The sequence below is a fragment of the Meriones unguiculatus genome, chromosome 9 (genome assembly GCF_030254825.1).
Source record: "Meriones unguiculatus strain TT.TT164.6M chromosome 9, Bangor_MerUng_6.1, whole genome shotgun sequence".
In the NCBI taxonomy this organism is placed as follows: domain Eukaryota; kingdom Metazoa; phylum Chordata; class Mammalia; order Rodentia; family Muridae; genus Meriones; species Meriones unguiculatus.
Genome location: NC_083357.1, coordinates 524943 through 669121, shown reverse-complemented (window position 1 = coordinate 669121; position 144179 = coordinate 524943). Strand labels below are relative to the sequence as shown.

Sequence of the window (144179 nt, the reverse complement as noted above, 5' to 3'; positions counted from 1 at the left end):
GGAAGAGAAAACAACACAACTACAAAACTAACGAAAAAATGGAAAGCAGGAGGGGTCAGAGTAGAAATGCTGAAAACTTTAATTACTAACAGTGAAATCGTAACCCCAGTAAATGCGGATTTAAATATATATATATATATATATAGCTGAGAGATTAATGTAGGAGAGGAAGCCAAAGTATAACATCCCAAAATATCAAAATATACCTTTTTAGGGTCAGAGTGTTTTCAGGTGATGATTTTTGAGTAAGAGCAAATACAGCAGTAAATTCACAAACAGCAGAACTTACCTATTCACAGGACTTTCTATCTGTGTCTAGAGGACATCTCCATTTGTGGGGAGTCTCCTCTTCTTGGCAGAAAAATAAGAGTGGATCTAAATCTCCGGAAATCTGATGTCTAGAAAAGTCACCACTGAGGCTGGAGAGAGCTCGGCGCGTGGTCTGCTCTTGCCATGAACTTGCGGAGTTCCATTCTCAGCACTCACGTCAGGAGGCTCTCAAACACCTGCCCCTCGAGCTGCAGTGGAGCTCAGGCTTCCGAGACACCTGCAGCCACTTACAAACACACACTTATAATACATATACAAACAAAACAAAAAATATAAACAAACACAAATAAATCTAAAAAGAAAATTCAGCTGATTGGGTGGTGGTGCACGCCTTTAATCCCAGCACTGGGGAGGCAGAGGCAGGCTGATTTCTAAGTTCCAGGCCAGCCTGCTCTACAAAGTGAGTTCCACATGAAGAAACGCTGTCTTGAAAAAACAAAAGGAGAAAAAAGAAAATTAGAAAATTGACCTACTAAAATTTAGGAGACAAACCTCAGCCTTGGTTACTGTGTTGGCCCGTCCATGGCTGGCTTTCTCCAAAACTGAACTCAGCTAAAGTAGGTGGTTTTATTTAAGCCTGAAATCCCAGCCTGGTTTCCAGAGTTCCTCATATTCTTCTGAGTCTGGCTCATCCATAAGGCACATAGGTTTCGAATCTGGGACGGCTTACCCTCATTCATCTGTCTTCTGTTCAAGTATCTGCACCAACCAAGACCCATGAAGGGCTGAAAAAGCAGTTTCCTCCCAAACATTCAGGAAAATATCCGACTATGGGTTTGTCCCCCAGCAGTTCATGTGAGCAGCACCCTTGAGAAGTGCTCGTGGAGAGGTCATCCATGAAGCAGCAATTAAGGTAGTTCTTGTGGGACCGCTAAGTTTGTTCTAAGGAATAAAGTGGTCTATTAGTCAGGCCAGGGTTCTCTAAAGAAACGAAACTGATTGTGTGTGTGTTTGTGAGGTCTGGGTGGTCCAGCAATGGCTGTCTCCTGACAGAACAGCCAAGAGTCCTGTAGCTGTTCAGTCCGCATCACCGGATACCCCAGCAGTGCCAGTTCGGTGCTGCAGTCCAGAGGATCCCTGCCTTGTTCCCAGCACCGTAACGTGTCTGCCCTGAGTCAGTGCCGCCATAGCACCCTTGAACTTCCAGAACCCGAGCTGAAATAAACTTTTTCCTTATTATGTTACTCACCCTTAGGTTTTTTTGGTTTTGATTTTGATTTTTGTTTGTTTGTTTTGCAGCAATGGAAATTGACCAGTCTAATCCCTGAAACAGAGGCAGGAGACTGCAGAAATAGAGAACACTTGCTGGTCAGGAGTGGTGTTCCACATTCATAGACCCAGTGCCCAGTGGGGCTGAGGCAAGGGTGTCCTGAAGCCAGGCCAGCCCAAGCCACATAGCAAGACTATATCTGAAAAGAAACCCAAAAGTAGGGTATTTACTCTGAGTTAGAAGCAGGGAGATTATGAATTCAAGGCCAACCTAGGCTACACAGTGTCTCAAAAAAATTTTTTAAGGGCAGGCAAAATAATTCAGTGGGTAAAGGAGCTGACCATGACAGCCTGGTATCGTGAGTTCAAATTCTGGAACTTATGTTAAGGTGGGAAGGAACTGACAAACAAACATTGTCCTGACCCTCTCATGGGTACCCTGGCGTGGATGTTCACACGTGTGCACATGCCCACACACACAAGTAAATGACGTCAGGTCACCATGGTGTGCTCAGTTTTGAGGCGTATCTTGGTAGAGCTACTGGAATGCAAAGGTAGGAAAGAACACCTTCAGACACTCAGGCAGGTCAAGTTGTTAGTTCAATAGGAAAAGACAGTGAGGTGATGCTTATGGTGCGCCCTTGGGGCAGTTTACAAAGTGCTGAGGGCTGGCAAAACAGACCTCATCTGTTAACTTGACACAGGTGGAGACGGGAACCACAACTGAGAAAACTCCTCCACTGATTAGCCTCTAGGCAGGTTTCTGGGCATTTTGTTGATTAATGACTGATATAGGAAGACCATCCCTGGTGCCATCCCTGGGTAGGTGGTCCGAGCAATATAAGAAAGGTGGATGACAGACGTTAGCAGCACTGCCTGCTCTTCCCTCTCCAGCAGCCACATGGCAATCCACAGCCTTCTGTAACTCCAGGCTCAGAGAGACTTAATATGCTCTCCTGGTCCTGCATTTATGTGCTGTCAAGGAATTTTAATTCAGAACATGGCTGCTCTAGCAAGAGATCACATCCAAAGACCTTCTAGGTCTGTGTGATCCAACTGGAATACAAACACGCCTTTAATCCAGGAAAGAGAGGCAAGCAGATCTGAGTTGAAGGCCAACCTGGTATAGAGCAAGTTTCAGGTAAAGAAAACCTTAGATCCAAGTATGGTGGCACAAACAATGAAGGTAAAGTTAATTTGTAGAAGGAAGCACCCATCTGAAAGTGATGTCTAATTGAGTGGCAGAGAAGGTGAGGAATCAGAGAAAGATTTAATAGAATAGGATATGCCCAACTATCACAAGAAGAGAGAGGAAAGGGAAATGACCTAAGGGCCAATACAGAAAGAGAGGAGGCAGTTTTACACGGATAGTAAAAGAGAAGTAGGTTGCAGAGAGAGAACTCAGGTGAAGACCAAATGAGCCAGAGAACAAGAAGCCAGAAGATTAGAAAAGATTGCTGGAGTCGCTTTGGGGCCAAGCAGAGCAATTCATGGGCCAACAGAGAAGCCAGATCGAATAAGACAGCTGGCAGAGGAGTTTGAGCCAGAACAGCTGAGTCAAACCAGCCAGCCCAGAGCTCAGTTAGAACAGAAAGGATGAGCTTATTCAGTAGTAAGCCTCAGAGGCTGAAAATATTTCAGGCCTAGGTTAGATTGTAAGGGGGCTAGAAATTTCCAGGGCTAGGCTAGGTTAGCAGAGAAAGGCAATAAGCATCCAAGACAACAATTGATACAGGAGAATAAAAGTTACTTTTAGAATGTGGTACCTGGTACCAAAAAAAAAAAAACCGCAGGCAAAACATGGTACACACACAAAATCAAAACTGAGAAAGAGAGGTAGCTGAGAGTGATCCCAGAGAACATGCTGTTGGCACCGCTCCTCCACAGTTCTGTTGAGTTCCTGCCCAGACTGCCCTCAGTAATCAACTGTAGGACGAACAAAGCCTTCCCTCCATTGTGTTTGGTCGTTGTTTTATTCACAGTAATAGAAACCCCAAACACCAGACATGAAAAGAGTCAGGGCACAAATAGCATCTATGACATCCATTATTTATTTGTTTGTTTGTTTGTTTGTTTGTTTGTTTTTTAGAAAGCTCCTTAATGACACTCGACAGTCATTTAAGGTGACAGAGAGTTAAGGTGAAGGGAAGGTATGTGAGAGACTTGGACCAGGGCTCCGAGCAAGCTCAGCAACACAGCACGCGCTTAGTCACTCCAGGGCCTGTCTTTCCTCCCCAGCACCAAAGCAGTGGAGAATGAAAACACCACATCTATCAAGTATAAAGGAAGTCCACACTTCCGTCTCCCAGACTAGCTTCCAGGAGGGGATGGTCTCTAGAAGAGGGCGGAGCTCTAGGTGTGTAAACGGGCTTCACCGGACAGGGACAACCTCCCCGGCTCAGCTCCAGGCTCCAGTTACCAGCTGACCATTTGGGGGAGGGGAAAGGCCAGACCAGCTGCGGCTGAGGTTCTTCCCACACAGACTCTTTACAGCTTTCCTAACAGCTTCCCCCTCATCCCTGATGTTTTGGCAGCTTTAGGGCCTCTGTTTCTCCTCCCTTTCAATTTGTTTAGTGCTTCCAGCCACAGGGGAGACCCAAAACCCAGCCGAACATCCCGGAATGTAGACCATTGGCAATGAGTCACAGCACAGAGGTGCCAGCCGGGGCTGTTCTAGGCTTACAGAGAAGGAGCGGGCTTGTCAGTACACACAGCTGCAGAGCCCTCCCTGGCTGGACCCAGACAGAGGGGGCGGCAATGGGGACCAACGGAGGACAATGAGGAAGCTACGTGCAGGTCACTGCTCTGAACGCCCCACCAGCTCTCTGTGGGGCTGTCAGCCCACTAGCCTGCCATTCTCTGACTCTTAAGTGTCTGCAAAGGAAACACAAACTTCTGGATTTATAAGAAAGTTGCAAATTGGCATTTGGAAAATGACTCCTGACAGTATTCTAAGCAGTGGTTGCCAGGGCCGTGACCGGAGCTCTACAATCCGCTATTTTAAGCTGTATTTTAAAAATGCAGTGGGCAGTTCTCTGCTCTCTCACAACAGAGGGTCATTCACTGGCTGTGTCTGCCTACAAGTGCACTCCTCTTCCGAAGATCTAGAGAGAGAGTTTGGGTGGCAAAACGTTACCCATTTTTATTAACAACGTGGACAGAGGACTCATTTATAACATTCACCCAAAAGAGTCAAAGCACCATAAAATAATAATAAGTACCCACCCGAGTCTACCCACTCCGGGGATCTGGTCCCCTGTCCCAGTTCCATCTGTTTTTACAGAAATATTATCTGAGCACACAAACATGCCTATGCTGTGTAAGGTTTTTGTGCAGATACCAAAACTATTACACGTGATGCCTTCTGAAACACACACACACGCACACAAGCTTTGAAAATACTGCTGTCGGTACAAATAGAATTGCCTTGTTTGTTCATTTTACCCAGAGAATTAAACAAGACCTTGTTTCCACGTGTTGGTTACTTTCAGTCCTTCCTGTTATAAACTGTGCTTCAGCATGTAGCGTTGGGGAGGAGGTCCTGCCTTTACACTGTGGGCACAGGGGCTAGAACTCAGGTCGTCAGGTTTGACAGTGTGTGCCTTCCCCGGCGAAGCCACCTGGCCGGACCTCTGCAACTGTCTTTGAACATACAGGCATGGTCATACAGGTACAATCTTGGGGGAAGGTCGTATGCAAATGTTAACTACTGTACTTTTGTTGTTTTTTGTGACAAGAACTTGTAATACATCCCAGCTGGCCTTGTGTTTGCTGTCTAGTACTGGCTGGTTTCAAAAGCATGATAACCAGGCCTGCAGGGCATGGCCCATGCCTTTTTTTTTTTTTTAACTTTTTTTGGTTGTGAATTCACATCATGCACCCCTATCCCACTCATCTCTCTTCATCCCTCCATATTCGAAAAAGAAATCTCCCCAACAGAGAAAACAAAACAAACAAAATGCCAAACAACCCATCTCACTGTGGAAGCTGAGCTTTCCTTGCAAACGTTCATTGCAATGAGTCACGGGTCTGGTTGAGGCCTCCGGCTTTTGCCACACTTCAGTACTGGATCCTCACTGGGACTCCTCGCCGACATCCTGTCATTGCTGTGTGTCACGGAGATCCTGCAGCTTTGGATCTGCAGCACTGGCCCCTTCACAGGCTCCAGCAGCTCACAGATGAGGTAGATGTTGGGGTGGGCCAACTCAAAGCCCTGGCTCTGGCCCGGGTGGCAGCTGAATTCGTCACCTGCCAGCGCTCCTGCACCCACCCCACCAGGGCCAGCTCTCCCGCACTTCCTCTGTAAAGGGTGGGGCCTCCCATACCCTCTGAGCCAGCTCACTATAGCCCCCTCCACCAGGGTCAGCTCCACCGAGCTGCTCAGGAGAGGTGCCAGGCCAGCTCTGCTGCAGGCAATGAAGGGTGATGAAGGGCAGGGCTGGCTTTGCTCAGCCCTCAAACATACACGTAGTCCCAGGCAGCAGCCCAGACCCAGGGTGTCCACATGGCCTTTGATGGCAATATGGGCCCATGGACTGTGTACCCACATGTGACCCTTAGTGGCAGCGTAGACCGGGACATCACTATGGCCTCAGGTGGCTGCACAGGCTACTCACATCAGGCTGTTCCTTACTCTCCTTGAATCTCCAGTCCTGCCTCTCTTCTTTTCCTCTCCCATCTCTCCATTGCAGACTTGCTCATTAGACCGGCGCCCGCACATTCTGTGTCAGCAACGACATCTTCTGAAAGGGTGTTTCGTTAACTGTTTGTCAAACCCAAAGATTTGAAAGGAAATAAGCCTCTGGCCAAAGCTAAACACCACAGTGAAACTGTAATTCAACATAGTTGTTCATGGTTGACCCCACCACAGCCGACTAGTGAGGTTAGGAGGCCAGCGATGAGAAGAAGAGAACACAGTGGGGCATGTCCAGCCAGTTGTGGGTCTCCACTCCACGGCTGCTCTTCCTCCTGGGCTAGGAAGCAGCTCTGGGCATCACAGCGACTCACATGGTGGTCGGTTTTCTCGAAGGAAGAAGGCAGAGGCCCACGGGCACTTGCATTTACTGGTGGACAGAGTAATTCCAGAGTACTTCACCATTTCCCCAGAAGCAGGAATGCAACTGCCTTCACATCTCCATTTCCGCCTCTCCTTTTAGCACACGACCTCTTGGCTTATCTTCCTCTCCCATCTCACCACCACCTATCTGCTTGCTTCTTTCTTTCACGTCACTCCACCGTGGACTTGCACCCTTCCCGAAGGCCCTGGCCAGAACCATACCTTTAATCACAGCACTTGGAAGGTATGGGCCAGCAGGTCTCTGTGAATTTGCCAGCCTGCTCTACTGAGTGAGTTCCAGGACAGCTAAAGCTACACAGAGAAATTCTGTCTTAAAAAAAAAAAAAAAAAATGTGTGACAACCTTTCTTCCTCTTCTTCCCTAGGCATAGGATTGCATGCGCCGTGCCACACATGACTCTCAGTTCTGGTGTTTTCGAAGCTCTGCAATCATATTGCCCTACACTGAGTCTATGCCAAATTTTAAAGACATGCATGAGAGCATCTTTCTCTCCCGTTCCCTAGCACAGGACAGAATGCTCTCTTGTTTGCCAGCTGAGAAATTTAAAATGGTATTTAAGAGACCTAGAGTCGGCTCAGTACATACAGAAAGAAGACACTTGCTGCTAAGCTTCAGTTTGAGATCTGAGTTCCAGCCATTGAGCTCCACGTGGGGGAAGGACTGGACCTCATCCTGCAAGCTATCCTTTGCCCTCCACAAGAGGATACACACACACACACACACACACACACACACACACACACACACACGGCAAAGAGACCACCAAATGAATAAAGAAATTGATTTATTGATGTCAAGGCATATTTTATTGCAGTTTTAAGCAGGCTTCTTATGAGGCTGCTAAACTGTATCTGACGGTTATTCCTGTCTTCTATACTATGAGACACAGGTTTTGCCTAGTTATTTTGCTGTTTCTATATATTAAGTAAATGGCCCTGACTTGTCAATGGTTATATTGGATTTTTTCCTGTTTTTTTTTTCTTTACATCCTACTTTTTGCATTCAGTTTGCCCAGAAGTCTTTTTTGTTTTATGCTGTTGAGTTTGCCTTTTCATTGTCATGGATCAAGAGAAACTGTCTTTTCACTCTCTAGAGCTACATTGGCTAAACTGACTCTAAGAAGTGAACTAACAACAGACAGCAGGAGAAAAGCCTTCCACGCTTCCATGCATGGGAGCCCAGGAAAGACAAATAGTGTCGATAACCTCAGAGTGACAAGCTGGCCTTCTCTGATGATTTTGGAGAGAATGGGTTCTAGTCACAATGACAGATGTAGCTGCTGTCTACTGGTCTTCTTCCATGGGAAATGAGGCCGTCTTCCCAGATGGCGAGATTCCTGGGAAGGACATGTAGAGCAGTGGATCCATCACCACAGAGGATCCCACCCAAAGGCAGACAGGGAAACATACAGAGAGAACCTTTGTTCTCCACACTGCAAAGGAGAAAGGAAAACAAGGTCCCACATGGCCTGAAGACAGCAGGGCCTTGCCTGTACTTTAGTTAAACCTGATGGCACCATACTTTGGGGTACCAATCTTTGGCATTGGCATTCAGCATTTAGGATAACATTTTTCTTAAAAATTATGAAAATATCCCATAACATTTTCTGCTCAGAGATGATGGTATGTCCAGCACATAAATCCAGCTTTTCGCTAGCTGGTGGTCTGTAGTTCTGACCCCATGGCTGGGTTGGAAATCCGAGAATTATACACCTTCATGGTCTTTCATGGAAGCTGCGGGGAGGGGTGCAGCTGAGGCTCCGCAGGAGAAGGACTTGTTCCCAGCTCACATGGCTGTTCGCAGGATTCAGGATGTCATTGTAGACTGTTGGATCCAGGGCCCTGGCTCCTCCATGGCTGTCTCCCTGGGCCACTCTGAGGTCCTAACCACAGTGTTTCCTGTTTGGGCTTGTGGGCAGTGGGAAGAGATCCTCAGAGCAAATGAGCATCAGGCCAACACACTTGAAGCTCATTTCCAAATCCTGTTGTAATTTCTAAAGCCTTTAAGATGTTTTCGATACAGCTGAAATCAAAGTGGTATTCTGGGTAAAGAGATGACAGGCCAGGTGGAGGAAAGACTCTAAAGTTTTTAGACCCATTGCTAGAATAAAGGGTAAGAGAAAACACCTCATCGGGAGAGTTTTGCCTCAGTTACTGGTTAATTTAACTTAGCAACTAAGTTACGCTAGTTGTTCCTAAGAGTCTCAAGTGCTCCTTACTATATTCTGCTTCTGCTGGTGAGAAGTAAAGGGACGCGTGCCAAGAGTGCCAAGCGGGCAACGTTGATTTAAAGTGGCACAGGAGCACGGGAGAGTCGCTGGGTGCCGGGTGGAGCAGCCTTTCCTGTTTTCCCAGCACTGAGATGAGACAAGCGTGCACTAGATCCAGTGACCGGTGTCCTGTCAGAACTGAGAGCTCTGAAACGGGGTCACACAGAGAGAAGCCCGGGAAGCCGGGGCAGACGTGATAGGTCTGTACTGCTGGCAGGAAGGCTGGAGCCACCAGAAGCTGCAGGAGGCAAGGCTCAGAGAATGTGTCCCTGTACCAACCCTGTGACTTCGTCCTCCTGGCCTCCGGAAACAGGACAGACAGACTGGCTCAGGCTATTGTAGCTGTGGGCTCACACTGGCTCAGGGGTGGGCCCGGTGCCAATGCTGCATCCTCATTTCCTAGTTTAAGAGATTCAGTACTCATGCTCTCCCATGGCAGAGAAATCCCCTGAAGGTCATATCGCAGACTATGTAGACAGATTTTTGTTTGTTTCTTTGTTTTGCTTTTCAAGACAGGGTTTCCCTGGGTAGCCCTGGCTGTCCTGGAACTTGCTGCTCTCACTCAAAGATCCGCCTGCCTCTGCCTCCCCAGTATTGGGATTAACTGTATGCACCACTATGCCCAGCAATGGGTAGATAATTTTCTTTAAAAAAAAAAAAAAACAAACAAACTATTTCTATGTGCTTCGAGGTCTAAGTTCAAAATATCCAAGAAAATATCGTTTGTTGGCTCTGGGGAGAGGGAAAAGAGTAAAGGAAAAAGGTAGGAAAAAAAATTCTGAAATGTGTCTTTTTTGTGTTCTGCAGGGTTTTTATTTTGTTTGGCTTGGTAAACGAAGTTTTATTGACATATAGGAGGGAGGGGTCTCTTGTGTGGGACTTTTTAAAATCATGTTGTTTACATTGTGTGGAGGGATGTGTGTCACAGTGCGCGCTAGAGGTCAGAGGAAGACTTAGCGACCGGGTCTCTCCTTCCACGATGCCAGTCCTGAGGCTTCAGCTCGAGTCGCCAGCGGAGGTGGCCCGCGCCTTCTTCCACCAGCCCTCTCGCCGGCCCGTGTGTGAGCTTCCGCCTGTGCCGCTCCTTTCTAAAGCACAGTTGTGAATGGACGGCATTGCTAGTGCTCTGGCAGCAACACTGTGGCCTCCACACTGCTGGACAGTTCGCCTCACCGACTGTCACATGATGAAAATGAAACGTTGATAAGTCTGATAAACACTTGTGAGATTTGGAGGTTCTGTTATGTTACTACTACTGGAAATGTGGGTACAAATTCAATTCTTTCTCCACACACTTAATTTTTGTTAAATAACTTTGAACTGTAGGGCTGGTTTTTTTTTCTCTCTCTCTCTTTAATATGAGTGAATGAAAAAAATGAAGACAGGTTTTGGACATGGTGATGTAGACCCTTAATCCCAGCACTCAGGAGGCAGAAACTGGCAGGTCTCTGTGAGTTCAAGGCCAGTATGGTACAAAGTGAGTTCTAGGACAGCCAGGTCATAGTGAGAGGCTCTATCATTTAAAAGAAGGTTAAAAAAAAAAAATGTCCCTCAGTGACGGGTCTCAATATCCAGGAGGCATAAGACCCTTGGTGTGATTCCCAGCACTGAAAAGAAGGCCCACTGTTACAATTAATGGTACAGATAAGATTCTTTCACAAAGGAAGAGGGGTGGACAGTGGGCGCAGGAGCTGGGGGTCACTCAGAATGTAAATGTGAAATCCCTCACAGACACTGTGTTTAAACGGTTGGCCCCAGTTGTGACACCATGTTTGGAGGTTACAAAATCTTAGACACAGGCTAGCTGACCGAGAAAGGGCCAGCAGGGACGGAGCATCTGGGCCCCAGCTCCAGCCAGGTCCCCCAACTGTCTCTGCAGGCCACCAGCTGCCTCCCCCTCCCCCTGTCCCCGAACCCTACTTGTTGGGTCACCTTCCTTCCCCACTCTAATCCAAACAAGCCCTTCTTCTCTGAGCTTTGTCTTCATGCATATTGCCCCAGCAACTGCAAAAGTGTCTAACAAAGGGTTTGTTTGGGTTTTTCCCCCTAGACACAATACCTGAAGCAGGCTTCTGTCTGAATGCCAGTTTAAAGAAAATGAGTATTATACCTGCCAGGAAATAATTTGGGAGACCCAGGCTAAAGCTGCATACATAATTTTCCATTCTTTCTTTCATTCAGATTCTTGCCTGCATGTGCTAAAGGCTATGGAAAAAGTCCATAAGGCAGGGACACTGCTGTCATGGTGGGGTCAGAACTGTATGGGCGTGTGCTTGTGTGAGTCACTCTGCCGGGCACAAGAACAGCCCACAGGGCCCACAGGAAGGGACTGTGGTGCATCTGGAGCTGACGAGGAGAAAGCAGAGATGCAAATGGATGAAATACGATAGTGATGGTTGGTTCTGACAATGATAGCCTCATTTCAGGTCTCTCGCTGGGCTCCAGGCCATCTAGGCATCCTAGGGTTTCCTCCTGCCTTGTCTCTTTCTTCTGACTGCTATTCCAGTAGGGCTTTTAGCTGCTTTCACAGACCTGACAGCCTCGTCTCACATCTTAAGATGTCAGCCATCCAAAGAGCGGGAGCAACTGGAATCAGAGTTTTCACTGTAAGGAAGAAGAAAGACAGGCACTATAAAAATTTGAAAATAGAATTGTATACTTGTCAGCCAGCCAGTAAAAGCTAAGCTTCCATTACTGAAGAATATGCTAAACATCTGCACGGGGTCCCAGGGGTCTTCAGGCAGTTGAGCTCAAGCAAAGTTACTTCTCTTTTTTATTAGTAAAGCAAGCAAAAGATGAGGTGACGTTTACAAACGCAAGTACAGCGAGGAGACACACCTGGGGTTGTGTCTTACCATCTTTGGTCACGTGAGAAGAGCCAAGAATATCCCACCCAGGCCTTTGCCTTCCCCTCAGAGATAGCATGGACAGGCTACAACCTCACGTCATTGCTTTCAAGTGCCTTTACTCATCATAGTGTCTGCAGTTCTTTCTGAAAGACCACCTTGTGGGAAGAACATTCCGACTCTGCCCCAACCAGAGTCCACGGTGAGTTCCCAGCTTTCTTACGCAGGCTCCACTCACAGCGAGCGTATACCTTCAGTAACATGCTCCAGGCATTTCATTATTACACACAGAGTTCACAAGACTGCTCGGAGTCATTCAGTCCCGTCAGGATCTTGGTTGGGGACTGAAGGGATAACTCAGCTGAGCTCGTTCATACAGTCTTGCAGAAGACGCCTGTGTGAGGTGACTCACGACTGCCTATAACTTCTGTTCCAGGGGATCCAGTGCCCTCTTCGCCCCCCCAACACATGAATACGCACAAACTCACATACATAAAATTGTAAACTACAATAAATAAATGAAAAATTTAAAGCATTATGTTCCTTAGCAAAACCCATTGAGCTAAAAGAGGAAGAGTGCTAGCTGCATCCAGGCTTCAGCTCCCCTGCACGCTCAGCCCCTCTGCAGAAAGGTAGGTAACCATATCCACCATAGAGTGAGCTCAGCTGACAGGGCATCCTCAAGCCTGGCCCCCTGACACCTCTCGCAGTTCATCTTTTCCTTGTTGGTCGCTTTTTGCAGTTATGTGGACTAGAGATGACGCACAAGGCCACCAAAACAGTGCCTACCGGCCCAGATGCCCAAGTGATTACACCAAGGTGGCACCCCTGCCCATCCCGGCTGATCTGAGGGCTTCCCTAGGACTGCTGTGTGAACAAGAAATAAAGTGTACTGTGTTTGAGCCATTATACATTGTGAGGTTGGTTGGTTATGGTGGTTAAGTTTCTGACACATTGTCTCCTAGTAAACTCTCTCTTGAGCATCTTCGGGAAGGATACACAAGAAAGGATCAAGGAAGTGTAACTGTGATATTTGTGCAGGTACCCTTCATTCGCCATTCCAAGCTCACCCTCTAGCCTCTGCTCTCTGCAGACTGGCATACTTCACGAACCTCTCAGCTCTGTAGCATTTGGAGGGACAGAGTGAGGGGCAGTCTTTGGTTGGTTGGTTGACACAGGCCTTGTTATGGAGCTCAGGCTGGTCTCACACTCATGAGCCTCCTGCCTCAGCCCCCTGGATGCTGGACTCACAGCCACCACACTGTCTGGGGGTCTTCTGCCCTGTTTTGCTCACACTCTTTTCCTCTGGACTTGATCTCCACCCCCCCGCCATTGTCTGAGGCGGCACCTGGAGTGTGGCACCTGTTACCAGGCCCAGGCTACTCCAGCATTGCTGGCAAGGACGCTAGACCCGCAGCTTTGTGCTGCCTTCCTCAGGTGAATCGTCGTCCTTTGAGAGCGCCATCTGCTTCCCGATAGCAATCTGGAGACCTCAGTATTGCTTTATCTTCATTTTCACAAGCAACAGCAAGTGCTGTCATTTCCACACCCCGGTGAGTCATTGTACTTTTGCACAATCAATGGCCTTCACAAGGCATACATCGAGGCCAATTAACGCATCTCCCTCTGATGGTCCCTGGGACTTCTTAACAGCTCCACCTTCACCTTTCTCCACCACCCAAACCTAGCACTAGATCCCCTTAACCTTTTGTCAGGCTCAGCTCCGCATCCCCGAGTTCAAAGCCCTTCGCCTGCTCTCCTACACCATCACTGCCAAGCCATAGCTCACTGCTCTCTCTCATTAACATCACACGCCAGAGGGACTCTGTGCTTCTCTCTCTGCAGTCTCCTTCTTTGTTCTTTTCACCTAACCTTTGGTAGCCTTTCAAAACTTGGCTCGTTCTTTGACATCTGCACTCAACTAAGAGCCCTCACTACCCACAGGCTACCGCCTCCCGAGGCGGGCGTCAGTCTCCGTACCCACATGGTGTTGTGACTGCTCTGCTAGCGCACTGTTCTCCTGCACTTGACTTCTGAGCTGTTGTTTTCTGGATGTCTGAGGTTGCCTTTTACTTCCTTATGTAGAGACAGAGTCTCTCAGTGCAGCCCATGCTGATCTGTGGGACCCTTCTGCCTGCAGGTTGTAGGACACACTCTTCCGGGTATGACATGGCTGTCGGTGTCTTGAAAACAAGCAACTATGGTTAGTCACACAAGGGCTCCATGAAAGTGGACCCAAACTATTCCTCTCCCCGGAGCTGGGGGGAGGGGCAGGGGTGCTGGCAAGCAACCGCTCACATGGCACATGAGAGGCTCGAGCATGGGTCACCCCAGCTCTCCCCTCCCTGAGGACATGTAAGCGGTTGACGAACGCTGGGAGGGAGTCTTCTCTTCGGTGGTATAGCCATCTCTAAATTGCTCATGCTTCTGTAGGCCTTTCGTTGATGCTCCTGTAAGTAGCTCCAGTTGAACAGACACGCACCCCAGGGCTGGGACTGCAGGCACCACCCATAGTTTAGACTGATGATTCTCAGTGTCCACAGTTTCAGTCTCCACACTTGGTAAATGTTTGTTGAATGTAGTCTCTACTCACTAGAGTCTAGTGGGTTCAGGCTTTTATTAAAATCTCACAAGCGCCCTGCAATCTCCACAGGAATGAAGATAAAGATGAGACAAGCGGAGAACAGATATCAACACACTTCTCATTCTCTTCCCAAAAGAGCCATGCATATGGGATAAGAGGGCTGTTGCTTCTCTTCCAGAATCCCCTAATTCCTTCTTCCCACAGAATGAATGACACTGCCTTAATGTGCACAACCCACCACAAACTCCCCATCAGTAGGTCCTGGGTATTTTATGTAATATCACATAAAAATCTGTTTTAAATTAGTATGTTGTAGGCATGTTATTGTATAATTCAAACGCTGATATCTATACCCCCATATCTGTTTGCAAACCTTGTTTTGAGACTCTCCTGTCTTCATGTTGTATAAACTCTCCTCCCCAACGTCCCCTAATATGGTAATAAAGCAGCTGACAGCCAATCAATGAGCAGGGGAGAAAATAGGGCTGGACTTCCTGCCAGCCAGGGGGGGAGGAGTTCAAGGAGAGGAAGCAGGGGATTGAGCCATGGGCAGAGGTCTAAGAAACCTCAGGAGGAAGGAGCTGGAGGAAAGCTACAAAGTACAAGTATCACTGGGATATTCGCTGGGAGGAAACCAAATTAGCTTAAAGGGTTAAGAATACAGAAATACTCAGTTATTGTGCTGTGAAGCTTGTTATTAAACACATATAAAAGAGTCTTGATATGATAGCTGGGTTAAGAGAGAAACAGAGAAAAAGAACACAGTTATATAAAAGTGACTGAACAGTTTGCCTTGCTTTTACTGATAATAACGTTTTCATAAGTACATTTCTATACTAATAGATAGTATTTCACAAAAAGCTCAATTATTCCTTAGAATTTTAATACAAAATTTAAAACACTGAATAAATGGGTCCAAATACAATCTGCTTTAAAAAACTATGGATTCCATGTCTCCTTAGCATAGCGTTCAGTGTTAACTGAAAATATGGGTCCATGCAGCTCCACGTCTTAGTTGCAGCAGGACCTGGATGAGCCTCTCATCTCTCGGTGCCTCAGTCACCATCCACAAAAGGGAGCCGCACTACACACCTCACAGGATTGTCTGAGGGTCACCTCAGCACGTAGAAAGTGTTTAGAGTTGTGTCTGACCCGTCATGGCCGGCATTCGGATGGAATCTTGTCTGTTAGTGTACTTCTGACAATATTTGTTTGCTACACAGGTGCTGGTGCGCGTCACTGAAGATCAGAATTGTCAGTTCAGCGTGTCAGCTAGCCGCACCTTCCAGGTTAGGCACCGCCTCAGTGGCTGCTCGGCTGCTGAGGCACACCACGACCAAGGCCGATCCTGTCAAAGGAAGCAGCCAACCACGGGCTTGCTTACAGCTTCAGAGATTTAGTTTGTCATCATTACGGCAGGCTGAGCCACACCACAACCAAGGCCGATCCTGTCAAAGGAAGCAGCCAACCACGGGCTTGCTTACAGCTTCAGAGATTTAGTCTGTCGTCGTTACGGCTGGGAGTGTGGCAGCAGGGAGCGTGCTCACAGACACGCCTCCAGTCATGGTGCTGGAGAACTAGCTGAGAGTTCTACATCCTGATCCGCAGGCACAGACAGGGAAGCTGGGCCTGGCTTGGGCCCTTGAAACCGTAGGGCCTACCCCCAGTGACACACTTCCTCTCTGGAGGCCACACCTACTCCAACAGGCTATAATTCTTAATCTTTCTCATCTGCTCAAAGAGAGCCATGCTTTGACTAAGCATTTAACTATATGAGCCTATGGATGGCATTCTTATTCAAACCAGCATTTGAAATATTTTATAATTTTATCAAATGTTCAAGAGCTTAGAATTGTTCTCTGACGTCCAGGCCATCAGAAGTGAGTTGTGTTTGGGCTCACTAAGTTCCTGTCCTATTTTCCCAAGCTTGTGTACCACAGGCTTCTGCTGTGATTGCCCATCTTTGCTACACATGCTCTTCATCTGTGTGTATGTTACCTGGCTGAAGAAAACTTTACCTTACCCAGAACTTCAGCGCCTGCACCCATGGCTCAGGGAACATAGAGGAAGAGGAGGCAGAAAGACTGGAAGAGCCAGAGTTCCAAGAATTCTGCTGTGAGACCACCTCTCTTAGAAGGAGCTGCATAAACAAGACAGGAAACAATGACACTATCCAAAAACGATAAGAGGGAAGGAGGAAATCTCACAGGACCTCACTCCTAGACAGAACTACAGCCAACTAATGACTGCTGAGAGGGAGAACTAGCCTCTCCCAAGGAAGCTCCCTGATTGGTTATCCAGGTAGTTAGCCCTGAAATCATATATGTATATAATGGATTTCTTAGGTTGTATTATATTTGTGTGTGTGTGTGTGTGTGACAACAATAATCAAAGAAAAGAAGCCATCTCCTTGAGAGTAGGTGGGGACATGGTAGAAGTGGAGGGAAGGGCATCAAAGGGGCTGGAGGGAGGAAAGAAAAGAGAAGGGATATGAAGTAATTATGTTTTATTTTGAAATATTAACTAATAATTAAAATTTTAACGAAAAAACTAAAGATATTCTCAAACAGCAGTGCATACAATAAATAATAGTTAATGAGAAACATAACTGCTGATGGTATATGTGACTTTTACATAAAGCAGTCAAAAACAGTGTATACAGAAGGCGATACCGGCCTGAGGTGAGAATAAGATGGAGCTGCTCATCGGAAGAGCTCAGAGGAAGAACCTTCCGGGCAGACTGACCGTGGGCTGTTTGCTTCACTCTCTGTAATTCTTCCACGTAAAGGCAACAAGAACCGTGCCTATGACTGCTGTACCCAGTGAGGCCTTGGAATAAGTATTTCCAGTTGAAGAAGGGTGAGGAAGGGAATTCTGAGAGCCAAGGGGTCTTGGAGGCCTGATTTGGACCTGCCTCAGAGATACAGGTAACCTTTTTTAATACAGCTTCTTAAATAGGTAGTGAATTCTCTTGGGTTAAAATGAACATGTTTTAAAATGTATATAACAACTCCTGCACCGAATTTGTCTCCAGCTTTCCCAGTTCCTACACTCCATAGGAAACTGCTGCTTTCTGGTTTTTAAATATAATTATTTTCAGAATTAGTTAATGGATGTGCAAACAAATTGCAAATATGCACCCTCTCATTTATTCCTTCTTTACCAAAGAATGGAATATTTTTCTGGATTTTGCTTTTCTTATTAAAATGTTTTAGACATCTTTCCTTAGCTGTTCACTTTCTTTTCTGATGTTCTCTCATCCTTTTGTTCAGCTATATAGTATTCCAGCATGTGGATATAACATAATTTATTCAATCAAATTTTTTGAAAGACACCTGAGATCTTTTCAACGTTTTAAAAATAAGACATTGTTGCCCACTTAGCTTCATATAGTGTTATATGATTGGACATATAATTCCGTTAACTTCTAGATTTCATATTTCATTTCAAAAAAGTTTTAATCTCTAAGCCAACCAATAAGTGATATTTACAAAAGGATAAATTAATGTTAGACCATAGATCAACAGCCTAAAAAATTATTCAACTTTATGAGTTCATTTCTGGGCACAGATCCATAAGAATATTAGCTGATATAGCAAACTATGAGTTCACTTCAGCAGAACAGACAGCATAAACACAAATGCTGCAGGGTCCACCAAGGTCGTATGAGCAAGGCATCGTGGGAGGTACCCCCAGGGAAGAAGCACAATCATTCTGGTCTTTCTGAGCAGCAAGAATAATTTTAAGTTCACCTATATGCTGACACAGCATAACTTGCAAAAGGCACAAAGGCTCAGCAGGCCTCCCTGCCACCCTGGTACCAACGGTATTCCAAGACCAGGGTACCGACGGTGTTCCGAGAAGGGCACAACTAAGCCGGGACTGAATAGACATCAGCAATAATCTCAGTACTTGGGAGGTGGAGACAACAGGGTCCAGAGTTCAAGGTCACTTCGAGCTAAACAGTAATTTCAAGGCCAGCCTGGCCTTCGTGAGCCCCTGTCTCAAAACACCCCCTCCCCAAAACAAAACAAAAGCCCTCCTAGCCAAGAAGAAAATGCATGGGGCCCTTTGAGTTAACCCTGCACAGATCTGCTGCTGGGGTGAGTGGTGCTCCTGGCCCAAGGGGACATTCCACCCAGCTGTCCCCTCCCAGGAAGCTTGATTGGCAGCGTGCCCAGTGAGGAGACCTCTTAGGCATGTGCGGCCTTTGCCAAAGGACAGGCTGGGAGGGGCCAGCTTAACACGCTAACCGTGCTAAAGGCTTTGTGAGCACACACAAAATGGAGAGTTCCTCCGGAAGATTCGCAGCCTGGACAGGGCCGAGGCTCAACACAGAACCTCTAAGAGAGGATCTGCAATCAGAAAAGCTAGACCCCATCCTCTCAGAAGTGGGCCTCACCAAGCATGCTCGGTGAGGAGGGAAAGAGGGAAGAAACAAGAGGAAAGAGGGAAGGGGGGAAGAGGGGGGAAAAAGAAATGGAGAAGGAAGAAGGCAAAGGGAAGAGCTGTTTTGAGCGGCAGCCTTTCTAACCTTCTCTGAGTTTCTGGTGATGGTATTGTCTGTTTTGTGGGCTTCCAGAAGGCTCTCCAATCCACTCATGTGGCTTCTTCGCTCTGTATCAGCCACTAGTTTGGAAACTCCAAAGTGGATAAACATTTCCGATGGTTATTTGGTAGAATTTTTGAATGGCATTGACATTCTCCTTATGCGCTCCTTCCTGTCCCAAGTGACCCTGAGCCTCTTGTAAGAGCACCCCAGTACCACTTACATGGGGGCAGAGCCAGGAGTCCAAAAACAAAACAACAACAAAAAATGTATGGTTCTGCCAATTTCCATGCGGAAGGATGGAGTACGGGCAAGTAACTTCCAGTGTTACTTGCCATAGTTGAGCAAGGGTTAGTTTAATGAGCCATTGCTGGTGGCTGTCTGGCCGCCAGCCCTAGTGAATGCCTGTTCTGGAGAAGGGTGTATGTGACATAGCTCATACACATTAAGACCTCAGCAGGTTGATCCCTCTCCCTACCCACACCCCCCACACGCTTTCTTTGTGCAGTCAGTCTCCCATCCAGAAAATTGTCACCATCAGGCCCTTACGACATCTCTGCCTCAGCTCCTGTCTGTGCAGCTTCAGCCTTCGCATAAAACACCAAAAGTGTCTGTCCCTCAGGACATTTGCAGGTACTTTACTGTCTGACATGCTCTTCCCCAAATGTATGCCTACATCTCTCTTACCCTATTCAGGTCTCTATGCCTTTTTATAAAGCTTTCTTAGCGCCATCCTGTCTGAACCCTAACCCTCACCCCATGTTGCCGAGTCGCCCTCCCACCCTGCCTCCTTCCCGCTCCGTTCTTAGCCTTACCTCCCGTTTCTTCCTAGTGTTCTCTCTCCTCCGTGGGAATACTTAGTCTACACGGTTGTCTACCTGAGTCATGTGCTCAGGGTTTTATGTGTTAGGGTCCAGAAGACGCTGAGAGAACAATCCCAGACCTGAGCAGCACGTAAGCAACAAAGGGCACTTATTCTGCACAGGTCCAGCGTGCTGGGCTACCACCTAGACAACATGGCGGCGACCCCGAGGGAAGCTCAGAGGACCCTTTAAAGCAAAAGGGGACTTCTCACTGTGGCTACTTAACCTCGATTGGGATGGCTGGTGCGCGTGGAGGTGCGGGACTCTGAGCAGGACTTACTTCCAAACATGTAGTTAAGTGACCTTGTCTTCCCTAGGCCAGATTCTGATTGGTTGCCCTTTTTCTGTGGGTTTGTTTGTTTAGTCTTAGGCCTGTTCTGTCTAGCAAGAAAATGAAGTCTGTCACAGGATTTGTCAGGCTTATTTAGGCAGGCTCGCTCACCGTGAGTACCTAGAACCAGCCCCACAAAGGTGCACCTCCCCCCCCCCCCCCGTAAGGATGCTCTGGAGTAAAGGTGCTCCCAATAGAGGGCGCTGTGCTTGAACCCTCGAAGTGCCTATCATGTGGCTAGCAATGATTTCCCTCAGGATTTAACCCTGCAATATGTTCCTCTTGTTTAAAATTGTAGTATAGCCAGGCATGGTGGCTCACGCCTGTAACCGCACTTGGGGAGGCAGAGGCAGGCAGATCTCTGTTAGTTCAAGGCCAGCCTGGTCTACAAAGTGAGTCCAAGACAGCCAAGGCTACACAGAGAAACCCTGTCCCAAGATAATGATAAACACAACAATAATAAAAATAAAGTTGTAATACAAGACAAAATGGAAATTTGGGGTAGGATTTTTAGGAAATGTTTTATTTATTGTTCCCTTTCCTTTGTGGCGGCTCTGCATCTGCTTAGAGACTAGAAAAGCCCGACACAGAGGGTTAAATCTGAAGCCTTGTGCCCTGTGTGCTCGATGAATCACTGCACATTCTTCAGGGTAGTTCTGCAGGCCTAAGAATGCGAAAGGTCACCCCTCTCATTCTTCACTCAGGCACATGTGAAGTGGCCTTTATCCAGGTCCGCCTCCTCAGAGGCAGCCTGGGAACAGACAGCAGACGGCAGAGCAGCTTCCTCACCTTGTGTCTTGAAGCGAATCGGGCATCGGGTGCTTCAGTGGTTCTTGGATCTGTGAGGAGAAAGCACTTCCTGTGAACGGGTTGACCACAGAGCCAGCTGGTACAGCAGGGCCTCTCTGCCGTGAGCCTGGCCTTCTCTTTGTTAAGGGTCTGGCAAACAGGAGGAGAGGGAGGAGCCAGCATGCATCTGCAAGGCTCTTTGTTTGCTTGCACTTTTGTGTCCTGATTGGAAGGGCAACTTCAGTGGTGCTTTTCGGTGCACAGCATCTCCCCCTGGTTATAAAATGCCGATTGTCTCCACTGCCCCTGAGCACTGGCCTGCCCCGGCCCCGTGAACAAAACTAAGCAACAGCTTGCAGGCCCTGCACATGACAACACATCTTGTTTTTATAATCCCCCTTTTAATGGCTGAGAGTCAATACAATGAGAGCGGAGCATCGGTGGCTGACACTTTCAATCCCTCCAGCACTCAGGAGGTAGAGGATCTCAAATCCTACACCAGCCTGGGCTACATACCAGGACCCTATCCCAGATAAACAGATGACTTGAGGCCAAAAAGTAGCGAAAACAGAGGCAGATGTTGCTCAGGTAGTTGAGTTGGGTGCCTGGCACACACAGACCCTCAGATCTATCCCCGGCACTTACCCATCAGGTGGTGCACACCGGTAATCCCGGCACTTAGGAGGTGGAGGCGGGAGGAGCAGAAGCTCAAGGCCATCCTCAACCGCACAGCAAATCTGAGGCCAGCCTGGCTACATGAGACCTTTCCTGGTCAACAAAGGAAGTAGCTAAAGAGCCAGATCAGAGCTGGACCAATTCTTACTCCTATTCCTCACACATGTCACCCAGACACACCAAGAAAGGGCTGCTGTGCTTTCCACTGCCTTCTCTACAAGCTTCTGTCACACCTCAGTGGCTCAGGACCCAGGCCTACCCACCCCAGACAGCACCCCCTGCTGGTCAAGTCATGGACTATTGGTGCCAATAAGGGCTGTAGTTTCAGCGTAACATGCTGAACCATCGCACATAACGTAAACTTCTAAATGCAAAATTGAAAAGCCATTTACCTGGGGGATACAAAGTGAATAAAGTGTAATTAATAAAAAAATAAAATTATACATCAAATAATAATAAAAAGAAAAGCCCTTTGCCTTCACCACTAACATTCGTTAGGGAGGTGCGGCTCACTGTGCGTGTTGCCTGTTACTGATGAGGAGACGCTGCACCTCAGCCCACTCTCCCTGCTGCTCAGGAGTCAGCGTGACACAAACAAGAGTTAGCTGTGAAGTAGGAACCTCAAATGAGAAAATGCATCCATCAGATTTGCCTTGGAGCACATCTGTGGGGCATTATTTTGTTTGTTTGTTTGGGTGGGTGGGTGGGTGGGTGTTTTGTTTTCTTTCTTTCTTTTGTTTTTCAAACAGGGTTTCTCTTTGTAACTGGCTGTCCTGGACTTGCTTTGTAGACCTGGCTGGCCTTGAACTCACAGAGATCCTCCTGCCTCTGACTCTGAGTGCTGGGATTAAAGGTGTGCCCCACCACACCCAGCCTTATTTTTTTTATTAATGATCTTAGTGAGAAAGCCCAGCCCTCTTTGGGCAGTGCCACACTGGTCCTGGACTGTGGAACAGAGCAAGCTGAGCAAGCCATGGAGAGCAATTCCTCGGTGTTCCTGTCAGCAGCGCTCCTCAGTGGTCTCTGCTTCAGCCTCTGCCTCCAGGTTCCTGCTGCGTTCCTCCCCTGGCTGCTCTCAATGAGGAGCTAACCTGTTAACTAAAATAACCCTTCCTCCTCAAGTTGGTTTTGGCCAGTGTTTTATCACAGCGCCAGAAAAGCTCACTGGGACACTTTCCAACAGTGTGGGAGTTTGAGCTAAATAAACACCAGGACCTTTACCTAAATTTGGCATTGGTGAGTGCTGAGTGCACGCAGTGTGAAGCAAAATATTTTCCAGCACAGGTAATCTGTGGCCTGAATGTCTGTAAGGCCCCCATTCATATGGGTTTAACACCCCAGTCTAAGAACATAAAACATGCTTTGGCCAGCTGCTGTCCCATCTGTGAAGAATGGGACCTGACCAGATGCCAGTTCTGCTGGCACACTGATCTTGGATGCCCGGCTTCCCAAACCACGGACGGTAACCTGCATGTGATAAACCACTCAGTATAAGGAGCTTTGGCAGCGAGCTCGGGAGGTGCTATCACGGAGAGTGCACAGGACCCAGAGAACTGGGTATTTAAAAGGGCAGAGAGCCAGGGGGTGGCGCCCAGTGGTCCTGGCCCTCTGGAAACCTCGTTCCTTGGGCTGCGTGTGTCCCTGTTCCCTCCACACCTCCCCGTTCCTCTTTCTGTTTCATGGGTGGATCCTCTAACCTGACCTTCACATGGCGGTGCTTTTCCACGTAGCTATTCTTTCTGCCTGGGTGAAAGACCATCGGTGCCTTTCACTTATATACAGGATATTAATATTTGCAAACTACTACGTCTGTATCATATAGTTGTATGTATGTCTAACTTAAAAGTGTGGAGTTGCAGGCCTACTGTGTTCGCAAACTGTGCCTCTCCAAGGACAATGACTCCTTTAGTTCTGAAACTTAAGGGTCATTTATGGTGATCTGAGAGAAAACAACAGGGCAGGCAAGCTGATGAGAGGACGGAAGTGGCTACAAAGAAGGAGCTGAGGCCCGTGCCTATCAGTTAGGGGTCCGAGAGAGGCTGGCTGCTTGGCAACGAAGGCCTTCGAGCAGTTGTTGGGGCAGGAGGGAGAGCGAGAATGCCTCAGCCTTAAACATCAGAGCAATACCTAAAGAAGGGATAGAAAGGCAGGAAAGAAAATGTTTCAGCTTTCAAGTTAGAGCTAAGAAAAGCAGGTGGCTTAGCCTTTCGGCTGAGTGAGCCTTTGTCTCAAAGCTGTCATAACCCAGAGGGACCTGGGTGTTTCAAAGTCACCAACCCAAATTCAGTATATCAAAACTGAATCCAAGTCATTTCTTTCTCAAAACCTAGTATAAGTCCTGTTATCACTAACAGGTCTTCCCACCTATCCACTGAAAGCTGCAGTGATTTTGTGCTATTTCCACATTTTAAAAGATTTGTTTGATTTATTTATAATCTGTGAGAGTTTGCCACATGTGTGCCCTTGCCCTTGGAGGCCAGAGGAGGGTGTCAGAGCTCCTGGAGTTGGAACTACCGGCAGTTGTCGCCACCTGAGGACACATTTGTCCTGTACGGGTCCTCCAGTCTGCTCTTGATTGCTGTCACTCCCCTTGACACACACGCATCCATCTGGGTTTCTGTTGCCACAGGTCGGCTGTGGACGCCAGCAAGGCCCCATTCCTCAGCAGCCTTACGGGACTCTTGAACAAGCATGGCCACCATGCACCCCGCTCCTTGAACTTTCCATCCAGCCTTTCAACCTTCTTTGGTGCTTTCTCATTTGCATATCCCAATCCACAATTAAAAATCATAGCCAACTTTTTTGTGTAACTTTCCCTTTTTCTTCTGTTATTATTATTGTTGTTGTTGTTGTTGTTTGTTGTTACTATTCTGATAAACCATCTTTCTGGTTCATAGTCTTTTTTTTTTTAATGTTTTTTGAGACAGGGTTTCTCTGCATTGCCTTGGCTGTCCTGGACTCACTTTGTAGACCAGGCTGGCCTCGAACTCACAGAGATCTGCCTGCCTCTGCTTCTCCAAATGCTGGGGTTACAGGCATACACCACTGCTCCTTGCTCATAGTCATTTTGTTAAGTAAGAAATAAGTTTATGAAGATAATAAGAGACTAGTAGAAAATTACGGTTTGCAGAAAAGCAATGAAAACCATTGGCTGGGAATATTAATCTCTGTTCAGAGACTAAGCCCTTTGGGAAGCTGTTGTGTGCTAACACCATATTTGGAAATTTTCACCTTTTGCAGAGAGGAAATGCTTCAACTCCAAGAGAGCAAAATAAATTTAAACATTTGGATTGATTACTGGAAACACTGCCTATCTGGGGGAGAAATATTGAATTATGAAATGGCCTCCTCGGGAAAATTGTGAGAGTCACCATCCAAAATATTAAAAATTAAATCAGATAAAACATTAGCCAGGCCTAATGTAGGAAATGATCCTGTTCTGGTTTGGGGGAGACAGACTGGAAGACCAGTGGGGCTTTTCTATTATTCATTTTAAAGAGTTTTGCCAAGAAGCAAAACCCATATGGCAGAAGCTACAAAGCTGCCTTTCAGAGCTCCTGAAAAGCCAAGTTCTGAGAGGCTGCAAGTGTGCTCTGGCCTGCATTCTTGGAGTATTAAACGAGGGCCCCAGGATAGCTCAGCGGGCTGCGGCTAAGCATCCTACCGGTCCCTCTCAGACATGCCATGCCACTTGTTATTCCTCACCGTCACCTCCTTAGCAGTCCGCTTTGAAGATGGATGTTGAGGGATATTGGGGTTTTAAAATAAAAATGTCTTTTCCAAAAAGGAGACATTTAAAATATTATCTTGAAAAGAACGAATACATCATTAGGCCCTCGAGGATCAGGTGTGTACAAAAGTGCTGCTGGGTGCTTGTCACGGCTCAGCACCTTCACCAAAGGCAAGCGCTTTATGTACTTGAGTACATTTCTGAGTGCATTGTCTCTGTTTTTCCTGCTGTTCTAAAATGGTTTTCCTCCATTCCTGGGCGTGGTGGTGCACGCCTGAAATTCCAGCACTCAAGGAGGCAGAGGCAGGAGATCTCTGAGTTCGAGGCCAGCCTGGTCTACAGCCAAGGCTACACAGAGAAAGCCTGTCTCAACAAACAAACAAACCAAAACTGAGATATATTTTGAGGATTAAAAAAGGAATAAGGGGCTGGCAAGATGGCTCAGAGATTAAGAACACTCAATCAGTGCACTTGCCTGACTCGGGCCTTAGCTTAGGCTATTTCCCAACTAGCTCCAATAACTTCATTAACCCATTTATACTAGCCACAGTTGTCACGTGACCTGCCACCTCTTCTCAGTCTTTGCACATCTGACTTCCTCTGGCTGGCAAACCTCTCGCGCCTCTCAACTCTCCACAATTCCTATCTCTGCCCAGAAGTCCCAGTTTTCCTCTTCCACCTAGCTATAGGACACCAGCTCTTTTCTAAACCAATCAGAAGAGTGTTTTCAAAACACTGAGACAGGTGATGCTTCATCAAAAACAACAATACCGAAGTCCAGAACAATACTCAGCTCTGCTGGTACAGAGATCCAACGATACCAAAGTCCAGGATAGTACTCAGCTCTCTGCTGTACAGAGATCAGTATTTGAATAGTACAACAACAACCTTTACACAACGCACAAAAAGATCATTCCAGCACACCTGTTCCAGGAGATCAACTCCCTTTTCTGGCTCCTGCATTCTTGTGATGCGCATAAATTCATGCAAGCACACACACACACATACACACACAGAAATATATATGGCCTGGAAATCACTATGTAGACAGTCTGGTCTTCAACTTACAGCAATCCTCCTGCCTCTGCACCCTGAGTCCTGATTTGAAACTTCCCTTTAGTTAAATTTAAAAGACAAATACTTGGGTTGCAGAGATGTTTTAAAAGAATCTTCCACAGGGATAGAGATAGAGCTCAGAGGTTAGAGCACTTGTTGCTCTTCCAGGGGACCTGGGTTTGGTAGCCAGAACCCAGGTGGCAGCTCACAACCATCTGTAACTCCAGTCCCAGGACATACGAGACATCCTCTGACTTCAGTAGACACCAGGAACATACATGGTGCACATACATACACAAAGGCAGAACATACAGAGACAGAAAATAAAATAAATAAACCTAAAGAAGAAGGATGATGGTGAAATAGAGAAAGGATCGGAAGAAAGAGTGCTGCCAGCGAAAATCTCAGGAGAAAGTGTGATTGGAGGAGCTTAGGGATGTTTGAAGGAGGGAAGGACCCGAGAACAAGATGTAATGTGTGGATTTAAGTTACTCAGAGCCCAGGGGACATACTAAAATCCTGATCTTAGTCCTGATCAACTTTAAATTTGTGTTGAGAGCATTAGAAAGCACAAGAGCAAGTGTGGGGACTCCATCAGGCTTCCCTGGCAAATGCCCCGGGCGGTAGAGAGGAAGAGGAGGGGATGGATTGGGTAAAAGTGTAGGAGGGAAAAAAAAGACATGAACAGGCTTTATTAGTGAAGAGGAGGAAGGAGGTGCAGTCTGTATCAGGAACAACCACTAAGCGTATGACCTGCCTCTGCCCCTCGGCTGAGTGGCGTGTGTGCTGTGTCTGAAACTCTCATAGGACGCAAGGCGCAGACTTTGGGAAAGAGCTGAGTATGTGAGCTGGTTACTATCACCTGGTGGTTTACTTTGGGGGCTGGTTGGCATGGAACTGGTGTCTGGCACCTGAGATGACACCCCAGAACGAGGCCTTTGAGTGATGAGAGAAGGGGTATTTAGACAATGACTCAAGGACTCCAGCAAATTTGTCCCAATGAGAAAAGGTCCAAGAAGAATGGAGGGAGGGGTGGGGGAACACAGCGGTGCTGGAGCCGACAGGGCGGCTGTGAGGGGAAAATGGTGCTCAGCCCCCAAAGCTGACGTCCTCTGAGAAAGCCACCATGAGGTTGGTGCTGACACTGGCAACGTAGTTCCACTGAGCATGTGCGGGTGTAGTGCAAGAACAGTGACCCTGGGTCAGCAGGGACAAGACTGCAGGACAGTGGTCAGCAAGCTTCTATTATTTAAATTGTTGGCTATTTACTTGGGTTCACTCCTACCGTGGTATGTCTGAACCCTGAGGGATCAGAATATGCCATCCCAAAACGTGCTGTGCCGGCATGAGGACTGTGTGAAATAATGGGAACTCAGTCTCAACAGCTGCAGCAAGAATGGTCTAAGTTTTCATTACCTGCCTGAAAGTTGGGCATCTTTACCAGGGAGACAAGCCCACCCCAAAATAGACATTGTAACACAGTGCTCACCTGCTTTTATCCAATTATTTCCAGAACGCATTTGAAGCCTGTTAAAGAAATACAACAACATTAGAAGGTATTAAAAACTGGTTAAAGAGGGCTGGAGAGATGGCTCAGAGGTTAAGAGACTGACTGCTCTTCCTAAAGGTTCTGAGTTCAATTCCCAGCAACCACAAGGTGGCTCCCACCATCTGTAATAAGATCTGGTGCCCTCTTCCGGTGTGCAGGTGTACATGCAGGCAGAATATGTATACATAATTCATAAATAAATCTTTAAAAAAACTGGTTAAAGATTGTTTTAGTCAGAATTCCCTTGAGTAGCTGAACTTATAGAATAAATCTCCATATACATGTAGTATGTATATATGTAATATTAGAATTAGAATATATAATTATTAGAATCACTTATAGGCAATGGTCCAATTCATCCAACAATGGTGGGCTATGAACAGAAAGTCCACCAAATCCAGAAGTTGCTCAGTCCATGAGACTGGAGATTTCAGCTGGTCTTCACAATAGGCTAGAATCCTAAAGAAGTAGGCTATAATGCCAGTGAAGGGGTTAGAATTAAATGCTAGTATGGTGAGAGCATCAGTCAAAGAGCAAAAGCCTCCTTCGTCCATGTCAATATAGACTTCTAGCAAAAGGTGTGGCCCAGGTTAAAAGTGTGTCTTTCTGCCTTAAAACTCGAATGAAAGACATTTGTCTTTACAGAGAGAATCCTGGAATTTTGGTTTCTTGAAACACACACACGCCACGCACAGAAGTGTTATAAAAATGTGCTTCCGTTTTGCCCCCAGGTGTGGGAAGGTGGGGGCTGCTTCGGCCTCTCTGCAGCAGCTGTGATTTGCCTCGTGCTCCAGTAGAGGCATGAGTTTGCCAGCTGCAGAGTTTCTGTAATTGGGCGATATTTGGAATTCTGGGAACAGAATAGGTGGGGTGGTCATTTAGGGGAGTTGTTTGTGGTTTATTGGTAGTCATACTCAAAGAAGAAACAAAAGAAGAAAGAGATTAGATGTAAGGGTCTCTATTTCTCTCCTCTTTATTCTTCTTTCTCTATCTAGTGATGGGGGGGATAAAGGGTGGGGAAAAAAGAAGAACCCACAGAGTAGCAAAGACCAGCTACAAGTCTTCCTACCTCAAAGGTCTGAACGAGAAGTGGATTCGCCCACTTCAAACCAAGCAAAAAAAAAAAAAAAATCTCTGATAGGTGTGCCCTCCATTTCTGGATTGTAGTTCATTCCAGCTGTAGTCAGGTTGACAACCAAGAACAGCCCTCACAAAAATAAAAAATCTAATCTTTTTTTCTAGAATCATTTCAAAAAAGTTTAATTTCATACTTCAGTAACCATCATAATCATAATCACCACCATTATTATTACTAGTGCGGAGGACTGAACCAAGGCTGTTCTCTTAGTGGGAAATGCCCCAGCCCCACAGTTAACTCACAGAGAATGTCCATGCCAGCTTATATCATGGGTGATTATTGCTGTGGTGTCCTTTTCTCAAGAGCCGGGTCCATGTCAAGTTGACTGCATAGAGCCAGTTCCAGCAACTCCACTCCGGTTTGGTCAGTGCAAACCATGGCTTGCTTCACAAGCTCAAACCTGTTTTAGTATTTCCTCATATGGAAAAAAAGTCCCAGACTCTAGCCTCTGTAGCACTAACTAACTTACCATTTTGCTTTACTGATACTTTCTGTGCTACCCTCCATGCTTGTGATAAAAGTTGTCCTTTCTTCCTTTGTTTTTCTTCTTCTTTAAAATACCAATTATAGTGGCTTTTAGGCAATCATGATCCCCATGTGAGCTATGTCTGTGGAGTAAGGAACAAACTGATCTAACAGCATTGCAACAGGGGTAAGAAAACAGAGATGTGGGTACATAAACAGCGCCATGTCGTTAGAAATTTGACTCTGAAGGGAAGGACAGCTGCAAGCAAAATGGGAAGGGGCACTCTGACCGGTCCTCCACCCAGCATAATGAAAGAGAATAAGTAAATGTGCATGTGTGCGTGTGTGCGTGTGTGCATGCATGTGTGTGTGTGTGCGTGTGTGTGTGCGTGTGTGTGTGTGCTTTGAGGAATCTCTAAGTGGAGAATCTGAAGTCCCTGAAGAACATGCCAGAGTTCATGAATGGGATACAGTTGCAGATGTGTTAACCTTTGATAAAGATATGGATGCCCCCAATGGAGCAAGAGAAGACAGGGAACAGGACGGGAGCCTACTACAGAGGGCCTCTGAAAGATTCTACCCAGCATGGTATCAAAGCAGATACTGAGACTCATAAACAAACCTTGGGCAGAATGCAGGGAATCTTAGGAAAGAAGGGGAAAATAGAAAGACCTGGAGGGGACTGGAGCTCCACAAGGAGAATAACAGAACCAAAAAATCTGGGCACAGGGGTCTTTTCTGAGACTAATACTCCAACCAAGGACCATTCATGGAGATAACCTAGAACCCCTGCTCATATGTAGCCCATGGCAGTTCAGTGTCCAAGTGGGTACCCTAGTAAGGGGAACAGGGACTGTCTCTGTCAGTGGCTAGCTCTTTGACCGCCTCCCCCTGATGGGGGAACAGCCTTACCAGGCCACAGAGGAGGACGATGCAACCAGTTCTGATGAGACCAGACAAGCTAGAGTCAGATGGAAGGGGAGGAGGACCTCCCCTATCCATGAACTTAGGAGAAGATGAGGGAGGGAGGGTGGGATTGGGAGAGGATGGAGAGGGAGGGTGGGGTTGGGAGGGGATGAGGGAGGGGGTTACAGCTGGTGAATAAACTGTAATTAATATAAAAATAAAAATTTAATTAAAAAAGACATTGATGCCTCTTTCTTGTGATTCCCAACAAGGGCTTGAAAGAGAGTTGGTAGAGTAAGGCAAGGGAGCTCCTCCCTGAAGGCCTGTTTCAGTGAGGCACCGAAGTCATGCAACGAGGAGGAATAGTCCTGGGCTGGCAGGGGACAAAGGCTGCCTATAGGACAGTACCTCTGAGGAGATGAGAGCAGAATCTGTGTACACAGCTTGTTGGCAGCACAGCCATCAGAAGCACCAACTACTGAATATTCACGTGGCTAGAGAAACGCATCAGTGTTTATTTGTGATGTGTGCGTTCTGGGTTCTAATGGCCTAAGAGAGTTTAGAGTTTCTTGAAAGCACAGAACCAAGGCAAGGCATACAGCTGAATTCCCCCATGCACTCTCTTTCCATCTTTTATTCTTGCAGTAAATATTTATTGAGCACTAGCCGCACACCAGGCCCGTACTCAGGTGGGGTGTGGCTACGAACAAGAGAAGAATGGTGCCTGTGTGATGGAGCCAGCAGCTGCCTCCTTTTAAGGAGTTCACATCAGGGGTTCAGAGGTGCCCTGAGTGGCATGGAGATGAGCGGGCAAACGAGCAAATGTATGATAATTTCATTTTCTGCTACGTGTGTCTTCTAGGACAACAGAAGCAGACGGAGATAAAAGGTGAGCGGAAAGCACACGAGGCCCTGTGGAGTGTGCTGTCAGGAGAGCCTTTCAGAGCGGGTACACAATGAGGATCCAGAGAAACCTGCCTGCAAGGGGACGGTCAAGACAGAAAGGCAAGGAAGCTTGCGTGATGTGACACAGAGAACAGGAGGTCATGAGATCAGTTCAGACTAGAGCATGTGAGCCCCTCAACTATGGCTCTCATTTGAAGCCTGGTGGAAGGCAGGTTACTGTGCGAGTTACAGGGTGGGAGGCTTGTTCTGGACACCGGGTAGAGAGTAAACTAGAGAGACAGTGGAGCGAGCACAGAGGAGGCTACCGAAGACCTCATCGCAATGGGATGACCATAGTTTAGACTACAGACAGATGGTGGGGATGGAAAAAAGAGGCTCAATCTGGAATCTCTTCTGGACACAGACTAGCAGAACTCACTGTTAAATTAGGCACTGGAGGAAAGGAGAAAATGAAAAAAAAAAAAAGACTCATTTTTAAGTCACACAAGTGAGTATATAGTGCCATTTGATGTAGACATTGGAGAAAAAGTCCAGAGTCTCACACTGAATGCAGTTCTTTGGAGTGTTTCACATGGGTCCATGATCCTGGAGCACCAAAACCAGCTCTAGACAAGAAACGTGGGCCTCATCAGCATGGTTTTCTAAGCCTCAAAGCAAGAAAAGTCATCTAGAAAGAGGGTTTTTTTGAAGAAAAAAAAAAGACAAAAAAAATATTCTGTAGGCAGATGTGGTGGTGCATGCCTTTTATCCTAGCACTGCAGATTGGGAGGCAGACGCAGGCAGATCTCTGTGAGTTCAAGGCCAGCCTGGTCTATAAAGTGAGTTCCAAGATAGCCAGAGCTACATAGTGAGAACCTGTCTTAAAAAAACAAAACAAACAAGCCAGGCACGGTGCCACACACCTGTATCCCAGCACTCAAGGAGGCAGGGGCAGGTGATCTCTGAGAGTCTGAGGCCAGCTGGTCTACAAAGCAGGTGTAGGACATCCAAGGCTACACAGGGAAACCCTGTCTCGAGGGGGAAAATCCTGGGTGCTGCATAGCATCGAACTTACAGTGAGCTAAAGAAGGAGCCAGTGAGGAAGGCTGCAAAATGAGAACACGACAACATCTCGGTCCAGGAGGAATGCGAGTTGCAGAAGGAGGAAAGACAAATGTCACAGAACAGCTGAGAAGGGTAAAGAAGCCATTTGCCCACCAACATGAAGGTAACTGCGGATATAAAAACGGTTGTGAGAGGTGAAAGAATTTTTTTTGTAACCCCTTATAGTTCTTAGCTGAGACAATAAAGATGATCAGGAATCAGAAAACAAGGTTATCAACACACTTAATGAGCATCACATAGAAGCCTAAACAGGATCTCCGAGCAAGAACAAGAAAGTGGACAGAGTTGTGGCATGTACTTGTAATCCCAGCCTGCAGTCATGGAGGAATGGTGTGTACCATTCAAGGGACAAGGGCAAGAGGACTGTGAACAGCCTGGCTACATAGGGGCAACAACAATAGGGGCTGGAGCTACGGTTTAGGGGTTTCAAGAACTGGCTGCTCTTCCGGAAGATCCATGTTTGAATTCCAGTACCCACAAAGTGGCCCATAGCTGTCTATAACTCTAGTCTTAGGGAAGCTGACACCCTCTTCTAGCTTTTATGGGCCAGCTACACACACTGTGCACAGACTTACATGTAGTCCAAACGCTCACACACATAAAATAAACAATAAATTACAGGGCTGGGAGTTCAGCTCAGTGGTAGAACACTTGCTACCACTCAGCACTGCCAAATGGAAAAAGAAATAGTAGAAAAATGGAATGACAAGAAGAATTTTAGGCCTCCAAGGGTCAGAAATGGTGGGAAGAAAACTAATAAATAAAATGTGTTTGCACATTCTTCTGTTTCCAACGTAAAGTTGTCACCTGGGAAGACTTTGTACCATTTATATCCTGTCTCAGGAGAAAAGAGAACAGACTGAGGCTGTCTTCTGCCTGCTGCTCCTCCATTACCTTCAGCTCAAAAGCAAACTTTAAATCAAAGATGATAGGCTTCGGTCTCTTCAGAGCTGATTTGGAGCTGAAATGTAAAAAGTAAGAGAACAGAAGTAGAGGGCCCTTGAGGTGGTTGAGCAGGTAAAGGCACTTGTTGCCAAGCCTGACAAGGTGAGTTCAGTCCCTGGGAATCACATAGCAGAAGAGAGAGCCAACTTCCACCAGCTTTCCTCTGATGGAAGTACAGAGGATTCGTGCACACACACGCTGAGGTGGGAGGGGAATAAGTAAGTTTTAAAGAATTGAGAAGGGAGAGACATTGCATTCAGGCATGTTATTCAAATGGTTTCATGCTAAAGGGACCATTATCTACGAATGAGCACTGGAAACACATGTGATCAAGACACACTTTTCTGCTCTGCTTTTTGGGTCCAGATAATAGAATCAGCACACAGAACAATGGGGATGATCTGAACCAATCATGTGGGGGCCAGTCATCCTAAAGAGGATGACAGAGACTCATCTTTTCCAGTCTTTATTATCGTGAAATAGCATATATACCAAATATAATATGAACACATCCCTCTTATCTGATTTTGTATTACATTTATTTGTGTGTGTGTGTGTGTGTGTGTGTGTGTCGGTGTGTGTGTCGGTGAGGAGGTTGCACAGGCCATGGCAGCATACAGAGGCCAGAGAACAATCTGTGGCAGTCCTCCATCACGTGCTCCTGTGGCTGGAACTCAGGTCATCAGACTTGATGGCAAGGGTCTTTACCTGTTGAGCTAGCTTACCAGGCCCAGAGAAAAATTTTCTTGAGGAATATTCTCACTGTGTAAGCCAGGCTGGCCTCAAACTCACAGAGATCTGCCTTTCTTTGCCTCCCAAGAGCTGGGGTTAAAAGCCGTGCCACTGCGTCCTGGCTCTGGCTAAATTCATCGTTTGTTTTTAATTTTATGTGTATGAGTGGTTTCTTTCTGCAAGTATGTCTGTGCGCCACATACATGCCTGATGCCCACAGAGGCCAGAAGAGGGCATCGGATCCTCTAGAACTGGCGTTACAATTGGTAGTGAGCCTTAACGGTTTGTTGAGATTAGTTCAAAGGAGAGAAAAGCTTCCAAGTGACACCTCCCAGACACCAGATGGCGCTGCTCAGCTGCTGGGATGTCCTCTGTCACCTGAGGGCCTCCTCTTAACCTAGCAGATTGAAAAACAAAACACTTTTGTCCTTGTAAATAGGCCTCAGGGCAATTGAAATTGGAGGTGACGCTTTGGCTTGGCTTTCAGTGGCCCTGCAAATCCTGCCTTGGGACAACAAAGGGAGTATGTGTTTGCAGAGGACATGGTAATACAAAGGACAAAGCCAGAGACCATTTTCTCAGAATGGAGGCTTGGGCATGCCATCCAAACTAGGAGAAACCGACTAGAAGTGAAAAACACTGGGAATCAGGGCAGAGCCTGGCACATTTGTTAACAAGCGCCTTGCTGACTTAGGTGGAGTTCCTGTTGTAATGTGAAGGCAGGTCCCTAAGCTCCTGACCATTCACTGTCCCCAGGCCAGCTTCCGGAGGCCAGGCACATTTGCATGTGTGATGTCACTGGTGGCTTTCCTTTACGGGCCTCTGTCCTAGTTGTACTGAAATAATCTTTCAATCACATCCTTCCTTCCCTTCTTACAGCCCGGCCCCAGCTCTGACCTCCTGGAGGAAGGCCATGCGAGCCGCACAATGGCGCAGGCAGCCCCACCCTCCCATTGGCTCATAGCCACAGTATCTGCTTAAATGTGTTTGTACTCTGGTTTGCTCAGTCCAGCCCAGCACCTCTCCACTCGCAGAGCCCTTCAGCCACCCAGTCTTACTGTTGACCTTCCGTCTATTACCTCTGGCTTGCCAGGACCTCCCCTAGACTTCCTGAAGCCTTGACTTAGACACAGGCTTCCCTTGTTCTGAAACAGCATCTTCACTCCAAATCCCCTAAATCCGCATCTTATTTCTCACTCACCTTTCCCAAACAAATCTCCCTTTAACATCTTCATTTTCGTCAGCCAGTCCAGAGTCGGCCTGGGCAGGGTACCACTCTCTCTTGGGCCTTGCACCTCATTTGATACTGCTGATGGCCTTTCCTGTCTTGAGATGGATGCTTGCTTTCTGCTTTCTTCTCCCGACCCCTATGCCTGGCATTAGATTGACCTCATTTCCCCCACCTCTTTGGTCCTTTCTTCTCTGTCCTCAGTCACCTTGGGTGACCCTTCTGTCCTTGCTTCTGCCTTTGGGAGATGGTTATTCAAGAGCAGCGTCATTTAGGAAGGTTGAAGCATCATTACAGTTCACCTCTACCTTAATGAGTTCTTGTGTGGACTGATCCTCTCTCAAGATTACCCAGCTTACTTATCCAATTGCCCTGCAGAATTTCCCTGGGGCCACAATGCTTTGACCCCAATTCCAACATTTCATATTACTTTCTGTGTATATGTTGCCTGTATGTATGAATGCGCATCAGATATGTACCTGATGCCTGCAGAGGGTTGGGAATCAAACCCAAGTCCTCTGCAAGAACAGCTTTTACCCACTGAACCATTGCTTGAGGCCCCAAGCTTAACATTTTTTTCTTTCTTTTCTTTTCTTTTCTCTTTCTTTCTCTCTCTTTCTCTCTCTCTTTCTTTCTTTCTTTCTTTCTTTCTTTCTTTCTTTCTTTCTTTCGCAAAATCTCTTCAGCTTTCCTCAGCACCCTAAAGTCTCTGCCAGCGTCTCTTTCCCTATCCAGTCATTCCATTGCTCTTATTATCCACATGTGAACACTCTGAAGCATTCCAATCTTTCTTTCTTTCCTTTGGTTTTTCAAGACAAGTTTTCTCTGTGTAGCCCTGGCTGTCCTGGACTCACTCTGTAGACCAGGCTGTCCTGGAACTCACAGAGATCCACCTGCTTCTGCCTCCCAAGCACAACGACCAAAGGCGTGCGCCACCACGCCCATCTCATTCCTATCTTTTTCAAACCTAAATTCTACTCTCAGTTCTTCCACTTGCTAGCTATGTGTGGCTCAAGATGAGTTGTGCAAACAGGGAACCTAACAGCTTATCAGCTTATAACCATTAAGAATAGATGTATGTGGGTTTGTGTGAGTGTGCGTGCTCACGTATGCAGGTGTGTGCATGAGAGAGAGAGGCTCGCATACTCACACTGATATGGGCTGTCTTTTTATCCTACTTACTAGAAAGATCTTGAGCTCAAGTCCTACATACAGAACAAGTTCAAGGCCAGCCTGGGCAACTTAGTGAGATTCTAACTCTCACTATAGAAATGACAGCAATGGCAAAAAGAAGGCAGGGATGTGGTTCAGCAGTAAAGTGCTTGTATAGAATCTGAAAACCTGAGCTCAAGCTTCAGTACAGGCAGGCAGGGCAGAGTCTGGAAATCAGGTCATGTGGAGGGATGTTTTGAGTGGCCTACACAGCACATAGGACATCAGAAACGCTTAGAACATTTGGGGGAGAGGGTTGACAAGTCTGTTTAAACTCTTTACATACATTCCCCATTACCTGGTACTCAACCCGGCAGCCAAAGATGCTCTTTCAGTTTTATTTAATTAGCCAGCTCTGGGTTCTAGTACCTACTTCTTTCAATTTCTCATGCGTGTTCTTACCAGGTCGATTTTATTTCAGCGCTGCTTTCATGACACCAGGACCTGCACTGACTTCAAATAGCTCTGGCTTCTACCTCGGAGTCATAGTTTTCCATCCTCCCCGGTCTAATGACCTCATTCTGCTGCCCCCACCCCAGCATTTCCCAGGATTTTCTTGCTGTCCCTTCCCGATAGGGCCATGTCAACTCCCTCCTCCCTCTCCTAGAGCAGTCCACTCCTTTCCAGGTCAGGCCTAGATCCGTAGGTGTCCGTATAATGACATGTAGCAACCGCCCTTTATTCTGGGTCTTCATCGTCAACTTCCCTCAAAATGTCTTTGCCTCACAATTTAGCCTTTCGGGTTTTTGTGGTTTTGTTCCGTTTTTCTCCTTTCTCCCTTTTTTTTTAAGATTTATTTATTTTATTATGTTATTATTAGATTTATTTATTTTATTATGTTCTACCTGCATGAAACATCTACACAATGAAATATTACTCAGCAATAAAAAAAAAAAAACAACAAAATCATGAAATTTGCAGGCAAATGGTAGGAACTGGAAAAGATCATCCTGCATGAGGTATCCCAGAAGCAGAAAGACACACATGGTATATCCTCACTTATGAGTGGATATTAGACATATAATATAGGATAAACCTACTAAAATCTGTACACCTAAGGAAGCTAATCAAGAAGGAGGACACTAGCTAAGATGCTCAATCCCCATTCAGAAAGGCAAAGAGGATGGACATCAGAGGAGGAAGAAAACAGGGAACAGGACAGGAGCCTACCACAGAGGGTCTCTGAAAGGCTCTACCCTGCAGGTAGATGCTGAGACTCATAGGCAAACTTTGGGCAGAGTGCAGGTAATCTTAGGAAAGAAGGGGGAGATAGTATGACCTGGAGAGGACAGGAGCTCCATAAGGAGAGCAACAAAACCAAAAAAAATCTAGGCCCAGGGTTCTTTTCTGAGATTGATACTCCAACCAAGGACCATTCATGGAGATAACCTAGAACCCCTGCACAGATGTGGCCCATGGCAGTTCAGTGTCCAAGTGGGTTCCATAGTAATGGGGACAGGGACTGTCTCTGACATGAACTGATTGGTCTGCTCTTTAATCACCTCCCCCTGAGGGCGGAGCAGCCTTACCAGGCCACAGAAGACAATGCAGCCAGTCCTGATCAGACCTGATAGACTAGGATCAGAAGGAAGGAGAGGAGTATCTCCCATATCAGTGGACTTGGGGAGAGGCATGGGTGGAGAAGGGGGAGGGAGAGTGGGATTGAGAGGGGAGAGGGAGGGAGCTACAGGGGGCATACAAAGTGAATAAACTGTAATTAGTAAAAATAAAAAATGAAAATATTTATTTATTTTATTATGTTCTACCTGCATGTACACCTGAACGCCAAAAGAGAGCACCAGATTTCATTGTAGATGGTTGTGAGCCACTATGTGGTTGCTGGGAATTGAACTCAGGACCTCTGGAAAAGCAAGCAGTGCTCTTAACCTCTGAGCCATCTCTCCAGCCCCTTCCTTTCTCCTTTTGAAAAACAACAGTTTTAATAAGATATAACTAACATTTAAAATGCTTCTCTTTTGAAGAGTACAGTTCAGTAGGAAATAGCACTGGCACAAAGGTGTCCAGACATCACAATTAACTTCTAGTCATTAAATATGAACTGCAGCCCAGGCACGGTGGTACATGGCTTTGATCCCAGCACTGGGCACAGGATAACTGTGAGTTCAAGTCCAGCCTGGTTTAGATAGTGAGTTCTGGGACAGCCAGGGCTATATAGAGAGACTCACAAACAAACAAACAGCAAGAATTGTGCCCACCAGTGTACACCACTGTCTGTACACCTCACTCTCATCCTGATATCCACTGAGGTTTTGTCTCTGTGGTTTGTCCCATTCTGATTATTTCATGTAAATGGGACCATATGATAGTCTGTTGTGTATATCTGGCTTCATTCACTTGGCAGGATTTCAAAGTAGCATCAGTGTTCTGACCAGAACTGTTAGTTACTTTTATGTCAATGTGACCAAAGTACACAACAGAAATCACTTAGAGGAAGGACTGATTCTTTTTAAGCTTTTGCTTTTGTTTTAAATTGTGTGTGTGGGTGTGGGGTGTTTTGCCTGAGTGTGTCTGTGCACCACAAGCATGCCTGGTGCCAGGAGTCCAGAAGAGAGCAGCAGATCCTCTGGACCTGCAGTTACAAATCACTGTGGAGCCTCAATATGGATGCTGGGAATTGAACCTTGGTCCTCTAGAAGGCCAGCCCATGTTGGGCAATCTCTCTAGCCCCAGGAAGGATTAATTGTGGTCAGAGGCTGTGGAGTGGGGAGCGAGCACTGCTTGGTGCAGGGGAGGCCCCTCACATGTGTGGATGAGAACGCAGAGGGCAGGGTGAAATCAGGCTGGGGCTGTGTTTAGAGGTCCACCCTGAGTGGCTTACATTGACCAGGCAGCCACTGTATCCCCAAAGTTCCACAATCTGCCAAAACAATGGCACCAGCAGGGAATCAAATATTCAAACACATGAGCTGACAGGGGACATTTCATATTTAAATCATAATAGAGACCAGTCCCAGGGCTTCAAACGTGTTAGAGGAAGTGTTTATTTGTTTGTTGTGTTTTTTTTTTCTTTTTTTTCCCCTAGGTTGAACCATATTCCTTTGCATTGGCCAGGTGGCAACATCCTGTCGTGGATGAGAGAGATGCTCATAAGGTCCCACCCATCCCTGAAGCTGTACAACAAAAGTTAATGGGTAGATGGCAGAGAGAAAGAGGAGGGGGCATTTTCTTCTGAGGAGTCGCCATTGGTGAATTGCCCATTGTCCCACAAACAACCCCTCACCCAAGCTCCTGTAAATGACCTGGAACTCAGGGTCACACAGACATGGAAGTAGAGAGGGTGTGTGTTGGGAAGAGGAAGGAGTGTTTGCAGTAGAAGGGACCAGAGGGAGTAACCTGTGTATATGAAAACAACCAAAATATATCGTGTACATGCATGAAAATGTCAACCCATTATCATCTATAACTAGTGTTTGCTAATAAAAATGTTAAAAATAGGAGATTGCCTGGATATACCATATTAATGGATACATTCCTTACTTGTAAGATGTTGTTTTCATCTTTTAGACATTATGTGTATTCACATACAAGGTTTTTAGGGTTTTCAAGATCCCCCTCCCCCATTGTGTTTTGTTTTACGGTGCTGGGAATTGAATCCAGAGTCCAGAAAATGCAAAGGCAAGCACTCTGGTACTGAGCTATGCACCCCAGCTATGGCATACGTTTTTTATGTATTAAATATTTTGTTATATATCCAGGAGTAGACTTTCTGGCATATATTGTGTCTTATCCTATATGGACTACAAAGTACCATAAATGAGGCAACTTATAAGTAACAGACTTTATTTTTCAGTTTCTGGATGCTGGGAAGTCTGTCTGTGCCTGGTGAGAACCCCTTTGTTTCACAGATGGTGTATTCTAACTATGTCCATGTATAAGAGCCATTGTTCTAATCAAAGGGAGCCCTATGGTCTAATCAGAGGCCCCACATTTTAGCACAACTTCTTCAGAGATTGGGGTTTCAATTAGGAATTTGGTGGATAGCTTCCAGTAAACCCATATTTAACTTTCTGAGGAATTGCCAAGTTGTTTTGAAGTGACTGGCCACTTTGCGTTCTTCTTAGCAGTATTGAATGAGCTGCAGTTTCTACAGAAATCGAGGGTGGGTGGAGTGCTGAGAAACACTGGACTGGACAGGACATGCCTGTTGCTTTCACGATCACAGTGGTTGTGGTTATCTGCAAAGGCTCACTTAAGATTGAGCCGTCAATACCCCACCAGGGACTGAGGTGTGGAACATTAGGCTCTACCCCAGCTGATGAACTATTGGCAGGTAAATCCTGCTAGGGAGGGAGACTAATTTTCCTTCAGGGTAGAGCTACTGATAAATGTCCATGATCCAATAACTAATCCCACACTCATACGCATGGCAAGCAATCCTCCTTACACCCATGAAGAGAATAAAAGAGGGCTGTGTTAAAAAGGAGGGATTTCAGAGGGAGTTGAGAGAGCGAAGAGAAGAAATGGGGCGAATATGATCAAAGAATGTTATATACACATTGTCAAACGTTATACGCACAAATAAAGGCAGGTGATCCCCAGAGCCGAGCCAGCACTGCCTTCTGCCCCCTTTTTAAATGGTGACTACTGTAATAGGCATGAAGTATTGCCTCCTTGTAGCTTTGCTTTGCATTTCCCTGATGACACTAAACATTTTCTTACATACTGATGGCCATTTGAATCTCTCCTGTTTATTAGTATCCCTTGTCCATTTAAAAACCGTTTCTACCCTGCCAGGGGTAGTGGTGCATGCCTTTAATCTCAGCACTGGGGTGGGAGGAGGCAGAGGCTGGTGGGTCTCTGTGAGTTCAAGGCCAACCTGATCTACTGAGAGAGCTCCAGGCCAGCCAAGGCTACACAGTGAGACTTTGTCTAAATAACAAAATTAATAATAATAATATAAATACTTATATTATTGTAACAGGTTTTCGTATATTCTACATACAAATTCCTTAACAGAAATCATTTGCAAATATTTTTCTTATTCTATAGTTTGTCTCCTACAATTAAAAAAGTATTTTATGTGTGTGCATATATGTGTGTTCACTATGTGTGTACCTGGTGCCACCGAGGCCAGAGGAGGACGTTAGATTCCCTGGGCCCGGACTGCAGATGGTTGTGCACCACCATGCAGGTGCTGGTACGTGAACCAGTGTTGGAGCATACGCTAAGCAAATGTCCTTTCATTGACATACTTTAACCTGTAACCTGTACATTAACCAGTTCACCTACTTTCTTCTGAGACTTACGCTTTTGTCTTCCCCAACAAGCTGCTGCCTTATCCAGCGTTTTTGAAGGGCTAGTGTTGGGTTTCCTCGAAGAATGTTAGTGTCAGAACTTAAACTTTGAGTCTACAATCCATTTCAGTTCACTTTCTGTGTATAGTATGAGGCCTGACTTCATTCTTGGGTACATGTAGAAAGATCAACTATTCTTTCTATTTTAATTAATACAGGAAATTATTACAACGGCATGTTTTCTTAACCAGCTAGTTCCGAATGACTGACACAGGGAGACTATGGTTTATATTAAGCTGTAAGCATGCGTTGGGCAGACTCTGAGCTATCCAACCCTAGTACCTTTAAAACCCACATAAAAGCCAATCTGATGACTCTTGGGCGGCGTCAGCTGCACCAGTCTGTCCTTACAGGCACCTGTTCAGAGCCATTTTGCCTTATGGTAAGTCCTTTTCCCAGATTCCTCTCCCCTCTACCTCTTCTGCTTTCTCCCTTCTCCTCTCCTCTCTTGAAGCCAAGTTCGGGAACCTAAAACTCTGCCTACCTCCCAGTCATAGGCCTCAGCATCTTTATCTAACCAATCAGGGATAATTGGGGAACATTCCTTATCATCACCCAGTTCCAGAGGATAAGTCAACGTTCATAACAATGCCTGTGGCCGGGCAGTAACCAGATCTCAAGGTTCTGAAATCAGCTTTCGAAAACACAGCTGAACCTTCCTCCCACAGGCCACCATCTTAAGGCCTGCTGCCTTAAGAGACTGTGCTGTGCCCCACATCTGCCTGTTTACTGCAGGGCCCAATCCTGCTAACCACACAACTACCCTGTGCTGCTATGAATGCATGTGAACCTTGGCTATTTTAGTCAAAGTTCATGACCTATCCTGCTGCTCAAACACTCAAACATTTTCATTTCTTTTTCTTTTTTCATATATATATGGAATTAAAAACAGTAAATGCAAGGAATGCATATTTTTTGGAGCAGTTACCTCAGAATCCGTCATTTGGTGCTTTGTGAAAACAGACCTATGCTTTTGTTTATTCATTTTCCTTTGCTTCATAGCTTACCAGTTAACGTGTTCCATCTCCTCACCTCCTCTCCCCCCAACAGGGCTTAATGGAAACAGTGGCTATGTAGCCTTCCTTCCCACCTACTTTCCCTGATTTCTGTCTCCTTGGTAGCTCTTCATCCCTGGCAATCTGCTTTACCTGGTAATTCAATAAGAATAACTCATTATATTTCATCTTGCTGACTTCATTTAAATTCCAAGCCCCATCCGTATTCATGCTTGAAACCTCTCTCCTTCCAACCCCATGGTTACGTTTTGTACTAATCTTTTAGAATAACTTTCAAAGGACACCATAAGTAGGTCCAGAGAAAGTGCTGAAGTCAACCTGAGGATTACCAAGCCCAGGGCTGCATCTGGTGGCAGATCTGTGAGGCATCGTTTGGTCTAAATCGAAGCCCCGTGCTTGGTGCCTTATTTGGGTACTGCTTTCAAAGCCTGCGCTGCTCTTCCAAACACTGGAGATCTCGGCTACTTTTCAGCATGATGTAAGCGCCACAGTACTGCGTTGTCTTAGATGTTCTAGTGGGGGTTTCAGATAAGAGTCTACATTTAAATACATCAGAAAACATCAGGTGGAAGTAAATATTTAAGAAATGCTCTTGAGGACCTTACTTCATGAACTAGAAAGGGAAAAAAATGTCCTAGTTTCAAAGCTTTGAGTTTTGGCTCCTCTTTAATTCAAAGCAGCAACAGCTTGAAATACTCAAAGCAAAGGCCTGAACGAACCAGCTGCACCCACTCTAATTATTCTTCCAAAGGTATTTAACCAAGGGTCTCTGCCTCCCGGTGCTTTCCACCATTCAAGCATCCTGCTGGCTTTTTAAGGTAGCATAAAGTCTCTTGCAAACTATAATTTAAATGGGGCAGTTATTTATGATATTAAAAAAAACACATAGATAATTGTAGGGAACATTTACTGAAGTAGATTAAAGAAACATGGTCGTCCGAGTGGCAGACACCGTAGTGGAAGGTTCAGAAAGTAGCTCACTGGGAAATAGCTAGAATGTGAAAGCTGAGGCTTAAGACAGCTATGAACCAAGCTTGGCTGCAACAAGTGGCTTTGTCTAAGGAAAAGGAATACGGACATGGATATTTTTGGTGCTAAAGGCATGTTAGAGAAACTAGTAACTCTGGGCTTACTGGAACACAAGAACAGGTCATGAATAATTCCAGGCCTCATTCCTATTTCATTTCATTCTCTACCCCGCCCTCCTAACCTCAAACACATAAACATCTTTTTGTTTTGCACCAATTCTGCTACCTCCTAGCTTATGCACCCTTTCACACTGTCACCAATATTCTGGAGATAAGGTGAGGAAACAAACAGGCGTAAAATTTTCACGCAGGGATTTCCTTAATAATGAGATTTCTCTGTGGGAGAGATCACTGATTCTTTGATATCTGTTTAAAATTGGTACCTGTATGTTTTCTGTATCTTTTGCACAAACCTATTTGTAAATGTATAGACAACATAAATGTATAGGCAACATTGGAGATGCTAAAACCCACACACACAGAAAAAAAAATACCTGAAAACCCTGCCCAAGAATATGGTACTTGCTCTAGCCAGTCTGTCCACCTCACAGAGAATTGTGACACAGTTCTTATTGGTGACAAAGAAGTTCTCGATGTGGCAGAAAGATTAAAAACAACCAACCAAAACAAAACCCCTCATGATCACTGCACTAGATAATTAACATTTGGGGAATTTCCTTCTAGTCTTTTTTTTTTTTCAATCTGGATATTTTAAAATGTGTAGGTTCTTAATTTTACAGCTGTCCGTACAGTTTTCTGCAGATTTTTTTGTTTGCCTGCTTTTTTTTAGTCTTCCTAATAACTCAGGCTGTCCTGAAACTCACTCTGCAGACCAGGCTGGCCTCAAACTCAAAAAGATCTGCCTGCCTCAGCCTCCCGACTGCTGGGACGAAAGGTGTCAGCCACTACGCCTGGCTTGTACAGATTGATTTTTTTTTAACCCATGCAACTAGTTCTCTACATTATTAAAAATACTATCCCATATTTTTTCCAGCACCATAATTTCACCAACACTGTTTCCACCCTGAAGAACACTGCTTCTCAGTGAACCGCTTGCAACGTCTAAGAGCAGAAATAACTTGAGAGTGGCGAGCCCAAGAGGCATCAGTTTCTCCATGATGACTAGCTACTGTCAGGAGAGTGGTTTCCCTTTTTAGTTTCCACTCCCAAACCTCTGGCATTTGACTAAATTTTCCTGCTTTCTCTCCTATAAGGGTGTCCACCCCCTTCTGGAGGCTGAGCCCTTTCTTTTGTGGTTGAGTTGATGAACAAAGGTTGTCTGCCCCGTAGATTCCCTGAGGCAGTTCAAGAAGTCCAGCAAACTTAAACCCAGGATCTTTTAGTGTCTTGTCTCAGTCTTCCTGACCTAAGTAGTTTTGAGCCATGGACTGCTAGAAGAGGCAATTTCCCTGGCTTGCTGATTCTGAACAGTTCCCTTCAGTGGGGAACGTGGAAGTGGGCCTTCGGAGGCCGTTCTCCATCCCTAGTCTTCAACAGGTAAAGCTCCTCTCTTTCTGAGCACCGGTTTAAAGCTACTTAAGTCTCTTCGGAGTGTGTCGGAGGGTAAGGAAGAGAATGTGCGTGCATCCAAACCACTGAGTCCTCGGAGCTGCGGATGAAAAGTCGGAGAAGCGGTCTCCGGTACAGCTCTGCCCCGAGGGGACCCTTTCCGGCAGGAGTGGAGGGGCCGCGCTCCCGTATCTGGGCGGCTCGGGGGTCCGGCAGGAGCGGCGGGTCGGTGCGTGCCTGCTGGGCAGCTTTGGCGGCTCCTCGCCTCTGGCCTCTCCCATGCTTTTGTGGGATGTTCAAGGCAGACGTCCTAGAGTTTCTACGTCCCAATCCCAACTCCTCTCCCAGCTGTGGGCGCGGGGCCTCCGCGGCCGAGCCCCGGCTTCCCCGCACTCGCCCGGACCCCGCGGCAGGCGCCGCCTCGGCCCCGGCCCCCGCCCCCCGCCCCCTCCCCAGCTCCGCAGCCGAGAGCCCGGATGTTGGATTCCATCCCTGCGCCTGGTCCTCCATGTCCATAAAAGGACTGCGCTCCGCAGGGCCGAGATTGCGGCCGCCGCCTCCCCCCGCGGCGCTCCCCCGAGGCGCGCGCCGCCCCGGCCCCCGCCAGAGCGCGCGCCGTCCCCGCGGGAGCGCGGCCCGGGCAGCGCGGAGGGGAGGGGGCGGAGGCCGCTTCGGGCGGTGCTGCGGGCGGGGGCCGGGGCGGGGAAGGGGGTGGGCGGGGGCGGCGGCGGGACTCCATTAGCGGCGGCGCGAGCCTCCGCGGCCCTCAGAGCAGCGACGCAGGCGCCGGGCGGGAGGCGCACGGTGAGGAGCGCAGGGTGGGAGGCGCAGGGCGGGGGGCGCGCGGCGAGGGGCGCACGGTGGAACGCGCGGGGAGGCGAGGGGCGCGCGGCGGGGGGCGCACGGTGGAACGCGCGGCGAGGGGCGCACGGCGAGGGGCGCAGGGCGGGAGGCGCCGGGACGCGCGGGCGGGCCGCGCTCCGCGGCGGCAGGTGAAGACGGCGCCGGGTCCGCTAGGCGGGCGCGGCAGGCAGGCGGGCGGGCGGAGGCCGCGGTCGCGCCCCCGGGGGTGCGCGCACAGCCGCGGCCGGCGCGGCGGAGTCGGTGGGGTTTGTCTTCCTTTGGGGGAGTGACGCTGACGGAGAGCCATTTCCTCCGCTCTCGCAGGAAGGAGCCATGGCCCTGGACGGGATAAGGATGCCAGATGGCTGCTACGCGGACGGGACGTGGGAGCTGAGCGTCCATGTCACCGACCTGAACCGCGACGTCACCCTGAGAGTGACCGGGGAGGTGCACATCGGAGGGGTGATGCTCAAGTTGGTGGAAAAACTCGGTGAGTGGCACCCCTGCTGCCTCCAGAGAAGACTTCCCAGAACTGGGGGGAGGCGGCGGGGGAGGGGTGGGAGCGGGAGAGCCTAGGACCGGCGTGTGCTGCGCGTAAATGCGAATTTGTTAGTGTTAGGGCCCAGGGACGAGCTCCCCTCTGCGTTCTGGTTCGTTATTTTGATTTTGCATACTAGCCCACCACAGGCCTGGCCGCGGATTCCCGGGACTACTTGTTGAAAGTTGCGAACGTGATTTTACAGATCTTACCCTCACCGAACCTGGTGTCGATGGCGGTGTTTATTGGGAGAGTGTGCAGCTGGCGTCAGTCGGTCTGAAGTTCCTGTAGCTGTTCTACGTGAGGGAGTGCAGTGAAATGTTCCACCCGTCCGCTCTTGCGAGGGGTGGGGCCGCTTGACAAACTTGCTATCCCTATTCTGAGTTGGAAGTTAGCTATTTCAAGCATTGAGAAGAACTTAGTTGTTTGGTATTTTTCAAAGCAGGCATTAAATCGATTTGAGGTTGACGGTGTTTGCGTACACGTAGACACTGGGTTGAGTCTGACCCGATTGTAAGTAAGGGCCGTCCTTCGGGAGTCGAGAAGACCTCACTGCGCATTGTGATAAGTCAAACCATTTCTCCTGGCAGGACGGACTGGCTAGATAAGATGGGTGATGTTGTCGGGAGAGCCTTTTTCGGAGGAGTGGTGTTCTGGCCAGTAAAGTCCTCGCTGCTGCAGCAGCAGCATAAGGTGTTTTGTGTGGGGCTGTCTTTTTTGACAGGATTATTTGGTTTTAATCAGCATTCATGCGTCAGGCCATCCTGGGAGAGAAAGGAATATTCCTTTCCCAAGAAATGTATTTCTTATGAAGTGGGCAGGGGGACTGTATGTTTACTATATAAACCTAAGTGAAATAGCAGTTCTGATACAAATTGGGAGTTAGACTGAATTCATCTAAGTGAACCTGTGTTATGCCCCTGTAGGGGATTTAATTATTAAAGGACCAGAGAGAAGCTCATTGCAGGGGTCCCTTCTCAGCACTGTCCATTGTTTGACTCCAAGGACAGCCCAAAAAAGAGCCCCCTTTGAGAATTCAATTTTGCTGGTTTAACCAAGTAACTGTCAGTTACAATTTATATTTGCTTCAAGTAAATCAATCACTTTTGGCAAAATATTTACTAACCTTTTGTGCCCAGCTCCACTGGGGGATGAAAACTATCCAGTATGGTTCCTATTTGACAAGGAAAACCGTCAGCTGTATCAGATTGCCTTATGTGTGATAAGTGGACCTCACTAATACACTGTAGTTTTTAATTTATTTGGTTAATTTTTGTTTTTGGTGTTTGAGATGGAGTCTCATTGTGTAGCACTGGCTAGCCTGGAACTCAGAGATCTGCCTGCCCTGCCTCTGAATGCTGGGGTAAAGGGGTGCTTTTCCCATGCCCAGCTCTACATCGTGATAAAAAAAAAATGCAATAAAGGATGTCAAAAGTGACTTGGACAAGTTGGGATTCTTAAAAAACAGGCCTTAATGAATAAATAATGATTTCTACTATATTTACATCACGTTGATTGACTGTGTTATGAAATCACAATTATAAATAGAATTGTAGGAGATGAGCTGTTTGTATACAGGATTGAGGTTATTTTTGAGTAACTAATCTTGATAATGCTGATGCAGTTTAATTACAGGAAAAAAGCGTCAAGAGGCAGGAATGGCTTGGTATCTGGGAATTTTGCATTTTTCATCAGTTGAACCAATACTCTTGTGTTTAAAGTTCAAATAGGCATTTTCTAGCAAACCTTTGACAAGTACGTAGAGTAGCGTGCCATTTTAAATGTCCACCAGTCAGGCCAGCCAAATTAGAAAAGAATTTTGTAGTTTTTCCGGTTTATCTTAACGTTGGAGTGGGCAGCCTTCAGAAGCCCTACATGTCATCACCAAAGTGCTAAAGGGTCTACTTGATGCCTACCTGTCAGCAGTGGCTAACCACATCAAAGCAGCCTACAGAGCCGAGATGAGGGCCGAGATGGTGCAGTGGCTGTTGTCTTCAGATTGTACAGTGGTGCTGGGAGTATAGCAGAGGCAGGCTGTGGATGTGGCCTGCAGCAGTTCATGACACTATGCCGGCAGCCGTAACCTGTATCTTCAGGCTCCCACTGCCTACACGATACCCTTTTCAGCCTCATGGTTGCCAAAGGCTTTATGATTGAGTCAAAGCTATCCTTCCTTACAGCATTCACGGTACCCCAGGATTCCCTGGAGTTCAGAGATCCCAGATTGACTCTCCCTTTCATGCATTAAGGGCAAGCTCTGGGAAGAGGGTGCTTTAGCAGCATTAGGTCCTCAAAAATGTGTGTGAGCGGGAAAGGGAACAACTGAACTGTAGGTTTTATTGTACAGCTACAGTGTTCCTCCTAGAACAGACCAAGACAAAAGTATGAATGATGCTTTCTTAGTATGTGCAGCTGTATCGCTGCATTTGGTTTCAGTCTTTTTATAAGAACATGTGCATTTCAGGGAATGTTATTAAAACCTGATAATTTTTAGATTTAGTACTTTAATTCAAACATCTAAAAAGTCTCTTACATCTTAGTATAGAATACATTTGTCATTCTGCGTTAGATGTTTAAAAGAAAACAAGGAATATGTGCTGTGAATGTGATGTGGGTTTTAGGGACTTAGAGCTTGATGAGAAACTTTATTATGACCCTGCATAGGGTGATCCTAGACAGTCTCTTTTCATTATTGTATACCTCATTGTATGTGAAAACTGGTTGTTTTTCATCTATCTTTAAAAGCCACATGGATTGCTTTAAATAGAGACTTTAAATATCACTACAATATTTTTTATTAAAAGTAAAATTTAAGGGCCAGTTGTGATGGTGCATGCCTTTAATCCCAGTACTCAGGAGGCAGAGGCAGACGGATCTCTGAGTTTGAGGCCAGCCTGGTCTACAGAGGGAGTTCTAGGATAGCTAAGGCTACACAGAGAGACCCTGTCTCAAAACAAAACAATAAATAAGTAAATAAGTTAAAAACTAAAATTTTAATATGCACGGTTTTACATCTTGTCATTTTTTATGTTGTAAATGGTACTATGTTATGTAAGGACAATTTCATATGAGGATATGCCCTGTGTTGCACATATGTTGGATTGTTTTGAAGCCGGCATCTTCTTCTGTACCCCTGGCTGGCCCTCCCTACATAGCCTAGGCTGACCTTGAAAGTGCTGGGATCCATGTAGATGCCATGTCTGGCATAGATAGTTGTTTGATTTTTTTTTTTTTTTTTTGAGGTTTGTTTGTTTTAAAGAAAAAATTATATCAAGGACAAGAATTATAAAAATAAGGTAAAAGAGGATGCCATCTGAAATAGTTATATCTAGCTGGGAGTGTAGTTGCACACCTTTAATCCCAGCCCTCAAGGAGGCAAGCAGGTGGATCGCTGTGAGTCCGATACCAACCTAGTCCACCTTGAGTCCAGGACAGACAAGGCTACAGAGAGCACTGTCTGGAAAAACCAAATTAATTAAAAATTTTAAAGGAGGCTTGATTGGATGGGTAGTCCTCTGGAGATCACTGGGAAGCAATTATAGAGTATAAGACCTGCGAGACTCAGTACTCCATCAACACTGAGGATTCTGGGGACTAAATTGATGTTATGTTTGTTTTTTCCTTTTTTCTTTCTTTTCTTTTTTTTAAGGTACTCTTAAGTTAATCCTTGCCTGAGTTTTGTTCACTAAGTTTTGGAGTCACTTTACAAAAGTCTATTATAGATTGTTTTTTACAATTCAGTTTGTGTCTCTCTAAAAATACTCATTTTCAGTGGTAAGTTTTTAATATTGTGGAGCTTGGTGAGTAGAAGTCTCAGCAGCCAGCGCTGTAAACTGGGATGGAGGAATCCACTCACAGGACTGATTCTTCTAGCTCCAGTCTGAAGTGAAATGACACCAGGTAATACAGATCCAAAATGAAAGTTGTTACGTCTTTGTGAATGGGGTGGACTTAAAAAAAATCTGAAAATTACTGGCCTGCTAGTGCATGCCCTTAATCCCAGCCCGTTGGAGGCAAAGGCAAGTGGGTCTGTGAGTTTGAAGCCAGCCTGGTCTATAGAATGAGTTCCAGGCCAGCCAAATGTACATAGTAAGACCTGATCTCAAAAAGGGAGGTGAGGCTGGGGATCCAGTTAAGTTGTGAAATTAGCATGTATGATCTAAACTACTGGAAAAGTTACTTACAAATTACTCAAAGGGGTTTTTAAGTGTACATTTATTGCACCTCCCAGAAGTACAAATAGCTAGTTTTAACTCTAGGAACTCTGAAAATAACTTTTAGTTGAGTAGCAGGTGAAGGAGTTGGTGCACATTTGGGGCCTTATTATGCAAAGTATCTAAACACTAAGATCAGAGGTTGACAGATGTACGCAGAGAGAGAGGCCGCTCCTTCCATCCTCCTGCATATGGCTCCCTGGGGAAGGAAGACTTGTTTTGTAGAATGGTGTCCATGCTGGGAGAATCCTATTCCCCCATTGAAGGCTTACAAGTGAATTTGTGGAAATTAAATGTCTGCATGATGCCTCATCACTGACTCCAGCTGAAGTGTGTTAGGGTTGTAAGGCATGTTTTTAAGTCTTTGGGTTGGTAGAGGAACAGCTGGGCAGCTCCTAAAGTGAATTGAATCCTAGCAATCTGATAGCAAGTTTCCTCAGTGTTTCTGCACTGTGACTGATCTGTAGGAATTCAGTATTGAATTTTATGTTTCTTAAAAACTTACACATTCTTTGGGCAAGAGAGAAGGCTCATGGTAGGGAAAGGCACCTGCTACAAAGCCTGACAGCCACAACCAGAGTTCAGTTCTGGGACTCAGTTGGTACAAGGAGAGAGCACCTACAAGTTGTTCTTTGATCTTCACACATGTAATGTGGTATGCACACACCCCAACCAGACATTTAAAAATACATATATGCACACACACATACATATATATGCACATACGCATATATATTATTTATATAATATGTATATTTATATATTTTTAAAGTTTCTTAAGACTAAAGGACAATATAAATTTTCTATACTTTTTATAAATCCCAGTAAGCATGAGCTATTGTTTGGGTGTACGGGTGTATTATGTGGTATTTGTTCTCTTAAAAAAAAAAAAAAAAAGGCTTTCTCTAGATAGACCAGCCTGGTCTGCTTAGGAATTCCTCTTGCCTTTGCCTTCCAGAGTGCTGCTGCTTTTTCCCTCTGCCTTGTTTTATGTCCCAATTTTCTACAAAACAAAAGTCTGTTAGATTCTAGCAAGAGTTAACATTTATAGGGGCACAGGCTACAATTTGTTTTTATTATTCAGTTATTTACAAAACACCTTGTTATAAATGTCTTTTTGTCATTTGAAACAAAATACTTTTAAGTTTCAACTTGAATCTTCAACTCATCTTTAAAATTTCAAACTAAGTTGAGTGGTCCAGTGAGAACTGTTTAATCTTCAGCTGGGTCACGTTGTCATTTGATTTCATTGCTGGAAAACACTCAGCTTTTAGGGCTGGTTGAGCGAGTTGTTGCCATCATAACCTTTTTCACTTAAATACTCAAACACAGACGAGGCCTAAAAATGAAGACATTTCTCTTTAACAATTGGAATACATTTTTATCAAATCCAGGAACTTTAATACTGATTTAACACTGTCATCTGCTATAAATACATATTCAAATATGTTCACATTTTACAGTTGTCCCAGTATTGTTGGCTATAGCCACACTGGCCTCTTTCCTTCAGTCGACAAGGTAGCTAAGTGTAGAGTTGAAAGAGTATGTAATTAAGATACATGTAAAATAGCAGTGTGTTTCCAGACTTCTAAAGCAGAGTTACCAGTGTGATACTTAATGTTTTTGTAAGTTGTCCTTCACAGACTATATCTTTAAGTTCATCTTAACTCTTAGATTCCTTAGACAGTTGGGAATGTTTTTATTTTAATACTCTTTTTGTGATGGGTTCTCTTTATTTTGCTCAAGGTGGCCTGGAATTGCTGGGCTGAAATGACCTTCTTGCCTTGCCTTCCCAGGTGTAGTGACTGAGGCTGTGCACAGCACACCCAGCTGTATTAGTAATGTTCTTAGACATTGTTGGCTGTAGGTTGCCCCAATGTCAGCTGTCCTCAGATTGCTGTAGGCGCTAATGGATACACAGATCAGTAAAAAAAGAATGTGCTGTTTGCCAGCAGATCTGATTTCAGCTTCTGATCCTGCCACTTCCTGATTTGTGTGGTCCTTGAACAACCAACGCAACCTTCTGAGTGTGCCTTGATTTAAACAAAAGTTCTTAAGCCAGGCATTGTGGTGCATGCCTGTATCCAAGACCAGAGTTGTTTACGCTGTGAGTTTGAGCCAGTGACTCACCTCAGGACGTATAGACCTGTTGCCAAGCCTGAGGATTTGAGTTCTGTCCTGGAACTCACACGGTAGAAGGAGAGAAATGACTCTTGCAAGCCGTCCTCTGACCCCCACACGCAAGCATACAACACACACATACTAAGCACACACAGGTGCCCATGCTCAAGAATAGGCGCAATAAAGAATTGAAAAGACAAATATCATGGGTTTTGTTGAGACTTAATTGAGCTGTCTACACATTGTGGTGCTTCATGTCAACTATTAGCACTCTACAGGGACAGTCCACACTGTCAGCATTAAAAGTCTCTGGATATACACGGGTGGTGAGGAAGGGTATCTACAGTACAGTGTAGAGCTCTGTTTCATGTTTGTGAGGGGAGAATTGTACACCTCAAAAGGAGTTCAGTTTGGGCTCACCGGGTGATCCCACCCCCAAGACAACAAGAAAAATAGCTAGCATTCCACTTTTCCCTCACTTCGAAACACACACCTGCCTCTGTAATGTAACAAAGAGCTGTTTAACCACTGTTTTCCTGAGATTTCAGAAATGCAGTTGACAGTAAGTGGATGCTGGCATTTCAGAGATTTGAAAAATTTATAGCCAGGGGTAAATTAATTCCCTGCTTAATCTGTTTTATGAGAGCAGTGCTTTATATTCATTTATAATAAAGGAGTGAAGTAAGGTTATTTCTTGGCACATGAAAACATGAGTCTATTTAGAAACTTAAGAAAGTACTTTGAGAAAAGCGCTAATGTGCTCAGATTTCTTGTTTGTTTTTGATGCTGAGCCTCAAAGCCTGGCCTCACAGATGCAGTTACTGGAGATAGATAGATAGATAGATGGATGGATGGATGGATGGATAGATGGATAGATGGATAGATATGGTGTGGGTCTAATAACATTTATAGCCCTGTGATTATCAGCAGTATTGTTTAACCCACTGTCATAATCAAATAAAGACACAGACACCTGTTAGATTTTGTAATTGCCTTATATCGCCTTGGGCTGGGTTGGTAATCCCATTCACACTATCCCATATCTCCCAGCCCCCATTCCATTCCATTCCATCTGCTTTAATTATTTAATCATCATTCCTAATTGGACTATCTCCCATCCATAATCTTAGAAATTGCTTATTCTTTATCTTGATCACTCCTTTCCATGCCATTCTTGGAGTCCTTTCTCTTCGCCCACATGGTTGCTTTTCTACGCTAACCTATCATAGCTTCCTTCTTTCTCCTCTTCCTCTGTCACTTCTTCCCAAGATCCTTTCTGTCCCCAAAAGCCCTCGAAGCATGGCCACACCTCCCCATCCACCTTGCCCAGGTGGATTTTATTGGTTAAACAGACAGGCAAATTTTTATTGGTTAAACAGATGCAAACTTCACAACTTCATTTGGGGTACTGAGTGTCTGCTTGGAGCAAGGAGGCCTCGGGGGGGGGGGGGGGAGTGATTAACATTAGAATAGATAGCACAAGAACAAACCCCTAACTATATATATATAATATATATATTATATATATTTTATGTGCATTGCTGTTTTGCCTTCATTTGTGTTTATGAGAGGGAGTCAGATTCGCTGGAACTGGAGTTACAGACAGTTGTGAGCTGACTGTGGTCAATAGGATTTGAACCCAGGTCCTATGGAAGAGCAGATAGTGCTCTTAAGCACTGAGCCATCTCTAACCCCTCCCCCATGTTGCAGGCTTTTTATTTATTGTTATCCAAATAAGAGTGTTAATGCCTGGTGTGAAGGAAATATTCTGCAACATATTTTTAAATAAACCTTTTATAATATTTTTAAAAGATTTGTTATTATGTTATGCATGTGAGTGCTTTGGCTTTATGTACGTATGTGCACTGTGTCTGTACCTTAAATCTCCTAGAACCAAAGTTAGGGACAGTTGTGAGCCACCATGTGGGGGCTGGTAATTAAATCCTGGTCTGCTGGAAGAGGAAGCACTGCTCTTACCTGCATCATCCTTTTATTCTAAAATATGACATTTTGCACTTGGATTTGTCAGTAAATTCCTATATATTGTAATTCATTCTGAAACACTGAAGTTTGTTATCAAAATTACTGTACTAGATGGGTGTGATGGCCCACACCTTTAATCTCAGCAGTCAGGAGACTGAGGCGGGGGGATCTCTGAGTTATTGGCCAGCCTGGTCTACAAAGCAAGTTCTGGACGACCCGAGCTCTACAGAGAACCTTAACCCCTGCCACACACACACACACACACACACACACACGGTACCATGTTAGTCTGTAGTCACTGCATCTACAGCAGCACTTGTTCATACTACTTCTGCTTTTGTTTGTATGGATGGTGTCCCGTGAGGATGACCTTGGACATTCAATCCTCCATCCTATCTTCCAGATGTGGGACTACAGGTGTGCATTGCTATGCCCAGTTTAGGCAGTCATGCTATCAAATAAGTTGTATTTCCAGCCCTACTATTTTTATTAACACATGCAAGCTTTTTCAGGTACGATTTACATAAAGCAAAAATAGTGCTGTTTGTTTTTAGATTTACAGCCACGTTACCATCATTTAGAAATAGGCTCCAGGTTTCTTTGTATTCCTCCATAGTCAGCCTAGTTTCTCAGCCTGGGTCTTTAAACCATTGCTGGTTTGCCTTTCCTCGGGAGCCTTTGTAAGGGATGAATCTCTCTGAATTTGGTTTCTTGATACAGTTTGGCTCTTTGGTCAGTTTGAACATGTTGCTAGTTCTGTTGTGGAGTGATAGTCTGTGGAATGGATGTGTGTTATAGTGGGTTTTGTGTGTGTGTGTGTCTCGGCGGGAGGGGCTGCATGTGTCTTGTCAAGACAGGCTTTCTTGAGTGGGCCTGGCTGTCCTGGAGCTTTGTAGACATGCTGGCCTCAAACTCCGAGAGCAGCTGCAGAGTGCTGAGATTAAAGGTGTGTGCTACCACCCAGTTTGGATGTGTGCTCTAGTTTTGTCAGGAATTGAAGATATTTGAGTTGTTTTTTATTTTTGGAGATTGTGAATAATGTTGCCATAAACGTGCGTGCACATAGTTTTCCATTTCTGTCTGATAACTACTGAAAAGTAGGTTGCTGGGCCTAAAACACTAGCCTAAAGTTATGACCAAGCTTGTCCAGTCATTTTGCATTGTATGAGAGTTCTGATTGGTCCCAATATGCCGCAGCACTCAGTAGTGTCAGGGTTTGTTTTTATATCTGTTTTCACGTTCTCTGTTCTGATAACTAAGTGACTTCGCTTTGGGTAATGTGTCTGGAAGGAGTAGTAGCATTAGTGTGCTTTTCAAGTGCTTATTTGTTGTTGTGCATATCTGTGAATGACGCTGACTACTTTCCTGGCCCAGAGATCCTCCTGACCCACCTCCCTGGTGCCAGGATGACAAGCACACACCACCACACTAGATTTTTAAGTGAGTGCTCTCCTTGAGAGCATTTTACTGATGGAGCTGTCTCCTCAGCCCATTCTATTTTCTTTCTTTCTCTCTCTCTCTTTCTTCCTTCCTTCCTTCCTTTCTCTCCTTCCTTCCTTCCTTCTTTCCTTCCTTCCTTCCTTCCTTCCTTCCTTCTTTCTTTCTTTCCCTCTCTCTTTCTTTCCCTTTCTCTCTCGTTTTTTTTTTTTCGAGGCAGGGTTTCTCTGTGTAACCTCAGCCTCAAACTCACAGCAATCTAGTGCCTCTGCCTCCCTGAGCTCTGGGAGTAAAGGCATGCCCTCACCATGCCCAGCTTTTACTTATTTTTTAAAGCTTTCCTTTTTAAAAAAAATTAAATATAGCTATACATATCTGTGTGAGTATGTGCATGTATAAATACAGAGGTCTGAAGAGGATATCTGGTCCTCTGGCTTGGATTTACAGGTCACTGTGAGCACCTGGGATGGGTGCTGGGAACAGCACTTGGGTCCTCTGTAAGAGCTACCATGTGGGTACTGAGATCAAACCCTGGTCCTCTGGAAGAGTAGCCATTGCTCTTAAACCCTGAGCCATCTCTCCAACCTCCTTGACCGAGAATATTTTACATCAGTATTTCACTCTAATGCAGATTGATCTGATACTCAACTCAGCTACATAGATCAGGTTGGCTTTGAATGCATGGAAACCCTTCTGCCTTAGCTCTTTGAGTATTGGGTTTACAGATGTGAGAGCCATACCCTGCTCAGGATTCAGGATTGAGATTGGTTCCCCGTTTGGGTACAAGAGATCAGCCCTGGATGACTTAAGTTTCTAGATTACCCATGCAAAACACCAGCGAGGACATCTGCTCTAAAGGTATGATTCCTCCCTAGCTCTGTGTCTTATATTATGTTGGAGTAAAAAAATATATCTGGTATTTTAAATTATCAGTATAATGATGTTTCTGTTACCTTGCTCATACCCAGAGTAAGGAGTAAAACACCAGCAAAGTGCTGGATGATTGATGGTAGTTTTCTTTTGGACAACTGCCTTTGGTGTAATGTTCCTTAATGTAATTTTTGGATTCTGACTTAAAAATTTTATAAGGCTTAAAATTAAAAATAACTTGAAAAAGGCAAGTGATTGGCTGTATCAGTTTCAAAACAGTGTGTTTTTAGACACTGTGGTGAGTGTGGTGATAAATTCTGTTGCTCCGGAAGCCGCCTGTGCCAGGATCCTGACTGACATTGGGCTGTATCCCTCATCTGTAGGAAGGGGGTAATCTATATAGCCTTATGCTAGACTAGAAGGACTACGTCAGCAAACACAGGCAGAGTTAGAACTTCCCTGATGACAATAGCATTATTACATCAGGCTGTCAGTGGTTCATACAAGCTTTCTCAAGCTGAACCAGAGAAATAGTGTTTTGTAACAGATTAAAAATGCCTTTTGTGAGGTTAAACCAACTAGTCGCATTTATTTTCTACCATATTAGAAATACAGTGAACCTTTTTGGACTACCTTGTATTATTAATACTAATGATGTTACGAAGTTAAGTATAAAGATGTTTTACAAGCAGTAAATTTTATGCTTCAGAATGTACTCTACTGCCATAGAGAGTACTCATAAATTTAGCATTCTGGTTAGAAAAATGCTTGCTTTTTTATTTTTATTTTGCAGCACTTAAGAACTTGCCAGAGTTGTATATTTTGTAGACTACCCTTATTTATTCTCACTTAACTTAGATTCTTCACCTTTTTTTCTTTGTTTTTTTTTTTTTTTTTTTTTTTTTTTTTTTTTCAAGACACGTTTCTCTGTAGCCCTGGCTGTCCTGGAACTCACTCTAGACCAGGCTGAACTCAGACTTAAGAGATCTGACTGCCTCTGCCTCCTGAGTGCTGGGATTAAAGGCATGTACCACCCATACACGGTAATATTGCTTTTCTTGTTTTTATAATTTGTTTATTTTTATTTTATGTGCATTGATGTTTTGCCTGCATATATGCATGTTGAGGGAATCAGATCCCCTGGAACTGGAATTACAATTAGTTGTAGACTGCCATGTGGGTGCTGGGAATTGAACCCAGATCCTCTGAAAGAGCAGTCAGTGTTCTTAACTGCTGAGCCGTCTCTCCAGCCCAACTGTTTCTTAGAGTATTTTGACTAAATATCTCAGGCAGTTAGTAGAAGGTCAGTAAAAACATCCTTCAGCCAGATGTGTCGGCATACACCTATTCCTGCATTTGGGAGGCAGAGGCCTGCATATACCTGAGCTTTTGGTCAGCCTGCTCTACATAGCAAGCTCAAAGCCAGGGCTACATAGTAAGTAATTGAAAAAAAATAAATAAAAAGAAAAGGAAAGGAATATAACTGATCCCCTGTTTTGGCACCAGATGAATGAAAAAAAAAAAAGTAAAAAGGAAACCAAAGGCCGTGCCTGCTCCTAGGTGTGGTGGAGGAGAAAGCTTACTGTGGATACATGGGGGAGCATAGCCAGAGGCAGGGATGTCAAGGAGAGTCCAGAGTGGACATGACCCTGAGGTAGGCCATGTGGGGAGAGGGGAACTAAGTGGAGTTGCCAGGAGCCCCAAAGGCACCAAAAAATACCAGTAACCAAAATGGTTGGATTATATGGGGGAAACAGCCCAGCCCCTGGGCTGGAGAAGTTTAGGGTTGGGGCAGGGCTATGCCAGTCATAGCCTAAAACAGTTAGGGACTGAGGGAGAACCTAGAGGCCAGGTCCACTTTAGTATGTTAAATAGCCATTTGTCCTCAGCCATTTGTCCCAGGCTTAAAACCTAACAGTGAGACTTAAAAAAAGAAAAAGTTATCCTTTAAATACTCTGCAAACTCAAAGGATGAATGTGAGAATTCCCCCCCCTCCCCAAGACAGGGTTTTTCTGTGTAGCCTTGGCTATCCTGGACTTGCTTTGTAGTCCAGGCTGGCCTGGAACTCACAGCAATCTGCCTGCCTCTGCCTCCCTGAGTACTGGGATTAAAAGCACGCACCACCATGCCTAGCTAATTTAAAATATTCTAATTGTAGTGTTTAGTCAGAGATCTTTGATTAAGTTGTTTGTCAGAATCACTTTGGGAGATTTTTTTTTTTACCAAGTCTGTTTAATAGTGTGACATCCTGCTACCTTCCCTAAAGTAAGAGCACGTATGTTTGAATAATAGCTTGGCAACACGAATGTTTTCTCGTCTTGTGCTAAGTTTCTTAGTGTCCTTGTGCCTTAGTCATCATATAAGTGAAGTGGGGATAGTCGTGCACTTTACCTCCTTAGGAGTAGAACAGTTTTGGCATGCAATAAAGTAATAGCTATCAGTGATGGTTATTATTTCTTGAGGCTTTTCTTAAAATCCATCATTGTTTGCTTGGGGAATAAATGTCTTAAATGGTGATGATTGCAAAACAGGGGTGTTAAGGTGAGATGGGCAGTGTGTATAAATTCTGTATGTAAATTCTGTATGCCCATGCAACATGTAGGTTATAGGGGGATGTAGTAGGAACTTGTGTGGGATGGAGAAGGTACGTGAATTCATCTTTTCCAGGAACAGTAGCCAATGTGGAAGGGTAAGGGTTATTTTAATGTGCCCAGCCTGTTGTCACTGAGAGGTGCTTTCTAATAACAAAATGAAACAGATCCTCTTTGAATTGGTAGACTTGCAAAGGAATAAATGCCAGATAACTTACACCATGGCGCAGGAAGATGACGGAGAATTAGAAGCATAGCTAATGGCTGGCCTTGGGTGAGGAGGATCCAGTGAAAAGTTAGTCATTCGGAGTGAGGATTGCAGCATCCTGGTGGACTATAGCCTGTCCTAGAGGAGTAGGCCTTATCAGAAAAGCAAACAACAACAAACACGATTGAACACAAAGTGCTATTCTACACTCCATTCTTCACCCACCCACTACCATTTTAAGTAAGAACTGTTGGGGTGAGTAAAATTAACTCACATTTTACTGTCATACACTTCAGTCTTGGGGAAAGATGGTCTTCACATAGTAATCACTAAAATGTAGCAAAAGTCAATGTAAGTAGAGATGGAGGAATGTGCACTAGAGAGCCTGACCCAGAACACAGGACAGAATTTGTGGTGGGAAATGGTTTGGAGGCTCCCACATGAATGTATCAGAATTCGTTAGTGTTTTCTTCTGAGAGAAACTTAAAATGTTGAAGCCAAGCAGTCTTAATAAGTCACCTTTTGACACCTTTGACCACTTTAAAAAGGACAAATGCAGTTATTTCTTGTGTGAGTTGAAGATTTAGTGTCTATACTCTGGCGATACTTTTTGAGAAAGTGTAGGGCTTTCGCCTTTCACGTAGTCTGAGCCCTGGCTTCTAGGAACTAAGCTAGGTTGAGCAGATTAGCAGTGAGCCTTCCGCGAAATGATGACCATATAGTTTGTGTACTTTCTACTGTTTACACTCTGATTGCGTGGTCCATTTGGTCCGAGAAACTGCGCAACCACTTTGAGCTAGTATAACAGTAATGACTAGAATTAGAGAAATCAGGTAAAGAGGAATCAGTGGGAATAATTTTGTGTTTGTACATCAAAAGGTTGTTTGTACCTTGGTTTTTGTTCGTTAGCGTTGGTTTTTTTTTTGTTTGTTTGTTTTTTTCAGACAGGGTCTTGCCATATGCAAGGCAAGCCTAGAACTCACTATGTAGTCCAGGCTAGTGTTTTAGTTAGGTTTGTGTTGCATGATGGAACACCATGACCAAAACCAGCCTGAGCAGAAAAGGGTGCGTGACTGACAGAAGTCGAGGCAGGAGCTCAGGGCAGGCACCTGAAGTCAGGAACTGAAGTGTAGCCCTAGCTTGCTCTCCATGGCTGACTCAGCCTCCTTTTTTTTTTTTTTAACATTCGTTGATGTTTTGCCTGCATGTATGTCTGTATGAGGGAAGGTGTTGGGTCTCCTAGAACTGGAGTTACAGACAGTTGTAAGCTGCTGTGTGGGTGCTGATAATTGAACTCCGGTCCTCCAGAACAGTAGCCAGTGTTCTTGACTGCTGTTAAGTCCCGTAGAACACTCTTTGCTTTTTTTGTTTTTTTCTTCGTTAACTAATATATTTGTTCCTTTTACATTCCAATTGCAACTCCACTCTCTCCTCTCTTTCTAGTCCCACCCTCCCATATCTACTTCTCCCACACCCCCTCCAATCCATCCTTACCCACATACCAACCCACCCTGGCACATCAAGTGGCATCCGGACTAAGTGCCTCCTCTTTCCCTGAGGCAAGACGGGGAACTCTGCTCTGGAAACAGAATCAAGAGAGAGGCAGCAGTCCAAGACAGAGACAGCCCCCATTCTAATTGTTAGGGGGCCACTTTTCTTTTGATATTTTGAGACAGGGTCTCACTGTGTAGCTCTGGCTATCCTGGAACTAACAGAGATCTACCTGCCTCTGCCTTCTGAGTGCCGGGATTTCAGCCTACTTTCTTACAGCGCTGAGGACCACCAGCCAGGGTGGCCCCACCCACCATGGACTAGGCCCTCCCACATTAATAACTAAGAAAATGTTCCACAGACCTGCCCATAGGCCAATCTTATGGAGATGATTTTTCAATTATGGTTCCCTCTTAAATAACTCCAGTTTGTGTTAAGTTTTGGCGGGTTGGGGAATGACGTGACAACCAGGACAGCTGGCCTCCAACTTTTAATTTCAAGTGGTGGGATTATAATTTTACCGCCATTCCTAACTTTTATTTTGGTTTGAAGAGTGAATTCCAAATTTTTGTTAGTTATGCAGAAGAAATAATAGTCAGTTTTTATTAGAAGTTTATTTTTCTGTTAGTTTGTCATAACAGATATCCTAAATTGTGTGTCTTTAACAAGATTTAGTCCTCACAGCTCTGGTGAGTGAGAAGTCCGAGCCAGCCTGGTCTCTTTCCTCTGGTGGAAGGGTCCTCCTGGGGCCACTGATCCCACTAGCAGAGCTGTGCCTTCTGCCCTGATTTCTTTCCTGAAACCTCATCACACTGGGGAGTAGGGTTTCCACATGTTAGCGCGAAGGATCCAAATTCTCATTCTGTAGCAGTTTCTGAATAATTCCCATCATTAGACACAGAGCCCACCAGTTAACCCCAGAAGCCTTAATGTAAACTAACAAAGACCTTAACTGTAATTGAACACCATGCTTTAATTGAAACGTGTTAACAGTTTGAGACAGTCCATGTTTCTGGCAGTAAGCTAACATTTTGAAAGTATGACATAGGCTTTTCAAAGCAATGCTTTACCAGGCTTCTCGTTGGTTACTGTAACTCAAATTGCACCAGTTGCCCACAACACAGCCCGCATTTTACTTCTCCTGTGTCTGATTGTGTGAAGTGCAGTTTGTGCCACTAGCTCTTAGTTGTGGTGACTGAGTGTGACTGGCTACTGCACCTCTGTTCACATGGAGTTAACAAAGTGTATACTTGTGTTGCCTCCTGTCTCCAAGTGATAAACTTCTATGATGTAAGAGTGGATAAAAGTCTGACCAGTAGTGACAGAGATGTGCTGGTATACAGAAGTAGCTCAGCCTGGTAGCCTGGGTCCCGCAGCCATTCTGGAGACTCAGATGCAGCCATTGGAACTTGTTTGGTAAAGTCAGACATACGACATAAAGAGAAGACAGTGTGACAGGGTGACGATGTCACTGTGGAAGTGACACCCAAGCAAAACCTGTAAAATCTATAAAAGATGATCCCAGAAACAGTTCATGGTACTGATCCCACTGCCCTAGGGAGCGAACCCAGCACCTCTACACTGCTAAGCAAGCACGCCTCCACTGCGCCACAGCTCTTTAAAAATGCTTTAAAAATTGACAGGATTTCAATAAGTTGTGCGGGCAGGCCTTGAAGTCGTGACTCTTCTGCCTCAGCCTTCAAATAGCCGTGAGCGCAGATCTGTGCCACCAGGCTCAGAGCGACATTGAAAGTACAATGAAAGTAGCGCTTAGGAGGTAGAGGCAGGCAGACCTCTGTGTTCGGGGACAGCCTGGTCTACATAGATCCAGTCTAGCCAGGGCTGTCTCAAGGAAACACACATACACACGAACAGTTATTGAACTCTGACTTCACAAACATGTGAATCCATGCAGACGTATCCACACACTCGTGTACTTAAAGTGTTCAGGACCCTAAGCTGAACTTGGCTGAACTGACAAGAGTCGTGGGAAAACTGGTTTGCTAAGGTGTGAACTGGTTGGGGATAGAGGCGAAGGGAAAGGTATCAAGTCAAGGAGACCAAAACCACCTTGTTCCATCAACTGGGCCAGAGGACTGAGATGGAAGAGTCCTCACGCTGGCTGAGATTGGTGTAACGCATAGAGGAGGCTAGGTTTTGCCAGCCAAGACTTCAGAGTTTTTCATTAGAAGTAAAATGATGAAATTTTCATTGTAAAAATTAACTAAGGGAGACTGTAAAAATAGGTTTCTACACTGGGCCGTGGTGTGCTGCAAACCTGTAATCCCTGGTTACTGCAAAGTTATTCAAATATTTAAAGTTGAAGGACCTCCAGGGCTGTGGGGTGAGTTCAAGGCCAACTGAGTAACTAAAAAGATCCTTCTGGAGCAATGAAAGGGGCTGTGTTGTAGCTCAAAGTGTGCTGTCTACCTGTCCCGGGAGGCCATCCCTCCAGAGGGTCAGTCCCCAGTTTGGGGTAGAGCTGTTGAGACATGAAGAAGGAAGTGTCAGAAGGGGAGGAAGGGACAGGTCACAGCTGCTGAAGCACCCTCTGTCATACTAGGACAGGAAGAAACTGAGGGACATTGAAAGCGTTGTCAGGTTTCAAACAAGATTAAGTTAGGCGTATCACACAGTGCATGCAGATAACTGTACTTTTTGCTATATGAGGTAGATATAGATTGGGTCTGTGCTGTCTAGTATTTGCACACTTCAGTGGTAATTCTTTTCATTTTTTTGCTAAGTGTGCTCAATTAAGTTTCAGCACAGTCCATGAATTAAAGTTTTTGCATATTTTTTAAAGCCTCCTTTCCCCCTACTGTGTTCGGTACATTCATAGAATTATGTTGTAACAACTTAAGTTCTAGAGATACACTGTTGAATTCTGTTCCTTTAAGGAGCAGTCTTCTAGAACAAGAGTAATTTTGGAATTTATTTTGAGTCATTCTTTCTAGAATAATGTGGTTACCGATGAGCAGGGAGAGGAGTGACTTGGAAGATATCTTATTTTTAGTAATATACATATGTGTACTATATAAATAGTAAATATTACTAAATAAGCATATGTGCATGTATATACACACACGCGCACACACGAAACCCAGTTTCTACTATTAAAGACAGAAATGGCTGTACCCAGCCAGGTGTGAGAGTATTTGCCAGTCCCTAGTCACAGCTACTGGAGGGTGAAGATGGGAGGATTGATTGTCCACCTGTCAGTGCTGAGACCCCATCCGGCTCCAACCTCTACGAGTTTTGTGCATGCTGCCCAGTGCCTGGGGTTCATGCGTACAGCAGTTCTGTTGTGTCGTGAAGACGCTGTTTCCTTGGGGTCCTCCACCACCTCTGGCTCTTAGAGGTCTTTGTGCCTCCTCCTCTGGCTCTTGATTCCTGAGAGGAGGCTGTGATGCAGACGCTCCATTTAGGACTGAGTGCTCCAAAGTCTCTTGCCCTCTGCATAGTGGCCGATTGTGGATCTCTGTTAGTTCCTGTCTCCAGTCAGAGAGGCTTCTCGGAGGAGGGCTGACCTACGAGTAGAACAGTATGCCATTGGGTATCATTTTTTTGCTGGGTTCCTTTAGCAGAAGAATAGTGGTAGATTTTTCCCTGGGCTCATGACCTCTCTATCCTCAGGCTTATGGCCACTTGAGGTGTTGTGTGTTCCATCTCATGGTGTAGGCCTTAGATCCAACTAAGAAGTAGGTGGTTATTCCCATAGCATTTGTGCTAGTATTGCACCCGTATGTCTTTTTGTTTGTGTTTAGTTTTGGTGGTGGTTGTTTGGAGACGAGATCTGACTAGAGCTCACTATGTGGACCGGGCTGCCCCTGTCCACTGCCTCCCAGGTGCCAGGAGTAACGGTATGTGCCATCATGCTGGCTAGCCACGGCATTCCTTGCATGCAGGTTGCTGTTCTTAGTTGCAGACTTTATTTAGCAGCCTCACTTTCTCTGAAGAAGTCCAGCCTATGTTCTTTCTCGTTCCTGCTGGCTCCTGTTTTCTGTTGGAAATACTCAAGTGCATCAGTCAGTCTGGGAGATTTGTGGTTCTCCTTCACTCCTAGCTGTCTGTCCTCTTTAATCAACAGCAGATATGAAGGAGACTGGTTGTCAGGCCCAAAAGAAACTCCATTCCCCACACTGCAAAGGGCAATGCATATGTCCAGAAATGGCAGTTTTGGCCCAATTCCAACTATACTAAAGAAGGATTTCTGGTGGATAAAAGCTAGCATTCGTCAGGAACTTGTGAAGCAGACTTCTGCCACTCAAGAGGAGTCATTTCCCTTATCTTTGGCAGAAGGGACATACATAACTCTTCATTGACATATGCTTATGATTCCTGTCAAAATACTGAAGTCAACAGTAACCTGCAGGCTCCAGCCTCCCCTCGGTGTTCACAAGTACTGGGATTTTGTACTTCCTTTGTACCTGACATTCCAGCCGTTTGCTGACAGTAAAGGGTAATCTCTGACTGCTTCACAGCTGGGGAGGACTCAGAGGCTGGGATGCTGGTCAAAGGTGTGAAGGGTGAGGGGAGTGTGGAAATTCCATCAGAAGCATCTGGTTTGCTGAGCAAGCCGGAAGAATGGTGCAGTCACATTGACCAGACTGATTCACTTTGGCTTTTAGTGTGATTCGACTGAATGGTGGCCTCTGCAGTTGATTCTGGGATGTTGTCTGTCAACTAAGTGGGAATCTCCTGAGACTGTGTGTGTATAAAGTTATTAGCACGATCACTGATGGTAATCTGCACTGAGATCCTCATTGTAGAATAAGCAGTTAACAGCTAGAGTAGACTCCAGCCCTTGAGCCATAGCAAACCAAAGCCTGAAAAGTTGTCAACATAAGAAATTCGTATCGGGGAAGAGCCTGAGGACCCAAAAGATGGTTTTGGGATAAAGTGTGCCCTCTCTCTGAGGCTGGATATATATAGATCAGACAGAGGCATTTTTTGGCACAGTGGGAAACATTTTAAATCTATATTTAGAAAACAACTAAGGAGACTTTAAAATTTCAAGCCTGTGACCTGTGATAGTAGACAGTGCTTTTGTTACCAAGACAGAGTAACAGTCAGTCACAACTTGCTTCTTGTTCAACTTTGAATGTTGAAATCCTAACGCCATATGTATAATTTTTGTCTCATTTTCTTTACAGTTGAAATCACTTCCTTAGACCTTTACATAAACCTTCAACTTTTTCTTTCATCTGGAAATAGCCAACTGTTTACTGCAAGGCATAAATGCTTGATTACCGAGAATCATTGAACACCACGTTCTTTTAAATAAAGCAAAGGTGAAAAGTAAAATTTTAGTAACAACAGCATGGTAGCTTGAAATTTGTCTTTCACTGGAACCTGTTTGGTGAGTCTCCCTTTCTCAGATGAAGCCTGTCAGCAGGGTAGAGCTCCCCCTCCCTTGGCTGTGCTTTTGATGTGCTTTGGCTCCTGGGCTTGTCTGTAAGGGCGCTTTTCAGTTAGGTAGCCATTCGCAGGCGCTTCCCCGCTGTGAAATGTTTTGCCTTTATGATTAGCACGGGTGTGTTTGGCTGCTGCCATAAGGCACTCATGAAGATGCGCCACAGTCATTCCAGCCATTGTTACAATAGTGCTGTGATGTCTTTCCCTTCTGAAAACTCACCTGAAAGACTGTCACCTGTGGTTCTTCCCCTCCCCGTAGCAAAGTATCAAAGCCACCGTGTCTTCCTCATTGCTGTGCCTTCACCCAGCACAGGCATTGAGGTTGGTCTGGGTTCTTAATCACTTTGCACTCTCCTGGTGCACACTGTGAGAGACTACTATGAAGCACAAATCACCCTGCTTAAAACCGCCAGTTCCAGACCTGTTCTGACCTAGCTGATCTCAGGTGGTGGTAGGGTAGACTCACCTTTATCTCCCCACTCCCAAACAAAACCTCAACCAAACACAGATGCCTGTCCACAAACAAAGTAGCTCTGGTTTGCAGATGGGTCCAGGCATCAGAATTTTTAAAATATCGCTTAGAATTTAAATGAATGAATGAATGAATGCATGCATGCTCCTCAGGCAATTACAATGCTGATCAGATTGAAAGTCACTGATCAAGTGGCTTATCTCGTACTCAATAAAATCTGGACAACTTTCTACAGCAAACAAGGCTCCTGCTGTCCTGGAGTCTTCACCTACTGACAACAGCCCTCTAGGCACAGCCTCCACCAGGAGCACAGCGTTGCTCATCCAGCGCCATCTCCAGCACTGGGCCAGTGCCTCTGACACACAGTTTAACGATATTTGTGATATTCTGTAACAATGGCGATAGATACTGTGAACTAGGATGGTAGCCTGTTGTCTTTGAGCGTACTGCTGAGGGGCTGGGAAGATGGCTCCATGGTAAAAAATGTTATGCAAGCCTGGAAACATGAGTTGGATCCTGGGAACCCAAGAAGGATCTCTGATTCCATAAAGTTGTCTCCTGAGTTCCACACTGATGCCGTAGTGCATGCTCCTGTAAGACCAGACTGTCCGCTGTGTTTGCTTGTTCTTAAGTTATTATCTATGCAGTGCTCTGTCTGCATGCACACCTGCACACCAGCAGAGGGCGCCAGATCTCACTGTAGATGGTTGTGAGCCACCACGTGGTTGCTGGGAATTGAACTCAGGACCTTTGGAAGAGCAGCCACTGTTCCTATCTCCAGCCCCCTGCCTGCTGTTTTTAACATTTACTGCAGGCTCCGTAATTCCTCTTCTATCTACCTTCTGACATCTTTCTTCTTGTAGTGTGTGTGTGTGTGTGTGTGTGTGTGTGTGTGTGTGTGTGTGTGTCAGGGTGTTTGTGCTGTTTGTCTAGTGTTGTGTCACCTTCTGATACAAGCTAAAATCATCAGAGAGGAGGGAGCCTCAAATGAGAAAATGCCTCCGGAAGTTCAGGCTGCAGACAATCCTGTAGAGCTTTTCCTTAATTAGTGCCTGATGGGAGAGGGCCCAGCCCACAGTGGGTGGTGCAGTCCCTGGGCTGGTGGTGCTGGATTCTGTGAGAAAGCAGGCTGAGCCAGGCAGTAAGCTGCAGCCCTCTGTGGCCTCTGCACCAGCTCCTGCCTCCAGGTTCCCGGCCTTTTTTTTAGTTCCTGTCCCGACTTCCTTTGGTGATGGGCTGTGGATGTAAGTAAGATGAGCCCTTTCCTTCCCCCCTTGCTTTTGGTCCTGGTGTTTCATCAGAACAATAGTAACCCTAACTGAGGCAAGCTCTGTGTGGCTCGAGCTAGTCTAGAATGCAACTCCCATGCAGACTGTTTTCCCCTGGTCTCCCAAGTCCCAGATTAAAGGCATGCGCACCACTCTTGATCTCTGTCACTCTTCATCTTGGTTTTTTTTTGACAGCCTGTCACTGCCCGGAAATTCACTTAATCTAAGCAAGACTTGCTAGCCAGGGAGCTCCAGAGATCTGTTTCTGCCGCCCACAGTGCTGAGATTAGGTTTGCTACATTTGACCTTCCCTCCCCCATGGGGACTAGGGATGTGTGCTCGGGTTCTTTCCTTGTGGATGAAGCACATTGGTCACACTAGCATTGCCATTGATAATGGTGGGTGAACAGAGCTCTCTCAGGATTTTCAGCCCTTGTATGTTGCCTTCTGTTCCTGCCCGTTGTTTACCCTTGCAAGGTGGCTGCTGTTTTGTGGAAGAGCTGCGTAGAACTGGCCTTGGCTGGAAATCAGGCTTTAAGAGAAAGAACAGCAGTCCACTTGTGGTTTATAAACACGCCGTTTGTCGAGGTTTTGTGCTACTGTGTGAGCTGTGCTTTGAAACCTTGTCAAGATGTGCTGTGTGTCTGGTGGGAACCGGGAAACAAGGAAAATGGGCATCAGGGAATGTTCATGAACTGGGGTCAGTTGAATTCTGGTTGATGGAAAGTTGAGGGTTTTGTGGTGAAGGGTTTTTCTTTTTGACTCTAGTTTCAGGGTACAGTGTATCATAGGGAGGAGACGGAGTCACGGTGGCAGAAACATGGAAAGATGAGATTTCATTTTAAGTTAGCTGGTGAAGTCTTACAGAGAATGCGTACAGAAGTCCAGATGGTGCTGTATTTCCGACATGGAGGGCCACAGCGTGTCTGCCAGGACGATGCTGTTGTTGAAGGCAGATGCAGTCACAGCATCTCACAGACCAGTGTGGCCATGTGCCACACAGCTCCTTATGGACACGGGAACCTACAAGTCCTGCAGAAAGTGCATTATTAGGTCCTTCAGCCACATGTAGTTTGCCACCCCTAGTTTTACATCTTATTTGGGGAGCTGGAGAGATGGCTCAGTGGTTAAGAGCACTGGGTACTCTTCCAGAGGTCCTGAGTTCAATTCCCAGCAACCACATATATCTATAATGTGATCTGATGCTGCCTTCTGGCATGCAGGTGTATATGTAGATAGGGGACCCATCCACATGAAATAGATAAAATCTTAAAAAAACAAACAAAACATCTTATTTGGGCTGTTTTTTGTTTTGTTTTGTTTTCCTTTTGGGCTGTTTTTTTTTTCCTTCAAAAATGCAAATTTTTGGCCACTTGTAACTTTGCTGACTGGGACAAGTTGCTTCTGTCCAAATCTATGTGCAGTTCAGGTTGCCCCTTCTCAGGCCTCTGGACCACAATTCGTGTCCAGTCTGTCCTTTGTTGGACTAAAGCACTGTTTCTGCGCTGCTGCCCCGTCCAGCAGCTGCTTCCCACATCAATAGGCATTTATTTCAGGCTGGAGGCAGGTGCTGGGGAACCGCCCCACTCCCAGTCTACCTTCAGCTGTGTGGGCAGATTCCTAGCGTGCCTCCGGCGGCTTCTCCCGCTAAAGCACAGGGATTGCTGGACTCACCAAGTGCCTGCTGGACTCATGGAGTACATGGCCCTAGGCCACTGGAGAGCGAGCCTGGAAGTGCTAGGCATTTAATGACCCCGCAACAGTGCTTAACCTAGGAAGTGGAGAAATGCGGGGCTCCGGCCTGTTCTTCTTTCTTGTTGCATCAGGAGGAATGGACGGCAGTTGTCCACATCTGTTAGTGAACTCAGGGGCCTTTCCTCCCTTCGTAACTGCTTCACTTTCCCTCTCCAGTGTTCATCCTGACATCCCACTCCCCACCCCTAAGTAAGTCACTCAGAGTTTATCTCAAATCTTCTGGCTTTTTTTGTTTTGTTTTGTTTGTTTATGTTTTTAAGACTGGGTCTCTCTGTGTAGCCCTGAGTAGGTGGTCTTGGAACTCGCTGTAGACCAGGCTGTCCTTTAACTCACAAAAGATGCACCTGCTTCTGCCTCCCAAGTGCTAGGATTAAAGGCTTGCATCACCACTGCCCGCCTCAGAGTGACTTTAAAAAAAATAAAAGATGTTTCTGTTTATTTTTTGTGTATGGTTGTTTTGCCTGTGTGTGTGTGTGTGTGTGTGTGTGTGTGTGTGTGCACCACAGACACTCCTGGTACACATGGAGCCGGAAGACCGCACTAGATCCCAGGAACTGTTATTACAAATAACAGTAAGCTGCCATGTGGGTGCTGGAGATCAAACTCGTGTCCTCTGTAAAAAGAAACAAGTGCTTTTAACAGTTGAGCCAGAGTGGCTTATTACAAGCCTTTCACTCTTTCTTTTGCTCACTGAAAAAACATGACTTCATTTCCTTAATGGTGATGTTGTCACAGGAGTCATAATAGAAATGGCCTAGGTAGAGTTGTGGGGAGGAAGGATTGTATATCTGTCTACAGGTAAAGCAGTTCAGTTCAGCCTCTGTCTGAATATCTTAGTCTCTAGTCTGAAGAGGAAAGTAACAGGTGTGCCCACTTACTCTCTCTATAAAAAGCCCCAGCTGCAGCTGTCTGCAGTAAGCTAATCCAGAACTCAGTACTTCCAAAAAATTGTCAGAATCTGTGCTGGAAAATAAGACGTGAAAGCTACGTGTATAAAAGCAGCAGCAAAATATTGGCTCCAGGTGTGTCTGCAGCTGCACGCCCAGCACCATGATTTATCCAGTTTGGCGAGAAAACAACTTGGAGAATCATCTCTGCTTCACATAAGATAATACCATTTATCAACTCATAAACAGCGACTGTGTCTCTACTGCTAAAAAGCCCCTTCTCAGGAAGGGGCTAGGAGCTGGGCCAGGCAGCTATGTCCTTCCTCTTGCGCCAGTTCTGCCGGTTGCCAGCAAGAGCTGCTCCCAGTGTCTCAGCCGCTTTTGTTCTCAAGGATGTTGTTCATAACAGTTGGTGGCAGTGAGTTCTCCTTGGTTTGGCCTTTTCTTACTTTGGAGTATCTGTTTGGTTGTTTTTTTTTTGCTTTTAAGAAATGTCTCCCCTTTTGGCACTCAGTAAGCTTAATATACAGTTGATCCAAGAAGCTTTTTTCATTTAATACTACTGTAAATATTAGCTGAAGGTGGTTATGTAACTTTGTTACAAGTTTATTCCCCTATGCCTTATCTGAATGTAGCTAAATCTCACATGTCTGGTTTCTAAAGCTGCTACAACATTTTCTGTGTACTTGTACCAAAATACAGTCAAAGAAAAAACTTGGTCTCTATGATTCTTGTCCAGGTTGGTTTTTGTCAATTTGATACAAACCTAGACATACCTGGGAATATGAAATCTTAATTGAGAAAATGTCTTCATCAGATTGGCCTGTAGGGCATTTTCTTGATTGATGCTTGATGTAGGAGGGACCAACTCATTGTGGGCAATACCAGCCCTGGGCAGGTGGTCCTGGCTTGTACCAGAAAGCAGCATGAGCAAGCCGTGGGGAGCAAGCTAGTAAGCAGCCTTCTTCCGTGCCCTCTATAGTTCTCAGTGATGGAGTGTGACCTGAGAGTTATGAGCTCGTATAAACCCGTTCTTTTTTTTTTTTTTTTTGGTCATAATGTTTATCTTATCACAGCAATGGAAATGCTAATTAGGACAGTTCTCTGAATCAGTTTTCTCAGTATGTTTTCGAGAGACATGTTTGGGCTGCAGTCTGTTCACGTTTGTTTTGTGGTTCTTGCCACACTTTCTTCACCTAGAACGTCACTCTCTTTGATTCTCAGTCTATGTTCATGCCCTTGCTACGGTAACACGTTATTTTTATATGGAAGGGCACACACTTGAGTGCTGGTGACCACAGAAGCCAGAGGCATTAGATTCCTCCGGGCTGGGGTTAAGGGTGGTCATGAGCCGCCTGATGCAAGAGCAGCAAGTGTGGTTAACCAGCGGCCTCTTCAGCCCCACCTGTACAGGTGTGTATAGCGTCACAAATGAGCCTTTTTATGTATTTTATGGGAATGCTGTTGTCTATTCTTTAAAGTGGAATTCAAAACCCACTACTCTGTTGATTAATCCTTCCTACTCCAAGCCTAGGGTTCTGTTTGTCTGTCGGCCCTGCGTATTTTTTCTGGGCTCTGTGTGCACTGAGTTTTGAGGGCATAAAAAGCATTTTCTTTCTCCACTGCCATTTGTAGTCTACACTTTTGTACCTACCACTGTAACAGTCTCTTGTTTCTCTTAAGTACTGGTTTTGTTTTCTAATAGCTATTGTTTTTCTTAAGTACCCAGTTTTTGTTTTCTGTATTTAATTTCTCACCAGGTGTTCCTGGATGATTTTTAAGCATTTTTCTTGTTTGCTGTTTGTTGTCTGTAGATGTAAAAAAAGATTGGTCTGACCATGCTCTCTGGTGGGAAAAGAAGAGAACCTGGCTGCTTAAGACACATTGGACCTTGGATAAGTATGGTATCCAGGCAGACGCCAAGCTCCAGTTTACTCCTCAGCACAAACTGCTTCGGCTGCAGCTTCCCAACATGAAGTATGTGAAGGTGAAAGTGAATTTCTCTGACCGAGTCTTCAAAGCTGTGTCTGACATCTGCAAGACCTTCAGTAAGTTCGACCCTTTAGTAAAGTGTGATGCAGCTATGACTGGCACATTGACCTTATCCTAGGGGTGTGGGTTGGGATGAACTCTGTATGCATCTGTACTTGAAATTTTTTATAGTTTTTAACGTTACTTTAAGATAAAGAAGTATTGGGTTAAGATGGAACAGGAAAAGAAATAGGTTTGTGTCCCTGATTAGAATCGTATATTATATAAAACTTTTTTCTGATGACTTAATTATTTGGCAGTAGTGGGGATGGAACCTTGGGCCCCAGTATACGCAAGGCAAATGCTTTTCCGCTGAGCTACACCCTCAGCCCCAACAACATGGCTTGTCAGAGGGATGGGAAGGGAACAGGCATTGTTTTCAGGGGGCTGTGGCTCTTCAGTATTTCCTTCACATAAGTCACTTTGCTTTTAGTAATTCTGAGAGATGCTGTCACTTCCTTTGAAGGCCTGCCCACTCCTAAGGAAACTTCTGTAAGGACTCCTACTGACCCAGGGTAAATGCCCTGTGCCTTCAGAAAAAAGATGTGGATTGCTTTTTACTTTGGCTGACCAGCTTATGATGTATGACAGGAAGCATTCAGCAATCAGCGAAAATGTGATTTTTGTACCACTAATGCATGCCTCTTAGACATATTTAAAGATTTTCTCAATCTTAATTCCAACTAGAACTAGAACTCTTTCGTACAGAGGATAGTAGTAACTCATGAATATGTTGGCCCCACAGTACTTTTGCTCTACAGTTTGATTTGCTGCACACTGGCTTGTTGAGACCATTTTCGGTGTCGTGTGCTTATATGTGGGTGTACAGATGTTTATGCGGGGGTGTGAGTCTTTGCAGGTGTAATGACGATAGGAGGCTGCTGTTGTCTGTCCCTCGCTCTTTCTGCACTGATTCCTTTAAATGGTATTTCTGGAGCTGGGCTGGCAGCCAGCCAGCTTCAGCAGTTCTCCACTGCATGGAGATTACAGTTGTGTGTTAGCTCTTTAGGTAGATGCTGGGGATTCAAACTCATGTCCTCATGCTTGCACGGCGAGTGCTCTTACCCACAGAGCTGTCTCCCTGGCCCCAAGTACATGGTTTGTTTGTGCACAATTACTGTTTTATGCTGTCTTACAGTAATTGTGTATAGCTGCGCTAGTATTAATTCTCTTTCCCAGAGTTCCCTGTTAGTGGACATTTAGGTTGTCTCACTCTTAAGAGCAAATGTGCAGTGAGGTTTTGGTTCTGGTCTGCATACTGTTGACAGGTTCTCAGTTGGGATAGCTTCAGGACACCCTCACCTAATTCCTCAGCAGCTACATACGCTGCCAGAGCCAGATGCCCCTCCAGTGCTGCCGTGGGTACCTGGCAGGAAGGCTGGGCTGGGAATGTCGCGCCTTAGCACAGGCTCTAGGTTTGTCCTGAGGAGGCTCCATTTCTTGTCCGTGGTTCTGATAGGGCCTCTTTTGATCAAGTCAGTATCTAGTTTAGGCCTTTTAAGGTTCTTTCATTTTTTTAAAGATTTATTTATTTGTTGTATACGAGTGTTCTGTTTTCATGCACACCAGAAGAGGGAATCAGATCTCATTATAGATGGTTGTGAGCCACCATGTGGTTGCTGGGAATTAAACTCAGGTGGTCTGGAAGAGCAGTCCATGTTCTTAACCGCTGAACCATCTCTCCAGCCCCAAGAATCAATTTTTTTTTTAACCCTCTGAAATGTGTATGTGTGTGTTTTATTTTAAAGCAGTCTTAAAAATGCTCATCTTTTCTCCCCAGTTTTAGGCATCTTTTGCTTTCATTCTAAGGAACTTGGGGTACCAGAGGAGAGATACAAGCACATTAATAATCACTATTTTTATCTTATGCTGGGATCACTCATTCATGTTTAACCAGATAATGCAAGTTAAAACACTTAGAAGTACAAAGAATGACATACAGCTATCTGCCCTTTATCATTTTTAAGCCACGGTAGTATAGGTAAAATTCTTGACTATTATTCTCCTAACTCTCTTCACAAAGCACGCATGTGGCCTAGTTTCCTTTTTTGTTACTGTGATTTAAGGTGTGTGCCACCACACATACCTCAGAATTTTTATTTTATTTTTTTGTTTTAGTAAAACAGACATTTTTTATTTATTTATTGCTTGTGTGTGGCAGTGGAGCAACTGTCGTGATGATGTGCTTGTGGAGGTCAAAGGACAACTTCTGGAAACTGGTTGTGTTCCCGTCCTGAGTGGGTTCTGGGATTGAACCAAGGTCCTCAGCCTCTGCTCTGAGCCGTTTTCTAGCCCATAGCTTTCATCGTATGCTTAGTGTTTTCTGTCTTATCTTTTCTAAATGGTCTTTGCTGGTGCAAGCTCCAAAAACTGTCAGTGTTTTTAGGAGCTCTGCAGTTCAGTGTAGGGCTGGTGTTTTGATTCTTTCTTTGGGACGTAGTCCGGTGCCAAGACTATGAGCATGTGCCTGGCTGAGGGTTGAGGTTAGCAACTGCTCCGTGCTCTGCCCACTGGGCCATATCCCAGACCTGTGTTCTTTTTCCCTTTGTTGGTTACTGTTGTTAGAACTGCTGTTGATTTTTTTGTAGTCTATCTAATAACTCTGTTGAGCTCTGTTCTAAGTCTTAATAATTTATAGTCTTTCCCTCTCTATATGAATAATCACACCTTTTATAAATAATTGACCTTGTCATTTGTGCATCTTTCCCCTAACCTTGTCTACTGTAATGGATTAGACTTTTAGTCCTGTTGTCTAAGAACAGTAACAGTATTGTTGGATTGTTGGATTGATTTAGTCATGTTGTCTAAGAACAGTAATGATATTGTTGGATTGTTTCTGATACTTTACATTGAGTGTACATTTTGTTATGTTTAGGAACTTTTTGTCTATATTTTATTCCTAATACCGTAACTCATAAAAAAAAACACGTGAAATGTACTTACGTGGAGATCAGAGAGCTAGTCTCCTATATGGAGCAAAGGGGAGGACCAGTGTACCTCAGTTAACTTTAGAACTCTTCATAATGTGGCCCAGTCCATATTCCCCTCTTTTGTCATCTGTGTGCTGGCACTAAATCCTGCAGACTTTTCCCCACTGTGAGATGTCTTTCCTGCCACATTCTTTGTGAGTTTGGTAAATGCAGGGGCTGTTGGAGGCTCTGTACTTACATTTCTTCACCTTCCTAAATACAGCCAAGTGCATGTGTGTTTTGTTGTGTGTGTTTGGCTTTGTTTTGTTGTTAGAACTACTGCTACTACAATGCTTTTTCAGCCACCTGTATGTCTCACTTGCTGGCCCTGTGTTTTAGAATTTCAACTCTTTAGAGTTCTGGGCTGAGACAAGGCCTGGCAGCTTGGCCTAGCCCCCAAAGGCTTCCAAAACCTGAGTTTTCTCATATTCAAGCCATAGCACCCGCAGGGTTGGGGGAGCCCTGAAGAAGCTAGGATTTAGAGATATATAATTAAGTAGTTCTGAAGTTGAAGTGGAGGATTGGGTATAGAAATAACTAAGGCAAATAGTTGGTTTTAAGTAATTCAATAACTACATGTTTAACTTTTTTTAACTTTGGATTCTTTATGAATTTCACTGATGTACTCCAATTCTACTCATCTCCCTGTCTTTTCATATCTGCCCTCCGCCCTTGCAACCATCCCCCCAAATAAAATAAAAAAAAACACACACACACAAAAACATCTCACTGTGGAAGCTGTGTGTCATAGTTTTGTCCACACATCTTCATCTGCAAATGCTCATTGCAGTGAGTCATGGGTCTGGTTGAGGCCTCCGGCTTCTGTTACACTATCAATACTGGATCCTCACTGGCACTCTTTTTGGATATCCTGTTGCTCTGTGTCATGGAGATCCTGCAGCTTTGGATCTGGAGGACCGGCCTCTTCACGTGCTCTAGCAGTTCACAGATGGGGTAGATGTTGGGGTGAGCTAAGTCAGAGCCCTGGATCTGGCCTGGTAGGAGCTGAGATGGTCAGTGCACCAGCTCTCCCATACCCATACCACCAGGTTGGCAAGTTCTCTAGCACTGTCCCTGCTAGCTCAGCCAATGCCACAGACGGCAAGGGTAGGGCCAGCTCTCCTGCTGTCATGCCCGTGTTGGCTCAACCCGATGGGTGCTCACACCCCTCCCCCCAGCTCTATTTGCTGTTCAGGTGCAGGGCCCACTCTCCAGAGAGCTGCAGCTGGAAGGGGACCAGGGTCAGCTCTTCTGCTCTCATGACCTCAGGGCCACCTCCCCCTGCTGCAGGTAAACAAGGGGCAGGGGGGAGGCATGTTTTTTATGCCCATGCCACCTTATGGCAGAGGAGTGGAGCAGCCAGCTCATTCCTGTCCTTGCCACCAAGGCCAGCTCTGCTGTGCTGCCTGGGCAGCGTGCAGGGCCCTCTCTCCAGAGTGCTGCAGCCAGAGAGAGGCAGAGCCAGCTCTATACAGCTTGGATAGCAACATGGTCCCAGCCAGCAGTTCATACCAGGGTTGTCTTATGGCCTGTGGTGGCAACATGGGTCATGGACGGCGACAAAGACCCGTGCGTGACCACGTGGCCCTCAGAGGCAGCCGTCTGGGGCTTCACTGCGGATGGCCTCAGGTGGCAGAGCAAGAGCATCAGGCTGTTCTCTCCACCCTTCCACCTCCACATTCACCTCTGTCACAGTGCTCAAACCTTGTAGCTTTTCATTCATTCTCATCTCTCCATCACATACTTGCACATTGTACTGGCTCTGCTTCAGTGCTGGCCATGCGGCAATCAGGGCCTCTTTAAGTGTCTTCAAATGTTTGTCCAATCCAAAGATTCCAAAGGAAATAAACCCCTGGCCAAAGCTAAACACCACAGTGAAACTGTAATTCAACATAGTCGTTCATGGTTGAACCCACCACAGCCGACTAGTGAGGTTAGGAGGCCAGCGATGAGAAGAAGAGAACACAGTGGGGCATGTCCAGCCAGTTGTGGGTCTCCACTCCACGGCTGCTCTTCCTCCTGGGCTAGGATGCAGCTCTGGGCATCACAGCGCCTCACATGGTGGTCGGTTTTCTCGAAGGAAGAAGGCAGAGGCCCACGGGCACTTGCATTTGTTACTGGTTCTGTTGGGGGACAGAGTAATTCACCATTTCCCCAGGAGTAGGAATGCAACTGCCTTCACATCTCCATTTCCACCTCTCTTTATAGCGTACAAACCCACCTGGCTTCTCTGCCTTCCATTTCTGCACTAGCTGTTTGCTCACTTCCTTCTCCCCCATCACTCTACTACCTACCTACTGCTCCCTGCCCTGTTGTCCCAGCTCCCAGCCGTGTTTAACTTATTTAATTGAGAGTAATTGAACGTTGTTCTCGCTGAAAAATACTCCTTGTAAGTGCCATAAAACGTTAGTATGTGTATTGGGAAGGAAAGCGTGCATATTTGATGGATTATTAAATCAGTCGGCAGTGTCCCTGCCTGTGTTGGACTCATTGATGAGTGAGTTTTAATGGTTTTTGAAAACTAAAGAATATTTGAGATTCGTGAAAATGACAGGAATCTAAATTGCTCTGTCCATAAGTAGGCTGAAAGTAAGCTTGTATTGGAGCCCTGCCACGATGCCCTGGTTGTCCGGTTGCTTTCACATTACCGGGAGAGCCGGGGAGATCTGCACAGGGTGACGTGTTTTCTGTCTGCCCCTTGTGGGGGAACCCTGCCAGTCCTGAACTTACTTGGAGACACACTGTTCATCTTTCCACCACTGAACACCAAACACTGGCGTGGCTTTGTAACTACTCCTGGGAATCTTTTTCTCCTCTTAAGTCACTTAATACTCAAGCCAAGTAATTTTCCTCAAATTAAATGAATCCACTTAAGTGCTGGTCACTGTGGTTTCATTAGTTGAACTCTTCTGGGTTCATTCTTGTGGCTCTTGATTACCGTAAGAGAAGTAGAATCAAAAGGAAGAAAAACGACATAGCCAGCATTATGAAAAGGTAATTAACATCAGAGCCAAGAGGCAAGTAAAGGATGCCAGAAAGGTCAGCAGCGCACACTGATGGACAGCTGGATGGAAGATTGTCTAATTTTGCTGGACCCTGACAACCTTTCCAAGGTTTTTTCTTTGTTTTTAAAATTGGTTAAAAAAATGTTTTGTAATCTAACTCTTACAAAAATGCCATGTTATGATTGAATGATTGGCTTGCTGCCTCTCCTTTTTTAAACAGATGTTTCTGTGAGAGAATGCTGAGCCCTTGTCTAACCTGTACTCTCTGGTGTGCAGGCTTCACAACGTGTGCATGCCAACACTGACGTGGACAGTCCTCGCAGAGCTTCCCCGTGTTCTGTGCTTACAGTGTGTTAGGTGACTGTTCACAGAGCAGGACTCGGGTCTGCCCACAGTGAGATTAGTGAAGCCATCGCCAATCATTCCATTTCCCCCTCTGTGCTGCCGCGGGAAGGCAGGCACACGTATGATGACTGGAGCAGATTGGAGGGTCTCCTGCAGAGATGCAGGGAAGTTGTTGTTGTTCTGCACGTTCTGCTTATTTGTACCCTCGGAGTTTGAGTCTAAAACTTGTTTAGTGCTTCTTGTTACTTTACTTTAAATTATTTTTCTCTTATATTTTGTTTTTCTGGCTGTAAGCTGAAATCCTAACTCAGCTGTGCTCTAGATAAGGGTTTACACGTTGACATCATAAGAAATTACACGAGAAAACTGGAGTGATTAGTTACATGTCTCCAAGGACAAGGCCTGCATTAGTTAAGGTTTCTGCTGCTGTGATGACCAGCATGACCAAAAGCAGCTTGTGAGAAAAGGGTTATTTCAGCGCCCAGGTCACACTCCATCACAAAGGGAAGTGCGTTTATCAAATTGATTTAAAAACCCATCAGGGCAGGCTCCTTTGGGAGAGGGTATGCTGAGCTCTCTTCCAAACTTGACTAAGTGAAGCAGAAATTTTCCAGAATCTTCCCTCAAATCTTGTTGCCCACCCGGATCTCGTGGCTAGTCTTAGCTACAAGAGGCTAGTGAAACATAGGAAGATATTAATGTTTGCAGTTTCCATATGTTAGAGACAAGCAGAGAAAAGGGTTTAGATGTGGTCAGTGGATTTGTCCTTCCCTTAAGCAGGTCTGCTACATGCTTCTTTCTTAAGCCTATGAAGAGCCAAACTAAGCAAAACATAAAGACTAAATCATGTTTGTTTAGAGTGACAAAGGGCTTATGAAAACTATTGATTTCATTTAATTTTTAAAATACATTTTTGTGTGGGTGTTTTGTCTGCATGTATGTAGGTGTACCATGTGTGTACCTGGTGCCCGTTGAGGCCAGAAGAGGGTGTCAGAACCCCAGGAACTGGAACTATAGATGATTTGAACACGGGGTGGGTGCTAGGCAGTCCAGCTTCAGGCCTGGCAAAGCAGCCGTACGTGTAACAGCTGAGCCATGTCTCCAGCCTCTCACCTAACTGTCCAGTCAATTTGAGGCATATAACCTTACAGGTAATATTGAGTGCATTTTGACAAATCTAGGGCAGCTTCCATAACTTTATAGTTTAGTTTCCTCAGTCCCCTTTGCTCTTCTGACCCCAGCAACCACTGATCTGTGTCTGATCACTATAAGGCTTGTCTTTTCTCAAATGTCATTTAAGCATAACCATAAGATATATATATATAGCCTCTTCTATATAGCTTTTCCCAATTGGCATGATGCTTTCTGCCCTTCATGTATGATTTGCCTTTGGTGCTTTGAATGGGAAATGTTTCCCATAGGCTCAGGTATTTGCACATGTGATCCCCAGTTGGTGGCACTGTTTGGGAAGGTTTGGGTTGCACAGTCTTGCTAGAGGAAGTATGTTGCTGGGAATGGGCTTTGAGATGTAACCGCTTTCTATTTCCAGTTCATTCTGTCTGTTTTGTGCTTATGATAAAAGATATGATCTCTTAGCTTCCTACTCCTGCTGCCGTGCCGCCTTCTTGTTGCCATGGTTTCCTGTCTTACCTTTCTGAAATTACAAACCAAAACAGGGCTGGAGAGGTGGCTCAGAGGTTAAGAGCACTGGCTATTTTTCCAAGATGCTGAAATTACAAACCAAAATAGGGCTGGAGAGATGATGGCACTGGCTGTTTTTCCAAAGGTGCTTGTCACCTAGCCTGAAGATCCGAGTTTAGTTTCTGAGACCCTTACTGTAGGAGAAAACTTAATAATTTCTGCAAATTGTCATCTGGCCCACTATGCACACGCCAGCACATACACATGCACACACAAATAAAATAGGGTAGACATTTTAAGTACAGATGCAAAACTATCCGCTTGTAGTTTTTGTAGGGATTCTCGGTCATAAGGCATAGGAAATTCACCAGCTCCGTTGCAAAACACCCGACCAGCAGAGAGTTCCAGGTGCCTGGCATGCTGTTTAAATAAGAATGGCCCCCAATTGGCTCATGTATTTGAAAGCTTAGTCACCGCTGAGTAGCACTGTTTGAAAGGGTTAGAAAGAGTAGAAGGTGTGGCCTTGTTGGAGGAAGTGAGTCCTGGGGTGGACTTTGAGGTTTCAGAACCCCTCCCTCCGCCCATCTCCCCCTCCCTGTTTATGAATCAGGGTGTAGGTCATCTCCTCTTCAGCACCTGCCACCATGCTTCCTGCCTTGATATGGACAAAGCCCTGAAGCCGTAAGCAAGCCTCCAGCTCAGTGCTTTGTTTCATAGGGGTCGCCTTGGTCGCCTTGTCTTGTCACAGCAGGAACACAGTGAGTAAAACTCCCTGTGTTCTTAAAACACTGAATGTCCTGGTGGATGAGAGCCCAGAGAGTACTTGCTCATGTCCACTCTCGGGTGATATTGTGGTTCAAATCTGAAATGTCTCCCACGGCTGATGTTCTGAAGCTCGTTCTCCAGCTTGTGTGGTATTTAAAGAGACTGTAGAGCATTTAGGGCAGGGATCTAGCTGATAGAAGTAGGTCACAGGGACAAGCCTGATTCCAAGACCCTTTTGCCTTCAAATCGTGCACAATTCGAATGGTACCCCTGTAAGCCCCCCTCCCCCAGGCTCCTGCCACCATGCTTCCTCACCCTGATGGTCTGCAACTATAAGCAGAAAGTCTTTCCTCCTTTGCATTACATCTTTCTGCTGTTGTGGTCAGAGCAACACAGAGGTAACCTCAGGTGAGGTAAGTTTGAATTCTTTGCTCTTCTCTTAGAAAATGGACCATCTGGTAGAACTACAAATATTTCCTGCATGTTCTGGATGTAGAAACCATGTTGGAAGTGTTTTAAAAGTGCTTCAAAGTCCAAAGTTCAACGTCTCTCCTAAGATTCATGCGATCTTTTCAATGTAATATCACCTATAAAATAAAAATCAAATAATAGATCACATACTTCCAACATCACAGGATATACATTACCATTCTAAATGTCATAGTGAGGAAATACTAGACCAAAGCAAGTCCAAAAGCCAGCTGAACAAAGTCCAAACTCTGCATCTCCGTGTCTGATGTCAGTTCTTTCAGCTTTGTTGACTACAGCACACTTCTTTCTTCTGGCTGGTTCCGCTCCCTGTTAGCAGCTTTCCTCAACAGATGCTGTTCTGCCCAGTTCGCGAACCCCAAAAGACCAGGAATAAACAGACTCTGCTGTAGATACATGAGGTTCTTTTTATTATAAATCATTACAAATGCAGCTTGGGCTCACACCCCCCACCGCCGAAGAGGTGAGAACCTCGTGCTCAGGTTAGCTGGGTGATTTAAAAATTCTGATCCCTCCCAGCATGCCCAAGGCAGGGGTAGCTCCTGCCTGGCAAGCATCTATTGGTCAAAATGCTACATTTTGCATTGACTGGCTATAGGAAGGTTCCCCGACCAGTTAATGACCTCGTGTCCCTCCCTAGGGGAATGGGCCAGTTTCCTAGCAACTGTATCTCTAGTGGTTGGGGAAAGAATGCAGTAAGGCGGGTACTTCCCCTCAGGGCATTCCTGGATTTCTCCACCCAGCTAGTTCCAGACCTTAAATATTAATGATTTTTAATCTTTTGGTCTCTCAATATCCCATGGTTCTGACATCTCTAATGCCTTGGGGTATCCAAGGCAACGTCAGCTTCACAGCTTCTTGTTCCAATGTCTAGGATCCACACTAGATCTTCTGGGCTCCTCCAGAGGACTTGAGTCACTTCTCCAGCTCTGCCTTCTGTAGCATTGCTAGGCTCTGGTTGACTCCACTGCACTGCTACTGCTCTTCTTGGTGGTCATCCCAAGGGACTAACATCTCCAATACCCTGGGGTTCTCTGCTGCAGCAAGGCTGCACCTTCACCAGTGGCCTTTCCTGGCCTCTCACTAGATTCGTGCAGCTCTTGAGCAGGAGGTTTGTAGATGACAACTATGTCATGGAGGTAGGCATGTCTGCAGAGGATTGTCTTGGTTGCTTATTGGTGTAGGAGGGCCCAGCCCATTGTGGGCGGCGGCGTTCCCTGAGCTGGACTCCGAACTGTATGAGAGCAAAGACAGCTGGTTAGCAGGCAGGCAACATGGGTACATTCATTGCTCTTCGTGGATGTCATGGGCTGGTTGTCTAGAGCTCCTGACTTTGAGGTATCTCTGCAATAAAAACCGTAACCTGGAAATGTGACCCATATAAACCCTTTTTTCCACAAGTTGTTTTTGGTTAGGTTGTGTATCTCACTTATTTCAGAAATGAAACTGGCACATGCAGGTTTTCACTTGTTCTTTATCTATTAAAAAAAAAATCTTGATTTTTGCCTTTAGTTTTGAAAGACACTATAGCTGAAGACGTCTAGATTTTTCTCCCTCCAGTAATTGATGTCTTTAAGTTGTTTTCTGGTCGACATGATTTCAGAGAAGTCTATTATGCCTATATTTGCTTTTTAGGGATCTGTTTGCCTTTTAGTGGTGTATAAATGTGTTTAATTTTCAATAGTGTCTCTTGTTGTGGCTTCAAGTTCATTGGTCCTTCTAATTAACTGCCAATTTTGCTAATTATCCTGTCCGGTGTATTTACCACACCTAATACATTTTCATCACTAGAAATTTGATTTTATTATTTTTATTTGAACCTTTCGTTTTTTTCTTCATTATTTTTATATTTCTTCATTTAAATGTACACACTATAGATAGAGTAGCTCCTGTTGTTAGTGGCTGATGCTTCATCTGGGTAATTTCTGCTTCCCTTCCTGCCTTCTCCCCTTCCTTTTCCTTCACTTATGATTATGGATCGTACCCTCCCTGCCTCTTTATGAGATACTTGGTTGCATATTATACTTTTTTTAGTTTAGTGTAGTTGGTAGCTGGATTTTTTAAAAATTTCTTTGAATAATACCAGATTTTTTTTCTGGTCATCAGTCAGATTATTAGGAAATTGATTGGTGTGTTGTCTTTGTCTTTTAGGTTTTGCTTTTAGCTTTATTAGGGTAGATCCAGAGCCACGATGAAGTAGTTATGGAACTAATTTAGCTTTATTCCTAAAAAACATCCTAAGGTGATGTCTTTTGGTAATTCTTCCACTCTTCTGGGTGGCAACATGGTTTCAGTCATGGGTCCTTTCCTGTTTTCTAGTCTTGAGTGATTTTTGTTCACAGTCATAGGTCACAGTTCAGCCAGACTCCAGGAAACATCTCTGAAGACCTTGGGAGACTGCTATGTAAATAAAGCTCCCTTCTCTATCTGCCCCTTCTAACCATCTTTCCACTGACCTCCATCTCAAGTGTCTCAACTCGGCCTGGCTCTCTCTGCCTCTCCCAGCCCCAGCTGCCTTTAGCTAGTAAATTGGTACAGGGAAAGACAAATTCATCCTTTTGGCTTCTTCTTTATTATTGTTTAAATAAAGGATAGTAAATCTAAGCTCCTGCGACTCTATCTTCATTAGACCCTCCATTCTTAATTTATCCTGGGATTTTTTTTTCTTAGTTTTGTGTGTATCTGTGTGTGTATATATATATTTTTTTAATTTATTATTATTATTATTATTTTCAGAAAGCCAGTGTTGTTCATTAAAGCATGTTTAGGTGCAAAATCATTCTTTCACTGGAATTTCAAATCTACCACTTTCAAAGCCATGCTCATGGTTTTCCCTTACAGATCCAGCCTTCTTAAAAGGCTCTGTCAGTCACCCAGGCACGTATGTACAGGAACAGCAGAGTCACCCTTAGCACTGCTGATCTTGTCAGCTTGATGGCATTTAGATCACCATGGAAACAAATCTCTAGTTTTGTTTGGGATTGTCCAGATTAATTGAGGTGGGAAAACGCAAGCTAAATGTTAACCTTTCCACAGGCTGAGGCCCTGGACTAAACAGAAAGGAGAAATGAGGCGGGCAAACATCTGCCCATGACTGCTACAGTGTGACTAGTTCTTCTTACTCTTGCTGCTGCACCTTCCTGTCATGGGGGAGTGTCTCCTCAAACTGTGAGCCGAAACAAGCCATTCTTTTCCTGCTGTTGTGAAATACTTTGTTGCAGAACTATAAATAACCGATTGCCTGCAAATCCACCCGAGTCTTCTGCAAATCGTCAGCACTGTACTGATAATCTACTTGCCACTGTCTCCTCATGGGTTGTACCAGGCAGCCTCTTTAAATGTTCTGGTAAGGAGAAACAGTTTAAAAATTATTTTCTTAAGGGGATGAAGAGATGATTCAGTGGCTGAGAATCCTTACTGCTCTTAGAGAGGACCAGCACCCACAGTAGGTGGCTTACAATTCCTGGAACTTATAATTCCAGTTCCAGGGACTGGTCATCCTCCTTGCTCTGCAGGCATGTGTGTATAAACTCACAATGAAAATGTCTTCTGTCGGGCTGGAGAGATGGCTCAGCAGTTAAGAGCACTAGTTGCTCTTCCAAAGGTCCCGAGTTCAATTCCCAGCAACTGCATGGTGGCTCATAACCATCTACAGTGAGATCTTGTGCCCTCTTCTGGTGTGTAGGCACACATGCAGGCAGAGTACTGTATAAATAATAAATAAATAAATCTTTTAAAAAAAGAAAGAAAGAAAAAGAAAATGTCTTCTGTTACATTTGATCCCTACATTTTTCTCATTTGTTTCCTTAGAGTGGAGAAATAGAACATCCTTGTAGTAAGGAAAATGTGAAAAAGTGTGACTAGGGTAAATAATTTTAAGATACTGATTTGAAACTGTCTTTATTCTGCTTATTAATAGAATTATTGGATTGAAAGTTATTTTGCCCTCTTAAGTCACTGCTCAGAAGTCTGGTGGGTTATAGTGTTGTTAATTCTTGGTAATGATTTGAATTTTCTTTTTCTTTTTTTTTTAATTAAAGTGGGTTTTGTTTTGTTTGTTTGTTATTGAGACAAGATTTCCCTGTGTACCACTGCCAGCCTGGAACTTGCTAGGTAGACCAGACTGGCCCTGAACTTTTTCTTTCAATTAGTTAATTAACTTAATTTTTTATGCATTGGTGTTTCACCTGAATGTGTGTCTGTGTGAGGGGTATTGTATCTCTGGAACAGGAGTTACAGACAGTTGTGAGCTGCTATGTGGGTGCTGGGAATTGAACTTTGGTCCTCTTGAAGAATAGCCAGTGCTCTTAACCACTAAGTCATCTCTCCAGTCAATGCTCTGAATTTTCATTTTCATTTTTTTCTTTGTGGACTGCTTTTTCACTTTGGGAACTTGTAGGATCTTTACTGTACTGTTTTGAGATTTTATAGCAGTGTTTCCTGGTTAGGAATTTATTTCCATCCTTATTCTGGAGACTTCTGACCAGGGCCTATTTGTTGTGTGACGTGTTAACTGTTGTCTTGCTAATGCTCCTTCTGTTTCATCGTTTGCCTTTGGTGCATGCTGCTGTGTGGTGTCCTTGGCCTGAGCTTCTTACTGCCTGCATCTCTCCTGTTAGAGTTCTTCACTGTGGCACTGCTGTGCGGTGTTCTTGGCCTGAGCTTCTTACTGCCCACATCTCTCCTGTTGGAGTTCACTGTGGCCACATTTTAATTTAATTGCGTTGTGTTTTTCCAGAGTGTCAGATGATCAGTAAATTTAAGATTGTTGGCTTTGTAATACAGTTGTGCCTCAGGAGAGTATATTCATAGAGTTCCTCCCCTGTTGTTAATTTTGATTTCTTTAATATCCTGTTCCTCTCTCCTGGATGTCCTTATCTCATCCTTAGCATATTACTTGAAGTCCTTTTAGTTGTACTCAGCATTATGCTTCTGTGTTGTGTTGTTTTGTCTGCTACTGAGCTCTGTCTCTGACTTTCATATTTTCATATTTCAGCACTTAATTGCCACTGTAAGGAAGGATTATAAATTTAGCAACTGGAAAGAACACAATTTTTATCTCGTAGGCTAAAAGGTGGGGCAAGCAGCATGGCTTAGCTGGGTCCGTGCTGAGACCTTCTGGTCTTTGTTTCCTCCTTGAGGCTGAGAGAGACTCTTCATGGTACAGTCTGGTTCCTTGTAGTTGTAGGAGTAATTTTTCCCACCATTTCTAGAGAGGGCCTGAGTTCTCCTCAATCTTATCTGAGCTCCCCTGGTTCATCTCTCTCCAGTCTCTCTCGTTTATAAAGGACATTGGACCTCTCCAGATAACCCAGGGTTATCTCCCCTAAAATCAGCTGCTTAAGGACCTTCATGACCTTCATGACCTTCACGACCTTCACGGTGACCCAGACTGCTGAGATGTATAGCCAGGGGTAGGAATCTTAAGGGGTGTGGCTAGAGTTTCTCTCAAATGTCCATTCCTGGTTCAGTGATGATACACCCTAGATCTCCAGTAGGGAGCTCGGCGTGGCCTTAGCTCACTGCCCTCTGTCAGGGAGCAGAGTCCTTAAAGGCAGGTCAGGTGAATTTAGCACAGTAATGGAGCAGGAAACTGTGGCAGTATTTCTGTCTACTGTGTTTCATTTTGGGGTGCCTCCTCCTGGCATTTGGCCCAGTGAGTCAATGGCCCTCAGTAGTCCTGACCTGACTCCACCTCTTTCTCCTCCTCTTATTCTTCTTATTCTTACTCTTATTCCCAGTTGGTTTGTATTTGTATTTTTGTTTCCTTTGTGGCCCAGGTCAGCTTTGAACTTGTGGACATCCTACTTCCTCAGCCTCTCAAGTGCTGGCGTTATAAGCGTGTGCTATCACATCTATCTCTTGACATTCTTTCCTGCTGTGTGCTCCCACTCCCCCTTTTGAAAACTCTTTGCGGGAAGGTGTTTATTTCTTTGTGTGTCATTTTGGAAAAGTAAAAACAAATGCATGAATTCATTATATTTTATTTAACCACAAACTCAGAAACGTTTTCTTTAAAGAAAATCTAAAATTATTTTCCTCAAACACCTTCTATATACTCATTCTTAGTTCCTCTATCTCTATACCCCCATAATTTTATATATGTATGAGTGTATAAACATGCATTTTACATACACATACAACATTTATGTAGTCCATTTAGATTAGTCAATTTGATAATTCTGATTTTATGAGCATTAAACACCAGTGTTATGTAGAGTTTTATATAGTGGCAAAAGTGCAAGGACATTGCTCTGAGTGGGGCCTCATGGATGCCAGCTCATGAGTTATTCAATGAGATGGTATGCTTTATGTCTGACATTTTCATGTCTCATAGTCTTATATTGTTCTCCAGCTTCTCTCTTATACTTAATTTAGATTTTTAAATTTACTAGTTCCTGATAAAAGACACAAAGTAAAGTCAGTAGATTATATTTTTATTTAAAACAAACAGAATATGTAGGGGTGTGTGTGTGTGTGTGTGTGTGTGTGTGCAGGTCTATGCCTGTGAGTGCAGTACCCATGGAGGCCAGCAGAGGGCGTGGGGTCCCTCAGACTAGAGGTACAGGCAGTTGTGAGCCATCTGACTTGGGTGCTGGGGAGTGAGCCTGGGTCCTTTGCAAGAGCACTACGAGCTCTTGAATCCCTGCGTTGTCTCTCTAGCCATGAACAGTAAATTCTAAATCCTTTCACTAATAAAACAGTCTCCTACCCGAATGATTGGCTTACTTTTTGTTGTCACTGTAATAAAATGGAAACCGATTAGTCTTATTTCATGTGCACCCAATAGCTTGAGCAGCTTAAGGATGGGACTGTCCACCAGTAGGGAACTGAGACAAGCTCCCCTGAGCTTCTAGTTGCTTTTTAAGACATAGGTATAAAACTTACAGAAGGTTTTTAAGAACAGGCTACTGGGTGTGCTGAACGCCTGAGAATACTGAGCAGGAGGTCTTCAAGTATATTGGTCACATTTTGACTTGACAAGCAGCTTGCATTGGCCCAGCTGGTTCAGCAGTACTTGTCTGCTTATGACAGACTGAGAAGTTAATTAATATTATTTATTGCTGCTGCTTTAGTTGCATTCACAGCTGTGAGCTGGGTGGGAAATGACCTAGGAACAAATTGAGTATGAATTGTGCAGTGCAGAGACCCTCAGGACCGGAAAACATTCCACATATACTTGAGAATGTATGCTTGATCACCCCTCCCCCAGCTGGCCAGCGACACGGAGAGGTGATGGGATTGTGTCACAGCTCTGCTGCGGCCACTTTGTGTCCTCCAGTATTTTGGATTTTTACCCTATACAACTTGGGGGAGAGAGCTTGCTGCTGCCACCACCCTGCCCCCACTTACTGCTGACGCATGGTGGAAACTTGAAATGCCGTGTTTAAGAGATTTACTGTTTTTAATTATGAATATTGTGTGTTTGTGTGGGGGTCTGTACACATGAGTACAGGTTCCCTCAGAGGCCAGAGGTGTCTGATTCCCCAGACCTGGAGTTAAAGGTGCTGTCTGATGTGGGTGCTGGGAATTAAACTTGGGTCCTGTGCAAGAGCAGTGTATGGTATTAACTGCCGAGCCATCTCTCCAGCCCAGCATGGGATTTTCTTATGTCCCTCTTTTCTCCAAACATGGCAATGATGGCATTTAAATCCCAGGGTGCACTGAGAATAAAAGCACAGTTCATAAGTACCTTTGTGTGCTAAAAGTCACTCTGACTGTGACACATAGCCAAGAGAAACAGCTTTAAGGGAGGAAAGATCTGTTTCGACATCAGCTTTAGAGGTTTTGCTCCATTGTGGGCAGCAAGGACATGCTGGAGCAGAGTGACCCACATCTCAGGCCCCAAGAAGCAGAGAGAGTGCTTATGTGGTGGACTTTCTTCTTTGTTTCTGCTCATTCCATTCAGGCACCAGGCCATCCACCTCTGTGCAGCTACTTCCTCCTTAGTTAATCCTCCCAGAAATGCCCTCACTGGAAGCCAGAGGAGTGCTTCAGTAGTCCTGTGTGTGGTTAGCTCAGCAGTAGAAAACACTTGCACCAGCAGGAGGGTCTAGAGTTTTGAATCTACAGAGCCACCTCCTTTTTGGGTGGGCCTGGTGACTGGCCTGTACAGGACAGGGAAGGCAGAGACCAGGGGTCTGGAGCAAGCTGGCTACTGAGACTAGCCATGTTTCTGAGTTTGATGTACAGACTCTCCTTCAACAGATCCCTTGTACCAGTTTAGGACCTCCACATGCTTACACACACACCATGCACGCCTCCCTCCCCGAACACAGATAAACACACCACACAGTTGTATGAAAAAGGAAAAGTAGTCCTGGGAGAATAATGATTCACTTGTATCTCGTAAGTATAGATCAGAAAGTTCACCTGAAGTATCTTCTGGGTTCCTGAACATACCAGTTACAGTAATGAGGCATCAGACCCAAAAGCCACACATAAGGATGAGTTAATTTTGCATCTTGAATACATAGGAGTGAAGCCAGCTGTGGTGGTACATACCTTTAATGGAAGATCGCTGTGGGATGGTTCAAGCCTGGTCAACATGGTTTGTTCCAGTCTAGCCTCGAAAAGAAAAGGAAATCCTTGCTTCTTCGTTGTGTAACTAAAAATATGCGGTATTACTTTTTGTTGGTATCACTAGCTGTACAAAATACCAGGCTCCATATGCCGTTCTCCTACATATGTATTACTGCACTTCATTCATATCCCACCCATCACTCGCCCGTTTCTCCCCCCATAGTCTTTCTTCTGTTCTCACAACTTGATGTGTGAATGTATATTGACGAATCTCAACTCCTCTCAAGGCAGTGCTTATCTCTTCTTCCCCATTACCTCTTATTTTCTCTTGCGTATCTTTGGCCCCTTCTTCTGCCACATAATCCCCATCTACTGTCATGGTCATCACACATATGTATGTTTATGTGTCATTCGTGTATGTGTGGGTGTGTGTGTTTCTTAAGATGGAGAGAGATTCTGACTATAAGAAAACATGGAATGTTTGTCTTTAACTGGCTTATTTCACGTAAACCAGTCATCTTCAGTTCCATTCATTTTCCTGGAAATGCCATTAATTTCATTGTTTTAGAGCTGAATGAAACTCTGTTGTGTTTCTATGCCACGGCTTCTTTACCCGTTCATCTGCATGATCTGCGCAGCCTGACACAGCTTTCAGAGAAAGCTCCACACAGATTTCCATAGTGGCTGCACTAGTTCACACTCACTAGTAATAAAGACTTTTAAAGCTCATTTTATGTTGTGGATGTGAATCCGCATGTATGTCTGTGCCTGGTGCCCAAGGGAGCCAGTGAGGACGTCAGACCGCCTAGGGCTGGAGTTGGGTAGACAGTTGTGAGCTGCCATGTGGGTGCTGGGGATTGAACCTGAGTCCTCTGGAAGAGTGGCCAGTGCTCCTCGGTTGCCCAGCTGTCTCTCTACCCCAACACTGGAACTTTGAACGACAGCCATTCTCACGGGGGTGAGATGGGATTTCAGGGTAGTTTTATTTGCATTTCTTTGATCACTAGTGTATTTCTTCTCCGTTAGAGTTTTGTAATCTTTGATTTTATTTGTGTTTTGCCTTTGTGTATGTCTATGCACTACATGTTTGCAGTGACCATGGAGGTCCGAAAACAGTATTGAATCCCATGGGACCAAAGTTCAGACAGTTGTGAGCAGTCATGTGGAGCGAGAATCAAACCTAGGTCCTCTGGAAAAGCAGCCGGTGCTGCGCTGTTAACCACTGGGCCATCGCTCTAGCCCTTTCTATTTCTCCGTGTAATTCATTTGCCTGTTTTTGACTGGATGATTGAAAGTAGGGAACCTTAGTGTCTCGTTTTATATATTCTAGTTAATAATTCCCTTTCAGATGAGACAGTCCAAAACCCAAACCCAGAGCAAGGTGCTGTCCACAGCGCTCGGTCTTTCCATATCAACGTGTCCACAGACACAGCAATAGGCCAACATGATCCAGGCAGTCATTCACTGAGACCCTCTTCCCGAGTGATTTTAAACAGATGAAAAAATGCACGCACAGGTGCGCGCACACACACACATATCTTATTTTTAAAAAATAAGATACACGCCTTCTTGCTCCACTTTTGCCTTAAAATTGTCATGACTTCTGGGAGTAATCAATGCAGTCATTCACAAAATTGAATTGAAAAAGAAACATGAGGGGTTGGAGCACTTGCTAGGCAAGCGCAAGGCCCTGGGTTCGATCCTCAGCTCTGGGAAAAAAAAACAAAAAACAAAAAAGAAACATGATACAGAAAAAGATGAACATAGGTGTTTGTGGGAATATTTATAATGACATCAGTATCAGAAGAAATGGCCATTATATTTACAGAGAATGCTATGTAGGTGTTAAAATTATTATCTACATAGTTGTGCTTTGATAACAGAATGTTTAAAGGGAGGCAGAGGCAGGTGGATATCTGTGTTCAAGACCAGCCCTGGTCTACATAGTGAGTTCTAGGACAGCCAGGGCTACAAAGCAAGATCTTATAGGAACAGAGAGACAGAAAGAGAAAGAAGGGAAGAAAAGAAGGAGCACTTATAAATCATCCATACTTTTTTCTGTTTTCCGTTTTTGCCACAACTGTATATTTTTTACAATTAGAAGAAAACATTATATGAATGATAGTGCCTCTGTGTCTGTGGTTTCACTCCCCAAGATCCCGTTTACCCGTGGTCAGACGTGGTCATTGAATGGAAAACTCCCCGAATTGACAGCGATAAGTTTTCTGCCTTCTGAGCAGTGTAGTGAAAGCTCACCTTTTGGTAAATCTCACCTAGTGGTAAATCGCCCTTTGTCCAGTGTGGCTGCTGTATGTGCACATACCTTGCCCTAGCCACCCGGCAGCCATCAAGTTCACAGGCTAGCTCTCCGTATTCAGTGGTCTCAGAGAGCAGAAGACACACTGCTGGCAATGTAGGTCTGCACAGAAGCCTGACGTGCCCTTGAAGGACAGTCTCAGGTGCTATTGGCAACACTGTATTTATGACTTTTGCTTGTTACAGTCTATGTAGTGATTGTTCTGTTCTCTTGTTGGTGGTCATTTAATCTCTTACTGTGCCTTGTTTAGGAGCCACTTTCTTACAGGTGTGCATGCACAAGAAACACTGTAGACTTTGATAACCATCTGAAGTTGCAGGGCATCAGTTGGGGGTTGGGGAGTGTATGTCTCATGAACAAAAGGAGACTTGTAAATAAGACAAAAAAAAAATTCTTGTCCCTTAATTTTTATGGCACTTGATAAAGGCGCTCAGACCCTGGCAGGCTGGGTAGTTGGCCTGAGTTCTGGTAAACAAGGATCTTGGGTTTGAGTTCAGGAAATTTGACTGAGTGTTTCTTACCTTAAATTGTGTGTCTTAGCTCTTGAGCCAGATGGTAGATCTTAGCGTCAGGTTTCCTTCAGACAGAGAGCTTCCTGACTCATCCTAGTGGGTCAAATGTAATTTTGTGAGCCTCTGAAAATTGGAAGGCTGCTGCTGTAAGACTGTGGTTCTATGGGTGAGTGTCTGTTGCAGCCTGCTTTCTGCTGCTCTTTTCCCTTTTCTGTATTTTTGGCTTTTCCATCTCTCTGCACTTTTCTTTTTCTTTTTAAGATAAGTGTCTCACTAGGTGACGCTGCCTGACCTGGAACTCACTATGTAGACCAGGCTGGTCTTGAACTCAGAGTTCTCTGTCTCCTCAGTGCCTGCACCCCAAATACCTGGCCTTTTGTTTTATTTTTTAAATTAAGTAGATTGTGATATAACCAATACACAGCTGCCTCTGCCATGAAGATGTAAAACTTTGGCGTGCTTGGTTTGGTTTTTGAGAAGGTGTTACTCTGGGGCTCTAAACCTAGCCTAAACTTGCCATCCGCCCACTTCAACACCCAAGTCACCACAGTGCAAAGATAACCTGTTTCCATCTTCTGGCAGTTTCCCTCTTGGTACTTTTCATCTGCTGTCTACCACTGAGATTTGTTGGTGTTCTGCAGAATTTTATTAGTGGAGTCCTAGATATTAATCATGAATTTTCTCCTTTCAAATTGGCTTCTTTTACTTAGTTTAGAATCATTCACTTTATTGTATGTGTCAATAGGTTGTTTCTTCCTACTCGTGAATGGACTTCATTGTATGAGCGCTGTTTCCAGTGATATGCAAATTCCACATTTTTTTAAATCCATCTGAGTTACGCCCAGTTTGGACCTTATGAATAGAGCTGTTGTGAATGTGCTTTTCATTTTCTTGGGTCTATAGGAGAGTATCCACGTTGTGTGCTAGAGACATGCTTAAACTGTAGGAAACTGAGGACCTGTTTCTGCATAGTCTCCCATTTCCCGTTCCAGCTAGCTGGATAGGAGAGCAGGTAGCTCTCCTCGCGTCACAGTTCCCACCTGTGTGTCTTTGCAGGCACTTTGCTCTGAGGGGCGGGTGGTTTGTATACCTCATCCGCTGTCTTTCCACGTGCTTCCGGGCCATTCGTTGACAGTTTTATTCTTTAGATATTTTGAATACACGTCTTCTAGATACGCTTGCAAACATTTGATACCAACATATTGCTTCTCTCTTTTCTGAACAGTACCTTTCAAAATGCAGGTTGGTTAATTTTTAAATTTTGTTTATTTTCATTTTATGTGTATGCATGTTTTTCCTGTGTGTATATCTGTGTACCAAATGCTCTCAGAGGCCAGAAGAGGATGTTAGATCCCCAGAGGTGGAATTACAGAGGTTTGTGAGCCTCCGTGTGGTATTGGTACTCAGACCTGGTTTCTCTGGAAGAACAGCCAGTGCTCTTGGTTAATTTGTCTTAAGTAAAAGACAATTTTTTAAGGGATTTGTATCTTTTCATGTGTATGTTTCATGTGTGAGTGCTTGCCTGCATATGTATGCATGTACCATATATGTGCCTATGGCATCAGGAGCCAGAAGAGGGCATCAGATCTTCTGGAACTAGAGTTCCAGATGGTTGGGAGACACCTAGTGTGGGTGCTAGGAGCTAAACATGGGCCTTCTGCAAGAACAGAAGATCTCTTAACTGCCGAGCCACCTCTCCAGCCCTAAAGGCAGTTTGTGGAGTGGGACAGGAGGATATATGCCTGTGTTCCTTACTTTCCTGTTGCACTGACAATTGTCCAAAAGTAACTTCCAGAGGAAAGCAGAGTCCATCATGAAGGGAGGCATGGCAGCATGCAGCAGGCATGGTGGTAGAGCTGGAGGCCTGTGAACACATCCCTTTACATACACATGAAGCAGAGGGTGAACTGGAAGTGGGGCAAAGCTGTGGACACTGAAATCCCTGGATGAGTGCCACCTCAAAGGGATGCAGCCCTTCATCAAAACTCCACAGCCTACAAGTTCACGACCTCCTCAAACAGCGCCACCAGCTGGAAACCAAGAGTTCACACAGCACGCGCGCGCACAAGCGAGACGTTCTCATTCGAACTGCTACTCTCCGGGCTGGAGAGATGGCTCAGAGGTTGAGAGCACTGGCTTCCAGAGGTCCTGAGTTCAGTTCCCAGCAACCACATGGTGGCTCACAACTGTCTATAATGAGATCTGGCGCCCTCTTCTGGAGTGTGGGTGTATATGCAGGCAGAACATTGTACAATGAATGGATGGATGAAGAGTGAATGAAAATTAAACAAACTACCACTGTCCTTTCCAAGCAGTCTGCATCCGTGTGCGTCTTTTAGTTTTACTGTTGGACGTAGGTCAGCAGTTCATTGAGAATTAATTTTTAACACATTGAGTTAGGTAAATGTTAATGTTTTCTTCTAAAGCTCTGCGAATCTCTTATTGTTTAGCAGTGTTTGTTGACGATTTTCCCTTCCATTTGAATTGCCTTGGCACTGTTAGTCAACTTTCTGACCAGCTCTGTTGCTATAGCTTCACAATGACTTGAAATCAGTTAGTCTTCAGTCCCAGCAGTTCTAATCTTCTCAAGGACTGTGTTGTCTGTTCTAGAATTGTTTGGTTTTTGTATGAACTTATAGCCTCTGAGGGTGGGTAGTTGGCTTAATAGGGAAACCACTTACGACATAAGCACCGTGATGGGAGTTTGGATCCCTGACGTCCATGTGAAGAGTTGGGCATGACGCCGTGTACCTCTAACATCAGTGCTGGGAGGTGGAGCCGAGCCAGTCATATGCTCCAAGTTCAGCGCGAGATCTTGTCTTCAAAAATAACGTAGAGAGTGATTGAGAAAGATAACTGATGTTGACTGACTGCTGGTCTCCACACATGCTCTCATGGGTATGCGTGTACACACACATACACACACACAGAGAGGTTTTTAACCTGTCTGTCAACTATCGGGAGTTGACTGAGGTCCCACTAATTTTGGGGAAGGGATAATGTTGAGTCTCAGAATTCAGGAACATGGTGTATACTGAATCTAATATGTAAGAAACACCTACTGGGCCTGCTGAAGTAGTTCAGAGGCTGAGCGTGCTGGCTGTCCTTCCAGAGGACTAGGGCTCAATTCCTAGCACCCGCATGGTGGCGCACACCCATAATCGGTGCATGGGCATACATGTAGGCAAAAACCCATACACATAAAAGAAAACACCCGTTCAGTAAGACAGTCATTACATATGCTGCCTGTGCCACATGTACTTTATGACATAGAAAATGATCGGCACCAGATAGTACAAATTCTTAGACAACAGTGAATATGTAAGTAAGAGTTCTAGGATTTTCTGTCCGGTTTTCGGACCGTGTGTTTTAGATAGAGTCTCTGTGTATAGCCCTGGCTGTCCTGGGATTCACTGTGTAAACCGTGCTGTCCTTGAGGTCGCATAGATCCACCCGCCTGAGATTGAAGGCGTGTACGGCTACTTCCCGTGGATTTTCGTCCTGTGCCCTGTGCATTCGTTGGGCCTTGAGGCTGTTGCGTGTATTAGCTAATAATGAGTTAACGCTTCGGCTGGATTCCTTTTTCTCCAGTGCTGAGAATGGAAACCTCGTGTGAGCTAGGCAAACAATCTCTTGCTGAAGGTTTTGGGGATTGTTATCATGACATACGTCAGTGTTCCATGTGGTATCAGCATTGGGCAGAACACTGACATCCACAAACACAGAAGGAAATGACAAATTCGTACTATACCAATTTCATTTCATTGATTTCTTAACAGATATAAGACACCCTGAAGAACTTTCTCTCTTAAAAAAGCCCAGAGATCCCACAAAGAAAAAAAAGAAAAAGCTAGATGACCAGTCTGAAGATGAAGCGCTTGAATTGGAAGGACCCCTTATCACTCCTGGATCAGGTAAGACCCAGACTAAGCAAAGACAGACCGTGAGGATGCTAACAGTGTGTCTGTTGTTAAGGGTACAGGGCTCATTCAGGTCAGGAGAGGGGTCCAGTCCCCGTCAGCCTCTTCCTCAGTCACCGTGCTGTGCAGGTCCTGCTGGTCACCTAGTTTTTTTTTTAGTTTGCAGAAATTATAAGCTTTTCAATAGGTAGATTCTGGAAAAAAAAATCACTATTTTGTTGATATTAGTACCTAAAACTGTAATTGTGTAAGGACATTTCTGTGTTTTGCATATCCTGGTCTCTTTGTGTCTTTACCCTTTTCTTTAGGAGTCCTTCCTTTGAGAAGCATTCTCACAATCCCACCCAGTCCTTTCTCTAATAGTTGTGCATTCTCTGCACAGAAGAAGTTTCTCACTTTGTTTTTACTAAGACTGCCTGCTCAGCATATGACGCACACCAGGCAGATAGGTAATCACTTGTCTTAGAAGACTAAACAGGTTCTAGTGTTTTAACCCTGGACATGGCCATAGGAACATGGCTGTAGGAACATGGCCGTAGGAACATGGCTGCAGGAACATGGCTGCCACGTTTACATTACTGTTGCTTAGGGTCCTAATATATGCTGGATATGTCTGAACTTGGTTTACTGATGGAATTCATTCTTAGCCATTTACACGCTGGCACGGTGATGATGAAAGCCAACACTCATGAGGTACAAACCATGCATTGTCCACAGCTATGGAACGCACTGTACTTATGGAAACTGGATTCCCACCCCAGCCTTTGAGGTAGATGTGTAACCACCCACATTTTAAGGAGGGTAGAGTTACGCCACAGGAAAGTACGAATCGTGTTAATACTCACATATTGGCTGTATTTTGAGAAACACAGACGAGGCCACGTACCTACTGCTCAAGTTGCTTACAGGCTAGTTGAAAACAGGTTTTATATGTAAATAAGTTATACATAAATGCTAAATGAAGTAGAAAACATGCTAGGAATTCAGGGGCCAACATCACTCATCTTAGTTAGGGTATATTCAGTTTTATGGATTGAGGAATTTAGCTTATGAATTAAGTTTGATTTTTTTTTGAGAAAGGTCTCTCTGTGTAGACCAGGCTATTCTTAAACTCAGAGATCAGCCTGCCTCAGCCTCCTGAGTGCTACGATTAAAGGTGTGCCAGAGGTCAGAATTTTATTGTAAAGAACCAGCAGAAAGAATAGTAACTGACAGTGATCTTCCTGGTAAAAGAAAAGTACAAGAGGTAGATACTGCAGCTGGGCCAGCCCTTGAGGGAGGAGCCTCCAGGGTAGTTGAAGAAGCCGGTGTCAGAAAGTTGATGGAGTTATTGGTGTGTTACAGAGCGGTTGGTTTCTGAATTATTTACAAAGAAAATGCATTTTAGACAGATTATTGAATTTTCTTCTAATCAGTAGCTTTGGAGGAGGAAATGGGTGATAGAACACATGCGCACACACAGTAAAAGAGAATAGTTGGGTGTAATTTTTAAAAGGACATTTTGTTCCTCCTTCAGTGTTACAGGTGGAGGCCCAAAACTCTTGCAATATCGCTCACAGCAAGGGCTGTCTAGCCACACCTGAGTCTATGCTAATGAGGTAACTTTTGAAAGCCCTAAAGGATGGGACTGATTATCTGAGAAACCAGCAATATGACTAGAGGCTTGGTGCCTTCTGCGCCTCCCAGACATCTGTGGAAGGGACGGGTGGAAGCCGGCTGGTCGGGCTGGAAGCTGGCTGGTCGTTGTTGCAATTATGGCGCACCTGTGGCCAGAAGCTCACAAAAGACGTCTATTGAGCTAATAGTGTGGTGGGTCGGGGGCATGATGCCAACATGCTTAAAGATCTGTGGCTGTCGACATACATTACCACGCAGGAAGGAAAAGATGCCGGAGTAGGACTCAGTTCAGACCTTTAAACCCCTCAAAAGAACCTGCTGAGAGTCCTACAAGCATTATCTCATTTCCTTCTGAATGCAGTGCTCCAGTGACCTGATCCTGTGTTTGTTTTGTTTTGCTTTGCTTTTTTTTTTGTTTTGTTTTATTGTTTTGGGTTTTTTATTTGGTTATTTGGTTGGGTTTGTTTGTTTGTGTTTGAGACAGCGTTCCTCTTTGTAGTCCTGGAACTTCCCTCTGTAGACCAGACTATCCTTGAACTCGGAGCTCTACCTGCCTCTGCCTCCTGAGTGCTGGGATTACATTGCCACATTGGAAACCAGACTTTGCCCCTTTGGTCCCTGGAGAAGAAGCACAGGTAAACCATAGTGATAACCAAGACCATTATGCCTTTGTAATTCAGCCTTCTTCAAACCCCAAAAGAAAGGGAGCTGGAGCTTCCAGGTTGGTGAGCTTACCCAGGTGCTGTGCAGAGTTCCCAGAGAGGATGGAGACACCCCACATAACGTGCCCATTTGGCTCTGCCTGAGGAGCCTCCTGTTGTGAGTTAGTGGTATCGTGAGGGAGTTTCTGAGCTCTGATGCATAGGCAGGAGTAGAAGCTCAGTTGAGCACATGGCCTGCACTGGCCCCAGAAGTCACCTGGTGTAACATGACAGTGGAGGGCTCTCCAACCAGAAGGTTGCCTTGGGGCCAGGAATGTCTTCAGAACATAAACACGTGCATACTCCTTTTTTGATCTTTTATGTAGGGCTGAGTGTCCGCTGGCAGAGTTCTCAATCCTTTTACATAAGTGCTGTAGGGAGAGGAGTACACATGTGTTGAAGTGCCAGAAGATACCAAAACACTGTGTCAGGTCTCCTGGAGCTTGCGTTACTGGTGGTCCAACATGGGTACTGGGAACAGAGCTCCGGTTCTCTAGAAGAGCAGAGTAAGGAGAGTTCTTGAGCACTAAGAAACCTGTCCAGTTGCCAACACCAGATCCTTACATCTCCTCCCCCGTGCTCTTCCGTAATTATTGGTCCTCAGCAAGTTGGTTTTGTTTCTCAGTTGAATGGAGCCCTGTGATGGAGTCTGGCTGGAGCCTGACCTCACACATATAGATAAGTGTGGTGACCCTCACACTTCTGCTGCCTGCAGGCCTGCGCCACCACCACCCCCCCGCTAGGTTTTTTCTTGGGGGTGGAAGAGATCATGATCTTCCCTGACTAATGATCTTCTTCTGCACTGTGTGTCGTTCTTCAGGCTTGACTTCCTGACAGCTCTGATTGTCCCAAGGGTACTACTGGACAGCTTTGCAAGAGACCTTGTAGATTTTTCACTTTGAGATGTACTTTATGTGTGGGTGTGTTGCCTGTATGCATGTTTGTGCATCCATGTGTGTACGGTGCTCCCAGAGGCCAGAGGAGGCTGTCAGAGACCCTAGAAGTGTTAGAGACGGTTGTGAGCTGCTGTGGATGCTGGGAATCTACCTGGGTCCTCTGAGAAAGAACAGTCTTACTCTCCAGCTCCTTCGTACCTTTTGAAGAAAGGAGACCCAGGGTTGTGTTGAAAGGTTGCTGCTGTTGGAGCCACTTATTTTCCAAACAGGACGATATGCAATGCTAATGTTATCCTCTCACCTCAGCTCTGACTAAGAGGTAGCATGAAAAGCTCAGGCTGAGTCAGACACCCAGAAGAGGCGAGCTGAGGTCTGTGAGCTCTGTCTTTCCACAGCTAAAGCTCTGATCATCTAAGCCACATGCCCCTGCCCTTTCCTCCCCCTGTACTGAGAACACAAAGACCCTTAATTCTAGCAATGTTTCAGTGGCCAAAGGCCAGAATCTAGCTTTTGCTGATTTTTCTAAACTTTTATTAGCATAAAGAAAAATAGAAATTCCAATTCCTTAAGGGATCTTTCCACTGTATACTGTGTGTGTAGTCAAGTAGTGTGAGATCATCCACATTAGACACTGCAACATGGAAGATCTGGTCAGTCTCCTTACTGGAATACGGTAAGCTGTGTAGCCCAGAAACCAATGGTGACTCTGTACATAGGAATTCTAAGACACAAATGACAGGGAATAGCTTCTGAGTGTGAAAATACAAGGAAACTGTGTGGAGATACTAGCAGCGCTGGGTAATTTGGCTGTGGTTTATCGTCTAGGTTCTTTCTCCTGCTCGCTCTTATGCTAACAGTGACAGTGTAAGAAGGCACAACAACTCACTTTTCACCGACTCTTGAGCTTTGTGGTTATCATGGTTGAGCCGTGGTGGTTTAGGTTGTTATTCCTCTTTCAGGAGATGCGCTGGTTTGGTAGAGAAATGGACAGCAAATGATATCCTAAGGAAACCCTACGAGCTCTCCTCCCCTGGTAGCATCATGTTTGTGGTTATTTTACTGTGTTCTAATGCAGCAGCCTTCCCAAGAGCCATGTGAGGCTTTTGCTATCAGTAGTGAATTGTGTGGAGTAGAATTGTGTGTGTAGAATGTAGTATGTTTGCAGTTTTTCTTTTGAGCTACTTCTGTTTTATTTTAAGTTATTTTTCATTTTTTGTTGATGACTAAATCTGTTACTTCATCTTACTCCATATTTGATTTCTGCCTGAAATAGATATAAAAGCAGGCAAATAGGAAAACAAGATGGGTTAGCCTTTGAGCTGGACCTGAAGGAATTTAAACTATGCATACCCTCTGACCCAGCAATGCAACTAGAATTGGGAAATGCGCACAGAACTATTTACTGAAGTTTCACTTGCCATGGCACCGACATTCTCAATGCGACGCACAGGGTTTGGGAATGATAAGTTGTTATGCATGAAGGCAGTGTGCAGGCAACCAAGACGGGCCAGTTCCTGGCATGGCTCCGTGGCTTGCTAGCTCTCCACTGTGACCATGTCCTTCAGCCTCAGTGTCTCAGTTTGTTCTCCAGGGTGAAAATAGATTTGGTGGGACACTGAATGAGTTGTTACCCTGTAGTATCTGTAAGACAAATAGGACTATGATTTGTAAAATACAGACTATAGGAAATTGAAGGTGAAGCTATTAACCTATTAACATATTAACTTCCTGTATTGGAAACACCATGAAGAATGGTCAGTTTTAACTTTACTCAGGTCTAAATAATTCTAGGACATTGTACTAGGGGGAAAACGGTCAATATTCTGACCTTTTTGGTGAAAGGCTTATTCATCAGATCTTTTAAATAAGCAGGTTTCTGCCTAGAAGTTAATATTTTCCTGTACTGTATTTTCTATGTACTTCCTCAGCAGAATCACTCTGCCCAGATGGGCTGGAGCAGTGATTTCCTGCCATAGGTAAGTATAGGCACCATTACCCAAAAGTGTCATGACTGACTCCCCTAGCTAATGGTGCCTCAGGCTGTGACCCAGTGTCTGCTCTAAAGGCTGGAGCAGAGTTCAGACCTCTCTACCTCACAGCACCCAGATTGGCAGGTTGTTTGAGCACAGCACGGACCACAGAAATACCAGGTCAGCTGGATGGATGACAGGATCGCTTACCTTCAGTGACAGTCCTTCCATGTCACTGCCTCCTTCCCTCACAGCTCCTGTGCTGGCCCAGGTGGAAGGAGGCTCCTAGGTATATCTTCAGTTAGCCGGGGAGAGTATATGCTTACTCTTCTTTCCACACCCAGTAACAGTGTAACAGCAATTGCCATTTCCTTTCTACAAATCGCCATTATAGCCAGAGAGAGTGAGTCAAGAGGACCACCATAAGTGGTCCTGGACCATGGTGTGAGACTGTATCTTAAAAAAAAAAAAGATAGGATCCAGTATAAGACAAATGCTTAATGTCTTTGATTTCCTTAATTCTGTTACTCAAGTCAAAGAGCATTCATCATTAGCTAGTGTGTTTCATTTATGTAGCCTCCACTGTACCTGTCACTAAGGGGTCCTGAGATCAGTGAGGTAATGCCTTGACTGTATTAGTTCAAATTCAGGTGTGCTTGATTAAAGCACAGCTTTATTCTGCATTGGACAAAAGGTTGTATTTATATTGACACTCCTGAGGTTTCACAACTGGGGAAAGTCTGTCTTCCTGTTTCCCATTTCCTTTTCATTCTTTCGCCTTCTGTTGCCTTTCCTTTGCCTTCTGAACCCCTTTCTTTCCTCTCCTGTAGGCACTGATGTTCTTTACATTGGCCCTCTGAAAGGTGAGCCTCACTGCAATCACGCACAGTGTTGGTCTGCTCGCTTCAGCTCGAGCCTTATTTCCTAGTTCCTCCAAACCGGCTTGTTCCTCAGAATTTTGGCCAGTTTAATTACACTGCCACGCTTTGGTACTATGTGTTCTAATGTGCGAGCAGAGTTCTTTCATGTTTGGAGGCAGGTAAATAATGTACTAAGGCTTTTCTTCCAGATTGAGGCTTGTGGCTCAGTGTGCTTCCTACCGTAGTGTGTGTCCTTACTATAATAAGACTCTGGACCGCTCCTCACGGGCACCTCTTCTCACTCACTAGGAAGCATATATTCCAGCCCGGGACTTTACAGTAAAACAATGACCCCAACTTACGACGCTCATGATGGAAGCCCCTTGTCACCGACTTCTGCCTGGTTCGGTGACAGTGCCCTGTCAGAAGGCAATCCTGGGATACTTGCTGTCAGTCAGCCAGTAACATCACCAGAAATCCTGGCAAAAATGTTCAAGCCTCAAGCTCTTCTTGATAAAGCAAAAACCAACCAAGGGTAAGTTTAGGGCTTTTTGAGACAGGGTGTCTCTGCGTGTCCCTGGCTGTCCTAGAAACCTCTGTGGAGACCAGGCTGGCTCCAAACTCACAGAGATCGGCCTATCTCTGCCTCCCAAGCACTGGAATTAATTTTTAAAAGGTATGCACCACCAGGCCTGGCCACTGGTAAGTTTTACAAGGCCAGGGGTACGCTAAGAGTTTCCCTGTGGAGGAGGAGTGTTGGGTGGAGTGCGTTTGCTCAGTGCGCTTCTCTGCTTTGTCCAGGTGGCTTGACTCCTCAAGGTCACTAATGGAGCAAGACGTGAAGGAGAACGAGGCCCTGCTGCTCCGATTCAAGTACTACAGCTTTTTTGATTTGAATCCAAAGGTACCAAGGATTTAAAGGGATCTTTTCAGCCTCTGTTCCTCTTCTTACTTGAATGTTAGGAAACTGTAGCAGGTTTTGAGTAACACTCAAAACCCAAACCTTTTGGCAAAGGTTCTGAATAAATCTGGCATTTTTCTAGGTTGAAACCATGTTTAAACTTCTTTTCTCTCTTTTTAAGATAACTTTTTTATATGTGTTTCAAAGGTACTGATTGCTTTTTTTAAAATTTACCATCTGCAACTATATTGTGAGGTAAAAAATAATTTTCTGGGGCTGGAGAGATGGCTCAGTGATTAAAAGCACTCCTCTTCTACAGGACGTGGTTTCAAATCCCAAAACCCTCATGACAGCTCACAGTAACTTTGGTTCCAGGGAATCTTACATCTTTACATAGACATACATGCAGACAAAACACTGTATGTTAAATAAGATAAAGAATAATTTTCTGAAAGATTATTCTTTGTATTTTGGGGGGAGGGTTCTTTTGTTTTTATATTTGCTTTATTTTGTTTTGTCTTTGAGACAGGGTCTCACTATGCAGCTCTGGCTGTCCTGGAACTCTGTAAACCAGGCTGGCCTTGAACTCACAGAGATCCACCTGCCTCTGTCTCTAGAGTGCTGCAATTACAGATGAAATCAATAAAGTACAAAGCCTGGCTTTGTATTGTTTTGTCATCTACATTTTATCCTACCTAGCTAGTCATTGTTACTTGATCTCTGTGACTGGTGAGCCTGCTCTGCTATAACTCTTTGCTTCTCTGCTACAATTTAACTTTGCTCTGAAAATCTGTTGTTGGTTCCCCCCCCACACGCCCGCCCAAAAAAAAAAAAAAAAGTAAAAGTAGCACAGAATTTGGAGTCTTTGGGGAGAGAGTCTCTCTCTCTCTCTCTCTCTCTCTCTCTCTCTCTCTCTCTCTCTCTCGATTTATTTATTTATTTCTTATATATACAGTGTTCTGCCTCATTTATGCCTGCACACCAGAAGAGGGCACCAGATCTCACTATAGATGGTTGTGAGCCACCATGTGGGTGCTGGGAATTGAACTCAGGACCTTGGAAGAACAGCCAGTGCTCCTAACCTCTGAGCCCCCTCTCCAGCCTGGGAGAGAGCTGTCGGCTCGCCGCCGTCACCCTCATGTCTGAATTGTGTCTAGCTCGTGCAGCGGTTCTCAGCCTTCCTAACGCTGCAACCCTGAAATACAGTTCCTCATGTGGTGATGCCCAACCAGAAAAGCATTTTCGTTGCTACTTCATAACTGTGATTTTGCTACTTTTATGAGTCAGAGTGTAAATATATGTTTTCCAGTGATACCAGGAACCCCGGACCCCAGTGAAAGGGTCATTACACACACATACACACCCCCTGCAGAGTTGCAACCCACAGATTGAGAAACACTAATCTAGTGTCTTGTTATATGCTTGTGTGATTCTTTACCTAACATATACACAGCGAACTATATGTAATAAAAATATGAAAGATAGTTTTTGACCACATCATATCTACTTTTAGTTGTTGTAGGTTGGGTGTGGAATGTTTAACATTTTAAGAGTATTAATTTTTGCTAATTAAATGGACAGTTATCTAATAACATAGATAAACATACTTTCCAAAAATAGATAATGTCAGCTTTGGATACTTAAAGTAGCTCCTCCTTCCATGGTTCTTCATCTCTGGGCGTTTTTCCTCTGTGAGCAAGGTATTTCCCAAAGTAATCAATTTGTACTCACTGGGTTTCATTTTGGCAAGTCAAAATAGCAATGTTAAAAAACAACCTCTATTTGTATCTTGTTTTAATTTTTTTCCAACTAGATTCCTCTTCCCACCCCCCCCCCCACCCCTCCCCATTATTCTGTGTTTGCTCTTTGAGACAGAACCTAGCCATTCTGCATAGGCTGCCTAGAACTTAATATGAAATCCAGCTGGCCTCAGACTCTGAGTGCTGATTACAGGGGTGTATCTGTACCCAGTTTCATAGGGTTTGTTTTGTTTGTTTTTTCAGAAAGAGCTTGCGGTGCAGCCTGGGCTGGCCTATAAGTCAAAGGTCCTTCTGCCTTAGCCTTCCAAGTGCCAGGGTAATAGGCATGTGCCACCACACCCCACTTGAAGTTAGATTTCTTACATTGGAACTGTAACACTTAGTTGTTACATGAACCCTTTTTTTTTCCCCCTTTCAGTGTTAGGGATCAAATCCTCTCTCATGCTGACAACCCCTTCACCTACTGAGCTACATCCCCATGTAATTGTCTTGTCATATTTTATGTCATTCTGAATGGAAAATTAGATGTATCTAACAATAATAGAGCTCTTCCTTTTTTTTAGAAGTAATTATTTTGATAATAAAAGGCTTTAAAAAAACTATACTCATTTTTTACGATGCTTTAAAAGTGAATATTTAGCTAGATTGTTGTTTTGTGTGCCTTTAATGGCAACAACCAAGAGGCAGAGTCAGGAGGATCTCTGAGTTTAAGAAGTTTGACTAGATAGCAAGTTGCAGGCCATCCAAGGCTACATAGTCAGGCCCTTGTCTCAGAAACGTGGGGGGAGGGTGTTAGATAGGGGATCACTGTTAAGGTGATGTCAAGAGAATCTGGGTTTACTTCTCAGCACCCACATGGCAGCTCACAACCATCCATAACTCTAGTTCCAGGGATGCAACAGGCACCAGGCATGCGTGTAGCATACACACAGACACGAGAGTAAAACACTCATAAGATATTTTTTAAAAGAGAGACTGTTTAAAGACTTACTTTAACATTTAGGTGTATGTGATTATAGGTGCCCACAGAGGCCAGAGGTATCAGAACCCCGTGGAGCTGCGGTTGCTGTCTCACTGGCTGCTAGAACTGAGCTCCACTCTTCCACAGTAGCAATATGTGCTCTTCACTGCTGAGCACGCTCTTGTTGAGGACTTTCTGGTATTGAAAACACTGTTACAGACCATTTTCCCTTTGTTCTGCAGTATGACGCCATCAGAATCAATCAGCTTTACGAGCAGGCCAAATGGGCTCTTCTCCTGGAAGAGATTGAGTGCACAGAAGAAGAGATGATGATGTTTGCAGCCTTGCAGGTAGACAAAACAATTAGTGGATGTCTTTTACTGGGCGAAAGAGGAGCAGTATAGTAATTATACAAGCATTTGATGTTGTTACTTTTCTGCTATATAGAAAGTAGCACCTAGGGTGAACCAGATGGCTCAGTGGTAGATGCTTGCTACCAAGTGTGGTAACAGGTTTAATATTCAGTACCTACTTAATGGAGGGAGAGAAGCAGCTCCCAAAACTGTCTTCTGAGGTTGGACACAGTGGCGCTTCTAATCCCAGCCCTGGGGAGGCAGAGGCAGGTGGATTTCTGTGAGTCTCAGGCAGGGTTTTTCTGTGTAGCCCAGCTGGCCCTGAACACACAGGTGCTGCCTTTGCCCCCCAGGTGCTGGAATTAAAGGTGTGCTCTACCACTGCCTGTTGTTGGTTTGTTTTCAAAGTTGCCCTCTCACCTCCATGTGCAAACACGCATGGTGCGTGCAGACACAATAAATAAATGAAAACTTCTAAGCATTGAAAATGGACATTCAGGAAAGTAAAAACAAAGATTTTTATTTTATTTTAAAATATTTAAGAACCAACGATACTTCTGGTTACTTTCTTGTATCTTATGGGGAAAAATTCGTCCTTTTTCCCTTCCCATATATACTAATTGAAGTTAACTCAGCTTTGTCTTAGAAATAGAATAATAACAATATTAAATCAATGATGAAGTACATGCCAACTGGCTGTGGCAGAAATAATGACTTTTAAGTAATAAGAGTTCAAGAGACTAGAATAAACATAAATGTTTTTACAATATTAATAATTAAATGAAAGCTAATGTTTCTTTAAACTCGTATTTTTCCAAATGTGAGCCTTACATACCACATGCTCCCAAATGATAGTGATACTAAGAAATTAATTATCGACTCCTATTACTGACCCCCCCCCCCAGGGAAATGAGAGTTCTTACAAGCAGTTAGGTCCACTGTCACCAGATTGATTCTCTTTCAGGTTTCAGTATTCCAGTATGTCTGAGTGGGGCTTGGCAGGTATTGCTGGGTTATGATGGGAATCTAGTCTGCCCTAAGGGTTAGTGTGGTTGATATTCTTCAAATAGAAGTGGGAAAAGCAAAATTGACCTCCGTTAAGACACTCTCTCATTGTAAAGATTTCACTTCTTTTCTCAGAACACAAAAATGCTGTCAGCTTTCCAAATGTACCAAAGCACCAGGAAGTTCACAGTGACAGCCCAGAGTCTCTGTTGGAAGGCAGAAGAGTGTAAAGCAAGTTCTTGCGGATGGACAGATTCATCCATTGTTTTAGAGATATGATCAAGCATTTGTTAAGACTCGTACCCTGTTGTCTGGAGAATTTCCAGAATTAAGTCTCTGTGGCTCATTGGGGTCTCGCTTGAGGGACGCTTAGATCTGTCTTTTGCACTTTGGATACAGAGAGTTTTCTGACAACCAAGCATAAGATATGTAAACGTATGCGAATGACCATAGGTTTTTATTGTACAGCATTGTTCTTTTTCATTCTGTTGCTTTGGTATTGTGCTAGCGATTGAGCCTTCATGTGCGAAGAAGCATCCTACCACTGACACGCATCCCAGCAAGACTTAGTTGGATTCTATTCACAGTAATTGAAGGGCCTCAAAGCATAGCCCTCTTGGACCATTTTAGAATCTAGATATATAATGAGGGAGTTTTGGAGTACAAATTCAAAAGACTGACACATAGGCTGTTGAGCCTGTCTTCCACCAGAAAGAGCAAGCTTTGGCAGGAGGGAGGCAGCCTCTCCCAGTGTGACCGCACTGAGTGGAGCTCACGTTTCTGCTCTTCACCCCTGAGAAGACAGGACTATGAGGCCCCGCAGCCCACACCCTAAACTGCTCTGTCCTTGGGGCACCCAGAGCCTCTGTAAAATAAGCTTACTATAGCAAGAGGAAAATAATTTAGAATAAACTGTGGATGAAAAATAAAGTTGCAAAGTTAGTAAGATAGCTTTTAAAGCCTTTAGAAACAAGTGTGGATTATAACGTTTGGCAGATACTCCATGTGCCATCAGAAGCAAAGCTAGACTCTATGGTCTCTTCGTAGCCAGGATCTCTCCAGTGGACTCTCAGATCAGCCAGAGAGCTTTGTGAAAATGCAGATTTCAGGCTGAGCCACTGAGTTGCTTAGTCAGGGTCTCTGGGTGTCTACAGTTTTAACCAACTCTCTACATGATTCTAGTATCCTCGACATTTTAGGCCATACCTGACAGTCTCTGCATACCTTGGATAGCCAGAAAGTTTACTAATGAGTCCTAGGATACAGGACACTGGTTATAGGCTTCAAGTCCATAGATTGAGTGTCCCCACAGATAGACTTCAGAAGTCTGGAGCCGCTTATGCTTTGAGAAGCAGCTATACCAGATTCTGTAAAAAAAAAAAAAAAAAAAAAAAAAAAAAAAGCTCTCCAGTTTGACATCAAAACTTAATAGATTTTTAGTATTCTGAGTCACTAAGTGTATTTAGAATCAACTACATTATATTTTAGAAAGTTGTAAACCGAAGACTGTTTGCTGGGTAGCTAGAAGGATGGTCTTCCCTGCACCCACACATTCCTGCTCTTAGGTAGCTGAGACTAGGAGGCATTGACTCCAGAACTGGGCAAAGTGGGGCTAGCTTCAGCTTTCTCCTGAGGCTCTCACGGCAGTGCCTTTCCCTCAAGTGACTTGGCTTGTAGGGCAGTGAGGGTTAGTTTTCTCCAGTGATGTGAGGCAGCGGGTTAGTTCTCTACAGAAGACTTCATACGTGCCTGAACCGTCATGGGATAAGTGTCTGTACAAGGGCCTGTTCTAGGCACTGGAGACCAGGCAGCACCCAAACTCTGCTCATGTAAAGCAGAAGCAGACCTGTAAACTCCCTTCACAGCAAGGGAAGCAGAGACCCGAGCTTCCGATTTGTCTGTGTACAGACTCTGCTCATTTTGAGTCTTTCTGAGCATGGCTGTCGCACTGGTCCCAGGTGCCAGAGCACATGCTTTTTACCCTTCCAGCTCCAGGACACTGTGCTTACTTTTATGTGTATGGCTGCTTTCTCTGCATCTGTGTCTGTGCACATGTGCAAGCAGTATCTGTTGCGACCAGAAGACCGTTGTGAGCTGCCATGTGGGTGCTGGAAATCAAGCCCGGGTCCACTACAAGAGCAGCAAGTGCTTTTAGCCCCTGAGCCATCCTCTCTCCAGCCCCTTTGCCCTGATGCTTCATCTTTGCTACTCAGATGATAAGAAAACATCCACTATAGAGTCAAGTAGTAATTTCATATTAAACTTCTGCAATTAAACAGTCATTTCAACAACATGTTATTGTGGTTTCAGTATCATATCAATAAGCTGTCAATCATGACATCAGAAAATCATTTAAACAACAGTGACAAAGAAGTCGACGAAGTTGATGCTGCCCTTTCCGACCTGGAGATCACTTTGGAAGGCGGGAAAACATCAACAATTCTGGTAATGGCTGGTTTTAGTCAGGCTTACCTTTGTGGGGGTTTTCCATTGCCAGATAAGGCACCTAGGAGGTGGCTTCTTTGCACAAGTCAATCATAGATTCTTGGGAAGTTTCAGAGCCAGTTTCTGTGGTGGGAGGATCAACTCTAGGGCCGCACTCTTCATTCACCCCAGGAAACCTTTTCTGAGGAAATACTATTACCAGTAGCTAGGACTTGCAACCCTGAAGATCTCTCTAAACACTTGTTTTGCAAATGGTGGGAATGTGGTTCTGCCCGGAATTGCACAAACAAGTCATGGTAAAATCATTTAAACTCATTTAAAGCTAATAAATGAGTTACAGCTGAAGAAACATTTTTATCAGTGCCATTCTGATTTACAGTATTTACATTTGTTGCTGCAAACCGTTTCAGCTATATTTAGAAGTAACAATACATTCTTGGAGTTGTACAAATTGTCATTTTGTTCAAATTAGATTTGAAAATGGCTTTGTAACAAGACCATGTAATATGAGTGTATCCTTTAAGTATTGAACATGTATTTTGGATATTAAATAAGCAGTTTTCATATCAGATACCAAACTAGATTTTTAAAAATTAAGAAAAATGTTATTTAAATTCTTTCCCTAGGGTGATATTACTTCAATTCCAGAACTTGCTGACTATATTAAAGTTTTCAAGTAAGTACAAAGTAGGAGATTTCAAATATCAATAAGAACTGTCAGTCTTATAGTCTTGTTCATATTATTTGCCTTCTCAGTAAGTTTGATGTGTCACATTTATTTGTAAAGTATGTCTGTAAGATTTACCAGTTAGATAAATACTTGAAATTAAGATAATCATGTTTATTAAATTAAAATCACAGCAGTTGTTGTTTTAGTTGTTCTCAAAATAATCAAGACTGATTGTATCATGTAGTTGGTGAGAGTAGCTAACCCTAGTGGGTTCACAAGGTGCCCTGTGACTGTCAGTGTTAATCTCTTCACTCAGCGCGCCAGACTTCACTAGCTTATGCTCATGTGCTCCTGGACCCTTTCCTGTAAGGTGCTAATAAATCTTTGTAGACTTTAATCCTCAAGGTTGCGGGCTGAGCAGTAAGGTGGAGGGGAGATGCAAGCGCACTGCTGTCCACTCTTCCTGTGTAAACCGGAGCTCACAGTACACAGCACTTTGGAGATAAGGGCAAGATTTCGCTCGTCTCTACCCTCCTCTTTCCCACGCCTGCCTGTACCTTCAGTGTGTTGTCCTCTGTGTGTGGCACTGGAGTGGCATGTCGGGTCTTGCTGAGTCCGTGTGGCACAGAGGCTTCAGCAGCAGCAATGCTGCAGACACTGCTGCTCCTGCAGGTGCCCGTGGCCCTTCCCAGTGGCCAGTGCTAAGTGAGAAGGCTGGTGCTGTGGGTTGTCCACCCTCTCACTGTTTGGGATCATCTGGAGTAGACTGAGAAGGGAGGGTCCACCAGCAGTCAGGACCAGACCTGCCAGAGCGAGATGATGTCAGCCTTGGAAAATTGGCCTCATGTTTTTCAACACTTGAGAAATTTAACTGCTAAAACTTTGCCCTGGCAAAGTTACTTCAAATTATTGTCTCAATTCTGTTTGATATGTAGGCCTAAAAAGCTGACTTTAAAAGGGTACAAGCAGTACTGGTGCACTTTCAAAGACACATCCATCTCCTGCTACAAGAGCCGAGAAGAGTCCAGTGGCACACCTGCTCATCAGATGAACCTCAGAGGTAGGGACCCTCCTGTGCTCTCAGCCCAGTGCTCAAACTTCACTTGGCAGGGCCTGCCTGGCACTCTATTTATGCTTTTGGGGTTTTGCAAGGATTTTGGTTCTCCAGTTTGGTACTCAGTTGCATGTGGATATCTTGTTGTGTGCTCTGGGTAGACCCAAGCTGAAGCCCTGAGGCACTTGACTTTACCTCCTTGTCAGGTAAATTTACGATGTCTCTTTCGGACCCTGAGCATTAGGAACGTTAAGGTCCTCTCATTTGCAGCCTTGTGTTTATCACGTCTGCATTTCTCTCCCTTGGTCACTGGTATACTGCTTGCTTGTCACCTCTCATCACAGGCTGGTCCTGGTTGGCGAGCTTAGCCTCTCTGTCCCTGGCCACAGCCTTTTCAGGGATGAGCTCCAGTCTCCAGCCTCTCTCTTCCTTATCCAGGTGTTTTTGTTGTTGTTGTTGTTGTTGTTTTGGCTTTTTTGGGGGTGGGGGTGTTTCAAGACAGGGTTTCTCTTTATAGCCCTGGCTGTCCTGGAACTCGCTCTGTAAAACAGGCTGCTCTTGAACACAGAAATCCACCTGCCTCTGCCTCCCAAGTGCTGGGATTAAAGGCGTGTACCACCACACCACCACTCCCCAGCCATCCTTTTTTTTTTTTTTTTTTTTTTTTTTTTTCTTCCCAAAATCCTTACTTTGTTCTCCCTCCAGCTCCCACGGCAAGCCCAGGATCTTGCTGTTAGGCTCCAAGCTGCCTATGTCTCCTTACTAAGCACCTGCGGGCTTGCACCTGCAGCCGGGGCCACCCTTGCCGAGGGCTCAGCTTTACCTCTGCTTTTTTACTTCTCTTTTTTTTAAAGCTTTATCTCTCATTTTTGTATGTGTGTGTGTCTGTGTCTGTGTCTTGTATGTACTGTTATTGGAGGAGTGTAGAAGAGGGTATCATCCACTGGAGCTGGACTAAGAGGCAGTTGGAGTTAGGATCTGAACTCCTGTTCTTACACATTCTTACCTGCTGAGCCCTGTTTCCTCCAGCCCCCTAGCTGGATCTTCTGTTCATCCTGGACTATGGATGGAGCCCTGGCTCCATTTGCTATGTTGTGGCCTCTGCTTCTCCACTTCTTTCTCCCGATGGATCACTGGCTCAGGTGGAGGAAGACTTACCTTTCCATCTGGGGACTGGGGTGGCACCCAGTGGGAGAGTGTAAGACCCGCAGTTCAGTCCCAGGGCCCTTTGGAAATCAGTGCCAGTGTCTGCAGTGGTGACTTAGAAAAGGTGGGGGGGGGGGGGGGAGTTGTTGCTTATTATTGTTCCGTGAGGGTGTGGATGTTATGGTGCAGAGAGGGATCCTAGTAGAGTTCATTTGTAGAGTGTATGTGCTAGGAGTGTGCTCTAGGTCTTGGGCTCCCCCTGCACACCAAAGTAAAATAAACCTGGGAGGCCTGTGGAGCAAAGACAGGCACTGGCAGAGACTCCTGTGCAGGTGCGTTTTGGCAGAAAGGAGATTGGAAGGTAAAATGAGGTTCCGGGAGAGGATAGTTTGAATGTGGAGAAAGGGTCGAGGGGCTCTGGCTGCAGGTACTGGCTCGCCTATAGGAAGAGACTCCCTGGCGTAGTTGTTGGCAGTTTTAGGACTGATCGCAGAACTCTAAACCACCCCGAGCAGATTGGTGTATCTTCACACATTTGTCGTAATTTCACCACACAACCTCTCCCTCGTTTGAAGTTCTACAAAAGGACTTACAAGGCTGTATGTAATAATATTTCTGGAAAGAACAGGATTTTTTTTCCTAAAGTATCCTTGCTTTAATAGTTTAAACATTTACTCAGAGGTAGAAATGCGTCTTGGATTATAGAGAAGCCATTTGGATTCTTATAGCTCATAAAGGTATGTATTTCTGAATCCTTTCCTTAGCAAGCCATTTGAGCACCAAAGTTGTATCACGTCACCTCCCACTGAATAGAGGTGTTCTTAAAGTGTTGTGGCAGAATTCATCATATTAGGACCTCCTAAAAGGAGGCTATTATATTGGCTCAGGATTTCCTTTCTGCACTTCTATAATTAAATTTATTATTACAGGATGTGAAGTTACCCCAGATGTAAACATTTCGGGCCAGAAGTTTAACATAAAACTCCTAATCCCGGTTGCAGAGGGCATGAATGAAATCTGGCTTCGTTGTGATAATGTAAGTTTTCCAATTAAACATGACCCCCACGTGAGCTGGCCAGCTGTCCCTGCAGTCAGTCCCTGGGTCCTGCGCACTGCGGCCTTCATCTCTCAGTGTTTCTTTTCTGCAGGAGAAGCAGTATGCGCACTGGATGGCAGCCTGCAGATTAGCCTCCAAAGGCAAGACCATGGCAGACAGCTCCTACAACCTAGAAGTGCAGAACATCCTTTCCTTCCTGAAAATGCAGCATCTGAACCCAGATCCCCAGCTAATCCCAGATCAGATCACAACCGACATCAATCCCGAGTGTCTGGTGTCCCCTCGCTACCTAAAAAAGTATAAGAACAAACAGGTATTTTATCTACTTAATCTGCTGGCTTTATAACTTTGCACACATAATTCAAGTGCTCCTATTAAATGAGAGACACCAGCTTTGGTATAATATAAAACAAGAAATCCGGGGAGGCGTGGTCAGCTTAAATTGGTTGTTAAGATTGTCTATAAAGTTAATAGGGCAGACACTGGGGGTACCATGCTGAGAGCCTGTTTGTTCCACTCAGCCCACGATCACTCTAAAAGTCCCCTAAAGAACTGAAATGTCTTAAAGGCTTGATTATTTTGTCCCCTATGGGACAAACAAGCACAATCAGCGCTTCCCAGAAGAATCTAATTCTTGCTGAGGTAGATGTTTTCAGCTTAAGAAATACTGTGGTGGAGATAGTTTGTCCTCTGTCGCTGTCTTAACACTAATAGACCCTAACAGGATCTTACACAGAGTTACAAAGCTTGATGAATTTTAACTTAAAAGTCACTGCCTTTGTCCACTCTCTTTAGAATCCCTGTCCTGGAAATTAGTACCATAAAAGGTTTGCTATTCAGGAAAATGGCTCTTTGATGCATCATGAAAGGTCCTTTGCAGCCCCTAGGATTCTCTACACTGAAGAGCACACCATAAAAGGAAAGATTCAGAGTGGGGGGAGCAGAGAAGACCTCTAAAATAAACAAATCGTTTTTACCAAGTTTTGTTTTTACCTTTCAGGAATAATTTTAAAACATTAAAGTCCAAACAGAACATCTCTGTCTTTCATTTTAAACATAGCTTTATTAAACAAGTCTGAAACAGTTTCACTTTCCGCAGAAATGTTGAGAACTTTAATCAGGAATGGTCTGTCTGTACAGTTCAGAGGCTGTGTCAGAGACAGGGACATTGTTTCTTCCCCCAGTCCTAGGCTGTGGGAGTAAGTGGTAAGGAATGGCGGAAGTGCCGCCCTGGGGAGCCCTGTGGAATGCAGAGAAGCTGGAAAGGGAGGGGAAGGAGGCGCTGACCCTCTTACTGAAGAACTGTATGCAGAGACCAGTTTCCAAAAATGAACTCATTTGCCTTCAGATGATCGCAAGCCTTAGCGGGTTGATATTTCCCTATCTGGTGTCAGGCATCTTAGATGATAGTTTTCTGTCTGAGATGTAGACAAAAATGTGACGTAAAATCCTGTTCTGTCTTTGGGAACAAGAAAGCAGTGTGTGGACTTCAGGGAAGGACACGCTGGGGCTTTAGTCTTACTGAGTAAATACACACTCCTTTGCAGCCAGCCCTCCTTTCTCTGAGTAGCCTCTGGGGCTTGTTCCCTGAAGATCAGGCCTTCGCAGTGCTACGCGGGTCCCTGCTGAGCGCTCACAGGCACAAATTGCTGCAAGTGACCCTGCAGGGCACAGCACCCGTGGGCATACCCTCATACTTAATCTGCTTTTCCTCCCCAGATTGTGCATACATTAGCTAAACTTTCTGGCATTGCCTTGAATGATACAGATTTTTAACTGTAAATAAAACAACTGTCCTGTCATCCCAAACAAAAAAGATATAATGCATGTGTGGCCGCAGCTCCCAGGGACCTGTATGGCAGCCTTCTGTTTCTCCTTCCAGGAAAAAGGATGCAAAAAGCAGATGGTAATTAAAGGGCCCACTGCCTTTTTGTGCAACAAGGAACAGTGCAGCCTTAGCTCCCTTCTGGACAGAGTGCATGCACCCTGTCAGCTGACTAAATCTGAGAAAGCTGGAATGGCTCCTGGATTAGTAACATTTATTCTGCTACTAAAATAATTAGCTTTGCGCCCCCACTGTAGGCGCTGTCACAGGAGGGGAGAAAGAGGGATTTGCCCCTTCTTGGTTTCTTCTGTGAGCTTCCACCTTTAATCTGAGTGACATTCACAGCTGCAGTGTGGTGCTTCCTCTCTTTCCAAATGGACAGTAACGGCTGCTTCCTCGTTTCCATTCTCATTCTTTTGTGTTGACTTTGGTTTCCACCTGGGTGGCCTTTTTTCTGCATGGTTTTCTGCTGGAACTTTGGGTTGCAGGCACCACTGTCTTTCTTTGCTTCAGTTTTCCTGATCGCCTCTTTTTTTTTTTTTTTTTTTCCTTTCTGCCTCCTTTTTCTTTCCTCGAATTGCCATCTACAGCCAAGCTATATAAGAGATTTGGTAAGTTCACCATATTTACAAAGAGAAAGAACTTAAACATTGCGAAGCCATAATTGTAACCACCCCTACATCCATCCCTTACCCCGCCATGGGAGAAGTCATCCTAAAGTGAACATGGGTGAATTATTTCGGTTCTTTTTGATTGCCATAGAAACATGGATGACACTGTTTCTTCATGTTCGGGTTTCTGGACCGGAACCCTAGCATATTGTTGCTGAACTTGAACCCAGCATCTGTACATCAATCTGAATGTGTTATTTTGTTATCACTCATCAGTATTTGCTCACTTAGAACATTCTCAGTCCTGGCAGCCATACACTACAATCCCAGTAATGCTTCTTGTGTGATACATAAAAACTTGAAATTAGCATTGTTGCTTTATTGGAATCCCCAAATGAAGCCTTAGATCGTTTTAATTCCAATTCAATATAACTTTATGGAGCGCATAATTAAGTTTTTGATCTTTTTATCTTGATCCTATCACAAAAGATACAATGTCTAATTATTTAATAAAACTTTAAATCATGTTTAGATAACAGCAAGAATCTTGGAAGCCCATCAGAATGTAGCCCAGATGAGTCTGGTTGAAGCCAAGATGAGATTCATTCAAGCTTGGCAGTCTCTGCCAGAGTTCGGCATCACGCACTTCATTGCGAGGTCAGTGTGCTGCCGTGATCTGTGTGTGTTCAATTTGTCCCCTTCGCTTACTTAGATCTGCTTAGACACACTAACCTCTTCTACACCAGAACTTAAAAATAGTGTTTTCTCATTAACAACTCACCATGATTCATTTCTGTCTTTACTTACAATAATTGTTTTTTAGAGTTAGGGAAAACCCTTACGCCATTCTGAGTAGTTTTCCTCGATATTACAGATTCCAAGGTGGCAAGAGAGAAGAACTTATTGGAATTGCATACAACAGATTGATTAGGATGGACGCAAGCACGGGAGACGCCATCAAAACATGGCGGTTCAGCAACATGAAGCAGTGGAATGTCAACTGGGAGATCAAGATGGTGAGCCAGCGCTAGTGTCGCCCTAAGTGGTGGTTTCAGTGAGAGAGCTGAGGGTGAAGCTCAGTGGATCTGCACTCCATCCCAGCACATGAGACAGAAGGGAGAGCCTTACAGATTTTAAAGGCTGGATTATGTGATGGCCGTTTGGAGATGGTGTTTGACACTCCCATTAACTGCTAGGGCTGATTTGGGGTATCTGGCTACTGAGTCTTCCCCAATGAAGCAAGACCTTCCTTCTGCCAAGGGAATCCAGGCAGCTGTTCTCCTGTGCTACAACCTACAGACACCAAACTTTTAAGACCCCATCCAAATGGGGTTTACAAATAAGTAAATTAATAAATAACTGGGGAGTGGAGAGGTGGCTCAGCAGATGAGGGCCCTTGCTGTTCTTCCAGCGGACCTGGGTTCAGTTGTTAGCACCGACATGAGGCTCAGAACCGGGCGACTCCAGTTCCAGGGGATCGGAGCCTGACATCCTCTCCTGGCCTCACAGACACTTGGGTACTTGCCGAGTGTTTACCTGGCGTTCTGGTTAGTGTAGCACACCCATAAGCTCAGCACTTGGGAGGAGCAGAAATGCAAGGAGTTAGAGACCAGCCTGGGCTACAGATGACCGTCTAAATATACATAGTAAGAATAGTCTTTAGGGTTAAAGTACAGAGCACGTGGTTGGTCCCTCATTTCTCACCTACCCTGCCGCTTCATAATTAGGGGTGTCTTTCTGTAGTAGCTAAGAGCCTTCTCATAGCAGCAGTCAGAGGTGATGTGCTCTGCCGTTCTGGACCAGGCATGACACTAGGTGTTTACATTTATTCTCCACTCTAAGCCTCATCGCAGCCTTCTACAACAGGCAGGTGGCTGTACCTCACAAATGGACACTCCAGAGAAGCCTGTGGTCCTGTTGTCCATGCCCACACTTGGTGGCAGGCTCGGCATTCAACACTTGTCCGGGGTCTCCACAGCCTGGTGCGGGTACCACTGCGTGGCCTGGTGCCCTTTTCTTTGTCACGCAGACATCATATATAAACAGTCTTACTGGTAGGCTGGCTTGGCATATAATGGGTATGTGTATCACTTGCTGTCAGAAAAACCCATCATTCTGAAATATTTAAGCGTGATACTTACAGGTTAAACACTGAAGCAAATGTTAAATGTAACACAGGAAGTGGGTTTTCTCCCGGGGCCTGGAGAGAGACCACTCAGGAACCTAATGACTTAACCCCCTTGAGAGAGTGCAGACTGGAGGAGCGAGGAGGAATGACCTCCTTGTCTTTTTGTTTGGACAATAATGTCCTTGTTGTGGACGTGCCTGCTGGAGTGATGGGGAGTGGCAGCGTTTCATGGGTGGGACGTGAAGCACAGAAGCTCCCTGGCAACGCTGATGGCTCCTTGTCTTTGTTCCAGGTCACTGTGGAGTTTGCAGATGAGGTGCGGTTGTCCTTCATCTGTACCGAAGTCGACTGCAAGGTGGTGCATGAATTCATCGGTGGTTACATATTTCTCTCAACTCGCGCGAAAGACCAGAATGAGAGTTTAGATGAGGAGATGTTCTACAAACTCACCAGTGGGTGGGTGTGAATTGGAGAACTGTAACGAAACTCCACAGCCATAACAATATTTAACTTTAAAGCTATTGTTTCTTATATGCTGCTTAATAAAGTGAGCTTGAAATTTATCATTTTATCATGAAAACTTTCTGCCTTACCAGAATATGTGCACTAACAAGCAGGATTATTAATGTGCCGCCTACCTTGAGGCCGTATGTGGACCGTGGAATACCGAACATTCCTTAGGGCCACAAATCAAAAGCTGAAGTAGCGGGTGAATCAGGAAACGGCTGTTGCTGATTGACACTAGCCAACCTAAGAAACAAGCCATCTACTCCCAAGTTACCAGGGCATATGTAACCTATATGAAGTCTATTTATCATGTGTAATGCATGTGTTTAATGTGTGTTTAATTTGATGCCCTCTCTGAAAATCTCATACTTCTGGTAGCCAGTTGATCCCCTCTCCCAGGACAAATCGGGTCTGCAGTAGATGCTTGGTGTTTGATGATGTTGACCATGAAGGAAACACTGTTAACCTGTTGTGCTCGGGTGGGTTTTGTCCTTGAGTAAGCATGTTGTCCCTTGTCTTGTGTTTATTTTACACCATACTGTATTACAACACCAGCATATTCGCCATCTGCCTAAAATATGCAATCTTTGTGTTACACTATGAAGTAAAGATCTATGAAGTATGCATTTGTAACTAATGTACAAACACAAATTTTATAAAATTGTACAGTTTTTTTTAAAAACTATTCACAACTAGGAAATGACTTAAATATAGCATCCTTGCATTAATTAAATGCTTTTAAAGTATATAATTAATATGCAGTTTCAGTATCTGCTAAATGAAGAATGACTTCACGATGGTCGTGACTTGCCATAATGCCCTTAACTCTACGGCCTGGACCGGCTGTGTTCTAGTCTGTTGCGCTGTTCCATCTGCATTGGTGCTAGTTAGACAATCCCTAGCTCACGAGCCGCCCTGAAGGGCGCCAGGGAGGGGTGGACTTAGCAGTATTGTCCAATAATCCATGATTTAATGACTGTATAAATGCATTTTATTTTAAATAAAAGCAAAACCTTTTATTTAACGTTTTCTTTTGTACTTCTGATCTCTAAACGCTCCTTCCTACATCTTGTGTTATTAGAAGAGTCGGCTTGCTAGGCTGTGTCCCAGATAAGGTGCTTTTGTCTCTCCGGGGCCCCTTCTGTGTTCAGTTAGATTCCAGACTTGATTGTGCACCTCCTCAGCCCTGTCGTCCTGTTACTTTTTCCATTTCACAGCCTTACAGCTCTCATCGCTGTGGGGCCATCACCTCCTCAGTCCTATGTCCTGTGAGGCTTTGACATCCTCTTCAAGTACACAGCTCTGCTCACCTCCTCCTGGCTTCTTCCCCTCCACCCCTGCATCCTGGTGGGCCCAATCCAGAATGTAAGAGCGCCTTCCCGTTTTTAAAAGTTAAGACAATCTGTAGACAGATTTAAAAACTTCCTGTTTTTAAAAGTTAAGACAATCGTCACTTACCAAGAGCCTTAAACTGTACCTGTGGTAAGGCTGCACAGGAGTCCTGGTGTGGCACCGCCCTCCACGGCTTTCGGCTGTGACCTACGGTTGCCCTCTGTCCTTAAGCATTCTGGGTGGCCACATTGTCTAGAGTGGCTCTCAACCTCCCAATGCTGCGACCCTATGATACAGGTCCTCCTGGTGCTGCGACCCCACCATAAAATTATTTTCATTGCTACTGTTACGAGTCATAGTGAATATCGGTGTTTTTCCATGGTCTTAGGTGACTCCTGTGAAAAGGTTTGATCCCTCCCCAAAGAGGGGGTTGGTAATGGCTGCTCAATGGAGTTTCACCCCATTGCCATATTATTCCCCAACCCTGCACCCAGTCTTCACATCTCAAATCTATGTCCGCCTATAGAAATGTTATAGTTTGTAGCTATTCTTCCATAAATGACTTTAGGTTTCCTTGGAGCCAAGCAGGCTCTGAACTGCCAGAGCTGGACTGAGACCCAGGTCCCCAGCCCTCTGTCCGGTCATGTGGAAAGCAAGCCTTTGTGAGCCCCAAGAACCCTGTGGGCAGCAGCCCCTACCAAGAAAGGCTCTTTGCAAGAACACTGGCTAGGAAGCCCCCAACCCCCCTAGAAAGCTGCATTTGCGTTTCTGTTTCCTGTGATTCAGGTTTACAAGGGGTGGAGAAGCAGGACACTAACCAACCCCTTCCAAATCTTGTTATTCTCGGTCAGCAGGCTAGTGACCGCCAGAAGCTGCAGCAGTGGCAATGTACAGTTTTTCTTTGTAACCTTAAAGACATTGGCAACTCCTGACTCGCCAATGTCACACACATCCAGAGGGCAAAGACAGGGCAGACTGTTTCGTTTTGTGTTGTTAAGTTGCGGCTTATGCCTTATCAAAAGGTTTTAAAATCAGTAGTGATGAAGGATGAGACCACCCTGGGTCCCTGACCCTTAGCTAATGGACACCACACACAGCTTAATATTTTCAAATCGGCACTAGCAATAGTGAACACAACAGTACATACTGTTTTCAACTTCTGGACTCAGTCGCTCGTAACAGGAGTGTCCGTAGCATGAGAGAGCTTTCTAAATCTGTCCCTTTGCTTCACGTCGTCATGTGCCAGGACTGTCTGTCAGAGTGTGAGGCCTGCACCACCACCGCCAACACTGGCTCACTTTTCTGCCATGCCCTGTGGCCACTGAACCAGCTCCTCTCTGTTGCCACATGAGGTGGCTGTGTTACAAGCACAGACAGGAAAGGCTGGTGCGATAGGAGCTGATCCAGTGCTCACCTGCAGACGCACAGCCAGTGCCCTTACACAGCGGTTCCAGAAGCGTCTCTTCCTGGGAGCTTGGAGCTGTTCAGCAAATTAACTGAGGCTTTATCTGTTTGAACTGATTTGGTTTGGCAGCTCAAGAATGGAGGGAGGTGGGAGAGAAAACTAAACAGGAAATGGGAAATCAGGGTGAGGGCAGTGAGATTCTCAGGGGATTGTAGAGCCACCCAGAACCGGAAACAGAAGCCAGAGGCTTATCTGTGACCTTACTCCCCACTGCAGATTCCTCTGCTGCATTTAATTAAACAGGATCAAGTTTCCCAGGCTAAGCGTGCGTGCGTGCGTGTGTGTGTGTGTGTGTGTGTGTGTGTGTGTGTGTGTGAAGTGCCCCTTTCTCTTAGTGGATTCACTTCCAGTTGAGTTTCCCTTTTGTTTGTGCTTAGGCCTAAGTATTACTAAAAATTACAAGCACTTAAAATAATCTGAGACCATTATTTCATGAGATCTAATTATGGTCTCCTGTGGCTTCACTGGTCAGACTTATTCATAATACTGCTCTGGGAACTGGTCCAGGTTCAATGGTAATTAAATTTATGATTGCAAACAGCACAATGAACCAAACCAGTTTAAAGCCATGTCTGGATCAATGTGGCAAACACATGATAAGAAAATATTTCTGTGAGTATAGAATTCCCATCTCCAGGTTTCTAAACTTAAAAGTAAAATTAAGTGAACACATCAACCCTGAGTCTACTCATAGCTACACAACCTCTCAGCTTTTTGCCTAATTACAAACTCAGCGCTCAGGACACTCAGAAGAGCCAAAATGCTCCCGAGAAGAACCAAGCAGCGGAGGGGCAAGCTCTGCCAAGTAGCATAGAGCCCTATTGAGGGAGGGCAATGGGGGACTGGGAACAAAGCATAAAACAGGAAAATGCCGTGGTGACCTCCACCCACCCCGCTTCAGTAAGCTGTGCCCTAACTTAAAACATTCAGGTCTGTAACGAGCCCTGGGTGCCGTGGGGCACACCTTGCATGCAGAGGCCAGCCTGATATGCAGTAGTGAGTTCCAAGGCTACACGGTGAGACCCTGACTCAACAAACCACCACCACAAAAACAAAACCCGCAAACGAAGCATGGTGTTGGCAGAGATAATGGAAATGCTGGAGTCGAGATACTGGAACCATGTCTGTAGGGACAGCAACTTGTTTCTGAGAGCATCACAGAAGTTTTCCCCCAAAGAGCTTGGGCTGCAGCCTCATCCTGTTATGCAGTCATCCAGGTGAGCCAAGGACTCAGGTTTGAACAGCAGAACGCTCTCAGGGTCTGAGAGCGTAAAAGAATATCGGCATAAAGTGCCGTCAGACAAGACACAGCGCAAGCTGGTGCTAGTTACCTTGTGCAGAGTACTGTTGAGTGAAGACAACTCAGAACTGGAAGAGGAGGACACTGGAGAGGCAGGAAGATGATGAGTTTGAAGCCAGCTTGGGCTGCGTAGCAAAACCCTGTCTGAAAGCAACAAACAGAAGCAGAAATGTGGCAGGTATTTGTAACCTATAATTGACTGGGTACCCAGACTATTAACAGCCAAGCATGCATGTCTGTGCTCACGCAGACCAATCCAAAGGAAATGGACAACACCCTGAGAGAGGCATTTCACAAGAGAGCCTGAAATGAAAGCTGCCCAACTTCACAGTATTCTGGAAAATGGGCACTTTGTGTATGAAGTGCTGAGAACTGAACCACCCCAGAGGGCCCTGTGTGTCAGACACAAGCTCTACCACTGAGCCACGCCCCCAGAGCCTAGCATGTTAGTAACATAGTTAAGGTCCGGCAGTGTCAAGCATTGCTGGAGTAACAGGGATATTTACCAACTGTAAGCATCACCAGAAACGGGCTGCCATCTGCTAAGATTCCACTGCACTTCTGAGGCTCTCAGAGTCCCACTGGGTATCTGGAGAGACCAAATGCACACTCGTGCCCCCCAGGACACCCCCTGTAGGACATGCAGAGCTGTGTGGTAACCCAGGTCTGTAATCCCATCTACTCCAGCAGCTGAAGCAGAGTGTCTCAGGGCTAGCCTGAGCAAATTAATTAGGCCTTGTGTCAGGAAGTGAAAAGAGCGCTGGGGGACCTGTGCGCAATTCTGTAACTCAGTCACCCGGGAGGTAGAGGCAGCAAGGTCAGTTCAAGACCAGCCTGGGCTCCCTGGGAGTCTCTCCCACGTCCCACACTCCACCCCAACCCACCTGTGCAGAGTCCTGTGCTCAGGGTCTAGCGCTGAAGAAGAAAAAAGAGTAAAATGGAGCCCACTGTATAAAGCAGCAATGACCTGGGAACATGCATAACAGCAGAATGAAGAATCCCATGTTCTAGCCTGTGGAAAACATATGATTAGCTTTTAAACATGGAGGATCTCAAAATTTGAAACAATGACAAGTTGCAAATGTCTGTCATTGTAGAGGTCCAGCTGTGCTTCTATTATTTTTTATTATTGAGGGTGGAGGAGCTAGCCCATGAAGGCCCTCCCCTCCCCCCTTTACACGGATTCCGGTATCTAAGTCGGCTTGTTAGGCTCAGGTGCCAAGGACCTTGCCCTTCTGCACCATCTGGGCAGCCTCCAAACTGTTCTGAAAGATTGTTCTGGGCTGCGATGTTTCATACGATGTCAGCACGAAGTCGCTGAAGGCCAGAGGGAGGGGTGGCTCTCCGCAGCACCTACTCCACTCCTGGATGCCTTTTCCCAGTGTGGCCTCTGCTGCCCAGTGAAAAGTGAATCTCTACCTGGCTGCTCTGAGCCAGGTCGGGTTCAGTTCTCCGAGGTCCAGTTAACCTGGCTCTGCCTCATACTCACAGGCTTTTTTGAGACCCCATAGTCACAGACCAACAGGACATTTGAACAGCCCTGCCAAGTCCACTGGGAAATTAAGCTCAAAGCCTGCCTCAGCATAGAGGGCGGCCTTCTTCCTAAGGGACTGTGAAAGTCAAATCTGCTGAAACCACCTAAGCCAAAGCCGAAATCGCTCCACACCTCTTCCTGCCGCCTCTTACACAGACTGGGGGACAGCAGCCACACAGTGCCTTCTGCTCAGAGCCAGGAACTGGAACTGATCTCCCCCGAAAGCTGGATGGTGGATGGGGCCCATGCTGGGAGCCTGACCTCTTTCACATGCCCCAAATTCTCACTGTGAAGATCTTTACAAAGGAAACTGGACAGATGTCTCCTTTCATCTTCACTAAAGACAGTGGTGGAGTCCAGACCTTTTAAGTGCTGTTTGGTTTTGTTTAGGCAAACAACGGTATTTCCTCTAACCCGAAAAACGGCTTCAGGTCAAGTCATGTTGATCCCTGAACAAAAGTAATTTCTAAGCCTATGAAGTGTGGTTAGAAGCCTGGCTCCTTGACATTTTGAGCAACTGGGCCAAACCGCTCTGTCCCAGAAAACCCCAGGGTACCGTTGGTGGCAATAGGTTAGGCTCCCTGATTTCTGAATGAGAAGGGACAAAAATAATGAACTGTTTGATACCTAGTTAATTGGGTGCCATCTCTAAGGAAGGTCATGGATTCCTAAAGTTAGTTCATTTTGTTCCCAGAGAGCTCAGCTCATTCTCCCAGAGATCTCTGCATTCAGACGAAAATCTGTCACTGCTGCTGAAGGTGGCTAAAAAGCAAGGAGAGAAACCGTGGAAGCCTGCAGGGCTCAGAGGAAAGGGCGAGCTGACCCTGTCAGCCTCAGCTGTTAATGACTAACTGCAGCTATGATGGACGCGATAAGTGCTCACGAGGCATAGCCCTGGGAAAACTGTGTGACCAAGGGGACACCGAGGGCCGAGGGGAAGCCGGCAGGGAGGGCCTGGAGACCAGATGGCAGGAAACAAGAAAATCTAACGCCCATCCCCCAGGAAAGGGAGAATCTCAAGAAATAGCCCTCAAAACCTCAATGAAGGGTTGAGAAAAGAAAAAAAAATATGGGAAGTAAAGAGGTACATCTGAATTATTGAAATGAGGCTAAATTTAGCTGATTCTGAAGTACAGATGGGAAAGCCAGAATTCTTGGGAGCGGAGCCATTAAAAAAAAAAAAATCATCCTGGAGAAACAAGGCCAGTCAATCCTGTGTCCATGTGAACATCAGCTGTGTAACTCAAGTCAGCTTAAATGCCTGCGGTTTTAAGAGGCCGCGGAGGACCACAGAAGCAAACAGCCAGGAAGGTTTCATGGCTGACATACAAGAGCCCCGAGCAGAGGCTTCCAGAAGCAGGCGACCTGTGGGAAAGCCAGCTTGCATTTTCAGAGATGCTCTCCTTTGAGAATGAGGGACATCACACCCACCGCACATCCCTTGGGAGGGCAGAGGGAAGGGATCTCTGCCTGCAGGGAGACAGCGCTTCGTGGGAATCTGCCAACAGGAGGAGGGTTCGCAGACCTTAGACCCGGAGCAGATGTGCCTAACTGCTCTTCCAGAGCAAGGCGTGTCGTTTCGCTTAGGGAGACTGAAGGGAATGAGAAAGACCACTGCCATAAGTAAGTCTTCAAAGCCAGCCTTGACTAGCACATTCCATGTAGAATCTCTAAAGAACCAAAAGTAGGAGAAGCAGGGAAAAGGTCTCTGTCACTAGACAGGATCTGTGCTCCTGACTTCTCAGGCCTTCACTGACAACCGGAAGTGTCCCAGCAGGCAGCTCCAGCGACTCAGTCTCCACCCTGAAAGTAGAGCGCCGGGGCCATGCAAGTCCAGGACAGAGCCAAAAGAAAGCATCGCGGTGATTTGCTTGGAACCGCGGAGCTGGGGCTGCATGCTGCTGAGCGCGTGCCGGGCGCTGGGTCTGAGTCCCAGAACTAGCTGGGGCTGGAGGGCTCAGAGGAAGCGGCCTTCAGGCCCAAGTTTGAACAGCTTTATACTTTTTTTTTCGCTAGGGTTTTGTTTTGTTTTGTTTTGTTTTCTGTTATTTTTAGATTCAAAAATCTTAGCCTTCCCCTCCCTGCTACTGTTTTGAAATCAGAAAGTTTTGCCAATTTAAATAACGGCCTGATTAGAGCTCTTTGGAGACAGGTGCTTCCAACAGAAAACATAAGTTCAAAATTTAAAAAAAAAAAAATCACAAAAGGAAAAACAAAAAAACAAAAACAAGCAAACAAAACCTAGGGATCATGAAATATCCGGTTATGTGTTTTATGCAAAAAGGCAATATCACTGCGGGGGTGGGGGCTGGGGAGTAGGGATTGTGCAGCTTTTTTAATTCTTTATTAATTACATTTTACTCACTTTGTATCCCCCCCCATGGTTCTCTCCCTCCTCCCGTCCCAATCCCTCCCTTCCTCCACCCTCTGCATGCATGCCCCTCCCCAAGTCCACTGATGGGGGGGACTTCTTTTCCTTCCTTCTGATCCTAGTCAATTAGGTCTCATCAGGAGTGGCTGCATTGTCTTCTTCTGTGGCCTGGTAATGCTGTTTCCCCCTCAGGGGGCGGTAATTAAAGAGCAGGCCAATCAGTTCCTGTCAGAGACAGTCCCTGTTCCTATTACAATGGAACCCACTTGGACACTGAACTGCCATGAGCTACATCTGTGCAGGGGTCTTAGGTTATCTCCATGCATGGTCCTTGGTTGGAATATCAGTCTCAGGAAAGATCCCTATGCTCAGATTTTTTGGTTCTCTTGCTCTCCTTGTGGAGTTCCTGTCCTCTCCAGATTTTGCTGTGTCCTACTTCTTTCCTAAGATTCCCTGCACTCTGCCCAAAGGTTGGTCATAAGTCTCAGCATCTACATTGATAGTCTGCAGGGCAGAGCTTTTCAGAGGTCCTCTGTGTCAGGCTCCTGACTTGTTCCCTCTTTTCTCCTTCTTCTGATGTCCAGCCTCTTTGCCTTTCTGGATAGGAATTGAACATTTTAGCAAGAGTCCTCTCTCTTGATTAGTTTCTTTAGGTGTACAGATTTTAGTAGGTTTATCCTATATTATATGTCTATATGAGTAAGTATATACCATGTGTATCTTTCTGCTTCTGGGATAGCTCACTCAGGATGATCTTTTCCAGATCCCACCATTTACCTGCAATTTTCATGATTTCCTTGTTTTTTATTGCTGAATAATATTCCATTGTGTAGATATACCACAATTTGTGCATCCATTCCTCCACTGAAGGGCATCTGGGCTGTTTCCAGCTTCTGGCTATTACAAATAAGGCTGCTACAAACATGGTTGAGCAAATGTCCTTATTGTGTACTTGAGAATCTTTTGGACATATGCCTAGGAGTGGTATAGCTGGATCTTGAGGAAGCGCTATTCCTAGTTGTCTGAGAAAGCGCCAGATTGATTTCCAGAGTGGTTGTACAAGTTTACATTTCCACCAGCAGTGGAGGAGAGTTCCCCTTTCTCCACAACCTCTCCAGCATGTGTTGTCTCTTGAGTTTTTGATCTTAGCCATTCTGATGGGTATAAGGCACACAAAAGAGGAGTAGATGGCTGGAAATAATCAAACTCAGGGCTGAAATCAATATATTAGAAACAAATAAAACAATTCAAAGAATCAATGAAACCAAGAGCTGGTTCTTTGAGAAAATCAACAAGATAGACAAACCCTTAGCCAAACTAACTAAAAGGCAGAGAGAAACTATCCAAATCAACAAAATCAGAAATGAAAGGGGGGACATAACCACAGACACTGAAGAAATCCAAACAATAATTAGGTCTTACTTCCAAAGTCTATATGCCACCGAATTTGAAAATCTAAATGAAATGGACAATTTTCTTGATCGATTCTACATGCCAAAGCTGAATCAAGACCGGGTAAACCAATTAAATAGTCCTATATCCCCTAAGGAAATAGAAGTGGTCATCAAAAGTCTCCCATCCAAAAAAAGCCCAGGACCAGATGGTTTCAGCGCAGAATTCTACCAGAGCTTCAAAGAAAAGCTAACTCCAGTTCTCTTCAAACTATTCCACAAGATAGAAACAGAAGGAACACTACCAAACTCATTCTATGAAGCCACAGTCACCTTGGTACCTAAATCTCACAAAGACCCAACAAAGAAAGAGAATTTCAGGCTAATCTCCCTCATGAACATTGATGCAAAAATACTCAACAAAATACTAGCAAACCGAATCCAAGAACACATCAAAGACATCATCCACTACGACCAAGTAGGCTTTATCCCAGGCATGCAGGGGTGGTTCAATATATGGAAATCCGTCAATGTGATCCACCACATAATAAACTGAAGGAGAAAAATCACATGATCATCTCCTTAGATGCTGAAAAGGCATTTGACAAAATCCAACATCCGTTCATGTTTAAAGTATTAGAGAGATCAGGGATACAAGACACATACCTGATTGTGCAGCTTTTAAACCCATCACCCTGGAGGCAGAGGCAACTGGATTTTGAGGACAGCCAGGGCTGCACAGAGAAACCCTGTCTCAGAAGCTAAACAGAGTGGCATTCTCAGCTGGAGGGAAACATTTATTCTCATATTAAAGTCTCAAGGGGGAGCCCACTCCAAACCCTTTTCTAATGTTTTTCCAGCTAAAGCTCCCTCAGGACAGTATCACACCCATCTTCCAAGCATCAGAAAGCCATGCCCTAATTAAGCAAAAGGATTTCCTGAAGGCATTTAGGAACAAATTTTATTTTATTTTATTTTATTTTACTTTATTTTTTACAGTTACCAATGGCTAAAAAAGATGCTCAGTGCTCCCCTCCAAATTCACAAGGAGAAACCAAACCAATGTATACGGCTACACTTTGAGATCAACACAAATCAGCAAGAGTGACCAGAGCTCCCCTTCGGGTGGGTTTGTTGATGTTGTTGTTTATAGGCTCATCAGGCCAAGGCTGGCCTCCACTCCAAATGTAGCTAAGGGAGCACTTCAGCTTCTAATCCTCCTGCCTCTACCTCCCGAGTTCTGGGCTTGCAGGGCACCAGACCGGGCACACTCTGTACTCTGGGTGGAACCCAGGGCTGTGTGCACACTAGGCAAGTGCTGTGCCATTTGAGCTGTCGTACCTGGCACTGGTGGTTTTTGGTTTTAATGTGTGAGTAATAGATATGTGTGAACTATTTGTGGAAGACGCAGTTGTTTTCCTATTGACTTACCTTCTTCCTTTAACAAAATTCCTTTTAACTGCAGTTTTTACATGGGTTCTGTGGGTGGGCCTCAAGTGTGTGTGTGAGTGTTTATACACTGTACATGTGGAGGCTCGAGGCTAATACCAGAAATCCGTCCAACCTTAGTCAATGGTGCAGTGGTATATCTACTGGGAACAGTGAAAAGTCAGAAAGCCAGCATGGCTGCCTGACAAGGCTCCAGCAAAGCTGAGCCTGGTGATGCCTTCGCTGTGGTGCAGTCTCCCGCTCTTTTGGCCTTGATCTCTACGTGTCGCCTGCTTAGAGGACTTTTATTATTTGTACAACTTGGGGATATTGATGGAAATTTTCTTATGAATCATTTATGCCTCCTCCTAGGACTCCTGACTCTAAGCTTCCCCAGGAATGTCCTGACCATACAACCACTCCTGCTTTTAGGGAGACATCCTTATCTGGGCCTCCTTGAATGTCTTCCTTATGCCCTGGAGGCTGTGACTCAAGTAAATATCCCAGAGATCTCCTTGTGAGGCCCTGACTCAAAGACACTCTGGGCACATCTGCCCCTGCACTTACTCAGAACAGGATAATCAGAACAAAGTGAACTTAAAAAGTAAACAATCTTCAGTAGGCTAGAAAAGCTGGCAGCAGACCGAATTAAAATCCTCTTTCTACTACAGAGGGACAAAGATGGTGTGGATAAATGATAAAAGAATAAAGTATTAAGACCTCCCTTTCTTAAACCATTGTGGTGTCATATAACTGAAGAAACAAAAAGACCAAGATTAGACATATAATAAATTCTATAGCTATATAAAATATAAATGCTGTATTATGGCAGAAATAACCGCAGCAACTTTAAGATTTTTCTTGGGCCTAATGGCAGTTAGCACTCTGACTACTAAAAGCTGATGCTACACTGCTTGAGACATGACAATCTGCCCAGGCTGGATTAGAGATTTTCTTTCTGCCCAGTGTTCTTAAAACTGCAACAGCTTCCAGTGTGAGAACAGGCTGTCACGCTTTGGCAAAATATGCCCTTGAAACTGCAATATTGTTAGAAGTTGGGTTGTGGGATTGATGAGGGAGATTAATTGTTAAAGATAATTCTGTTCTGTCATAGTTTATCAATAATGACTAAACTTATGACCAAGCGGAAGTTAAAACACGTGTCTGGAAACAAAAATGATACAATCTCTGTTTTGGAACAATGTGCATCTATTCCTGCCTGCTGGGTTCTGTAAAAATAAAGAAGCACCAGACTATCAGTCAGTCAGGCTGTGAAACTCCAGCCCTGGGCCTGACTCCTTCCTCCCTGGCTGCTCTCACATCCACCCTTCTTCAGGCCCTGGCCTCACCCTGGGCTACTACTGAGATACCCTGCAGTGAGGAGTCTTTTCACACCCAGAGATCACCAGTATGGCTGACTTTGCCAGCTAGCTTGTTCCAAGGACTCCATCTCTGCTTTCCAAGGATAGAATTACATGCAGGCCTCTAAGCCCACACAGCATTTACATGGCTTTTTGGGCACCCAAATTCTAGCCCTCACGTTTGTGCGCCAAGTCCTTTTAGCCACCTAGCCCTCTCCCCAGATCAGTAGGCTTTCAAATCCATCTCGTCAAGAGAAGGACCACACAGTCTTCAGGGGAGGATCATTTCACAAGATTTGAGTTCACAAAGCACTGGACAACATTTTTTTTAAAAAAGATACTGAATAAACAGCAATGGAAAAGGGAAACCCAAGCTTCCTGGTGATGACGGGGCGGTGTCTCCTGCCTTCTGAGACAGTCATGTGTTTGTTAGTGAACAAGTGCTAGCTGAGCAGTTTCCAGCATCTTGCACCCATGCCTCAGGTCAACCTTTGAAACAGTGTGGAGACCAACAAGAGAAGCAGACTAGCTGTGTAAAATGGAGTTCTCCAAAGGAATGTAACAAAGGGAGGCCTTTTGTCCTCAGTGGTAGGAGACTGACACGTATTAACAGCTGAGCCCCTCATGGCCAAATTAATGATTAATGAGATATTAATGACACACAAATTCTGAATTAACCCAAGTAAAAGGAGCTTCAGAGATTAAAAAAAAAAAAAAGCTCTTAGGTTTGTTTGTTTGCTTGCTTGCTTAGTTGGGTTTGTTGTTGTTTTTTTAGACAGTCTCATGTAGCCAAGGCTGTCCTGGAACTCACTACATGGCTGAGGATGCCCTTGAACTCCTGACCCATCTGTGCTACTTCTCAAGGGCTAGGCCTCCTTGCATGTACCACCACAATGGGCCCCAAAGTAAAATTTAAAGCTACTTTGTTCCTTCTATGTATTAGAGATGCTTTCAAGACAAAATTCCATCCTTTGGTACTCTAAGGACATCCTGTTCTTGAAATCTATAAATGGGCAATTGAAGTATTAGCTCCAATATTGGTAACTCATCTACATTTTAAATTTCTGCTGTTTAGCTGGGTATATTGGCACACTCTTTTAATCCCAGCACTTAGGAGGCAAAGACAGGTGGGTCTCTGTGAATTCTAGGCTGGCCTGATCATAAAGAGTTCTAGTCTAGGACAGCCATGGCTGTGTGGAGAGACCCCGTCTCAAACAAACAACAAATAAACAAATGTCTGTTATTTAGCTGACATCTTCGGTCACAGAACTTGGGAGGCTCTGTAAGTTGTAAGCCAGCCTGACTACAAAGCGAGTCCCCAGCCACAGAGCGAAAGAGGTATTAATTAATTTAATTAGGTTATAAAATCATGGCAACTCACCCTTCCATAAAACAGAATTGTTCCTGTACATGTGTGTGTTAGAGGTAGATGTGAGAGTCACAGGAAGAAAAACAAATTAGAGGTTTTTACCACTATGGTCTTTTCATGTTTCCCCTAAAAGTCAGACTGTTTGGATGATGCCTAACAGTTGCTTGGCCTAGAAAAGCCAGCACTGATGCCTGAGCAGCATAAAAATAAACACAAAAGGGCGGGCCCCAAGGACGTCTCGGGATTATTACACTCACTCCCAGGACCTCTCCCTGGTACAGCTGTGTGCAGACACTATCTTTAGACTCCCCTACTTCCTGTCCTGGGGCTTAGTCTTCTCTCCTGGGTCTGTCAGAGGTACTTGCTGCCTCAGGGTGACCAGAGAGGCACCACACCCTGCTCTGCCCTCCGTGGAATATGGGACTTGTCCCTAAAGCAGAATTTCTTCCCATCTGTCCACTTCTCCACATTACTTAATAAAGTTAAAGACAAATGACAGCAACAGAGGCAGAGGCCGAGGCAGAGGCAGAGAGACCAGTTGAATCAGCCTGGGCAACCCAGGGAGAGCCTTTCTCAGAAACAGAAAGAAGGTAGGGACATGGCACAGTTGGTAGTGTGCTTTCCCAGCATGCTCCAGGTCCTGGATGACCTCAGCAGCACATGACACCAGTCCAGTTACGTTTAGAATCCTAGGCCTTGGGAAGTAGAGGCAGGAGGACCCAGAAGTTCAAGGCCAATGTTGGCTACATAACAAGTTTGAACCCAGCTAGAAAGACATAAGACTCTGTCTCAAAAGAAAAAAAGGTGGTGGTGGGGAGGTAAGAGGAGAGTTAAAGGCAAAATTCTCCTACTAGCTGATTAACTCCAGGAAAGCGGTGCTGAAAATGAACTCACGGGCTTGTGAGTTAAAATGCTTTTTATTCCTCCTGCTTACACTGGCATTCTGGAGGAATATGTTAAGAGAGGGAAACTACAAATGTCGGCTACTAATCTAAGAGAAGAAAATGTTAGTTTTCTACCCTTATAACTAAACAGCTGAGGCTGGCTAGCTTTATTTAAAAAGAGGTTTAGTCAGCTCACAGTTCTGGGGGTTGAGCTCAGCGTTGGTAAGGTCCCCTTGGTGGGTGGTGTCACAATAGTGAGAGTGCAGGTGGGAGAGGAGATCAAGGAGATGCCAAAGAGGCTGCTGGGAGCCAGGCTAGTTCTCTGAAGGCAACCCTCTCTCCCTTTCCAGGCAGGCCCTAAAGACTCGAGGCTTCCCCTGAGGCTCCACATCTTAACGGTCTTAGCACCTCAACACCTCAACACTTAGGGCACCCAGTGGGAGACATACTCAAGCCCAGCACACCCTTCGAAGGACCAGGGCTGAAGGGACTCTGGCGAGCTTGGGTGTGGTGAGCTTGGCTCTGGCCGGCCTTGCCCTTATCCTTATCCCTGCACCCTCTGCCTCGCTGAACCATAGATCCCACTCCTAAAGCTAGCCCTCAAGGTCTCGTCCCTTATGTGTTCACTTTCTCCTCCTGAGGCTGACTACCGAGGTCCAGCCACCAAAGTATTCAAGTCCAGCAATCGAAGCCCTCTTTGGCTCACCTAATTAACATGCCCAATTAAAATCAAACACCTCATCCTCACATGGAGTTCCCCCATTTTCCTATGTCCCATGTCTGTCTCCTCTCTGTCCATAGGTGGTCCTCTGTTCTGTTTCCTCCAGAACAAATACCCTTTCCCGTCTCCCTTAACCTCTCACCTCTCCTTTTTTTCCCCTCCTCTCATCCCTCTTTCTCTATGGTTTGCCTTTGTCCCTTATCCCTGTCCTCTGTCCCTCTGGGACAGATAAATCTCCTTTGTGCTGAAAAGTTGGTCTGAGAATTTGGTCTTGGGAGTCCTGAGCCGATGCTTTCCCTTTCATAGGCTGATAACCTTTGTGACAGATAAAACTGTTACTCTCGTTGTCCCTTGAGAAAAACTGTGATGGACGCATAAATTTTAAAAATCTACCGAATTTCTAAAGGCAATCTAGAAAACAAGATGTAATTCTAACTTATCAGTTTCTTTTTCTCAAATAAAATCATTGTTTTAATGATCAGTGAAGGTTCCACGAACATTTGCCACCAAGAAAGACAATCTTTTCCACAAACGGTGCTAGAAACCTGGCTATCTTCGTGCAGTAGAATGAAACTGGACGCCTACTTCATACTGTTCATAAAATACCAACTCAAAACGGATTGACATGTCAGTGGAGACACAGGTCAAAAGCTTAGCGACCATGGTTTGGCAATGCACTCTCGAGAGGCGCACACACTCACAATCCTGCTACTCTTGTGAAACAGGAAACACGTCAGACATAGTTCTCCTCATTCCTCCCACTCTGCCGGACACTATGCCTTGGTTTGGGGGCCATAGCCCTGGGTGTCGTCTAGACCTGCTCTGAGAAATCGGGCAGCTGCTGATGTTGCAGATGGCACGGATGCTAGGCAACCCTTCTGTGCTTAGCTGAGAAAACGCCCTGGCAGCTGGGTCACATCTGCGTGACTCACTGCAGAGGCTGCGGCTTTGGAAGGAAGTGAGAAACAGTTTCTCTGAATTCCAGGTAAATTAAGAGGTAGAAAACCACTTGCAGAGCTAGGAAGAAAAAAGCCAGCCATGTCCTCTCCCTGGCACTCTACTAGTTTCTACAGCCTCATTCAAAGGGAAACGGTTTCTTCTCTTGAGGCCACGGGCGGGTGAGTGGCTCTCACCGACGGAAGTGAGCTGCTCACCACTGCCGTGACACCTCACCTGCAGTATGCTGGGTAGTGGCACGTGCCTGGAGACCTTTGGCTCATCAGAGATGCCGGAGCGCTGCGCGCTGCGTGTCCCCGCAGCAGACCCTTTGGCCTCAGGCTGTCTCGGTTTCCAGACAAGGTGCTGCCTCGGGGGTAACTGCCATTTGTCTTCATAGGCCTTATTAGTAACTTCCTGGCTTTGATCAGGCCCACAACTAGTGTTTCTAAAGTAAGAACGCTTTTAGCTTTTCAGGCGGCCTTTTCTCCATTTTGTTTTGTTTTCTGAGACAGGCCCTTCTGCAGTCAAGGCTAGCCTTTAACTCCTCATCCTCCTGCCGCTCCTTCCCAAGTTCTGGGTAGACACACACCGGCCACATGAGCCTCTAAGAAGCAATTGTTTCACTGTTTTCTGAGTGACACCCCCAGCCCAACGCACAAGTCTTTTTTTTTTTTTTTTTCCACAAAGGGAGTATTGGTTTCTGGAAATTTTTGATTAGTAATCACTAAATATCTATGCCCTTCACTATTAGCTGTTAACTTAGAATTCACTCCTCTTCTGTTCTAAAGAACTAAGTTCTTTTCATTGTTCCCAAGAAAATGGTTTTAAATAACTCAGGCTGGGGTATCGCTCAGTAGGGGAGCCTTGCCTAGAACAAAGCCCTGGATTGATCCCCAACACACATACACATACACATACACACACACACACACACACACACACACGCCACTCATTTGCTCCCCCCCACACCCTCAAGCACACAGATACTCACATACATATCACATTCACACCCACCCACACATACTCACACACACACAAACACACTCACATATACTCACATACAGCACACATATTCACATTCTCTCACACTCACACACACACACACACACACACACACACACACACTCACTCACACAGGCAGAGTCAGTTCAGAAATGCCCTTAACCGTGCTTTTTCTGCTACTACCTGAGACACGTCCCTGCACTGTGGCGAACCTTCTCCAGTCTCATCTACAGGAACCCCCGTCACAAGAGTCAGCCAAAATGACCATGCTACCCATACTATGCTGCAGGGTTTCCATTTCTGGACCAAAAAAAAAAAAAAAAAAATCTCTGACAAATCATTTTAACCAGACTGTCTGACACTCATAATAAAGCATTTCCAAATGAAGATGTCATCTCCTTGGCTACATCTGTGACACCATGGGAGTCTTTGGTCCCAGTCCATCCTTGTACACCTAATAGGACTTCTCCATCCAATGCTATTTTCAGATGAAGAGTAATTTGGTAGCATTTGATCAATTGTTCCTCTTTCTTAAAAAAAAAAAAAAAAAAACACCAAAGCTTGATGTGGGTAAATCTACCCTGATTGCATTTTTGTTTTTTACAAAATATATTAAATAATGCTTACAAGAACATGTATGGAAAGCCTGTGCCCAGTAACTTCAGTTACTTCTCATTAACTATTTTTTAACTCGTGCTCTTAGATTTTATGTTACAAATTAAGAGAAAAACAGATATGGTTCTAATTTCCAAGACCATGCCTAACTCATTATAAGCGGTTCCTTACAGAATTTCAGAAAGGAAGGTTGAGGTGCCTACCCATTGTGCCCAGGGCAAAGAGCACGGCTTAGATCAGGAGCCACGAGGACAAGGTTAAACCTACAGCTGGCTAAGTGACGTATTCTGAGAGCACACTTCACACCCAGGGCTGTGAATGGGGACAGAGAGGGCCTAGGAAGAGAGCCACAGCTTTTACCGGTTTACTACAAATCTAAGCTTTACGAAGACAAGCTTTAAACTAAGCCCATGTGTCAGAACCCATGGTGTACATCATTAGAGAAAAACAAAGGCAAAGAGGGAATTCCAGATTAGGAAGGCAGGGCAACCTAACCCTTTATTAAAGAAAACTAAAATGCTTTTAAAAAAGCACAGTAATAGCTCCCATTGGAACATGGATCCTGAAGTAAATGTGTTTGGTCAATGTTAAATTCAGTCTGTGAACTGCTAGACTATCTCCATCCTTGAGAAATACAGACCGCAGCATCTGAAGAAAAACGGTTTTCATGTATGCTTTCAAAAGGCTCAGAAAACCTGTGTATGTGTGTGTGAGAGAGAGACTGCATGATCACGTTTGCTTTGACTACATGGTAGCTTCCTCTAAGGTCTAACGGAGGTAGCTCAGTTATTCTCTCTCTCTCTCTCTCTCTCTCTCTCTCACACACACACACACACACACACAGAGTGGTAATTTGGGGCACTTACCTCATGTAATAGTGAGAGTTTGGGAGTCTGAACTCTGAACAGGCTGGAGAGTCAAAGAAGAGCTGATGCTACCTCAGAGTCAGAGTTCACAGGTCAAGTGCCTGCATTGCAGTTTTAAGTAGGAGCCTTCCACTTCGGAGCGGAGACCCTCGGTTCTCCAGGTCTGGCTTTCACTGGATGAGGCCCACCTGTCGTAAAAGCTTTACTCAGTTTCTACTGAGTTAAATGTTATGACTAAAATACCTTCAAAGCAACACCATGACCAGTGACTAGTTTTTAACTAGTTGAGCACCTTAGCTGAGCCGAAGGGACAGGGAAAATGAACCCCTGGGAGGCTAGGGAAGGCACTGTGTGAAACGGAGCCAGCCTTCTGTTCTGCCTTAAGAAGGCACCAGGAAATAACCACAGAACCACATAAAATGGCCGGAATGAAAACCTCCTTGCCAAGGGATGAGCACAGGGGGCACAGCAGGTGAGAAGACTCAGAAAAGAACATGGTTGGGCCAAGGGAGTGGGTGGGATTTAAGGGTGAGGCTTCCCTAAAGAGGAGGGAGAGCAAGGTTCTTCCAGATGAAACCAATTAATTCTTTTAATTCTTTTATCACTTAAAAAAAAAAAAACCAACCAAAAAATCCTGTCTGAGACTATTAGAACGAGGCCCTAAGGAAGGCCCTGAGCAGGCGACATTGTCTGCAGCTTCATGCCCTACTCAAATGAGCATCCTTGACTAACAAATTCAGTTTACAACAGAACCTTCCAACTAGAAAGAACCACAGACATGAAAGCCTGGTTTACAGTTGTCTAATTGTCTTAATTATTTAAATATGAGGGAAACTTTTGCTTTGAAGACAATTGCCACATTAATTCAGTTTCGTTAATATTTTTTTCCGGAGTAAAAGTTTTGAGACCTTTGAAACTTTACTGGTGACCTATTATTTTATGGCTTCACCATGGCTTTCTTCATTGATGATTCAAGCATAATTTAAGAAGAGATTCTAGGGCTGGAGAGATGGCTCAGAGGTTAAGAGAGTTGTCTGCTCTCCCTAGAGGTCCTGAGTTCAATTCCCAGCAACCACATGGTGGCTCACAGCCATCTATAATGAGATCTGGTGCCCTCTTCTGGCATCCAGGCAGAACACTGTATACATAATAAATAAATTTAAAAAAAAAAAAAAAGAAGAGATTCTAATCCCCACAGCTAATTAGCAGGAAAGGTAGGTGCTGACATGGTCCCATTCTATTTGAATACAAGTTTTGAAAATAATGGCCCCAGATGGACAGGAAATTGCTGCAGAACAGCTGGAGTTGAAAGATGCTTCATTGAAGACCGCTGCTGAAGCCCAGTGCACCTCAAACTGCAGTTTTAAACTCCATCTTAGAAGGATAGGAAATATTTTGGAGCCATAAGCCCCTGGATTCTACTTCGTCAATATTAACAGCTCTTCCAAAGGGCAGGCAAAAATTTGTCGCACCACTGGGGACATCGCAATTTTTTTTTTAATCTGAGGCAATGGAAATAGTGAAAGGGACTCATGACTTGTGTTTGCAATGCATAAATTAAAAAACAAAAACAAAAACACTTGTGCTACCCTGTGACTTATTTGAAAGTATTTGCTCATTCAATGATCATTTATTATGTGCCTAGTCATTGCTAAACTTCCATTTTATTATGTGCGTGGGGACCAGCACAGAGTGCAGAGGTCAGAGGTCCTCTCCTTGTGCCATGTTGGTTCCAGGGATTGAACTCAGGTCCTCAGGCTTGCTGGGAAGTATTTACCTGCTTAGCCATCTCGCCAGCCAGCTGCTAAATGCTAAGTGTGTGCTGGATTTAAACAAGGAGATCTTTTGAGACTGGGCTGTGGTGCTAGTTACCTCAGTGCACAGCAGCGATGGGTTTCCACTGCATGTCTTTCAAGTCTGGAATTCGGGCAGATTTCAAGGAGTTGTTCAGCTTTGGAGTCCACTTCTGATTCTTGAGTGACACTCCCTGAGTCTCTTTCCCCCTCAGCCCTACTAATGCCATCTTACCTGGCCCTCCTTTCTCTGGCTTCTCTTTGCCCATCACACCTCAAGGTTAGGATTTTCCAGTCCTCCTTTGAGAAACGTCTCCATCTCTCCCGGCACACACCTCTCTAGGAGGAGAGACAATGTCATGATATCACCAGCCACAAGAGAATGACAGATGTCTTTCAAACCCCTCCTCAGCTCCGCCTCTGCAAGCTGTCCAGGGAAGCTGGGAGTCCATGCTTTAGATGTGTCTTGACTGTTTCAAAGTCCTCTCAGCTGTACCATAAAACTGTTATGACCCTCCCTCCCTCTCCACCGCCATGATAGTCACAATCCACACTGTTCTGAAAGTCCTGCCAGTGACCTTAACTGTCACAGCCAACACCACAAATACTAAAGCGGCCACAAAATCACCTAAATCCTACTTGGAACTATTTCTTGAGCTCGTCTAACCCTTTCTATTCTATGACTTAGTGCAAGGCCTCTCCATGCCATGTGGATTACCCTTGAAGTCGGACATTGCTCCGATGTAGCCTTTTCCAGCTGGGCCTTTTCTGAAGTGGCTCCCAGTCACTGTCAGGTTTAAGGTGTAACATGTGTACAAAAGATGCTGCACATGGATGTATGCATAATACATTCATGGTTTCCACAGAGGAAGAGGACCACTCTCCCAGGTGGGGTCACAGATGTGGGAACTCTGGAGTTTGAGGGCCTGGATTCCCATTTCAACTTTGTGCCTTAGCTGCGAAACAGAATTCTGATAGTACAGTTAGCCCAGGAAGGGTAGTCTGTCTCATCTTCCGCAAACATTTTCAGCAAGGATGGACTGTAACCCCTACCACTGCAAATTCCCCATTTCCAAGCCCCTTTCCTGCCCCTGTAAAGAGTCCCAGCCAACTTTATCCCCAGAAGACCCTAATTTTCCATGGTAGAGAGGCTGCCCCCTGCTGTGTAAATTGATAAACACAGTTCCATCTGTGGAGGTCAGACTGTGCTGTCTTTCTGCCTTCTGTCTCTTTATGCCACCTCAAAATTCTAACATTGAGTCATGTGAGCTTAGAAACACGATTTAAAGTGTCCCTGCCACGCACTGCTTGCCGAGTGCTGCAAAATAAATTACCTCAAAACTTGGTAGCCAACATTTCCTGTCTTCTAGGTTAATTTGAGTCAGGAACCTGTGAGAAACTTAGCCAGGTAAGTTGCTTAGGGTCCCTCCTAAGGTAAGTCCAGGCTGGAGCTGCTGTCACTTGAAGGCAGCACTGAGGTGAGGAGTCCATTCTAAAGGGGCTGCTCCCGTGGTGGAGCCTGGGAGGCCGTGGTTCCAAAATGGCCCTTAGCGAAAAGCCATCACTTCCCACGTGTTTCCATGTAAGGCTTCTAGCTTCCACCAGAGTGGATAATACACTAGAGAGGGTGAAAGAAGACCCCAGTGCCTGTATAGCCCAATCTCAGAAGCCACAGCTCGTCCCTTCTGCCTAGAGGGCACAAGGTACTTGTGTTCACAGATGAGGATAAGCACTAGGGAAACAGAAATGTTAAGTGCGTGGGGTTGTCTCTTTAGAGGAAGACTTGTATAGTCTGTTTTCCACCCAAAAGGCTGGGAATGGATGGAGCTAACAGCCTGATGACCTGTGCTATTGGTAGGGCCAGGCCACAGCTGGCTCCTCCAGACGCTTACGTTTATCCCACTCTTCCTCCTCACACCGTTACCTTGAGGGTTATTTCTCAGTCACCACATGGACTTTCCAAGTGGCTAAGCCACGCCTGCCCCACCCCAGACTCATGTTTATTTCAGTCATTCTTCCTAGACCCTTACCTTGAGCGTTGTTTCTTGGTCAATGGAATCATTTTTTTTTAGACAGAGTTGTTTCTCTGTGTAGCCTGGCTGTCTCAGAACTTGCTCTGAAGATCAGGCTGGCCTCAAACTCACAAAGACCCACCTGTCTCTGCCTCCCAAGTGCCACAGCACAGCAACTGTCTCCCTCGTTATGGAAGAGGTCACATGCACTTTAAAAAGAGTTTCAATGTAATTGTGGCTTAAACTTTGTTGTATACACAGGCTTGAGTTAATTTTCAACAGGAAACTTTTTTTTTCCCAAATTGTGCTGTGCCTGATATGCCTAAAATAAACTTCCCAGAACCCGACTCTTGACGTTTGAACCAACACCAGCTACTGAGCTGTGTTGAAACAAGACGTCCTTCTTACCTCACTCAGATCGACACTCTGCTTGCGTGGTGTTTGCAGAGACCCCACGCTTCTGCCGTACTTTAGCGCATAAACAGTGGTAGGATTAGGGTCATGTGTTTAAAAGAACCAGAAACTTCGTGGGCAAACTTGAATGGCACCGTGGTAGAAGCTTCCTCTGTAGAACGGGGATGGAAATAGCACTATCTAGCATTTGTCTTTCTAAGTGAGGATTCATCATCTTACCCAGAGTCCTCCTTCTTGCTCAGCTTCCTTAGGTGTACAGATTTTAGTATGTTTATCCTATATTGTGTGACTAATATCCACTTATAAGTGAGTATATACCGTGTGTGTCTTTCTCCTTCTGGGATACCTCACTCAGGATGATCTTTCCTAGATCCCGCCAATTGCTAGATCATGAAATCAGATTTCATGATTTCCTTGTTTTTTATGCCAACAGATACTTTAACAGAGGAATGCACACCTGAAGCTTCACTTATACAGAATAGGAAGAGCCAGGTATAGTGGTATGTGCGTGTAACCCCAGCACTTGAGCAGTGGAGGCAGGAGTTCAAGACCAGCCTTGGAAACATATAGAGTGAAAGCTGCCAGCCTGGGCTACATGGTCCCAGTCTCAAAAAACAAAACAAAACAATAACAAAACAAAAACAGAGGAGGAAGCAGAAAAAAAAATCAATGAAACAGATAAAATAAATTAGAACAATGTGTTGGCCAGATCTCAGCCTTAGCCAACAGTAAATAAACTGATTACTCCTACACAAGTTCCAGTCACAGCTATATAACAATCAGTCTCTGTATAGGATCCTCAGGCTGTCTGTTCCCAGTCTGCTCTGTCTTCGTCACTAATTAGAGTAGGCGAAGCTTAATGATAACTTTATATTAAAAGTCCATAACATCACTGTGTTCACAAACATGAGTGACTCTAAGAAATTAGAAAAACTTGTTTGTT

At 45.1% G+C, this 144179-nt stretch overlaps 1 protein-coding gene and 1 long non-coding RNA gene across 5 annotated transcripts; one reads left to right on the top strand and one right to left on the bottom strand.

Moving 5' to 3' along the window:
• The first annotated feature begins 46022 nt into the window (after positions 1-46022).
• Fermt2 (FERM domain containing kindlin 2) lies at positions 46023-121463 on the top strand. 4 transcript variants are annotated; one of them, XM_021643335.2, is made up of 17 exons: positions 46023-46165; positions 46529-46694; positions 73270-73503; positions 97832-97966; positions 103987-104019; positions 104326-104551; positions 104818-104920; positions 107881-107988; positions 111307-111441; positions 112068-112117; positions 113047-113171; positions 115241-115347; positions 115460-115681; positions 117784-117804; positions 118337-118461; positions 118679-118820; positions 120225-121463. In XM_021643335.2, exons 2-17 carry the CDS (start codon positions 46538-46540, stop codon positions 120396-120398), a joined length of 2097 nt encoding a protein of 698 aa, XP_021499010.1. In that variant the 5' UTR covers positions 46023-46165; positions 46529-46537; the 3' UTR covers positions 120399-121463. The 4 variants fall into 4 exon arrangements, with proteins under 4 accessions (XP_021499010.1, XP_021499012.1, XP_021499011.1 ...); XM_021643337.2 differs by lacking the exon at positions 103987-104019; XM_021643336.2 differs by lacking the exon at positions 117784-117804.
• LOC132656400 (uncharacterized) lies at positions 116412-143020 on the bottom strand. Its single transcript, XR_009594131.1, has 4 exons — positions 142841-143020; positions 141046-141149; positions 139018-139205; positions 116412-117788 (listed from the first exon to the last, which is right to left on the bottom strand). It is a non-coding gene; the product is annotated as an uncharacterized LOC132656400 (long non-coding RNA).
• Between the last annotated feature and the right edge of the window lie 1159 nt (positions 143021-144179).

Bases quoted from the DNA above. Each gene is read 5' to 3' on its own strand.
- Fermt2 (XM_021643335.2), top strand. From the start codon at position 46,538: ATGGCCCTGGACGGGATAAGGATGCCAGATGGCTGCTACGCGGACGGG. The intron at 117,805-118,336 runs GTAAGTTCACCA...AATCATGTTTAG, and splicing joins CAAGCTATATAAGAGATTTG to ATAACAGCAAGAATCTTGGA. The intron at 118,462-118,678 runs GTCAGTGTGCTG...TCGATATTACAG, and splicing joins ATCACGCACTTCATTGCGAG to ATTCCAAGGTGGCAAGAGAG.